Genomic DNA, 143,577 nt, shown 5'->3' on the forward strand with positions numbered 1-143,577 from the left:
CAGGGCAAGGCTTTCAGAGAGGGTGGAGAGATCAGACTGTACAAATACAATAGATGCTTCAGTAGCAGGGTATTACTACCTCACTATCCATTGTCACTGACAGATGTTTAAGGTTTCACAGGCCTTTCTGTCACCCCATCTGTCCCTCATTTGCTGAAAAGATTTCTCTTTTCATACTTGCCAAGTCCATAGTCTGTTTCACACACACAAAGCCTATGAAACGGCAGTCACATGTTCAGAGGCCTCTGGGTGACTGTAGCAGCAGCTGACGGAACCAACAGCTGCAGGCACACATGGCCTGCCATCTTCCAGCCCTCTCAGTACTAAGGCCTGCCATTGTTCACTTGGTCCTCACACAGTTCCTGCAAACAGGCAGGAAGGTAAGTATAGCCCTCCATTTCTTCATCTATTCACTGTGACTTCTTCAATGGTTGACCAAGTACTGCTCTGCACACCATCACTCTTGCTGTGGCCTTTGCTAATGCCACTAGCTAACAGCAAAGGCTGTGCTCACACTGAGGGAGAGGTGGGGTGATCTTAATGAAATCCACAAGCCCCATCCCTGACTCCCCCCCCCCAATTTTAGGAAATTATGCCACCCTTCCCTCAACCTCCTAAACAGCAGCTAAGGGAACAGCCCCCTGCAGTGTCCGTCTCTCATTTGAGCACTGAGAGAAGGGAGTTTTGCCACTTGCTCTGCCCACTCAAACTGAACAGGTGCGAGGGCAGCACTAACACTCAAACTCCTTGGAAGGGTCTTGTCTACCTCACCTCAAACACCAGAGATGAACCCAGAAAGGAAGCCTCTCCATCTAATCTCACACTTGTCTGTCCACTCATCACTGAGCCACACTGACATTAGCCATGTGAATGATCTTCAGTGATTTCCTACTCCTAGACAGTATGAAAAGAACATACGAAGCTGCTTTGCACAGACTGAAATCATTGGCCCATCTAGCCCAGAACTATTTTGCCCTTTCCAGGTACTCGGTTCCTGCTAGTTGAGTTCCTTTGAACTGAAACTGGGGCTTTGTGCCTGCATACTGTGTGCCCCACCACTAAGCTACAGTCTAACACCTCCTATTCCAGTGACAGTGACTGATTTACCTCAACTGATTCTTGCTCAAGGCTGGCCCAGCCATGAGCCTGGCTGAAGTGCTTGCTTCAGGCAGTAAGCTGGAAGAAGTGGCAAATTGGCAGTGGTGCTCTGCACCTGCCTGCCAACTCTCCCAGCCTGCTGGCGACCCAGCTGGTTCACCCTGAATTCTAAGTTGCTTTTCATGTGCTGAGTGTGAACAAGAGGAATATCAGAGTAGTGGTGACACAACTGTTCCTCAAGTACTGATGCTGTGGCAGTGGGGCTGGAAGAGAAAGCAGGGGGGCTGCTGCAAACCCATTCTGGATCATTCACTCCACTGTCGCCGTTGCCTCTCCCTGCAAGCAGCCTGGCAGCAGCAGGTACCACCATCTCCACTCTGAGTGCTCACCTTGGATCTCTTTCTCAGCTAGGCCCAGTCTGGCAGAGAGAGAGAGAGAGCGCAAGCACCCAGGCCCAGCAGCAGCCACATCCTCTTTCCTGCTTCTCCAGGAAATGTATGGAGGAGCACCATGTTGCTGACCTGGTGTGCTGGCCTTGCCAGTGCCTCCCTGCCCCTGTCCTGATCTCTGTCGTCATCCTCCTCCCTGTTGGGACTGAGCTCTGTGATTGTTGCCAAATCTTTCCATGCCATTCTATACTATCTAGCCTTCTGCCCATCCATGTGCATTTTGATATTTCTAGGCAGGAAAATCACAATCATCAAGACAAACCTGGGACATCCTTTTTGCCTGCTGCTGCTGCTGTAATGAATGTGCTGCACCCTATACTTGGAATGCTGTGAGATAAATAAGGCAGGCCTTGAATGGCAGGGGTTCTTCTATAGTGGTGGTGGTGGGGCAGGCACTTCTGATAGAAACAGAGGGAATGAACAAGCTTCATACACATTGTTCTATATACCAGTGACCACAACACTTTGCTGGACAGAGGCAGCCAGCAGCTAGGTTTACCAGATTGCAAAGACCAAGTTCCTGCACAAGAAAGGCAAATGGAGGAAACAGAATACTACCATGGAGGAGTGGCAATACCTAATATAACCACAAGCATTTTAAAATAACCACTAATTATATTCACTGATCATACATGTTTACCAGTGTTTAGCAACTATACCCAAAATCCTTTAAACATGTTTGCCTTTAATGCTTTCGGGAGAAAGTTGCACCTGCAGCTTTCAGCTATTAATTGAAAAAGGAATTGAATGGCTCTTAGTTGGTTTCCCCTTACTTTCCTGTAGACATGCATTTACAAGTGGTGAGAGGTGATGGGGAAAAAAATGGGAACAAAACACTCTGGCAGTTCTAATTAGGAGGTCCCATGAGAAAATATAGTGACCTTAATCGGTTTGCTAATGATCTTTTGCTCTGCTGTTTCTAAATCAGTCTCTTGAGCTCCGTTGCTTTCAAACTTTGTTCACAGGGCAAGAGACAAACTGTTCTTTCATAGAAGATTAGTCCCCAAAGAAACAGTAAGTACAACTACCTAAGACTCCAAACAAGCCTCCAGCATAAAAGGGAATAAATAATTTCACCAAAAATTGCATTGCAGATTGCAAGACAGGGATTGTGCTTATCTTGTATCATCATCAAAATTAGAATCGTAGTGAATTTCGTCAGCTGTATTAAACAAAAATTCAGTGACTGCTGATCTTTTAGTATTTGTGATAGACCAATTTCTTAGGCAAATCCATCTAGAGTTTATATTAGACTGGAATGGCAAAGGGTGCTCTAGGAGGGAAACTAGTGAATTTTTTGTCTGTATGAATGGTTGGAATCTGAAACATTTAATAGCCCAACCCTCTTCCCTCTCCACAGCACACAGTGCAGCTGATGGAGGGACAACCGGACTGTCCAGGAGATGGAATAATCTTTTTTATTTACCTCCCTATGGACTGCCTGGCCTCCAGTGGGTCTTCTTGGGCCTACATGAGCAATAAGTCCAAGGAGATTCCTGGGAGTGGGTCCAGGCTGGGAAAGGGGGATAGGATCTTAGTGTGCACTTCTGCCACCAAGATCCTCCTCTCTTCCCCCTAGCCCAGCCCACTCCATACCCTGAACAGTCCACAATCCTCCCCCAAACTTCCCCTCCCACCAACTTATTGGTGGCAGTGGAGAATGGCAGAGATTCAGGGGGCCGCCGTCACCCATACACAGACTGATAAGCCCAATATAGGATTGGGCCATGAGTTCTACAATGTTTCTTGTGCATTAATTTCCCATTTCTAAGGTTCCTAGGTAATCAGTACAGACCATGACTCTTCTACCATGTAATTCCACGAATGATCCCATGTGATCTTTGTCCAAGAGAAATAGAAATGAAGAGACATTGCATAGCATAATTTATGAGAGGGAGCCCAATTAGATTTTTTTAAAAACCTTGTTCATCAGACCACCACTCAGCACAAAGGCATCATGGTGAAATGCCCTATTAGAAAACAAGACTCCCTACCCATTTTATTTTCCCATTGTAAATTCGTCCTTGGTAACTATATATTTGTATATCCCTTTGAGGTTTAAGAAGAATTCAGCTGGATCAGATCAGATCAGGGTTTATCTAGTCCAGCATTCTGTTTCTCACAGTGGTTAGGCAGATGCCTTCAAAAAGTCCAGGAGTAGGGTACAGATGGCCATTTTAATCTGTAGTTTCAGAACCTGCAGATTTGACTCACCTTGGGTTCAAATCGATGGTGGAGAGCCCCACCTGACCTCCTGGACACAAGTGGAAGCACCTTCCAGCCACACCTGGTGCAGCCTCTCCAAACCTCAGAGCATCCTTGGAGGTACTGGGAAGGCACTTCTTGTTTTTCTGAAAAGTACCCAGAAGTACCCTTCTGAAAGCTCTGGGGGACTTTCCATATGTGACCAGAAGGCTCTTCTGGTCTCATCTGGAGAAGTGAGTGCCCCAACATGCAGATTTGGTTATCTGTAGGTTTTGGCATCCGCAGAGGTTCAGAGAACTGATATACAGGAAATATATACTGTATACAACTGTATACAGGAAATACCCCCCACCATCTCTCAGTTATCAGTATTCAAAGGCACCTTAGCTCTGAACCCAGAGGTTCTGTTTAGCTTTCCAGCTTAACAGCCACAGACAGAGCTATGAATGTGTCAGACCCCTTTAAAAGCCTTCTAAGGCAGCAGCTGTAAACTCGTAAGATGAAGGCCTTTCCTTTTGCATGTCCTGAATCTTCTCCCAATCATTGGGTGCCCTCAAGTTCTTTTATAACAGGAGAGGGAGAAAGTTCTCCCCACCCACTTCCTCCATACTGGGCATAATTTAATAAATCTCTAGCCATCAACCAAGACTGTCAAATACAAACATATTTGCTTGTTTACTTGCTAGTAACATGCCCATGGGAACCAAAGCCTCAAAAGATATTGAAGAGCAAAAACAAAAAAAACCCACAGAAAAGTCCCATGAGTTTACATTGTGCTTCAAATAGGCATTGCTTGGGGAGGGGAAGTATTTGCTTTGCTGAAATGACTAACTCTGCTGATGTCAGTTATTACTATTATTAAAAGTAATATTATTATTATTAACAGTAACAGAAGTCAGTTCTGTTTTTTTATTTGGTGAAGGTGAGAACAGATGGGTGTCAAGCCAGAGAGTTTGTGCTCTCTGATGTACACATATGGGCTGCCCTGTTCAAGCACAGAGATGTGCCATCAAGCAAGTGAACACACTTGTCAAAAAATGAGTGTTAGGAACCCTGAATTCTACTGAATCTGTGCTGGTGCTATAGAGTGCTATGGGGGGGGGGTCCTCTGGTCATGCCTGATTTTGCCCCCCCCAGCACTTACCCTGTGACAACTGCAAGATGCAGTGCACACCCCACTGACATGGCTGCACCAGCCCTGGAAAATTGGATAGGATTGGGCCCAAAGAAAGTTACATGGATTCATCAGAGGTAATCCCAGTAGGTCAGCATAAAAATCTATGTGTGCTCTGAGGGGCCATGATAAAGCCATTTTCTTGAAGTTTGGTCAGCACCTGAATGAGTGACTGTCTAAAAACTCCACATATAATGCATTGAGTTCCATGGTAGAAGAAATAAATGTAATGTCATAAATAGAACCGGTTGCAAGAGAAAACAGCCACAGCCTTGAGCCTCTGTACTCCTTCTCTTCTTTCTTGATTGCATCTGCAGCTGTGCTGCGGATCAAGACCTAAACACCGATAATTCCAGGGTGGTGGTGGATGTTATTCACATACCCTTCCCCACCCCCATAAAACCTAAGGTCACATGGTGGGGCAATCCACCCAGTAAACAAAATGTTACTTTTTTAGCATTTGTTTTGAATTTAAAGGGAATACCAGATTCAAATTTGTTTTCCCACCTCTCACACAAACAAGCTAATTTTAGTTGGTTGCTTGGAACCACAAGCCAGCCTGGACATGTTCATGTATAAAGAGATTGGTAACCTTTGGTGACCAGGCAAGCAGTTCAAACAAGTTTACTCCTAGTCAAATGTGCTTTGAATACAATGCTGTGCTAAGCATCCACACGCTGCTTCATGCCATCTGAACCTGAGGACAGCTTTTGCCAGTGTTGATTTGGAAATTTTTTGCTTGTTCTGAATCCTATATTTGTTGTTGATTGCTGGATGATCCATGCAAAGGAGAGTGGATTCCATTTGGATTATTTGAACTTTTACAAGAGAGAAAGACAATTTGTCTTTCTTTAATGTTTACTTATGATACAGCTTTAATTATGTTTTTAATCTTATATTTTATTTTCATTTCAGAATATCAGAGATAATTAAAGTTGACTTGATGCATAGCTGACTCACAATATCCTGGGCCAATCACTTTTCTCTCAGTCTCAGCAACCTCACAGAGTTGTTCTGGGATAAATCAGGGAGGAAATGGCACCATGTGTATCTCCAAGAGAGAGGAAATGGCACCATCTGTATCTCCAAGAGGGGATTTCAAAACCATTATGTCCAACTGTGTTCAAAGGGATTGCCAGGTAGCTAACAGCGCAATCCTATTCTACCCTGGAGCAGGCAGGCTGGCAGGCTTGCACTGCATGCAAGGCAGGATTGGGGCTGAAAGCGGCTCAACCCGGGGCAAGGAGAATCACTTCCCCTTATTCTGGGTAAAGTGGCAGCAGCCCCTATGGGGTTACTTGCAGCTGTGCCACCTCAAGAGGTAGTGCAAATCCGAGCAGACTGGGACTGGCCTGAGCCACCCAGGAACGGGGTTAGGATCTGGCATAACTGCCAGATCCTGGCCCCACCTGCCACTCCCTGCCTGCCTGCCCTCCCGCCCCTAGAAACACTCCCTGCCTACCCTCCCCCCACCCTGAAATGCCCCCTCCCACCTCCTCCCTGCCCTCCCCATGCCCCTCCAGACCTCTGCATTGGCTGAGCTCAGCCAATGCAACTCACCCTCTCTCTGGGGACCTTGTCGGCGTGGGGAGGTGGTGCAAAACAAGTGGTGCAAAAGTGCTTTATGGTATTCTTGCAACACTCCTCCCTTGCACTGACCTAAGGGCTCATTAGGATTGCACCCTAAATGTGTTTAGGATTGCAGTCTATGAAGCTGACAATCCAAATTTCAATAACCCAGATCCTTCCCTTCCTCTTTCATAGGTCTGGTTTCCATATATGACACAGGATCCTATGGAATCTAGCAGGGACTTTGGAGGAGGAGGGATGGAGGAGAGCAGCCAGGAAAAATCAAATGGAATCCTTGCTCTACCTTTCAGTGGTAGGAAAGAAGATCTGAAAGAAGATCTGTATAGTTTTGAGTGGGATACTATATGCTCCCTTATTAACGTTCCTTTCTAAAAACTATACATCTCACTGGAGCATGCTGTCTTTGCATCAATATCTGACATTCCTATGGTGCTAAAGGACTGTGTGATTAGGACTGTGCTGGGGTTGGGTTGCCAGATCAAACATAAAATATTGTTACAAGCCATCTGGTGTCCTGCTTAATACCTTGGCCAATAACAATGGAAGTTGATTAGAAGGCAACCAAGAACTTTCTTCATACAGTATCCCCTATGCCAGGGACTGCCAAACTAGAGCCACATACAACCAAACTTCAGATGTTTGAGAGCCACAAGAGAGATGTTTGAGAACCACAATATTTAAGAAGCATTTAAATTCTTAAATATATTTATTCATGGATACCAAGGCATGACTTCATTTTTAATGTATTAGACTTGATGCTACCATAGTGTTTGACTGCATTTGGGGAAATGTTACAGGCCTGTACTTTTAACAGACTGCTATGTATATGCTTTTAACAATGATAGTCAGTGGGACTTACTCCACTGTGGATAAGTATGGAAAGGACTGCCAGGTCCCAGCCCTGCCTCCTGCTCCCCACCCGCCCGCCTGCCCCCTGGTATGACCTCCACTCGCCCTCCTCCCACTCCGGAATGCCTCCTTCCTGCTTCATTCCCGCCTCCTCCCTGCCCTCCCCCGACCTCTGCGTTGGCTGAGCTCAGCCAACACAACCTTCCCTCCCCAGGTTGGCGTGGAGGCTGGATGCAGCCTCTGTGGACCGGCACACATCTCTGCGCTGGCCCAGTCAATACACAAGGAGGTGCAAATGTGCTTTATGGCATGTTTGTGACCCTCCTGGGCTGGCACGACCTAACACAAGGTTAGGATTGAGCCCATAGATAATTGATTTGATTTGATTTTTTCTTATGGGGGAATGTTAAAAATTTTCCTGCTTGATGATGTCACTTCCAACGATGACATCACTTCCAGGTTAATGACATCACTTCTGGTGTGTCCTGACAGATCTTCTAAAAAGTGGGTCTCGTGTTATAAGTTTGAGAACCACTGGTCTAGCCATTTGCCAGTAATGGGTAGAGTGGGACTGGCATGGGAATGGGAAAACCTCACAACAATGAAGCAAGGTAGATGAACAAAAATGAAGGTTTATTTCAGTTTTTGAAAAATATTGCAACTGCAAAGAAAAAAGAGTTTTAAAAAACCACTATAAATGGGCATAAAGTAACAAAATTACAAGGGATAATGTATCCAGCTAAACCTAACTGCATATGTTTCTTACTGTGGCCAAATTTCAAACTAAAGAAACATCCATCCATGATTTAGCTTTCCGAATCAGCTTCTTGCAGCAGTCTTCCCAGCTCTCTCTTTTCCAAACAGCAGCAGCTCCTTCTAGCTCTTGCTTTCCAGGCTTCATCTGTGCTCTGGCTCAGTCCAACTTTTATAAGAAACCACTGACCATGTCTCTCAGATTTCATCCAGATGGTGCAGTTCCCCTGCCCTCTGACGCATCCTCCCAGGGAGGCATACCTGCCTCATGTGCATTAGGGAATGACACTTTCCCTACCTGGGCCAAAATAAGCTTAAGAGGTTCCATAAGATGCTCTGCAAAGATTCAGTACAAGTCTGAAAGGGGGGAGGGTTGAAGAACACAGTCTCTGAATTTCAACCTGCTCCGCATGTTGTTACAACTACGTCATTGCTTCTTGCAGGTGGGATCTGTGGACCCTATAGATAGAGTTCCTGTGCCAGTCCCTAGTCACCCGCCACATGGGGGGGGTGCTTCTTCTCCAAAGAAATTTGCATAGTGTTGCTTGACTCTTACCTCCTGAGTGAGGCTCCCAGCCCTTCAGGTCAACCACTTTCCTTCCTGTCCCTCTCCTCTCTCAAGTGTTCCCCAACCCTGACAGGCTCTCTCTGCTCTCTCCTCTTCCACTTTCTTTCTCCACTGGCATCCTCATCGCCCCACCCCCCTGTCTTCAGCCCTCTCCTTGTCTCCTGGGAATGCCCTTTTCCTTCTACTTGGTCTTGCTTCATGTATTGATGCTCCTCCTCTGCTTGCCTTGGTTGCTGCCCTCCCTGTCTTGCTCTGTCTTTCTCCCCTCCCTCTCCACCCCATTCCTGTCTCTCTTTAACCCTTCTCACCACCATTAGCCCCACTCCTGCCTGAGACAGCTCCCAGCTGTGCTGTGCTCAGCACCTTGGCAGCAGCCAATGCCAAAAATACTGCTGGGCCTCAAGAGTAGAGTCTGTGCCTCCTTCTAGCCATGCACCAGAGTTCCAGCTGTTGAGATTCACAGATGGCAAGTTTAAAGTTTTGTTTCTCCAAATCTGTGTTTGTAAGCTACCATTTCCCCAAAAGCTTTCTGCCATTTTTCCAAACATTCGTTCTGGTTTCTGTTTCCTGCACTCACCTTTTCTGTTGAGAACTGAATTGAAACTGTCTAGTATTGTTGTCTTCTTCTTGCAATCATTCTGGAATACATGGAACAATATAATTTTAAAATGAAGCCAGAAACATTAGTGAGGAGCTCCAAGAGTGTGCTGTGGCTTTTGGAGGACTGATGTTGTTTCAAGAGTACAGTAGAAAGTCTCTAATACTTTCTTCTCTTAAGGAAACTAAGGGCATCCTCAAGCTTCCAATAGCTCAGGGAAGCTGGGACCACAAAGCAGTATTGGTTGGGGTGTTTTCTATCTACTGATCAATCCATCATCATCATCAAACACCTATATTCCATCTTTGTATCAGAATACTTAAAGAGGCAAACATTTATATAACAAAAACAAATGAGAACTAGAACAGCTACTACAAATTATAAATCATAATTACAAATATAAAAAAATTAAAAACAACATAGAAATCCATAATCAAATTAAGAGTAATCAGGTCCCTTCTTGAAAAGGCAATGCCCAAAAGCACCTAGTGAAAAAGATATGTTCCTGCTTTCCTTCAGGAGGCAAGAACTACTGTAACATTTTCATTCTTGACACCAAATAAAACATACATCCAAACTCAACCGCTAGGTTTTTTTTTTCACTGTTGACTGCTGTCTTTATCTTTGCACCTCTGAGCCATCTCCAAGTTGTTTTGGATTTGCAACTTGCTGCTGATCAGGCTGGTTAAAAAAAAAAAAAAAACTTCTGATAAAACACATTTTATCATCTGCAAAATATGAGATGGATTAAATGCTGCATGAAGTCTCCGAAGGAGATCATGCTTTCTCTTACATCCAGATTGGATTACTGTGAAGTCTTTGGTTGTGGGCTTGCCAGAAATTCTGTTGCACAAGTTGCAGTTGGTTGACAATGTATTAACTCATCTCATCCAACACAAAAAAAGAATAATTCCTAGAGTCGTCCAAATTGTGCAGATATCTAGGAACTTGGATTCTCAAGTTCCGTGCTTTCATTGTGCAGCTTTCATTGTGTGGCATTCTCACTGTTGTCTATCTTGGGCTATAGCAGAAAGAAGCCCATTCTGGTTTCCTCCATCTATCCTACTGCCTTCATTGCCCTTTTCCTTCTGCATCCCAGCCTTTTTCAACAGTGCTATGCAATTGGATAGCTGTGAATTCTCACAACACTTATAGTCTTCCAATGGTGCTCCCACACTAGCGCTTTTCCTGGAATTGCCAACCTTTGTTTTGACTCAGTTTTTACAGAGAATTCAGATGATGTTGTTGCAGTGTGTTGCTAGGGGGATGTGGGGTGAGTGGGCCACACTGGGAGACAGGGATGGGGGGTGAAACAATTACTGATCAAAAAATTTTAAATCTTGGTATTTTCAAATCTTACTATCTTGTTATATATCATTCAATGTGTAATTTCCTGCAGAATGCAATGAAACAAACAGCATTGAAATATCTCTATTCTGTCAAAGGTTATAGCCAAAAACCCACCACCGAGGGTGTTGCCCCACCCACTGCATAGGAGGAAGTCCATCATGGGGGTGACGGGTCTGGGTCACACAAACCCTAACAATGGCATTGTGTTGTTGTCAAATTGTTATATTCTAGTGTTTTCTGTGTTATCCTCCCACTTCTATTCAGACCAGATTTGTGGCATTTCCCTCCCCCACCAAGTAAACATTCCAGTGCCAGCCTGTCCGAAAGCCAGGATGGTGCAGTGGTTCACCATCACCTGGAAGAACTATGTTCAAATCCCCACTCAGCCATGAAGCTTCCCGAGTGACTTTGGGCCAGTCTCTATCTTTCAGCCTCACCTACCTCCCAGGGTTGCTAAGGGGGCAGAAGGAGCGAAAGAACTATGTACTCCAAGATCTCCTTGGAGGAAGGGTGGTGTTAAAAAAAAAAAGTGAAAAATAGAGTGGACTCACAAGGTGCTATTGAGGTATTTAAGAGTCTTTAATTAGAAGTAAATTGGAAATACTAGCAGTAGATCTACCAGGGCCACATTTAATGTGAGATTTGTAAACAGGATCTCACATCAAACTGTTAGCAGCAACTGTTACCCTGCACATGCCTGATCTTGTCTGATCTTGGAAGCTAAGCAGGGTCAGGCCTGGTTAGTACTTGGATGGGAGACCGCCTGGGAATACTGGGTGCTGTAGGCTTATACCATAGTATTTTGAGACTGAAGGTTGCCAACCTGTAAACAGGATATGTTTTGCTCTGTGCGGCAAATATTAGCTTGTGGGGAGAGGGTGATTTCAATCTGGAAAATGGCACAGAGGAAGAGGATGATCCACCCGGATCATTACTTCCGTTGGATATTCCTACCCCAGCAGATGCTCTGGTTTTTAAACAACATGTGCGGGATCCTGTTGTTGCCAATGTCCTCACTTTCCAGACATGCATGGTCTCCCTTGACTCCATTGTGGTTCTTTAGTTGACATATCTGAGAGTCAATCAGGACTTCACCCTGGAGGGATGAGGCAAGGCTCCCTCTAATCAAGATGATGCTAACAAAGGGCCTTCGAGCACAGTAGAAAACTGTAGCACTGTGGGTCATCTGTGTATTACCTTCCTTTAAGCCTAGGCATTGGTTCTCAAATTGTGAGCTGTGGCTCCCTGAGGAGCCACAGAAACCAGCCAGAGGAGCAACAGAATTCTCATGAAAAACCCACCGTCCTATGCAATGTATAGGATTGTAGCCCAAATGAGGAGCTGTAGCCAATGGCCCAGTAGGTCAAGGGAACCACAAGTTGAAAAGGTTTGGGAACCACGGCTCTGAAGTCTTACAAATTTGTGTTCCCCACCTTGGCATAATTTCACTTGGAAGCACAAATTTTCCTGAATTTTCCTGAATTTTCCTGAATTAACTAAGCTTAACTGATGGCCAAAACACCTGGATGGCCTTTTTCAGCTTCCTTCTCCAAGAAGTCTCTCCCACCAAAGACCTAAGCTTTGGTAAGACCTATAGTAGGACCCACACGCTACCATACCTTTCGTACCTTGCATCTCCCTGACTGGGATGCAAGCAAATAAGCCTTTGTGCCCTCCCAGAAGGACACACCTTTATCAAGCCCAGGAAACTTCTGCCTGCACACCCAGGAGATGTTCCAGATATTATTACTCACTCAGGAATTGTATTGCTGGTGCAAAGTCCTATCACTAACCGTACTTTGGGAGCAGAATTTTGACCTTTTCTTTCTCCTCTGAAGTCCTCCACAATGTCAGTTGTGGTATTCCCTCACTCCAATAAAAACTTGCACTCCTGTGACTTTTTGGTGAGTTCCCCCCCCCCCGGTTGTGTTACAGCCCCCCCCATCCCTGTCATTGTCCCAATCCACAGGAGGCTGAGCCCAGTGCAGTTAACTAAATCAAAAATCAGCCCAACAAGGCTAATAATTTAAAACATTGTAAGTAGTTTGGCCCTTATCTTCCAATTCAACTGGAGTCAATTGCCCTGTTCAGGCATTTGTCCCCCTGGAGATATGAATGCATGAGGGTTTCCTATGTGTGTGCTTGCTTAGCCCTGCCTTTGTTGATGCATTCCCCAGCCCAGCAGCCAGCATTTGTCTGCAAAAACAAATGTGGATCGCAGGTCAATGAGGCTAGTGGAGACAGACACCTGGACAGAATTTTTGTGTCAGTATTTTCCATTGTGAGCTCCAGCCAGGAGCTGCTTCAGCTAGAGTTGAAATTCTGGGATTCTGTGATCAACTGACCCCTGTGGTGAACTTCCAGAAAGGCAGCCTGAAAAATTATTCCAGAAGGAAAAGGCTCTCAGATTCTGGACTGGCCCCAGACATCAAAGCGAGCAACTGGATCCCTCTGGAACAGAAAGGACTATGAGAAGGGCTTCCTGATTGGATTGGGGCCTTGCTTGAGCAACGCCTTGCCTGTAGTATGGTCTTGTGCCTGACTCCTGGCCTCAGTCGTGAACCCTGGTCCACCTTTCCATCTTGCGTCTTCTAGAGTGGCTGCCCGTGGCTCAGCTCTGACATCACCAGGCTATCCTGAATAATGCATTTGGAAGCCTTTGAAAATGCATTTATAAAATGCTATATCATTCCAGGGCTAGATGACCTGTATTGTTGAAGTGGCTTTATCAGCATATTGGAGGGCTTTTTCAGATGGGTGGTCTTCTCTTGTGCCAGCAATATTGTGGATGGCTAGCATTGAACCATCTGCAGTTATAACTGCAGGTTAACCATCTGCAGGTTAGCCACCCAGAGAGCCAGGGTGGTGTAGTGGTTTGGGAGGTGAACTGCAAGATCCAGGTTCAAATCCCCCTTCAGCCATGAAGCTTCCTGGGTGCCCTTGGGCCAGTCACTTTCTCACAGCTTCACCTACCTCACAGGGTTGTTGTGAGGACAAAAGGAAGCTGTGTACATCGCCCTAAGGAAGGGCAGTATAAAAATGTAAAGAATAAATAAATCTCTGAGCCCATTTCATGGAAAAGACTGGGGCAATGGATGAAATAATAGGGACAACCAGAATGCAGGGACATACATGGGAGGGGTGTGGTGGCCATAGGACTTAATGAAAACCTACCTAGGGTATAGCTACACCAGCCCACCATCCTTCATCTATACCAGCAATTTTCAACCACTGTGCTGCAGCACATTGGTGTGCTGTGGACAGTCTGCAGGTGTGCTGCAGGAGTTTGGGGTGGGTCATTTATTAGTAGGGCCATTGGGGGATGTGAGCCTCCCGCCAGCAGCACATTGTGCTTTGTCAATTGTCAGAAAATGGATGGTTTGCCTTGACAATTTTAGCATCTTGTGCAATTGAAAAAGGTTGAAAATCAATGATCTATACCAGGGGTCTCCAAACCCTAGCCCGGGGGCCAGATGCGGCCCACAACAAGCCTCTATCCGGCCCGCAGCCAGCCTCTTGTCCCCTGAAAGCCTCTGGCCCATTCAACTGTACATGACCAGAGCTGTGCTCTGGTTGTGTCTGGAGGATGTTCTGAGGGCCAGAGAGGTTGAATGAATGAGCCCATTCATTCATTTATTCACTCATTTAAGTTTCATCTCTTATTTATTTAAATACAATATTTAAAAAAAATTTCCGGTCCTCAACACCATGCCAGCTATTTGATGCCCTCTGGCCAAAACATTTGGAGACCCCTGATCTATACAGTCCATTTTAGATTCTGAAGACCTGATGCTGTGATTCTGTGAAAAATCACGTTTGCAGCTTGGGAGTGCTCATGGATTAGAACTGTTCCTGGATGCCCAGGTGGTAGCTAGGAGCATGTTTAGCAAAGCTGGTACACCAGATGCACCATTTTCACAGCTGTTCATACTTTAGTAGCATTGAGATAAGACTACTCTCATGACCTCTGCATGGGAAAGTGTTCTGAAACGTGTTCAGAAATTTTGATTGTTTCGCAGTTGCCACCACCTTATTACTACAGGTCTAGTCAGAGGGACCGTATTCCTCCCATGCCGTGTCAACTACATTGCTTGCCTGTTTGTTCCCAGGCTCATTTCAAAATACTGATTCTTACCCTTAAGATCCCAAATGGTCTGGAATCAGGATAGCTTAAGACTGCCTTCTTCCAGCTCTCCACTTGCCCTGATCAACATCCAATCTTCTGCTTTGGGTCTCCCTGTCGCTTGCAGTTTGGCAGCTGAGTACTTGAGACAGAGTCATTTCTGTGGCAACATCTGTGCTATAGATTGCCCTCCCTATCTTGCATGCCCCTCTGGGGTGCATCCTCTGGTTTCTTCTTTGTTCTGCTTTCATTGCATGGGGAAACATCTTGTTTGAAGAAGATCTTTGGGATTTGCAAATTGATTTGTGGGCCCATCAACTCTTTGATTCTGCTCTTCTGATTGTTTTGGGTTTTCTCTCTGTTCTGGGTTTTAAGTAGTTTTCTTGTTTTTTTAAGTTTTAATTTGATTCATTTTTAACTGCTCTGGGGTATTTTTTGGAAAGAGAGATGGGGCGTACATGTAGTCATCATCATCATAGTCATCATTGCTATCCCTTCTTCAGTGTACCCCCCTTGTAAAATTAATTGCTGGTCCAGACTTAGATGCTTGCCACAGACAAGCGACATGAATGATTGCACAGCAGTGGCTTGAACAAAAGAATCTGTAGCAGGGACAACACACAGGCATGCTTTAAATAGGCCTCTCGACAAGGAACTGAAACCCAATCTCTTTTAAGTTGCCATGGCCACATGCAGTACTGCAAATATAATGAAAACAAAGTCTTCACTTGATCAACTGACCATATTGGGCTTCCTTGTGCCCAGGAGGCAAAAAGGCTTCATTTTCACGAACCCAAACCAGAGCTGTTCTGTTGCAGCTTTGACTTGGAGATAGTTTTTAGAGACAAGCCCCCCTGCCTCTTTTGCCCATACGAATAAGATTGGGACACGCTCACTTGTGCACCACCTGCGTTTTGTTTATCTGAATGGGGTTTAATGTGGTCTAATTATAACTTTTCTGAAGTGGGTCGAGAGAGTGGCTATGAATAGATGCTGTAAAAATAAAAAAGGTTTGATGGACTGGCCGACCTGTTGGCAGAAAGTGAACATGTTGGCCACGTGGGCTCTTGACCAGCTGTTATCACCTATGTGACAATAAATAACCAAAGGGAAAAGATTGGATCACACTGGCTTGGGGGAGGGGGGAGACAATACAGTACTATTTAGTGGACAGCTCACCTACAAAGATGTCTGTTGGTTAGAAAAAACCATTCTCTAAACTCCTTTGATATTATAGTGCATTCTGATCGGCCCAATCCTAACTAGTGTTAGTGCTGGTAGAATGTGTGTTCCGTCAGCACAGGCTGTCGCAAAGCAGCTGTAAAATGTTTTGCTGCAGTGCTAGCAGCCGGCACACTGTTGGGAAGGCCAGAGCCATTCTGTGCACACCAGCAGTTGTCAGGTGGCCAACCAGAACAGGTAAGCCCAGTGCAGGAGATGGAATGGGGTTTAGGGAGGGCAGGGAGAGGATGGAATGTGGAGGGGCAGGGGATGGAAGGACTGGGCCTGGAATGGGGGTGGTGCAAAGGGGGTGCCAAATCCAAATCCGCTTCCTGGGCCTGATCCACCTGCACAGTGCAATGTGGACTTGCACCAGCGATATTGCTGGTGTAGGTCAGAATTGCTCCATAGTGGTTGCTGGGGAACAACTGAAAATCCCCCTCAGGATGTAGCAGAAGCCACACCGGTTCCACTGCAACACTGCATGGGGATTTAGGTAGGATTGGACTGCCCGTCTGGTATCCTCATGACATACAGCTGTGGTTATTTGCCACACCAAAGTCACCCCCTTGACTCAGGGTCGGATTTTTCCAGCATGCATTGCCTTTTGTGGTCACAATTCTTTGACAAGTAATACAGAAAGTAATCATCTTCTAAAAGGATTGATTATCCAGTTGACTCTATAACTAATTCTTTTTGAACAAACTGCCAAAAACTCTGTAGGCTATAGAAGTTTCTTGAAGGAAAGGTGTATGGCTTAAAGTGTTTCTACCTGGGTGTGGTTAGATGAAATGGCTTCAGAATCATACCCACCCTACCTGCAGGATATTTTTCCCCCTACATATACCATTGAGGTTATTGTGGGTTAAGAGAACCCTTTTAGGCAAGCTAGTCCTACACTAGGAAGATTATCCAGGGTCGACAAAGACCCTAATGCCGGAGGCAGCATGCCAAATACAGCTATTCTTACCTTATAAAGTGCCAACCTCTGCTCCTTCCACTCTCCAATGTTTTAGCTCACCACACTCATCCCCTCCACATTTCCTCCTCCTTGATGTCTCCATGTTTCCTTTCCAATCCAGAGAATGGAAGAGCAATGAAGGCGAGTAGGCAGGTAGAGATGGGCATGCCCCCCCCCATCTGCTGCCTGAGGTAATCATTTCAGTTGGCCTCCCTGGGCTTACCTATGACTCCAAAGTCCCCATCGACCTGACTCTGCCCCCTTTCCTCCTTTTCAATTGATCATGCATTTCTGTTTATAACTCTTACTAGCCATCAGCAATGCCTTTTGTGATTCTCTCCTTTGTCCTTCTATGCCTAAAATCATTTGGTCCAGACCTCTGTCACTGATTAAACTGGAACAGTCCATGGGAACTTGCAAATTGGTTGATGTTCCCCTGTCTGGGCAACTCATTGCTGGGGAAGAGTACCTGGTCCATCCTCTGTATTTCCAGACTTCTAGACAGGCTGCTAGTCCACCAGACGATAGAAGACTCCAATTGCAACAGCTGCTGTACAGCCTATCCATTTTAATGCTGGAGGGAAAGAGTCAACTGCCTGAAATGGACAAAAGCGCAAAGGTTAGTCACAAGCAAGGTGAGCAGTTGCCTGCAACCCTGCCGAGGAGGTTAAACAGTCACTTGTTTATATCGTTAAAAGTTTTATTTGTGGGCTACATAGATCATAGCAACATGAAATGGGGATGACCAATAATGTTAAAGGACCACAAATAAATAAATTTATTCATTCATGATCCAGGGTTGTCACGAGTACTGAAGAGATGTTCCCATTGCCAGCTATGGAACAGTTTTGACTGAAAGATGAAATGAGATCATATGGAAAGGGAGAGAGGAATGGCTCTAAAGGAGGGTAAAGAGTAGGAAGAAGGATGTGCTCAAGCCTACAGTTTCCTTTTGATCTCTTATCTATGGTAAAGAGCGGTAGGTTTGCATTGAACCAATATTTAAGGTAAACTAATCTGTATTAAGTGGTATTGCAAAGGTTCCGTAAATTATGAAGTGCAGCTGTTAGTGATCATAAGAGCAGAATTTAAATGCAGAGTTTTGTTCTGAGAAAATTAATCTGGACCAAAGAGTATAGCTTCATGAATGCTCCCTGAAACTCCCACAAAATACTGTACAGACGACTGAAAGAAATACTTTCTGCCTCCTCCTCCTCCTCCAGAAGGGGGAAAAAATCAACAAGGCCAAGTAACGGACAAGCACGAATCATGGCTTTTAATACTCACATGCGGCTGTTCCAGGTAAGACTATGCCTCTTGGGAGGATCTCTATTTATAAACAGCATCCTGGTAGGCTGTTGGGGCCAGGTGTTAATGTGACAAAGTATTGGTTTTTACTGTGCCCCAGATGCCTCAACCCAAAATGGAAGGCAGCAGAGCTGAGATTCATTATTCATATCAATCACTAGTGAGGGGCAAAGAGTAGTCGGAATATACAGCGTGCAGCACATTGGACGCCACTCAAGGGGACTTAAAAGCTTTGCGGCTCTTTCAAATGCCTTTCTGGAATGAGGGCCCTTTTCTTCTTAGAAGTCTTTCGTGCAGAGAGCAGGAGGTGGCATTTGGGACTTTAAATCAGCATCTGGCAGCAAACCAAGTTTTCAATGACTTGGAAATGCCACTGACATCTCTAGTTCCTGCTTGTTGCCTCCTTGTTTTCTGGTTGCATAGATATCCATGCTGTGCCTTTATAGGAATCAAGCGTGGCTTAATCCAACATCTGTGTCTCCAGAAAGCATGCATGTACACCAGGCATTTTTTTTAACCCCAGTATATAGTAACTGGGATATAGTGGTGGAACTTGAAAACATACCATAGCTTGTAATACTTTGTGTATGCATAGATCCCAAATTCTTAGAGAATTAGGAATATGCTGAGGACTGTAGCTCATAAAGGACCAGGAGACCACCAAATCTAATCTCTACTGCTGTAAACTGGAACCATAAGTCTGCCTTCAGGCATAATGCCAAATCAATTATTCTTGTTGGAAGGGTGAAAGTGTGCAAGTGTTCAATAGCAATGGATGTGGATCTTTACCCCCATCAATGGGGGAGCTGTTACTTAGTTCCTGGTATGAAAGCTTATGGGTTGCTCTCTCCAACTCTGATTGGGCTTCTTACTAGTTTCTTTTCCTGCAATATTGTCTGAAATCTCCCTGCCCGAGAGGCCGTGATAAGTCGCTTCTTTTGCTTTTATTTTGCAGAACACTATGTGCATATAAAGTGCTTGGTGTAACTCAGCTTCGCTGTGAATGAGTTCTTTTTTCCACAGCTCTGCTAACAGACCTTAGGTCTGAACCCATATCAAGTTCGAAACAATGATTTGTGAGGTGCTGTCAAATCAGGATATCAAACCACGGTCTGAAGCTGGTTTGCTAATCACAGGCTGCACTAACTGTCAGTTGCTGTTACATCTGAATTCACAGATCATAGTCATGGCAGCTGCTCCACCTGGAGGCTGCTGCACAGTGGAGTATGGAATTTATAAAGCTAAATGCAAAACAACTGGAAAATGAAAGCAGACAAGGAGCTCTAAACCATGGCTAGCTGTTGTGTGTGTGGTTTGGCTTGTTAATTATGGTTAAAACAAACCATGGTTCAATGTGATTTCTGAATTGAGCCAGGGAAAATAATCTATTTTGCATTACCTTCAAGATTTCAGTCTTTAATGTCTCTGGAGGTTTGTACACAGGCACTGGCGTTCCTAGGGGGGGTAAGTGGGGCAAAAGCCCCGGGCACTGACCTTCCAGGGCCCCCTCAGAGCCTTGCCCTGCCCCCACCAGGAGGAGCGCCCAGGAGCGCTGCGGAGAGGGAGCTTGCTGCCTCTCTATCAGCGCCTGGGCGCCGACTGAGCCGCCCCTCCCCTCCCCTCCTCCTTTATAAGAGGATAGGAGACAGGCGCCCTAGAGAGGCACTTACACTCTAGGGCGTCCATCTTGTCTCCTCCTATAAAGGAGGAGGGGAGAGGGGGTGGTCCAGTTGGCGCCAAGATGCTGCCTGGGAGGCAGCGTGCGGCTGCCTCCCAGGAGGGCTCCTGGGTACCCCTGCTCTGCCTCTGAGGGCATCCCTCAGGGGCGGAGCAAAAGCATTGCACGCCCCCTCTGACTTTGGAGGTGTCGTAAACTTGGGTCTCACTCCCAGGGTTTTGGGTGCTCAGAGTTGTTGGTTCTGAACCCTAGAGCTCTCAAAGATCCCTGGTCGGTAGTACTGCCACCACCCTATAAGAGCCAGTGCCTCAGTCCAGGGAAACCAAGACCCTTTAGGCTTAACTATATCCCTTGTAGGCACTGAGCACTTTCTTTACTTAAAGTCTCAGTCCTCAAGTTTCTAGTCCACAATGAGGATTTTTGGTAGCTTGCTGAACGGCTAGGCAGGATTCTGAACCTTTGTCCCCAACAGACAATGAACCAACACGGTAAAAAGATTTCCTACTTTATTAAATACATAAGGTTACAAAAAGGTTACAAAAGGCAGCAAATGCTAGAGGCATAAAAACTTCTAGGAAATATCAGCATAAAACAACAAAGCTAACTTGCTAACTCTATTATTCTCTAACCCTCACCTGGGTCAGCTTCTTTTGCAGATCCTCAGGCCAGTTACCTATGGCCACATGGTCCTGACGCGGCAGGATGTGCACCCACCACCTCTCTCACCCAGAGACAAGGAACAAAGACCCTTTCCTCCGGAAGTGGGGCTGGAAGCTCACCCTCTCAGCTCTTCCCTCCCCCTTGGAGATCTACAGCTGCATTCCATCCTTGATGGGCATCTTTCTGGCTCCTAGGTGCTACATAATCACCATCCATTGAGATGTAAATCCTAGCAGCCAGGAAATGCAAGCCACTTCTGTGTTACTGTTTTAGCTTGGTTCAGGCCTTGCAGTGCTACTAGGCCTGAACTGTACATATCCATGACAGGAGGGAACATGCTTCCCAGCTGGGTTGCCCTACTCTGCCACTGAGGGCGTCCCTCAGAGGTGGAGCGGAAGCAGCGCATGCCCACTCCAACTTCAGAGGGGACACGCGCTGCTTCCCGGCCAGGTTGCCCTGCTCTGCCTCTTAGGGCGTCCCTCAGGGGCGGAGCGGCAGTGGCGCGTGTCCCCTCCGACGTCGGAGGGGACACGCGCCACTTCCCAACTATGTCGCCCTACTCCACCGCTGAGGGCGCCCCTCAGGGGTGGAGCAGAAGTGGCACGCACCCCCTCCGACGTCGGAGCGGACGCGCGCCACTTCCCCGCCCCCACAGAGCAAGCTGCGCAGAGGTCTACACTGCAGTGGTCTGGGGCCACTGGGAGCAGCCCCAGACTGCTGCCATGGAGACCCCTGCAGCACGGAAGGCTCCGTGAGGGCCTCGGCTGCCTCCTCCATTCCCCCTTGTTTCCAAAGCGGGAACAGAGGAGGAGCTGCACGGAAGTAATTGCGGTGACGATGACGTCACCGCAATTACTTCCGGGTCATGTGTGCAGGGGGTGGAGAAGGGGGTGAAACGGGGTGTGGGGGGCTGAATTCTGGGGGTTGCCCTGGGTGCGGGGACTTCCAGGAATGCCACTGTACACAGGGGAAGGGGTGATGGCCATTTCCTGGTACTTGTCACAAGATCAGTAATCTAAAGAACACTGGTTCTGATCACGGAGGTTCCACTGAGCTATCAGAACTAATAGGTGAAGCTATAAATCTGTTCAACATGAATTCATCTCATCCTCTACTCTGGTGAAAATTCCACCAGTTTTTTATGCAAAGAGTTTGTCCTGAACCTGCTGCCATTCAGCTTCACTAGATGACCCAAAATTTAATTCCTTCTGTTGTGCACCCCCTCCCCACCCTTCACCTGGTGATGCACATAGCAGAATGAGATGGCAGAGTTTTGAAGTGGTAGAACAGACTGCACCACGGCCCATGAGAAGGCGTGCAGGGGGTAAATTGTACCTGGGCCCAGGTCAAAAAGGGGGTCTGGGAGCCAAAGAAGGGGGTCCAGAAATTCCCTGGAATCTCAAATGGCCTTGTGGAGAGTGATAATGGAGGCAAGGCTGACCAGGAGGTCAAGTCTACCTGTTGGGTAGACAGGACCTCAGCATTAGGAAGTCCAGTAGACCTGGGCTCCAGAGACCTTTCTGGATGTTGCTACTTTCCTCTGCCCCCAATCCACCCCCATTCCACCCACCTCTGTCCCCACTCTTCCCCTGCCCTGTTTCGCCCCTTCCCTTCCCCGAAAAGTAAGTTGTACTCCCTGATAAAATTCCTCCTGCAGGTTCTGGACTGTACCATTTCAGATTGAAGGACCAATTTCTTTTTTTTAATGTCTGAGCCTTCCTGCAAGTAACAAACCATAACCTCCCAACATGTTGAAACCAAGCAAAGCATGGAACAGTGTCAACTGTACACAGGCAATATTCAAATTGGCATTGCCCAATTGCATTCAGAGATGGTACAGTCCACTCTACCACTTTATGACTCTACCATCTCATTCTGCTACATGTGTAGATCAGATCCTATATACCTCCTCCACTCACCCAAACAAAAAAGCCTGAACTTCTTTGCACTGTTGGCACGAAAAAGGAAGTGGTGGGTGGACTGCGCAATGCTAGAGGATATTGGACAAGTCAAGGCAATTGCAGTGCAATCTCAACAGTGTCCCAACATTACCATCACTTTATTTCATGGCATAGGCAGTGAGTGGCCCTATTCCTTCTTTGGCAGCTTTTCTATCTCATTCGTGTTTCTTGACAGGGATAGTCTGTTTCTGAGTTCCTTCCCGCCTTACTTTCATCCAAAGACACCAACTGCTTCTCTTTGCTCAACATCTCATGCAGTAACTCCCATTTCCTCATTAGGGTGGAACTGTGGCCACAGCACTAAGCAAGGGCTCTGTTTCCCTGAAGGGTGCCTCAACTCTTCCGACAATGCAGAAGGAGAGCATAGCAGACAAAAGAGGCTGGGACATGAAGGGTGAATCCCCACTCTGTGTGCTCACTCTCAGTGTCCTCTTGGGAGGCAGGAGGGACTCTACTTGAAAGAGTCAGTTTTAGCATTGCTTTGAAACAGTACTTTCTTGGTCCCCCAGCTGTCTACATCCTTCCCATCCTCTCAAAAAGAAACCTTGAATTTTAGGGTCAACCTGCACATGCAGATAAATCGTGGGACAGAGTTCCAGAGAATCATTGTATTCCCCTCAGCAGAATCACAGATAGCTAGCAGGGTGGAAAGCAGGAAGTATAGGTCCCTGGGGACCGCTGAGATTGACAGCAAAGCCAACAGGCAGGTTTGCAGAAGAGCTGGGGCTGGCAGGCCATCAAACCTATTCAGGGCTGACTGTTCTCCAGGGCCAAGCAAGCTCATGCCTAGCCCGGCTGTGGGAAGGCACCCTGGATGATGTAGGAATTGAGTTTTTAAGTTATTTCTATACTAGTCTGCTAATCGCTTTCCAGTTCAAAGCAATTTACACTCAAAGGAGAGAAACAGAGAAAAATAATCCAATTATATTTATATTTTTATATATAATTATATTAATATATAATAGTCCAATGGGCAGGAGGTCTGGCTCAGTTGGTAGAGCTGCCACCTTGTATGCCTGAAGATCTGAGGCTGCCAGTTCGAAACAACCAGAAGTACCCTAGAACTGACGACATGCTGATATACATGCTGATATGCCCTAATGAAGAGAATAAAAAGGAACATAAACTGTGGCAAAAGAAATGTAAGAAGGTGATAGGGGAGGCCAAGCGAGACTATGAGGAACGCATGGCCAGCAACATTAAGGGGAATAATAAAAGCTTCTTCAAATATGTTAGAAGCAGGAAACCCGCCAGAGAAGCAGTTGGCCCTCTGGATGGTGAGGGAGGGAAAGGGGAGATAAAAGGAGACTTAGAGATGGCAGAGAAATTAAATGAGTTCTTTGCATCTGTCTTCACGGCAGAAGACCTCGGGCAGATACCGCTGCCCGAACGGCCCCTCCTAACCGAGGAGTTAAGTCAGATAGAGGTTAAAAGAGAAGATGTTTCAGACCTCATTGATAAATTAAAGATCAATAAGTCACCGGGCCCTGATGGCATACACCCAAGGGTTATTAAGGAATTGAAGAATGAAGTTGCAGATCTCTTGACTAAGGTATGCAACTTGTCCCTCAAAACAGCCACGGTACCAGAAGATTGGAGGATAGCAAATGTCACGCCTATTTTTAAAAAGGGAAAGAGGGGGGACCCGGGAAACTATAGGCCAGTCAGCCTAACATCCATACCAGGTAAGATGGTGGAATGCCTCATCAAAGATAGGATCTCAAAACACATAGACGAACAGGCCTTGCTGAGGGAGAGTCAGCATGGCTTCTGTAAGGGTAAGTCTTGCCTCACAAACCTTATAGAATTCTTTGAAAAGGTCAACAGGCATGTGGATGCGGGAGAACCCGTGGACATTATATATCTGGACTTTCAGAAGGCGTTTGACACGGTCCCTCACCAAAGGCTACTGAAAAAACTCCACAGTCAGGGAATTAGAGGACAGGTCCTCTCGTGGATTGAGAACTGGTTGGAGGCCAGGAAGCAGAGAGTGGGTGTCAATGGGCAATTTTCACAATGGAGAGAGGTGAAAAGCGGTGTGCCCCAAGGATCTGTCTTGGGACCGGTGCTTTTCAACCTCTTCATAAATGACCTGGAGACAGGGTTGAGCAGTGAAGTGGCTAAGTTTGCAGACGACACCAAACTTTTCCGAGTGGTAAAGACCAGAAGTGATTGTGAGGAGCTCCAGAAGGATCTCTCCAGACTGGCAGAATGGGCAGCAAAATGGCAGATGCGCTTCAATGTCAGTAAGTGTAAAGTCATGCACATTGGGGCAAAAAATCAAAACTTTAGATATAGGCTGATGGGTTCTGAGCTGTCTGTGACAGATCAGGAGAGACATCTTGGGGTGGTGGTGGACAGGTCGATGAAAGTGTCGACCCAATGTGCGGCGGCAGTGAAGAAGGCCAATTCTATGCTTGGGATCATTAGGAAGGGTATTGAGAACAAAACGGCTAATATTATAATGCCGTTGTACAAATCGATGGTAAGGCCACACCTGGAGTATTGTGTCCAGTTCTGGTCGCCGCATCTCAAAAAAGACATAGTGGAAATGGAAAAGGTGCAAAAGAGAGCGACTAAGCTGATTACAGGGCTGGGGCACCTTCCTTATGAGGAAAGGCTACGGCGTTTGGGCCTCTTCAGCCTAGAAAAGAGACGCTTGAGGGGGGACATGATTGAGACATACAAAATTATGCAGGGGATGGACAGAGTGGATAGGGAGATGCTCTTTACACTCTCACATAATACCAGAACCAGGGGACATCCACTAAAATTGAGTGTTGGGCGGGTTAGGACAGACAAAAGAAAATATTTCTTTACTCAGCGCGTGGTCGGTCTGTGGAACTCCTTGCCACAGGATGTGGTGCTGGCGTCTAGCCTAGATGCCTTTAAAAGGGGATTGGACGAGTTTCTGGAGGAAAAATCCATTATGGGGTACAAGCCATGATGTGTATGCGCAACCTCCTGATTTTAGGAATGGGTTAAGTCAGAATGCCAGATGTAGGGGAGAGCACCAGGACGAGGTCTCTTGTTATCTGGTGTGCTCCCTGGGGCATTTGGTGGGCCGCTGTGAGATACAGGAAGCTGGACTAGATGGGCCTATGGCCTGATCCAGTGGGGCTGTTCTTATGTTCTTATGTTCTTATGTTCTTACTGATGACCCTCGGTGGCAGAGAGGAGTTGCCGTCAAGTGGATTGTGGGAGGTGAAGGGCCAGAGAGAGGCCAGACCAGGAAGGAATCCAGCTGGAACGAGGAGTTCTATGAAAGATTAGAACTAAAAATCCCTACGGGGGTTTAGAACAGCCTGCCTATGTAAACCGCCTTGGATTAAAGTCTGAGGAGAAATCTGACGACCAAAGAAAGGTGGTATATAAATACCTGTATAAAAAAATAAAATTATAAAAATACGCACACAATTTAAAAATATGAACATTGTATGAACTCACAGGCTAAATAAAAACAACAAAGAGTCTTGTGGCACTTTAAAAACTCACAAATGCATTGTAGCATATGTTTTTGTAAACCACAGTCCCCTTCATTATCTACATGAAATAAAATTTTTAGTAGACAAGTGTATAGATGGGGCCTTGTTATCCATGGGGGATTGTTCTCAGACCATCCCTCCTGCCCGTGGATACTGAAAACCATGGATAATGAATGTTTTTCACCCCTTTAAACCCTTGGGAGGCAACAAAAGCAGTGGAGGGAGCCCCCTCCAGAAGCTTCCCCCAGGCTCAGTATGACTTATATGGCATAAAATAGTCACTTCCGGTTTCCCAAGGGAAACTGAAAGTAACTTTTTATTCAGCCAAAAGGCCATTCTGAAGCCCACAGAGGCCACGGGCGGATAAATGAGCACCGCTTCGGTCACCTCCTGAGGGGTCAGGTGGGTCCAAGTCTGGCTCAACACAGGTCCAGGGGACATGCATTGAGCCAGATCCGTGGATACACAATCTATGGATATGGAGGCCCCACCCATATATATATGAGTGTGTGGACATGTGTATCAACATTAAAAATGAAACAGCAGAGTCAAATGCAAAGTGCCTAGTCCTGTGACAAAGTATACAAGCATGATAAAATTTGAGTTGCATTAATTGGTATTAACAACATCTTTCTAGTAATGCTGTCAATTAACAGATTAAAAAAATTGTTTCAGTTCAGACCTGAGTCCATGGTATCAAGCCTGGTTACAAATCCTAATTCAGCTGATTCATGTTCTGGTCTTCAAAGTTGTTCTGTTGAAAGACTATTAAGATCTACACAGAGTTTCCTGAAAGATTAAAATGCTTTCCCACAGGTTTCCAAACCTGTCATTCCTGATTTCAGGTTTGTTTCCAAACAAACTTGTCCTATGCTTGTTCTATGTGGATAGTAAAAGAGCACTGCCTGTAGATAATAGTGTATATCAGGGGAGAGGATGAGCAAGTGAATGAGCTTCTAATGTTACTGGATGCTGACATCACTGGGGGCTTTAATGGTGTTGCATGAGCAGATGGGGGACACAGTTGGCATTGGAGTTTATGGAATGCTCTGCTCCTGAGTTTGTATACTTTAATATAGTTGGTGAATCAGGTGAATCATTTTTTAGACTAAGAGGTTGTTCAAGGCCTGGGAGAAAAGCGTCACTGTCCAGAATGGGCTGTATGTCATTGATATGTTGGGATAGCTTTAGTAGAGAGCTGGATACAACATGCAGGGGCGATTGCATTTTCTCTTCCAAGCCACATGTAGGAATCCATAGAGTGAACATGTGAAACCACTTGGCAAGTATTATAGGTTGCAAAATAGCAATTTAAAAAGTAGCAACAAGAGTTTAGAGTTGTGTGAATGTTCCAACCTCTTTGATGTATGTAGATTGGTGTGTTGCTTTCTAATGGTGCAGCTTGTTATGGTAGATGCAGTTGACTGGCCTCATTTTGTTCTTTCCAAGGAATAATCCTCCAGATGAACTGAGGTTTTGGGACGCAGGCCAACAAACTTCCTGCTGCTCAAAGGCTGCCTGTGACTGCAGTGTGCATTTTCACTGTGGCTTCAAGTATTAATGTAGTTCATTAACAGGCAAGACCTTCAGGCAAGACCTGTAGCATTTTATTGTAGATCTGTATTGATCAAAGATTATGATTTCTTCCAATTGATCAAAATGCTGTTAATTCTGTCCCAGGACAAGGTTTTAACCTCTACAGCACAACTGATGCATGTTTCTCTACTGAGCTACTTTATAGTCTTTGCAACCCCCACAGTTATAATTCTCAGATAGCAAACTCACACGGGGCTATTAAGGTCCCCCACGGAAGATGTGCATGAGCATGCCCCCCTCCCAGCGCACTTTTCTCGTTCCCCTGATAGTGCAAGAGGCTGGTGGTGGTGGTAGTTGATCTGAACCTCCCCCTCGTAAGTGATCGGCATCCTTTCCTGGAGAAACTACATACACTGGGAGGTTCGTGATCGGATCTCCTACTGTCCTTTTCTTAAAACAAGCAAGGGAGCATAATTTGGATGAGAGCTCAGGGGTAGAGAAAAGATTTTATTACCCCCTCCTTGCTGACTCCTCAGTTCAGAGTTTGTTGTCCCCACCCCCAAGCTTCTAATAAAGGCTGTAGCCTTCCCACTGATGCTTCCTGAAGAGGTGAACTGGCACAACATGCTTCATGACAGGTTTGCGACACTGTGAGGATTGCACACCCTGCCGGCTCAGGGCAAGTATAGGATTGTGCCATAAGTCTGCAATCTTATGCATGCTTACTTTAAACCCCACTGAACAAAATGGAACTTGTTCTGTGAGGTTCAGTGGGGCTCACAATGGGACCTGAACAAAATGGGTACACATGCTTAAGATTGCATTACATATTGCCAAAGCAGAAATGGGAGGGGCAGGCTTCTCACGTCAGAGCTATGTGACCAGCTAGCGTGCAAGTGTTGTGCTGCTGTCATTCTTTCCAGCTGTGTCACACTGCTTTTGGGTTAACTGAGATCAGCATAGTCCCCATATAGCCTGCAGGTGCCAACAGCCATGCTGAATCAGTGTGAGTAGCATCTCTGAAAATTTCTTCATCCAGCCGAAAGAAAGAAAGAAAGAAAGAAAGAAAGAAAGAAAGAAAGAAAGAAAGAACATATTGAACCACATTTGCAGCTTGTCTTGCCAAAGGGCCTCAGGGAGACATATACCGTATTTATCGGCGTATAACACGCACTTTTTCCCCCTGAAAATAGGGGGCAAATGATGTATGCGTGTTATACGCCGATGTCCAGGGAACGGAATCCTCTTTAAGGGATCCCGTTCCCAATAGTGCCTAGCAGCGGCGCAGCGTCGTGACGTGATGTCAGCGCTGCGCCCGCCGCATATTATCACAGCCGCTGGCAGCTGATGAATATGGTAAGTGGAGACCCTTTCTTTGGGGAGGGGAGGGGGAGGGATTGAGGTGAGGTGGCATAAGTAATGCTTTGGATGGTGAAGAAGATGAGCTGATTTATGAAGATAGTAGCAGTGAAAGCAGCAGTGTTCATTGCGATTTTGAAGATAGCAGTGAAGATGAAGAGTTTCTTGGTTTCCCAGATAGTGATTTCTGAGTAAACTTTTGTAAAAACAAAATATCCAAGTTTCTTTTGTTAAAACAGTTGCTTTTACTGTCCTTTTACATTATTTACCTTATATGTGGTAATAATATTAATAAAAAAAAGTTCTGAGCTACCCTTATTTTTTTCCTGAAATTTCCCTCTTAAAATGAAGATGCGTGTTATACGCCTGTGCGTGTTATACGCCGATAAATACGGTATGTGGTTGTCTCTTTTGATTAGCTTCAAAACAACCCTGTAAGGTAGATTAGGCAGGGAAATTGCAACTTGCCCAAGGTGGCTCACTGTGCTTAATAGCTGTGTATTTATGTTAGATTTCCAGCCTCCAAGTTTAACACTGCAGCCACTTCTCCACGAGGGCTCTGAAGAAACACTTGAAATCTTGGATACCACTTGCCCATCGGCCCCAGTTCTGAATGACACAATCCTGAAAACAGGGTGAAATGTGCATTAAGAGAACATGGAATGCACCTGGCTGTGTGATGAAGCAGCCCTGCAATTCCTTCCCTCCTTTCTTCAAAATAATCCAATATCTTACCATACGACCTCATAAGCTTGCAGGAAGTTTCAGGTGGCTTTTCTGAAGCAAAATCCTAAATGTGTACAAGCACTCATTTGGATGCACTCATGCTCAGAGACGAAGCCTTGCCCAGACAATGCCAGTTCCTTACACGCGTAACAGTGCATTCTAGTGCAGAGCAGTGGGAGAGGGGAAATAGCCCTGCCTGCATTCTCAAAAGCGCCTTCCCTGCTCGCTGCCTGAACTGGAGAGGCAAGGGAGGGTACTTGGGTGCAGGCAGGGAGGGACTCATTTTCACTTCCTCATTTGCTCTGAACGGCTGCACAAGCTACAGCAACTTGCCCGCATTGTGTGGAGCTGCCTTGCTGTGAACAGAGGAGAGGCCGCAGCCCAAGAAAAGCAGGTCTGCCTGCTTCCCAGCTCTCCTCTCTTTTTGACTTTGGCCTGTGGTATCCTGAAGAGGAGCAGCAGCAGGTGTTTCGGATGGGCATAGCCGAAGTGGAAGGAGGAGGGAGGATGAGCTACCAGGAGGACCACCACTTGGGGCACAGTGATGTCGAAGAGGAGCTTCAGAACCTGGGGTAAGGAATGTGGCTGGGCCAGCCAGCAAGGGGCTCATGAGTTCTTCTGCTCCCAAGAAGGATGCTTATAGCTTGAAAATCCCTGGCATGATCCAGCTGAAGTAAGCTTAACAACAGATGGGACTTTCCTAATAGGTCCTGATGAAACCTCAGTTCTGCCTCAGAGCCACTGCTAGATAATCTAATGTGGTGTGTGTGCATTGGGTGCGTGTACGCGCATGTTCCTTTCCCTTTCTAATTCAGTAGGAGGTGTGTGTGTTTTCTCGATGCTGGAAACGGTGACTGACAGCTAAAACTTTAAAAAGATAAAAGCTCAGAGAGCCAGGATGGTTTAGTGGTTTTGGAATTGGACTTAGACCTGGAAGATCCAGATTCAAATCCCTGCTCAGCCATGAAGTTTCCTCGGTAACTTTGGGCTATTCACTCTCTCTCAGCCTCACCTACCTCGCTGGGTAGTTGTAAGAATAAAAGGAGGAGGAGAAGTATGTACACCACCCTGAGCTTCTTGGAAGAAGCGCAGTATAAAGACATGAAAAAATGAAAATGTTAAATGTTTGTTTTATGCCTTGCTGCTGTCTCCTAGGGATTTTTCTTTATTATGTTACACACTCCAGGAACTCTGTGCTGGAATGGTCCAGGGTACTGTGCTCAGCCTCTAAAGAAGTCCAAAAAATGTTATAAATCTTTAAAAAAAAAAAAGTTTACAGAATGGGGGAGACAGGCCTGGCACCTGGAGTTTATTGAGAAGTTGCTAAGGGCCCAGGGCCACGTCTGATCCCTAAAGCTACCTCGACACCCATTTCCTTTGTGCTGTGCTGGCAGAGCTGCTGTCCTAGTTAAGAGAGTTGCTTGGTCATCTCTTCTTGCCTCCCTTTCCATCAAGGTATTACCTGCTATCAAAGAGTTAATATTATCTCAACTCTTTGCCAAAGGTTCACTTCACAGCACTGCTCCATGTTCATCGACCATCTGAAATGCAGAGGGTGGTGACACGAGACAAGGTCTTCTCTTTAGGGAAGCAATTTTCAACCTTTTTCATCTCATGGCACACTGACAAGACGCTAAAATTGTCAAGGCACACCATCAGGTTTTGGCCACTGACAAGGCACACCATGCTGCTGGAAGGGAGTTCAAATCCCCCAAATTGCCCTATTAATAAATGAGCTTCCTGAAAGTTCTGCAGCACACCTGCAGACCATCTGTGGCACAGCAGTGTGCCACTGCACAGTAGTTGAAAATTGCTGCTGTAGGGGTTGTAGATTGTAGCCAGTGACAGATAGCGAGACAGTCTGCGATGCAAAATCACTGGTGCCTGTTTTATGGTGACATTGGTTTCTGATTGGACAGTTGCCTGCTGATGTCACAGCAGCCCTCACTGTGGCAACTCTCCAGCAGGCAACAATGTGCTAACTGTGGAACTCCCGGTGGATCCCCTCTTCTCTATACAACAAGCAGCCTGACAGGCCACTCTTTGCGCCTTCTTTATTCATTTCATTACAGTGTTTTTCTGCAGGGTGTTTGGAACTCAATAACATTTTATTCAACTGCGGATGCTTCTGTTGGGTCTTTTTCATGCTTTCACTTTTGAATTTGTTATGATGTTTTTATCCTTGCAAGTTGATTTGTGAACCCATTCTGAGTGGAAAAATGGGATAAACCTGCGTCCAATGAATAAAATGGAGGCATCCTGCTCTCCATTCTACACACAATGGTCTATTTCTGGAACTCCAAAGATAGTCTGGGCTTGTGCTCACCTGTTCCTCTCCTCACCACATCTCCTCCACTCTGTGTGATTACCTCTCTCCATTCCATGTTTTGTTGCAATCATACTTAAGCATTATATTTGAAATGCACATAGCTAAGGTTGGAGCCTCCCCTGCTCCCCTCCCCCAGCAGCTCCACTGCCCCTCTTACCTGGCACCTTCTTCCATGTGAATTCTCCAATTAAGCCATTTCTGCCCAACATTGCATATACACAACAGAGACCAAATGTATTCACCTGTGGACTAGGCAAAAATGGGTTAAAGCAGGAAGCAGAAAGCCAGGATTGCTTCCAGAGTGCGATACTTTTCCTCCTTTGTTTGAAGAGCCCACATGGAAGAAAGATATGTCTTGCTCTTTCCCACACTGGGCTTTTTTGAAGTGCCCAGTGGAGGAAGTTGAGGGAGGGAGCCAGACCTCCTTCCTCTATATGGGTTTTTTTACACAAAGCAGGCAATGCAGGGCACACTGGGATCATGTTGCACTGGCTGTTTGATTAAAGAGCCTGGTGGAGGAAGGTGACAGTAAGGAGGCCAGCTCCATCCATGATACCAGAGAGAGGGGATGTGGTGGGCATCTGTTCACACCCCTGGCTTGGGCCCTAATATGTCCCATGGAAATGTGTTCATTTTTGCTAGCTCTCAGCCTGTTCCTGATCTCCAAAGAGAGGTTGGAAGTCTGGAAAGCGATGTCTGAATTAAACAATTCTCATATTTCTCTATATGTCCTGCCTTTCTGTGGGGTCCTCTTGAAGTTTGCCTGGCTTCTCATGCCCCTAAAGAACTGTAACACTAAGCCAGAAATGTCAGAAAATTCTGAGATTTTGTTGTGGCTTTATACCATGAAGATTTGAGTTCTTGTGATCTTTTGAATAAGTAGCTATTGCTATATTTTTATTATTACATTACTTGTTTTGATGTAGTATATTTACCTCTCAAAATATGATGATTTAGCTGCTGAAAACCACATTGAACATATTTATGTGGGAACTTGCAGTGTATAGTTTATTATGGATGAGTTCAGAGGATGCCACCTGACCTGTAGCAGCATGTAGACTGTGGATCAGAGTCCTGTTAGGATGTCACCCCACATTATTGGGAGAAGAGAAGAGGCATGTCGGAAGGGGGCTGGGGTGTGCTTGGACATGTTTTAATTGTTCAAAGTGGCCCAGTGACTGACTGCCTCCCAAAGATATGTGTGCATGCATGTACGTTACTGCATCAGCAGCTCTACACCCTTGTGTGGTTTGCTCCAAGTATCCTAAACTGGGGCTAACCCACATCTGTCACTTAGCCAGGTGGAACATCTATGTGGGCTATGGACTGTTGCCATAGATCTGTGAGACTTAGGCCCAAATCCTAACCAACATTCCAGCACTGGCATAGCTGTGAGAGTAGGACTTGAGCTGCATCCTGCAGTTGGGTCGCACTCACGGAGGCCTCCTCAAAGTAAGGGAATGTTTGTTCCCCTACCTTGGAGCTGCATTGCCCTCATGCTGGTGCTGGAAAATGGATTAGGATTGCGCCCTTAAGGCCTAGTTCTCACTGAGGTGGTAAACATGTATCAGGTGAACCTCAGCTTGCAGGTGGGGGCTAAGATGACAGCACTAGCATTCCCAGAGGGGGGAAAGTTTTGCAGGGCACCTCACCGTGCCCTGTAGGATGCCCCTCCCTCTCACTGGGCAATGAGAGCAATGCAGTCACCTCCACTTTGCTCTTGCTGCCCAGAATGTCTCCAGGTGCAAACCTAGTTTGCATCACCTGGTGCGGGAGGCCGGTGTGTCACCCCCATGATGGACCTCCTCCCGTGCAGTGGGTGGGGCAGTGCCCTTGGTGGTGGGCATGATGATGTACTATTGCCCTGCCCCCACTGTTGTTTTGGCTATAACTTTTGAGAGAATAGAGATATTTTGGTGTGGGTTATTTCACTACATTCTTCGTAAAATCACACATCGAATGATATATAACAGGATGGTATTATTTGAAAATACAAAGGTTTAAAATTTTTTGACGAAGAGTGGTGTCACCCATGTGCATCACCCATTGTGGCCTGCACCCCCCTAGTAATGCCACTGCTCTGACGGCAAGGCAGAGGGGCAGCTTGTAGGGCACATTGAGACATCCTGAAAAACTTAGGGCTTTGCTCACCTCTGGGAACACCACTGGATGATAGAATGCCCCTCTGTACAAAAGAAGGAGATTCCCTGCATCTTCCCAGAAGTTAGTCTGTGACTTCATGTGTGAAAGGCCTTCTTTGCCAAGGGAGTGGTAAGATAGTTCTGTGGTTCAGATGCCCCTCATCTTTGACAGTTTTTTCACAACCATTTTTGTCTGTGAGCAGAAAATAATTGCAATGGAGACTTTCCATATAGAAGCCCAGTTTTGTAGATGGAAGGACTCAGAGTTTAAAGACTAAGGGCCATTTTGAATCTCACAGTGACTCTATTTCAACTTGTAGGTGGTGACTTTATTGTACATTGAACAGTGTATAAGTTTATAAAATGCTGACTTTATTGTATATTAAGTAGAAAATGTTCTCCATGTACAAGTTTGATGAAGTCAGCAAAGAGAGAGTAGGAGATTGTGATGGAGGGGAAGAGGGAACTAAAAGCTGTTATTAATAAAATAACAGTCAAAGGAGAGGGCTGTGTGATTACTTATTTGCATGAGGGAGGTTTGGTTACGTATATGTGCAGAGATACATTCGTCTGTTAATTACATTTTTGTTTCTGTTCTTCTTAAGGAGCTCAGTATGACATACATGGGGGCCTCCTGCTTGTGGGCTGCCCAGAGGCAACTGGTGGGTCACTGTGGGAAACACTGGCCAAGATGGAGACCTTTGGCCTGATCCAGCAGGATTTTTCTTATATTCCCCCTCCCCTGTTTTATCCTTGTATAAGTGTACTCTGAAAGTTAGGAATTGGCACGGGATCATCTTCTGATCTATAGGACTGGTTTAATTCTGCAACTCTTGAAATCTTGTTGCTATAATGGCTTATGCCTTTACTTGTGAACCCTCTTGAGAAATTTCTTGAATGCTGGTGTGCAAATACCCTTAAATGAAATGACTGAATGTGCAGTAAGTGTGTATGTGAAGAGATGAATACAAGTGGATTTTTAAATTTCCATGAGACTTCTGTTTATATCAGTAAGCAAGTGATGGTTGTGCAATGATGTTCTCTTATGTAAACATTCTGACTGGGCATTCCTTATCTTGGCACAAGTAGAAGTACAGGTGTGCCCCTGGGAGTTTCGTTCCAGAACCCTGAATAGTTAACTGAAACTACGGACACCAGAGAACACCCCCCCATCCTCAGTATCCATGGAATCACTTATCCACGGATCAGGTCCATAGGGTCCGCCAACATGTCCTGTGTGTGGCCCCTCCAGAGAAAAGTGTCTCCTCCCCTTGCCTCCGGAGGGTCTTTGAGCCCAGCAGTTAAAAAAAGCTGCTTCCGGTTTCTTCATGAAGTTTCTCTGGTTTCTCTGGAGGGCTTCCCTGGGCCTCCTAATGCCTTATAAGGCATTTAAAAAGTCACTTCCAGTTTCATGGAGAAATTGGAAATAGCTTTTTTTTACTGTAGGGCTCAGAGGACCCTGCAGAGAAGTCAGAGAAAGGGGCGGGCCCTGCAGACCTAATCTGCGGATACGTGAATCCGCAGATATGGCATCTGCAGACATAGGGCCCCCCCCTGTAATAATGGAAAAGTCTTCCTACCTTCTGTTGCATCAGGAAACTTAATGGCTTCTAATTGAAGCAGTGGAAAGCTGCAATGCTGTGCACACTTTCCTGGGTGCAAGGCCTATTGAACACAATGGGACTTACTTTTGAATAGACATGAATAGGCTTGTGCCTGAAATCTCCTTTGAGAGTTTAAAAAAGAAGGAAGATTCTTCTTGTACCTTTGAGACTTAACAGCACTATTGTGTAATGCAGTCCATATGTATACCAGTGGAGCACATTTCATCAGATGTTGGCTCTAGTTCTTAAGCTTGTGTCACAATAAATGTTGTTTATGAAGGTACCATTTGTTTGTGTCCATGTACTAAAAGAAATGTACTGTATTGGTTTTGAGATGTGTATGCTTCTGTAAGTCAAATTAGACAATAAAGCCAACATTTCTTTGCACACTGGGCTCTTGCTTTTAGAGGCTTGTGTGCTCTTTAGAGATAAGGAATCTCAAAGTAGAGATAAGGGGAAAATTTAAAAAGGGGCTTTCCTACTGCAGGTGTTCAGTTACCAAAGCAAAGCTGTGTTCTTATCACTGTAATTATCTTAAGAACATAAGAACATAAGAACAGCCCCACTGGATCAGGCCATAGGCCCATCTATTCCAGCTTCCTGTATCTCACAGCGGCCCACCAAATGCCCCAGGGAGCACACCAGATAACAAGAGACCTCATCCTGGTGCCCTCCCTTGCATCTGGCATCTTGTATAGCCATCACCTTTATACAAAAATGTCATTGTGTCTCTTTTGCATTTAATGGACATTTGGCTCCACCGTTTAGGCGCGTGTGTTTTTCAGGGTCCAAGCATAAAAGGAGATAGCTTACTTGTAGATCAGACTTGAGGATGTTTATACAAACTTAGTTTTCTGTATCTATACAGGATGTCCAGAGTCTGTAAGTTTTAAAATCTTAGCAGATTTGCTGAAACCAATCAAAACAGATCAAGCCACATACTGAGCAGTAAGTTGCTGGCTCAGGCTCAAACACAGAGAAAAGAGAAGTTGTACAGGAAACTCTGGGGCTAGGATCATGATGTGGCATATACAGTACTTATCTCTGTTTTCTAAACTATAAGTTTCAGAGTACCTGATGACATTTCATGTGTGCAAGCAGGAGTAGCCAATGGGCAGCCACTGCTGCTCTGGCAGAATATTCATTTCACCAGCACTGGCTGCTGAAAAGCAGCTGTAAAACATGCACTGGTAGTTCACATTGGTGGAGCACAGGCAGGAAGGCAGGATGAGGGTGGCCACAGGAGTGGGCAAATATCCCCCTTACACCAAAGAGACCTCAAGCAGTCGAAATTCCCCCGCAGGAAGTAGCAGAGGCCATGCCGGTGATGCTGTGTCAGTGCGAGGGAATTTAGTTAGGTTGGGGCTGTAACATTGGCAGTTAAGGAAAATGTATGTTTGTGGCCAAAAGTGTTGGAAGTTACCCAATTTAGGGCCCAATCCTATCCAATTTTCCAGTGCCAGTGCTGCTGTGCCTATAGGATATGCACTGCTTCCTGGGTTGGGGATGCAGTCACAGAGGCCTCCTTAAGGTATGGGAACATTTGTTCCCTTACCCCGGGGCTGCATTGCGGTTGCACTGGAGCTGGAAAGTTGGATAGGATTGGGCTGTTAATGGTAACTGTAAAACTGGCAGCTTTTAAAAGAAATGCCAAGAGATGGGAGAGTCCATCATATTGTCTAGTTCGGCTCTTATGAAAAGAGTTGTTAAAACCCTTTCTGGAGAGTTTCATAGCCAAGACAAAGAAGCTACCTCTGCAATCTTCTTAGGAATCTGAACATCATCATCTGCTTGCCCTCTATAAAACTCCAAGAACAACCAATGAGCAAATGGCATGGCTAACAGCCCAATCCTATGCATGTCTACTCAGAAGTAAGTCACATTAGAGTCAATGGGGCTTACTCCCAGGAAAGTGTGGATAGGATTGGGCTGTAAGCTGGTTGCCACAATTGATTTTTCAATGTGGTTTTCTGTTTATAGCTATTTTTTTGGCAGGGAGGTCAGCTGAACTGGAATGGCAGAAAGGCAAGATGAGGAAATCTTTAAAATCTTCTTAGAAACCTCAGTGACATCATGTTCTTGGCCTCAGTAACTTTCCTGTGTAGCATTTTGGACTCACCCATGACAAATAGCATGACTGGGTTCTTTTGGACATAATTTTCCATCTGTAAATAATAATTTTACTACTACTACTACTACTACTACTACTACTACTACTACTTTTTTGGTTGTTGTTGGTCAGCTGGTCTGAAGGTGGAACTGACAGAATCAGTGGCATACTGGAAGGTCTAGGGGGTCACTTGAGCACAGCAGCATGTTTGGGGGGGTGCCCCCCAGCCATGCTACCGCTCGTTCCTGCCCACTGCCTCCCTTTCGGAGGCCTTAGAAGGGCCGGAGAGGCCACATGCAGCTTTTCCGACCTTCCAAAGACCTTGAAAGGCCCTTGGGGGGCTGATAAACATCACTTTCTCTTTCACAGAAAAACTGGAAGTGATGTTATTATGCCCTTAGAGTCCTTTTCAGGGCATAATAGCCTCATTTATGGTTTCCCTGTTAAACCAGAAGTGATGTTTTTTGGCCTTCTGAGGGTTTTACAAGGCCTTTGCAGGGTCAGGGAGGCTGTGTGTGACCTCTCTAGCCCTCCAAAGGCCTCTGGAAAGGAGGCAGTGGGTGGGTCTGGTGGGGGGGGGGTGACAGCCTGGCTAGTGGGGGAGGTTCAACAGCTTGTGGTCATGCTCCAGGCAGCATCAGGGCCAGGATCACCACTGGACAGAATGACTATCCACAACAGACTAAGTTTTTGGTTTTTTTAATGAATTTTTAAAGTGGGTAGTTCAGTGGCCACAAGATCTGAGACACGGCACAATCCTAACCCACTTTCCAGCACTGACATAAGGACTATGCAACTCTGAGGTAAGGGAACAAACATTCCCTTACTTTGAGGAGGCCTCTGTGAGTGCCACCCAACCACAGGATGCAGCATGCATCCCATTGGCACAACTATGCCAGTGCTGGAAAGTTGGTTAGGATTTGGGCCACAGTCAACTAAAATGATAGCCTTGCTACCTCTGCACTTACTTCCTTTTTCATTAACACTTGTAGACTGTGTTTCCATCATAAAATGGGCTTGAAGCAGTTACCAAAGGCTAAAAGTGAAAAAACAAGCTAAGCAAAATCACCAGTGTCACTGAAACCACTGAAGTAGCAGAACAAGCCAAGCCAGCAGCTAGCAGTGAGCCAAACCAGAAAACAAAACACTTTGGGCAAGTAAACAGCATTTCAACCAGACCTCTAATGCAGGTTACAGAGCATGATTGCTTAGCGGATATCCCTGGGGACAGAGGTTCAAGGCTGTGCTAGCACTATGGAAAAAACCCTGGCAGTTCTAGAGTTTGCACCAAACTACATTTTTTGTTAAACAGTCATTTGGCCCTGCATTATTGTTTGTTAAAACCTAAATAACAGACCCTTGAGTGGGGAGGTAGTGAGTCAGGATTAGGACAAGGGAGCACAAGGACATATGTCAACACTCTTGCAGTCCATTTTAAAAGAACATGTGGTTGCTTTTGGTTTTATACCTCAAAATAACTGTAACAATGAAATTTAAAGTATTTATTTATTTTATTTAAGCATCAGAATTTTGCATTGGGTATATACAGCTTTATTATATGTATACATTGACACATTTTATTATAACAACTTCATCTTGAACAGAATCGGCAAGCTGCTTCTAATGAATGAACTGACTCAATAGACACCTGTGGCCTCAGCCATGGAGTTTTAAAATAGGCAAAAGAAGGTACTGTTTCCCATTAGTCTGTGGAATTTCATTGCCACAAGATGTGGTGATGGCCACTGGCTTGGATGTCTTTAAAGGGGGGTTGGATAAATTCAGGCAAGACAGGTCAGTGAATGGCTACTAGTCATGATGGGTATGTGCAACCTGCAGGGTCAGTGGCAGTCTGCCCCTAGATATCAGTTGCAGATGAAAAGTTGGCCTTTCTCTCTTGCTAGTGGGCTTCCCAGTGGGCTTCCCAGTGGCCACTGAGAAACAAGAAGCTGGACCAGATAGATCTTTTCGTTGTTCCAACAGGGCTTTTCCTTAAGTACTCATGTCTGAAGGGCTTGTTCTCATGTCCAGCACTGAAGGACTGAACAGGGTGATGTCATGGGCAAATATGCACTCCCCCAGCTGAAACATAGTAAATGTGACTAGAAAATTCATCTTCTTATTCCACCTGTTCCAAATGCCCTTCCAATGATTCTGCATGTTGCCCACAGTGGTGACTTCTGAAATGATCTGGTCCGGTTCTGTATGCTCTGCTCTTAAGAATTTGTGACAATATAACTCTTATTCTCTTGTCCTTCTGAACAAAAAATGCAATATACAGTAGTAACATATTGAAACTGAAAGAAGGCAAATGCGAGTTAGGAACTGGTATGAGGCCTTTGTTAATTGAAAAAAGGGGGGGAAGACTCTCTGTTTGATTTGGTCACAGTCTGGTTTGGCAGCAATGACAGCAGCCTCAGAGATGCCAAGTGTAATTAAAAACAACATTGTTGACTGCCTGTCATGGCTGATTTGCACTGGGAGGAATGATGACCTTTGGTAGGCTGACCTAAGATAACCTGTCAGATCTGACCCTGTTTTCTTTTTAATACACCATATTTTATTTTGAGTTACATGTACCTCCCTTGTTTAATTTGTGCATAGCTACTGGGAGAGCAATTTCTGTTGCCTGAGCAACTTGTCTATTGCATGCCCTAAAATTTCTTTAAAGGAGCTGTGGGGAGAACGGAGATTTCACTGCATATGCAAACAAAAATGGCCATCCTGTTCACTTTTAGTTGGGAGCAAGAACAAATGCAGATGTTAACACTTACCTGGTGATGTGGGATCTCATAATGTGATGGTGTTGATTGCAAATCACAAGCAGAAGACATGGTGATTTTTCTCCTGGCAATCATAGGGATCCCTTTTTTGGATTTCATTATGATAAAGACAATGAAAACCCATGATGTATCAACTAGTATGAAAAACAGCATGGCAGTAGGTTGGCCAGCTGCCCACATCTGACCTGGACTGTCCAGGTGACTACCAAAGTGACAACTCATGCTGAGAAAGAAAATCTCCAGGACTAGCTGTATTAGAGGTGGCAACCTTAAATGGCAGTGATCTACCCATTTTTCCATAGGTTCTTCATAGATATGTGGTGAACATTACATCTATGTTAGATATAGGCTTCCAGATAGGCATGCACAATCTTGAGCAGCTCTTTTTCATGTGCAACACCATGCATCCATAGTTGGATAGAATTACTTAGAAGTAAGCCCTCCTCTGTTCAGCTGAGGTTTCTCCTAGGTATACCTGCATATGATTTTAGCGATTGTGTGTGCTTGTCTTTTTCTTGTGTCATTGTTTGCATGGAGTAGGTTTTCCATTGCTGGCTATTTCACTATGCCAGATTGCCATGGTATCAGAGAATCAGAGTCTTGATCTTTGATTTGTTTCTCATTCTGGCACTTACTTAACCAATTCACTTTGAGCAACAGGTGCAGTTAAGGATTACCCTTTGATCTTTTCATATGTGCTGTGTAGGTGTTCTTAGCATAGTTTCTAATCTTAGTATTATTACATACTAGCTGCATTCATGTCTTCTATTTAGGGCTCTGGGTGTTTGCCCTGTTCCTCAATAGTTCTCCGATTTTGAACAAAGTAACTGAAATGTCGCACACACACACGACATATTTCTGGTAGGATAAATGTATGTGTATTCACTTGCTGTGTAGCGTTACAGCTACTTGCTGTAAAGCAGGGGTGCTCAATAGGTGGATCGCGATCTTCCCGTAGATCGCGAGGCAAAATGAGTAGATCGCGGAGTGCCGACCCCCCCTTCAGGTGCCTCTGGGAGGAAACGCCGGGAGTAAGGCCCATTGTATTCAATGGGGCTTACTCCCAGGTAAGTGTGGCTAGGATTGCAGCCTCAAAGCCTAATCCTAGGCATGTCTACTCAGGAGTAAGTCCTGTTATACTCAGTGGGGCTCTAGGTACACCAACATACATTGTTCACATAAATGTTATATGTTATGATGAAGCGAACATTGTAAAAAAAACTCTGGTAGATCTCCGGGCCTTGCTGGGTTTCAAAGTAGCTCTCGAACCAAAAAAGTGTGAGCACCCCTGCTGTAAAGTATTACAGCAAGTCCTTACTTAAAGTTGTCAATAGGTTTTTGGAAGTAAAACAATTTATGATGAAACCAATTTTACCATAGGCCAGTGTTTCTCAAATTGTGGATCGGGACCCACTAGGTGGGTCACAAGCCAATTTCAGGTGAGTCCCCATCCATTTCAATATTTTATTTATCATATTTTTAGACCTGATGCTACCATAGTATGTGACTGCATTTGGGGAATGTTACAGACCTGTACTTTTAACAAGTTACTATATGTATTCTTTTAACAATGCTTGTAAATGGGACTTAATCCTGGGTAAGTGTGGGTAGGGTTGTGAAAAATTTTCTTGCTTGATGATGTCACTTCTGGTCATTACATCACTTCTGGTGGCTCCTGACAGATTCTCATTCTAAAAAGTGGGTATTGGTGCTAAATGTGTGAGAACCACTACTATAGGCTAATTGATATAAGTAAACAAGGGTTAAGTTCCTACAGCATATTCCTAGTTGTACAAACATCACCAAACTTCTAAATAAATACTCCAAACACTTCTAATATTAAACACTGAAATTTTACCAGCACCAATACTACTGAAGGGCCCGGGGAGGGAGGAGGCAGGATTGGTGCTGCTTTTGGGTACCATATCCTGTTCTCCCTCCTGAGTCCAATCTGTTGACATGAGGCAGGTTGGACTTGCAGCAGTGATTTCGCTGGCACAGATCCAAGTAACCCCATAGCAGATGGCTGGGGCTTTTCCCAGGACAAGGGGATGAGTGTTCCCTTACCTCAAGGAGACCTCCAGCCTGCTGCTTGCCAGCTCTGGATGAACCCCACTGCATCAGCATTTGTTAGCATTGGACTGTGAGCTGCAAAGAAAGTCCAAATTTCATCCTACTATGAACTTGGTAGGTTCCAGTAGAACCATTTACAGCGGTGGTTATTATTATTATTATTATTATTATTATTATTATTATTATTATTATTATTATTATTATGTGTATATGATCATTATTAGCTGTCATTTTGATGTGAATAAGATGATGATGATGATGACGACGACGACGATCAGAATTTTAATAAACAACAGATGCAAGAACTAGAAATAACAACAAGAATGGTAACAGAGTGCATAGAAAAAATTAATAATTGGCCATCACCTGGAAATGACCAATTTCATGGTTTCTGGCTTAAACATCTGACCAGTTTGCACTCAATATTAGCTAAACAACTTAATGAAATTAAATTGATGAGTGGCTAACAATTGGAATGACATAATTCAAAAAGATCAGACCAAAGGGACAACACCAGGAAATTTTAGACCAAAAACATGCTTGTCAACAATGTTTAAACTGCTTACTGGCATAATAGCAGATAACATCATGGATCATTTAGAAGAAAATAATATCCTGCAAACAGAACAGAAAGGAAATAAAAGAAAAAGCAGGGGTGCAAAAGATCAACTCCTAATTGATAAAATACTTGAAAACTGTAAAAGTTGAAAAACAAATGTGCAGTTGATCGGTAGTTGGAAATCCCATAATATTTTCACATCTTCATTTTCAATGACTTTTTCAATTTTGTGGTCCCACCAGTTTGTGGCTGCAGGTAGCTTGTATTTTTTACAGATGTCCCAATGTATCATTATTGCTACCTTGTCATGCGTTTATTTGTAGTCTGTGTGGTCCTTTTTACAGCAACAAATTAGGTGGCCCACTGTTTCATCTGTTTCTTTACAGAGAAGGCACTTGTTGTTTGTTGTTATTTTTTCTACTTTTGCTTTATTGCATTTGTTCTTAATGCCTGTTCTTGTGCAGCCGGTATTAGACCCTCTGTTTCTGTCTTCAAGTTGCCTTTTTTGAGCCACTGCCAAGTCTTCGTGATGTTTGTTTTTTCCATTACAGTTTTTCCAGTTGTTATTATTATTATATTTTTGCACAGTCATGTTATTTTTGACTGGATTTTGTTTGCATCTACATATTGAGTCCTTCCCAAGGACCTAGGATAGGTAGCTATTTTTTGTCTTCATGATATTGCGTCACAAATATCTTCATAATATATGTGCTGTTGCTAGTAAGGCGGCCTTTTGTAATTGACTGATGGTGCCTGTGCTCATCCTGATGATGTCCAAGTGATTTTTCATGTGTTTCGGGATAGCACCCAAGGCCCCTATGACCATTGGGATTACTCTACTACTACTACTACTACTACTCATGTTGGCAACCTTCAGTCTCAAAAGACTATGGTATCGTGCTCTGAAAGGTGGTTCTGGAACAGCGTCTAATGTGGCTGAAAAGGCCGATTCGGGAGTGACAGTCCCTTCCACACTGGGAGCAAGTGCAGTCTGTCCCTGGGCTGTCTCCCTGGCTATGGGCCTTCCTTCTTTGCCTCTTTGCCTCAGACTGTTGGCCAAGTGTCTCTTCAAACTGGGAAAGGCCGTGCTGCACAGCCTGCCTCCAAGCGGGCCGCTCAGAGGCCAGGGTTTCCCACCTGTTGAGGTCCACTCCTAAGGCCTTCAGATCCCTCTTGCAGATGTCCTTGTATTGCAGCTGTGGTCTACCTGTAGGGCGCTTTCCTTGCATGAGTTCACCATAGAGGAAATCCTTTGGGATTCGGCCATCATCCATTCTCACAACATGACCAAGCCAACACAGGCGTCTCTGTTTCAGCAGTGCATACATGCTAGGGATTCCAGCTCATTCCAGGACTGTGTTGTTTGGAACTTTGTCCTGCCAGGTGATGCCGAGGATGCATCGGAGGCAGCGCATGTGGAAAGCGTTCAGTTTCCTCTCCTGTTGTGAGCGAAGAGTCCATGACTCGCTGCAGTACAGAAGTTTTCTTCGCTGTCCTGCTGAAGCAGGGCTTTGGAACTGCCACAGAAGGCACCTATCTCCGGACCAGATCAGACAGAAAGCTCTTCAACCTCTCCAGACTGAGAGCAAAGTCCAGCTGAAATGTCTGCGTGACTTCCTCTTTGCCGACGATGCAGCTATCACTACCCACTCTGCCAAAGATCTCCAGCAGCTCATGGATCGTTTTAGCAAGGCCTGCCAAGATTTTGGACTGACAATCTGCCTGAAGAAAACACAGGTCATGGTTCAGGATGTGGACTCACCTCCCTGCATTACAATCTCTGAGCATGAACTGGAGGTTGTCCATGACTTTGTGTACCTTGGCTCAACGATCTCCGACACTCTTTCTCTCGATACCGAGCTAAACAAGCGCATCGGTAAAGCAGCTACCACGTTTTCCAGACTCACAAAGAGAGTCCGGTCCAACAAGAAGCTGACGGAACATACCAAGATCCAGGTCTACAGAGCTTGCGTCCTGAGTACACTTCTGTACTACTACTACTACTACTACTACTACTACTACTACTGCATTGGTTACTAGTTGACTTGCTTGGCCGCACACAAGATGCTGCTTCAGCCTATGACCTGAAATTCTTCTAAAGAGCACCCTTCCCCCTATAAAACCCTATGATTGTCAAAAGCAATTCAGGCAATTGGTTCAATGGTGTGTGCTTTTTTTACGGCACGCGCAAATACCAGCAGCTTTAGTTAGAGCTTTCACATTGGTTGCCCCAAAGTTGTAGGACTTCCCCCACGAGAGGTTAGGACAGCTGCTTCCTTGCTTTCCTTTCAGAAGGACTGTAAGTGAGACTTTTTGTTTCTGATGCTCTCTTTTGAAGTTCTCTTTTGTGGTTTTCTTAGCTTTTTAACCATTTGAGAGTGTGATGATACCTCTCATTTCTGAAGTTGTTTTTTCTCCTTCTTCTTTGCTTTCTAAACTACTTAGAAAATACAAACATTTTAATTAATAAAAGATCATCACAGAAGTAACTATTGGTTGATTATGGGCACTAGTGGAATCAGTATTCACAGCAGTAGACCTCCCCAGCCCCACGCCCAGGGCAAAGATCTGTGATGGCACCCCCGTGGGCTTTCACCGCCCCGCACGTGAAAATCCACCCCGCCTACTCACCTGAGGCTCGTGGAGCCTCACGTGACCCAGAGCTGTGTTTGGGAAGCCTCTCTGAGGTTCCCCGACGCTATAAACTGCGCTTCTGGAAAACCAGAAGCACAATTTCTGACCCCGTCGGGAGCCTCAGAGAGGCTTTTGTGGGGTCCTACAGGCTCGAGCCTGGGGCATTTGCCTCATCAGACTTAATGGTAGGTTCACAACTGAGTATCCATTCTTCACCCTATTTTATTTTTTTTATTTTTTTTGCAGTTCAGTTATGTTGGCTTTCTGTCTAAGATATCTCCCATTAATTGTCTGGTTGAGTTAATTTGTCATCTATGAAATGTAAGCTGGTACTGATTTTACTTTCATGTAGTTTTGTGTGTATTTAAGTCAATGAGTACATTTGGTGCTCATCATTTGCTCCAGAGAGGAAGTGTACCAGTAAGAGCACTTCCTGAAGATAAGGAAATGCAGATTAAGACAGTTGTCAAGATGATGTGAAACTCCCTTGTGTAGCAAAACCCACAGCTTCACACATGGACACATACTGAACAGCCTTGGGCAAATTACCACCCCTAACTTACCTACCTGATAGGTTGAGAGGATGACAGCCCAATCCTATCTCCCCCCACTCAATGATATCAACGTGATGCCAGTTTGCATAGTTTTTGGTTTTGTATCGTTTTCTTTACTGTATTGTAGTTTTTGCTAGACTTGGGAGGAGAGAGGACATTGGCAGCCCCATCCTATGGGTGCCACTGCCCCTGGGTGCAGCGGTGCCCAAATGGTGACAGCTGGGTCGCTGCGAAGGTCTCTGGAGGTCTCCTTGGGGAAGGGGACATTCGTGTAAGGGAGCAGGCCCTGCAATGGGCCTTCTCAAGTCTGAACCAGCTATTTTGCCAGCACAGACCTGATAATCTCCGTGTCAAACTTTTCAGCCCTTCACAGAGGATGGGATCTGGCAGAGGAGGCTACTGCTAGTCCCACCCCCTCCTGCCACGGCTCTCTCCTGTCCCACCCTTCCCCACCCTGGGGTGCCTCCTCCACCCCAAACAGCCGCATCGTAGGCCAGTATCCTTCCAGCTCTGGGCCAAGCACTGACTGGCGCTGGCCCAGTGCCGGTGCTCCCTCCTCCCGTGGTGCTGTAAACATGCTTTATGGCACATTTACAACACCTGGCACCGGCACTGGAGCTCAGCACTGGCAACAGGATCTGGTTCTAATACTCCCAATCAGTGATAGACTGATGCAACCGCTTGTCTGGCCTCTGAGATCTCAACAGGCATTTCTCCCCCCTCCCCCCGCGCACTTTCAAGAATTACTTACAGTCATAAGGGCTATAGTACAGTAACTGCATGTTACCGTAACATGTAGTTTGGCCCTGATGGATGCTTACTGCAATTTGATCTATTTGACATATATGAGATTTCCATAACTGAAGAACCGTTTATGTTCTGTAGTTTACTATAATCAGTGTGGTACTTAATGCATCTTGACCTTTGATATCTTGTTAGGTGGTACCATGACAGCCTTACCCGTCATGCAGCAGAGGCTCTTCTTCTTTCCAATGGCAATGATGGAAGCTACCTTCTGCGGAAGAGCCCTGGCAAGGCTGATCTTTTTTCACTCTCAGTAAGGTGCAGTATCATAACATGGGATGTCTCTGGTGCCATACAGAGCTTAAAATTTTTTTAATAACAGGCTTATGTTACCAAAAAGCATAATAAGAAGATTATTTCACATAGAATACGCAGTCCTGGACACATTTTAGTCAACTGATTGTACTGATAACAAGAGTAGCCCATGAAAGAGGTGATTTTCTCCATTTTTAAATACACTGGATAGGATTGTAATTTGTGTTGATCATGTTGATAGTGATAGTGTTGATCATGTTAAGGATGATAGTTTCAGTTAATTAATGCAGCTCTCTGTGCTCCTGCACTGTCATCGTTGCCTGGAATAGCTCTGATGGTGAGTGGGAGGGGCTGCTTAATCAGTGCATTGCGGTGCCTACAGTACTTACCGCCCCCATTGTAGCTATGCCACTGATAGGCGCCCTTATCTTACAAAAGTAAGTGAAATCAACAGTTAAGAACATAAGAACAGCCCCACTGGATCAGGCCAGAGGCCCATCTAGTCCAGCTTCCTGTATCTCACAGCAGCCCACCAAATGCCCCAGGGAGCACACCAGATAACAAGAGACCTCATCCTGGTGCCCTCCCTTGTATCTGGCATTCTGACATGGCCTATTTCTAAAATCAGGAGGTTGCGCATACACATCATGGCTTGTGACCCATAATGGATTTTTCCTCCAGAAACTTGTCCAATCCCCTTTTAAAGGCATCCAGGCCAGATGCCATCACCACATCCTGTGGCAAGGAGTTCTACAGACCAACCACACGCTGAGTAAAGAAATATTTTCTTTTATCTGTCCTAACTCTCCCAACACTCAATTTTAGTGAATGTCCCCTGGTTCTGGTGTTATGTGAGAGTGTAAAGAGCATCTCCCTATCCACTCTGTCCATCCCCTGCATAATTTTTATTTTTCATTTGAGCAGTTTTTTGTTGTTTTCTTTCAGAGCAAAAGATTCTGTCAAACATTTCCATGTGGAGTACACTGGGTCTTCATACAAGTTTGGCTTTAATGAATTCTCAAGCTTGAAAGACTTCATCATGCATTTTGCAAATCAGCCTTTAATTGGCAGTGAGACAGGTAATGTGCATGTGTCTTCAGGGTTGTGCCAGGGGATCTTTTTACACAGTTTTATCCCTGCTACATGAGTCCTGGCCTCCCTAGTCCCGCTCATCACCCACCTGTTGCAGTTCCTCATGTTATCATTGTTATTAAACTATCCCTGGTTGCCACTCAGTGGTTCATTTCTGCTCTTCATGCATTATACTAGTAAGACTATAGAGACTTTATAGTCCTAAATATTCTAGAGCAGGACTGGGACGAGAACAGGATCGGGATCACCTGGAAAACAGAATCAACTGGGTTGTCGCTGGGTGATTTGCAATATATTATCAAGGTTTTAACCTCAAATTATTTAACAATAGCAGCACCTTTTTTTCTACATTAACAACCAAGAGTCTTATGGCACTTTAAAGACTAACATTTATTTTAGCATTAGCTTTTGGGATCACAGTCCACTTCATCAGATGCATTGCAGGAGTTGGGCTAGGCTGTAAGTTCTTGCGGGGGAGACGGGAGACAGTGATGTGATCGCCAGATGGTCAAAATAATGATTGCAACCCACTTCCAGTTTTGTGATCGCAAACCAAAAGTGGGTCGTGATCGTTATCTGTACTGTCTCCACATGTTGGGGAGCCTGTGGAGGCTGACACAGGGCTCTCCGCAGCCCAAGAAGACTGCTGCAGGCTGTGATGAGTCCAGGTAAGCCCCTGCGCCCCTCGACAGCGACACAATTCTGGCAATCACGTCGCTGCCTTCTTCCCTCCCCATCCCTTAAGGGGGCAGAGGCCAGGGCTCTCTGGCCGGGGCGTTGCGACACCCCAGTTTGAGAACCACTAGAGTCGGCCTTTGGAGTCACCAATGATAAAAGTAGAAACCCAGTTCCCCAACACTCCATTAAAGAAGAAGATTGGTTGAGAGGGGAGGCGCTTGTCTCTGAAGAACAGGATAAGCTGCCTTGACAGAAAAAGAGAGACCACATCTTCAGTCTGCTTGGTGATATGTTTAGATCAAGGAATATGTACTTAGAGTGTGGTTTTGATTAATTTTCATTCTGTCTCTGACCACAACTCTGCACTCAGTGTGCATGCATGCCAAGGAGCAAAGCTCAGTTGACATCTCTTTCTCTCCTCTAACAGCAAGCTTCAGTGCTGAAGGATGCCTGAACCAATGGGCTACTCGCCCCCACCCCCCCCACCCCCGCTGATGTAAAGGTGTGGAATGGAGCCTTAAATACTCACCTCTGGTGACTAGAACTCTTCCTAGGGATCAGGCTGGGCCATAGCATCAGTAGCCAGGACAGGGTGCCACGGCTTGCTTGGGTCATTTACTTGAGAAACCTGAGAATGCATGGGAAGTATGATGCACAGGGCATCTGCCTTATGCTGAAATAAATGTATTGATCTTTAAGGTGTCACAGGACTCTTTGTTGCTTTTCCTGCTGCAGTTGAATATGGCTGTCCTGGAAGTTTCTAAATTTGGATTCTGAAATGAAGAAATATTGGAAGGAATGTGAGCTTAGTTCTGGTACTAAAAACACATTCCTAGGCTGAGCATGCATGAGCCCCTATTTTGTTTGGATTAGTGGATACTGGAGTTTTAGTTCCCATAAGCCTGAAGTTTCTCTGCCCTGTTTGAGAAGACATATGGCTTTCAGGAGACAAAGGGAAAAAAGACAGTGGACCATATACTGTGCACATACACACACTCTTTTATTTTTTAATTTTAACAAAGCAAGCCTTTGAACTGCAAACAGCATGTCCAGATGGCCTCTTCAAACAGATGCACTTCCTACATCTAGTAAGAAGTCTGCTCACTCTTCATAAGTATTTGAGCCCCACTTGGAATAACTAAGGAAGGATGAAGAAGACAAGACAACTCCCCTTCAAAAATAGGGAGTCACACTCACTCTGTGAGAACTGGCTCCCTTGAGGACTCTGAACAGCATGCTGAAAATAGTGAGCAAGCTTTCAGGTTCACCACAGGAGAGCAAGAAACCATTGCTGAGCAGAGTGAAAAAAAGCCCCAGCCAGAAGTTTGTAAGATGGAAGTGAAGGAGGTGTTTTGCAGACTCATGGGGCAAATAAAAATGTGCTTTTCTAAAATGTCTTTTCTAAAAGCCACTGTAGGAAGTGTGGAAGGATTTGAACTCAATCCAGTGGAAAGGGAGCTTGACTAAAAACCTCCCTATGCAAGGAAATAATTAAATTTGAATAGATGATCTTCTATTTGTGAAGGAAGGGGATTGAGAACAAAGAGAGGCAATAACTGTGATGATTTTTTAAAATACGTCCTACAGCTTTCCTAGCCAGAAATGGCTTAATCTCTTTAAAATGTCATATCTATTTCCTGACATGAGTGTCAAACCCCCAATAATGTGGCCCCAAGTGACTCATTGCCCTGAAACCTGAGCTATCATGTTAAACAGTTCCTAAATAAGTTTGTTCTTTATCACAAGAGGTACTCCAGATCTTTTTGAAGGCTACTGTTTGGTCCAGATCCATAAGAAGAAAGGCCCTAATTATCAACTAATTGATGGGGCTAGATTTTAAGAGCACTCAAGGATTCCTGCATCTCAAGAGAGGGAGAAAAGGTCAAGAGAACTTCAGAGTTTGTTTAGGAAATGTATAAGCCATCCATTATACAAGTTCCCTGGGCATCATACTTTGAGAGTAATAAACAGATGCAGTAAAATTCAAACATAGTGAGATCACAGAAGTAGATGTCATTATCATATGCTAAAATCAACGGAAACCATAAAAATTCAACTAAAACCAGCTACACAACACTTGGGGATGCTGGGGCAAATGCAGTTCACTTAGGGCTAAAAAGTCATCAGTATTGGTGCCAGGTAAGCTTCTCTGGAGAGGCATGTCACTACCTACGTAAGGCCTTGGAGGATGACTTTAAGATTGGAGAAGTCTCATGAGGTAGATGGTCCTTCAGCTAGATATTTGAATTTTATAGTTTAAAAACAGCAGTTTCAATTGCGCCTGGAGACAGAACAGTAACCAGCATAACTGTTCAAGTATTGATGAAATATATTATCTATATCTGGTCCCAGCTAATAACCTAGCAAGCTAGGTGCATTTTGTGCTAACTTGGAAAAGTTTCCGAGAAGTCTTCAAGGGTAGTCTTGCTTATAACACATCATGGTCTACTCCAATTGAAGAGGTTACCAGGACATGGATAACTGACCAAAATATGCTGCATTCATACTTGTATGGTCTGGAACGCACAAGCCTAATGTGACACAAGAGATCTTCTAGTCATTTTTTTTTTGTCCTTTACTTGTTGGAAGTCCACATCTCCTACCAAAGTTTCTAAAGTTGATTGCTTTCAAAAATAAAATCAGGTTATCAGACATATCCAGGGCGTAGTCTAAAGACCCAAGAAGCAGAAGACTTACTGAAGCTTTTTTGGTCTGACTTTGGTCAGTGCCTGGATTAGAGATTGCCTGAGGACCCCATGAATTTTGCTGTCAACTCCATAGCTGAACATCTTCCTATAATCAAGACAATGGGCTGTTTTGAATGCCCACTAGGGAGATAGAGCGGGATATAAATCTGTAAATAAAGTAAATAATATAAATAAAAATAAAATGTTTTCCAGGCTAATTGCACCAGAAATTTAGGAAATCGCATTACGTTCTTAGTCAGACTATTGGTCCAAATGGTCAGCACTGACTAGCAGTGATTGGCACACCAGTGTTTCAGACAGGAACATTTCTCTACCCTAACTGGTGACAGTGGGCATGGAACCTGATTTTTGAACTCTGGAATCTATTTTTATTTTTTAATATTTCCTTTTTTTAATAATAATATAATGTTTTGTTTATTTATTACAGATATAGGCAAGGAAAATTGGGTAGACTTAGGGTTGGGACTACATAGGTCACACACAAGGTGGTGGCCATCGATTACAACATACATGAATCCAAACGGAATTATTCATCAATACAAAGATTATCATATTAATTAATCTACTGATTAATAATTTAATTAAACAATCAATATTTTTCCTCTAACCTTATCTAACTCATCATAAAAAGGCTTCAAATTTTTGCTTATACAAACTTCTTACCACTGACCTAATCTCTAAAATAAAATCTTTCTTATCTAATTCTTAATATCTAATATCACATCTAAAAGGAATACTTTCAATTACCATGGTATTACACACTTCAATGTCTCTTATAACATATTATATATCCTTTTCCATATCATTTTCCATATCTATCCAATCATAAAAAGGCTTCAAAATTTCGCTTATAGACTCTTCTTACCACTAAACTAACATCTAAAATAAAATCTCTTATCTAATTCTTAGTTTCTAATATCACATCTAAAAAAATCTCCAATTACAATTCTTTTTCAAAAAATATCCCTTATTTATCTTAATACCACTTAATTTTCACAATATTTATATTTCCAAGTTTCAATTACATCTATTTGACTTAATATGGTTAAAAAAAATTTCTACTTATTAGAAATCTGTCACTGATAAGACAGAGATTAAAGCAAGCATTAAGACAGAAAGTTAAAATGGCTGAACAACAAGTAAAAATTTTTTTATTTATATTAAGTCAAAATTGATGTAAATGAAAATTTGAAATATAAATTTGCTGAAAATTAAGTGGTATTAAGATAAATAAGGGGTATTTTTTTAAAAATAAAAGAATTGTAGACAGAGAACAAAGTAAGCACTAAGACAGAAAGTTAAAATGGCTGAATAATAAGTAGAAATTATTTTTTAATATTTCTGATGGACTTTGCAGACTATTCTTGTTTCTTGCTGTCCCAGTCCCTTGCCATCTGTTACATCCCTGAAAGGTTAAGGACCTGGTGCTATATGATATTGGTGAATTTGATCTCTAGTGTTGAAGGATAAATTCATCCAGGGGCTTACCAGCTCCCAAATCAGATTCTTCTGTTAGCTCTGTTACAGCCCAACCCTGAGCTGCCTGGAGCATGGTGCTACTGCGGTGCCAAAAACAGCTGCCACAGTATCCTGTGCACCCTGGGCAGCTACTTCCCGAGTAAAGGAAATAGTCCCACTCAATTCTGCAGTGGCTCTTGAGCCGGCGCAGAATCGAAGAGTGCCGTGTCAGGTTGTGCGGCCCGATACAGATCCGGTAGAGCTGAATTCCACAGGTCCCACCCCCTCCTGCCCCATTCCCTCCCCAGCCACAGCTCCTCCCCACCGTCTGCCTGCCCACCTCCCCCCGCCCCAGAATGCCTCCCCCACTCACCTCTCCACTTTCCAGCAGTTCCAGACAACTGCTAGGCAGCAGAATATGGGCCCAGTGTCGGAGCTGGCCCAGTGCGGGCTCGCACTGGGCTATCTCTGGTGCTGGGCCCATGGCAAGAGCTTGCAAGCGGCCTTATGGCACATTTGTGACAGTGCACACCGGCAATAAGTTGGCACGCAGGACTCAGGATTGGGCCCTTAATTTCATGTTCCTAGAACAGATAGTGCCACTGGCTGGAGAACAGATGTTAAGCTTCCTAGTGCCAATGAACCAGTGCCCTTCCATGATGCTTCCCGTATATGCTCAGGAATAGAGGGCTACTGTCCTAGATGAGTAATTCCTGATTCCATACACAAGTGGCCGCCAAAGTGTAATCATTCCTTTGTCTTATTAGGATTCCAGAAGCTGTCTTATTAGCTAGGATCTTGGATCCTTTCAGAGTGTGCACTGTAGCCACTTGAGGCAAAAAATGATCAAGGCTGGGGGGCATTCCCAGTCACCAAACTATTAGCATTAGCCAATGGAACTGAAGATACATGGATGCAACAACCAGATCTGAGTCTAGGCCAGGGATGTCAAACTCGTTTCATACCGAGGGCCGAATACCATTCATGATTCCTTCTGAGGGCCAAAAGTGATGTCATTAGGCAGGAAGTGATGTCATTAAACAGGTCATAACCGAAAATAAGCACTTTTTCTCATTTAGGAGCTCATTCACTGCAAATGACAAAAGAGAAAATACACAAATCTTGATCATATTTCAAGATATGAGACAGCCCAATTTTCATGTGGGCTGCCCTTACAGAAGTAACACCTCAGCACTGCTCAGCAGCTAAGAGTCTGAGGGCCTGATAAAAAAACTTCTGCGGGACACATCCGGTCCCCGGGCCTTATGTTTGACACCCCTGGTCTAGGCAGTACCTGGGCAGAAGCCTATGTGTGCTACTTTGAATTTGATGCTGGGATAGTATGTAAAACTAGGAGCTGCTTTCTGGTTTATATTCATACCGGAGAAAATTTTGGAGCTCCTCCTGCTCACCTATAAGGTGAGCACCATGAGCCTCTGAAGTTATTGAGCCTAGAGTTTTACCAGTGTCTCTGGGTGGAGCCCAGGAGGTTTGTGGTAAGTCCAAAACATAGTGGTTTTTGATGGGTTTAGGTTAAACCAGGTTAAGCCCAGGGTTTAAGCAAGGTAGAAAGCTTTAAACAATGACTAAAGAGGGAGGGAATCCAAAGGGGCTTGTCTCTTGTTTTTCTGCAACTGACCTGAAGCAAAAAAATGACCAAGGCACTTTTTCTCTGGTTGACAACTCATCTATCCTGTTTCAGGGGTAAGGACCTATGCTAGATAAGCTTAGGTCACCAATGACATAATGATCTACAAATGTTGCTAGATTTTTTGAGCTCATCTTCCATTAGCACTCTTTGCTTTTTTTAAAAAAAGTAATTCCTATTATGGTAGGGGAGCAACTACACGCTCTTTTCAATGGGTCAAGCTAGTGTTTTCCTCTGTTTAGGTACCCTAATTGTACTAAAACACCCATATCCTCGGAAGGTGGAAGAACCTTCTATTTATGAGTCTGTGAGGGTTCACACAGCAATGCAGACAGGAAAGAAGGAAACCGACCTCGTCCCCAATGCACCATCGGTGAGTAGCTACTAAATGACTGGACAAGAGGGTTAAACAAATTGAATGTTGGTCTGAGAAATGAGATTTGATTAGAACCTGTGTAAATTCTTAAGGGGGAAACCTCGCACAGATTTCAAAATCGTGATTTGAAATAATCACCTTAAGAGTCCTATTTCGAAATTTTAACTTAGAGGTTTGTAATCAAAGATAATACTGGAATTGAGGTTCAAAGTGAGATTCAGTTCTGATGGCATTCTGGGTGACAAAACATCCAAGTCAAGATCTGAACTCAACCACCATTAGATATTTTCATGCCTTTTTTAAAAAATCAGGGCATTAGTGTAGGTTATAGGAGTGTGAACTGTGAGTGTGAGTCAGCAAGCTTTCAAAATTAATGTTGAGTATTGTTGTTAATCTTTTTAAAATGTGACATTGTTTATTTTCTTGGTACAGCATGAATTGTCAATGCATGCCATGAGCCTTTTTTACATAAGCACCCCATCCCTTTTTTCCTGTGTTATTAGTGGTATGTGCTAGAGAGAATAATCACAGTTATCAGGACAAACTGAGCAGTTGTGTAGTGGAAAAGCTACTCCTATATTTTGTTTTCAGACAATGTGAAATGACTTGTTATCATGGCTGACATGTGCCCACCTCCGCGCCTTTTAATCACAACTTCTTTCATTGCAGTTAGGTACCAAAGAAGGATATCTGACAAAACAAGGCAGAATAGTGAAGGTAAGAAATTCACCAGGACTTTCCACCACTGCTTTCTTTCTAAAATATAAAACCAGATTTATGCTATGAACAGTGATAGCATTAGAAAATTATATGGAGGATGGGTGAAGAAAGTAGGTTCTGAAGAATCAAGCTGTCTCCCCAACCATTTCTCCCTTTTGTCAGGTGGATTTTAGTTAACAGTTCATAACATTTGGTTGATGTTTCCTCAGATTGGGAGAGAACTGGCAAGGTCTCTCTCTCTCTCTCTCTCTCTCTTTGTGTGTAAGAGAGAGGGTTCTGCTGACCATTACATTTAAGTTGGTGGCTTAAATCACAACTAGTTTTGTCTTTAGACAATGGCATGGCTTTGTTTTCGCTTACAATATCTGCAAGTTGCTGCTCCTCTCTATTCTTTGTCTTCTGATTCTCAGTTTGAGAAAGTTGCATGTACTTCTTTCAACTGCTACATCAGCAGTATCCTCTGAGGTACTCTGAAGCTTCTATGCCAAACAGATGAGGTGTTACCAGAAGTCAGTGGGACCAGAGGCGTAGCTAGATCATTTGACACCCAGGGCCCATAAATTTTTGTCACCCCAAATGACTTAATTAGTTAATTAGTTAATTATTAATAATTATATTGTTAAATTAATTATTAATTATATTGTTTAATTAATTAATTCACTTTTTATACCACCCTTCCTCTAAGCAGCTCAGGGTGGTATACATGGTTCCTCCCCTTATTTTGTCCTCACAACAACCCTGTGAGGTAGGTGAGACAGAGATAGTAATAGTCATGACATGGAATGAATAATAATAATGGCCAGAAAAATAAATGCAGTAAATATTTCCCCACAAGCAATGGATGAAATTCTGCATCAAATGGTATATAACATGATGACATTATTCCTAAAAGCCACGATTTCCAGAATTTTGGTCACTAGGATGGGCATCCCCCCCCCATGTCTCATTGGCCTTAAGGAGGTGGTTCTCAAACTTTTAACACTGGGACCCACTTTTTAGAATGACAATCTGTCCAGGACCCACCAGAAGTGATGTCACGGCTGGAAGTGACATCATCAAGCAAAATAAAATAATTATAAATAATTAAATTAAAGAAAAACAGATAAATAAGGGGAAGCCAGCCCTGTTTCACCAAGTGAATTTTCTCTGTAGCCTGCCTGCAATAACACCCCCCCCCCCCACACACACACAGATAAAGCAGTGAGATTTCCAGCCCTCCCCAGTGCCCACCTTACCAGCTCAAGCCTTTGGTTTATTCTTTGGTGGGGGGGGGGCTGCATTCTGGAGCATTTGTTGCGCTCCACTTTCATTAGATGGGGACCATGCTGCCAGCCTTGCTTTTCCCTTTGCCTGACCTGACCAGGAGCCAAGGCACATTTGCTTACTCATGAGCAAACGCGACCCTGTGGTTTACTTTCGTTTTCCATAGTGCTCAATACATTTGTCTGCTTGGAGGGAGGGACTTCCTTCTTGGGTGTTTTTTTTGGGCTGCTTTTATTGGATAGGAACCATTCTGGTGTCATTGGATTCCTCTCAGCCTGCCCTTTCCGATGAACTATGGCATGTTTGCCTACTCACAAGTCAACATGCGATATGGCTCAGTTTCATTTTCCATAGGGTTCAATGCATTTTTTGGTTTCCGGTTTTTTGGCCATAACTTTTGATGGAAAGGGGATGTTTCAATCCGGTGTTTTGCATTGCATTCTACTGGAAATTCTGCATCCAACAGTATATGTCATGATGGGGTTACCCCTAACCTTCACGATGTTAGCGATGTCGGGGCATTTGTGGTGTTACACCCCCCAAGGGTGGTACCCAGGGAGGACCACCACCCGCCCCCACTAGCTACGCCACTGAGTGGGACAACAAACAATTTCAATGGTCTCCCATCCATATTATTAATCAGATTCCTGATAGTTCTGCAACACCCATCAGGCTCCAACCCCTAACTTACAAGGCACCACCCTTAGCTCCCAGTCTTCTCCCCATGAGCCTTGAGGAACCTGCCCATTCTGGTTCTCCATTGCCACATGACCAGGACTGTGCCTGCCTTCCATTTCTGTCTTATCCACCTACTGTAGCTTTAAGCTATCTAAGGCAGTGTCCAAATGATTTACATGTTCTGTATAGCTTCTAGCACATTTTCAGGGCTGGCCTTAGACTAAATGGTGCTCCAGGCAATGAACATCTTCACTGCCACTTGTTTACTTTCTAAATACTTAGAAAGGGGCTAATTTTTGTAGCCCCTTTCATGACTTTGATGCACAATCTGTATGCATGGTTTATCCCTCTCACATAAGGAGATACGTAATTATGCATGGATCTGTAAATCTGTATTTAGATATGCCACAAATAAGCAATTGAAACAAATTTTTTCTTCTAAGCACATAGAAGCACAAAGGTTTTAAGAATAATTGAGATGCCCAACCCCTACCTCTAAATCCAGTTCTGATGCTGTCAATATTATTTAAGTGTTAAGGAAGAAGAGAAAGACAGGAGAGGAAGATTTTATATTCAGCACCTGCCTTTCTTATTTTTTTTTAAAAAAAGACTTAAGGTTATCAATCTCCTTCTCTTTTGATATTGTTTCAGAATTGGAAAATGAGGTGGTTTACATTGCACAGGAATGAGCTGAAATATTATAAAGACCAAACGGTGAGTGGGCAATTTGCACTTGGATGTTGGAGGTATGTTTTGGAATCACTCCAGTTTGTTGCGTGTGCACCCAAGCACTTCTTAAGAACATAAAAAAGGCTCTGTTGGATCAGGCCAAAGTCCAGCATCTTATTTCACAGCCCACAGGCAGGAAAGAAAGGCATACTTCTCTCCCACCATTGTTCCCCTGGAACTGGTATTCAGCAGTGCAGACCTCCCCAGCTTCGTGCCCTGGGGCAAAAGTTCAAGATGGCGCCCCCCAATGCATATCTGCCTCCCCGCTCACCTGAGGTTCATGGAGCCTTTCGCAACTGCAGGCTGCATCGGGGAAGCTTCCTGAGGCTTTAAACTGTGCTTCCGTTTTTCTGGAAGCACAGTTTCTGACCCTGTCAGGAGTCTCAGAGAGGCTTCCGCTGGTCCTAAAGGCTCTCGCCTGGGGCACTTGCCGGATCATACATAATGTGAGGTCCACCACTGGTATTCAGAGGCGCACTGCCACTGAATCTGGAGATAGTGCAAAACCATTGTAGCCATTCCTAGACCTGTCCTCTGTAAATTTGTCAGATTCTCCTTTTAAAGCCATCCAAGCCAGTGGACATAACCACATCTTTTGGCAGACATAATGAGTCCAAAGGAGGCAATTCTGCTCTTGAAACTCAAGGAGAATGCAAAAGTGAAGCTTAGTTTACTGTTGCCATAGGGGTGAAGAAAGCAAAGTCTCAGTTGACTTTGGTCAACTGGTTCTGGTTTTCTTCTCTTCCAAAATACTTACTCATTTCCTTCCAGAATTACACATGATTTTAAAATGTCCTGAGTCTAAAGCCTGGAAGTCTCCTCACATAAACAAAAATGAATGGATGGTACCACTTCAGACTGGAAGTAGGAGAGTGCCATTTTGAATGCTCCCTCATGTAGAAAAAAATCAATTCTCTGCAAGTTAAAAGCTAGCACATCAAGGGAAAAAGGTCTAAGCTAGCCTTCTCACTGCTTTGCTAGTTTTCTGCAGGCAGAGAAGGTGTCTGTGCTGGGGTGCATTGAAAAATATGATCCCCATCTTCAGTCTGAAGGGGTTCTGTCACCTCAGATGACACCACCTCATTTGCTTATGTAGAGCTGGCTCACTCCCACAGCTGAGGACAGCCAGTGGAAAAGAGGGTAATCTTTCCACTGGCTTTCCAGTGTTACCAAACTTTATCAAACTGTTATCAAACTTTCCACTGTTATCAAACATGTCTTTCTTAGACTCTAAACAGCTCTACTCTTCCTTAGGAAAAGTACCTCCATCAGTGGCATCAGTGCCACACAAAACAGTGTCCCTTATCCTTCTGTTCCTTGTAACTTTCTACACACACAACACATGATGTGATGTCAGCCCACTCCTACTTTAATCATTATTAAAGTAGTAATCTGTAATCATTATTGTAATGATTTTTGTTTGATAATTATCAATATTATAATCAATCAATTATATTATAATCTATCATTATTAATAATGATTATTGTAATCATTATTGTAATGACTACTGTAATCATTATTACATCATTAATCATTGGCTGTGGACGTGAGGAAGCATAAAGTGTGATGACATCATGGTTACAGATTGTGTTTCCTAGACAGTACTGTAGAAGGGAGAGAGAATAAAGAGACAGGAAGTGGCTGTGTCTCTCCTTTAACATCTAGTAAAACTTTCAGTTCCCTGCTGTGAATCTGGACCGCTTCATATCAGATGAACATAGGCTGCAATCCTATATACACTTACCTGGGAGTAAGTCCCTTTGAATTAAATGGGACTTACTTTTGAATATATAAGCCTAGGATTCCTGTTAATCTGCTGCTGAGCAGCCTGTAAATAAGTAGTTCACTGTTAAATCCACCAGTTTTAGCTGCCTTTTTCCAAAACAGCAGGGCAGAATAAAATTTCTCATATTAATAAATATCCTAAATGGAAGCCACTTCTGTCCATCTGAGTTCTGCATATGAAAATGTGCACTTCTCTTTTGTCACATGTTCTTGTATGAGAAAGCCACATGTAAGAACCCGTGGAGATTTAACTGTTTGTCACATGTTACATACAACAAGTGAAATTTGCACAATGAAAGTTATTTCCTGCCATAATGCGAGTACATGAATGCAATTTTATTGGGGGGGGGGTGTATGTGTATAATAAAATATGGAGTCAAAAGTTCTGAAAGGAGCAAAGATAAGAACCAGGAGAGTTAAGAGAGAAAACTTAAATTACCTAAAATGTGGTGACTGTGCTTGGGAAGACACATGGTATCTCTTTGCAGCCTTATTTCAATAAGGGGGGTAAGTGGAATTCTGCTCATTTCAGGAGAAACAAAGAAAAAATGTTTTAAAAATAATATATTTTCAAGTCCCCAGAGCCAATCAGAGCACTAGACTTGACGGAATGCTCAGCAGTACAGTTCGACTATTCACAGGATAAAGTCAATTGTTTTTGGTAAGCCTGACCTAAATAAAACTTGGTTTTTGTGTTTTTTTGTACTTCTTCAGAAAGTTGCTGCATACTGGTGAATACTGTACAAAGACAAAAATGTTATTAGTCTTTCTTTTAAGATGCTGTGATGTCCTCAGTCAATCATCATTCTTCCCATTTTCTTTCCATTATCAAACCCTACAATCCACCTCCTGGATACCACAGAAATCTTCTGTTTCTCTTGTTTCCTTGTCTCAGAAGCTTTTCATGGGCAGCTGTTCACTCACCATTCACCAGATTTGTTTGATCCTTTTGACTGTTTGTATTTCTATTGGTGTTACGCTTTTTGAGATACACATTTATCTTAAGAGGTACAGACTAGACAACAGGAATGGGAGATCGGAAGGACTGGGAGACGGGACCATAGCTCCTTGGATAGAGCACATGCTTTGCTTGCTGAAGGTCCTAGGTTCAATCGCTAGCATGTAGGGGTGGATAGAGGAAGACCTCCATCCAAAGCCCCAGGGAGCCACTATCAGCTGGCATACACAGTACTGAGTTGGACGCTCATTTCAGTGGCATAAATGGCCTATAGGATTGGGCTGTGTCCATAAAGTTTAAAGCAGCCTTGATCTCTTCTCAGTTCTCCTTGCCTTGTCCCTCTTTGCTCCCACCATGTGTCTTTTATACTTCCTGTGGGTATTTGCCCACTGCTCTTGCTTCCTCTTTTCTAGGAAACAACAATTGGTAACTTGGCCATGTGCACCACTGTGAATAAAATATCTTCCTTGCTAGGCAGCTTGAAGCAGTTCAATCGCTCTTTAGTTTCAGTTCCTCTTCTGTAGAATGGGATGTAGTCATTGGCTGTTTATGTTTATGATATCACATTTTTATAAATGTTGCTTTCCCCCTGACAGTTTAGTGTTCCCGTTGAGAACATATTATCTCTATGCGAAAACTGGAGTAGAAGCAGATGAGTGGATTAAGATATTGCAGTGGAAACTGGTAAGGAAATGACTGTCATGCAAGATTTGATTAGATTAGGCTTTCTTAACTCTTTTGAGTGTTCAGTTGGTATGTTCTTGAGTGTTCTTGAGTGTTCAGTTGGTATGTTTTGAGTGTTCAGTTGGTATGTTCAACAGAGTGTGTGAAAGCTGAATTACCACCACAATTTCTTGCCTTGCTAGTACTTAAGATAGATGGTTATAATTGTTAACTTTTTGTATATATAAGCTGAGATTTTTTTAAAAAATGTGAATGTCCAGGTGCTTATGTACTTGCAGGGCAGCCAGAAGGCCTTAGAGTTCTCATAGTGACTGGTTTTACAAGACTACCAAGGGGCATGATTTTGCTAAAATTGAGAGGAATCAGGAGGTGGGTCTTATGGATTTAATTAACGGTCCACCCAAGGCTGGCCTTAGGAGCTGCAGGGCCCAATTGGAAACATTTTCTGTGGGGCCCCAGGTTCACAGCCAAGGTCTGTAGAAACTTAGGGTGCAATCCTAACCCACTTTCTAGCACTGACATAAGGGCAATGCAGCTCCTAGGTAAAGAAACAAACATTCCCTTACTTTGGGGAGGCCTCCATGAGTGCCTCCCAACTGCAGAATGCAGCACATGTCTCTGTGGGTTAGGTCCCTTGTGGAAAGTGGGTTAGGATTTGAGCCTTAGTGATATAAATAAAATTTATTACAGACTTTTTATTTCTGTGGTAGAATGGAAAGCAGTCATTACCCTTGCACCTCTGAAATGAGCACGCCAGACAAAGGCTTGGAATAAAAGGTCATTTTATTGATACAATCAGAAAATCTGCAGCAGGGCATAAACAATCTAAAACACCCCCCCCCCCAATGTGGACTATTAATTTGGGGGAAACGGTGCTAGCCATCTACCTCCCCTGGACTGCACAGGCATCACATCCTGGCTCTAAGCCCCCTTGGTCATTGCCTGAGAGCTTATCAACACCAACAACACCCGAGGGGTTGAGGCAGCTGGACGAACAGATATCTCAGAGGCCACACCAACTGTTGTCCTCTGCCCAATCCAGCCTGGGGACTTGCCAGCCAGCTTCAGCGACCCAGACAAATATCATCTGAGCAGACCTGGATCACCCCCCGACCTTGCTAATCTTGGAATGTATGCGAGATTCCCTACTGCCTACCTGCCTGCAAGTTACGTGCCCAAGGGACTGAAGGCAAATAACTCTAAACATATAACCCAATACCCTACCATACCAGTCTGGGGTAGGCGAAAAAATCACCAACCTAGGCCAATCAGGCTGATGACAGAAAATTTCTACCTGCCCCTGCCAGCTTATCTCAGACTGTTCATGCAAGGGAGGGCAGGGCTCAAAAATTCCAGCAGACTGACTCCAGAAGGCATGCAGCCTTCAAGATATCAGCCCACCCAACCCCCACTTGTGCACCAGCCAATGAGATGCTTCCATTTTCCCACCCTAGTCCAGCTTGCTTGGAGCGCCAGGCAAAGGGGGGGACAAAGCTCGTATGGGGCTGCACCGTCAAAATGTGTGCTTAAAAAGTTCATGTGAGTTAATGGCCCAAATCGCTCCATTTGGATCCATAATATAAAATTGCATACAACACTACAGTAGTAGATTGCCCTAGCGCAGAGGGCCTTTAGGTACAGGGAGCAATTGGTTCAATTGGGTTAAAGTCGGCCCTGGGTCCACCAGTTTTTCTCCTAAGCACTGTGCATCAGAATGTCCCCCATTCACTATTCCAATTGCACTTCATCATTGTCAGAATGCCAGATGCAAGGGAGGGCACCAGGATGAGGTCTCTTGTTATCTGGTGTGCTCCCTGGGGCATTTGGTGGGCCGCTGTGAGATGCAGGAAGCTGGACTAGATGGGCCTATGGCCTGATCCAGTGGGGCTGTTCTTATGTTCTTATTGAGCAGTCCAAAATCCAGAGTTTGTTGTATGGTACAGGAAGCTGAAGTCAGAATGGAGGAGAGAGTTCTGAAGCCTTGCTCCCCATGACATCCTGAGGATTGTGGCTGTTGTTGTTACTGTTTGCCTCATGCATCAAGGCTAGATGACAGAGGAATGTGGTCAACACTGGGGGAAGAGGGCAAAGGAGATAGAGAGGTGACATGAATAAACTATGCAGGGAAAAGTCTACCACTCTTTGGGGACTTGAAACATGTATAGTCCATCAAAAAGATGAGCAAGTGGCAATTCTAATGCCTATAGTGCAATTGTTTCAGATGACTCAAGAAGTAGCCAAGCCACCGGAGAAGGCCAAGGAACATTTAGAGGATCTGACCTGCCAAAATTGGGAGAATTTTTTAAAAATCAATTCCAAGCATAGTACTGTAATTAGGATATGATGTGGGTTTTGTTCTCTCACACCATGACAGTCTTCCTCGCCTTACCATCTGTGGTTCTTATCAAGCCATTCTCTCCTTTCATAGGATTCTGTCCACCCTTATTAAAATGCAGGCTACTGATATGGCTTGTGTAGGACCTAGCAAGCACACTGTTAGCACCAGCTATATATTCAATTGTAGTAGAAGATAACAGCTGGTACCAACCTATCCAAGGTGATTAGGCAAAAATCAAACCAGCAGCTGCAAAATGAAGTTGTGTCTAGGTAGTACAAATTCTCTGTACAAATTCACTTCTCCAGTACAAAAATAACCAGCCTATTTTCTTTGTGTAGTCACAGATAAGAAAAAAAGCACTCCAGCATGACGCGACGCTCAGGCCATAACTGTTTCTGTAGCAAATCTAACTGCGCAAAGGACCACCACCTGGGTTCAAGCCACCACTCAAGAAGGACTATAATTAAGAATATAAGCATTGCTGTGGTGGGCCAGACCAGAGATCCTTCAGTCAACAGCCCGCTCTGTCTCCAGCAGTGACCAGCTAGCTGCCTAGGGAAACTCAAACAGGGCATAATGAAAACTGTAATCCCTAGATCTTTGTTCCTAGCATTTGATAACCAGAAGAATACAATCAGAAGTTGCATCTGAAGCCACTGAATGCCTGTCCTCCATGGATTTGTCTATGTTAAAGAAATCTAAACTGTTGACCATCATCACATCTTGCTGCAATGATGGCTAGTATACCACTTCTTACAGTGGCCAGCAGCAGGTGGTGAGTGCGAATTCCAGTTTTTGCTGCTCTGCATCACTTCTCCCTTATACAATAAATTCCAGTGCAACTGTTGCATTGAATAAATGAATTTCAGTTATATGGGCAACTTAAAGGGATATTTTCATAGTATGAGCCGCTGTGAAGACTTTCATCCTTCACTCCAGGCAGGCTGTACATGTCCCTGATCACTTATTCCATTTCTCAATCATGGAATATGTACACCAATAATTTAAAAGTTTAAATATGATCTGTTTAATGGGTACTGTTGGTTTTGAAGGACTCAAATTCTCTGATAGCCATCCCTAGTATTCTTCCTAGCAGTTGTCATTATGATTTAGTGAGATGCTCTGTATGTGTGCATTAATGGATTAAGTTACTGATAGTGTTAAAACTAGTCTTGTGGTTTGTGTATATACAGGTCAGACCTTGTCACCTGCAGATTTTGTATCCACAGATTTGACTCAATGCAGGTCCCCCAACCCGTGTTGAAGTCCAACCTGTAGCCCTCCAAATGTGACCAGTGCTGCAGTCCAGAGAAAGGCACTTCCATTTTGTTTTTTTTTGTTTTTTGGGGGGGGAAAAGCCAGAAGTTCCTTTCTAAGGCCTTTCTATATATCCATATTTATGTAGAAATGTAAGCTAATTGGAGACTACCATATCCCACTAGTTTGTCTGAACTGTCAGATTTTCTAGGGAGGCCACCCTTATGGATTCCACTGCTGTCTGATATGTAGCTAACGCTTACACATGGGAGGGTGGTCTCTTATAGTGGCTCCCACCCTTATGGGTGTCCTGTCCTGTGGGCACCCTTCTTGTCAATTTTGTGACACTGGTTAAACATCCATCTATTTCTGCAGATCTTGGTTGGCTTGTCATAAATGTCTCCTGCTACATGGCTTTTATTGTTCCTTCTTGTTTTCAGTTGCCTCTGTTTTGTTTTAATTATGGTTCTTACTTTTTTATGCTTGTATGTTGTAAGCTGAGCTTAAAGGGCAGGGTATATATTTTTAAAATGAATAATAGTGGTTACATTTTCCCCCTCAAGTCTTTTTTCAAACTCGTATTTGTATGTGTATGTATGTGCGTGTGGTGTTATTTAACAGATTCCATGGTGTCTGTATTGGGAACGTTATACTGTGAGTGCAGGGAACTGCATATGGACAGAGAATAGGAACATAAGAAGGAAAGGGTTTTCACAAATGTACTGGGCTTGGCAAAAGTAATACATTAGTGTACCTGTATTAAATATTTAATAAAAACTGATAACAAAAGGAAAACAAATCCTGTCTCTGTCTGCACCACGTTAAATTTGCCAGTTTCAAAATAAAGTACTCCAAAGAGTCCTTAAGTTCTTTTCAGCATCATCTCAGGGAAGACAAGACTGAAGTATTAAAGTGTTCATAAGGTCATAGGAAACTGATTCTGAACTTAAACAGAAAACATACTTGAACAATGTTAAGAAGCTGTGTAGAACATATGAAAGATACTTCTACACAAAGGGCAATCCCAACTTAGAACAGAAACTTTGCTAGAGACTCCATGATGCTTTTTTTCAAAAACCTGGAATGGAAAGTTGGCAGAAGAGGCTACCTGCCATTTGCGTAGGTGACTTCCACAAGCTTTCTAGATTTAAAAAAAAAAGAAGTTAAATCTTGCCTTTCCCCTCCCCACCAGGAGATGCCCAAGGTTGCTTAAAGTATTTTCCCTTCCTACATATTAGTAGAATAGAGGACAGAGGGGTTGTCTCTCTAGTTTTGTCTTCTCCAGAGATTAAGCATTTAGTGTCACTAATATGCGGATGACACCTAATGGTGCACCAGTTTGGCTTCTTCAGCTGCAATATCCAAGAATCTTCTGAATCCATTGTATTTGTATTTAATTTTTTTTTTGTAGCAACAGTCATGCAACTATCTTCAGGTTGGAACATGTCACTAACCATAATCTAAGTGTGTCAATCCTCCTTTAGGTGATTTTGAAATACTGAACTTGCAGTTCAGTTCAGTACAACTTTCATTACACCTTTCAAAGTGTTGATCTGTTCTTCATTGCTCTGGTCAAACTTGAGGAAGAGTATTTAAATTCAAAAGATGTTGTGCATTTTTCATAAACAAGGAATGGCTAGACTCCCATAATTTGTTTTGTTTCTCTGAAACAAACTGTACTACACGGAGCTACAGATCAAAACAAGTTAGTGTATGGCCTTAAACCTTGTTACTAAGGAGAGAGATCAGGCTACCCATCTTATAAACATTATCTTTTATTTAGATTTGCTTAGGAGCACATGGGATAAATGAGTTTGCAAACCCTCATAATTACATGGATATCAAAGGAAATGGGATAAGACAGGAGAGTTTCATCCTATTTTACAAACCAATATATGGAGAGAGAGAACATTGATTGGACACCCCCAATCTCTGTGTGAGAACATTTAAAGCAGTACTGAACAGAGCTAGCTTGTACCTGTTAAAGTAGCTCACTTTCAAGTCATAACTATTTCTCTGTCCAAACAAAATGCAAGACCTATCAATTATGCATTAGTGCTAGCAAGATTTCCCATTACAATACTCTCCTCCTGAGCAAATATAAGAAAGATGCCATTGAAAGATAGTGTGAAAACATGTTTTCTTTTTGCCGTTTACATAGTGGTAGCTCAGAACAAAGAAAGGCCATGTTACCTTCCAGCGAAGGAGCTGTGTGGCATCTTTTGAACAAATTATTTTTCCTGCTGTGAAATATGATCTGCACAGTGCATGCCTGAGTCTAACTCCATGGGAGTCATTAGGTGGTTTCTGCAATACCCCACAGTACAATGAATACAGCCCCAGCCGCCTTTCCCAGGCTTATTTTATAACACACTGGTATTCCACTTCAGTTTTAGCACTATGTACAGTTTTTCCTAGAAAGTAAGGGAAAGCCGCATGTCCTCCAAGAACTGTATAACACAGTGGGTTGTTGTTGGGGAAGGGGTAGAAAACATCAGGACCTTTCCCTCCCATTTTCTATTGAAGAGATAAATCAAGTTATGAAACCTCCACCACTTGCCACAGCTCTTCAAACAGGGGAGCAAGCTCTTTTTCCAAACTCACGATCAATCCTACAACAGAAAAGACATAATGAACAAACAAGATCTTTACTTCATAAAGGATCCATCTGAAAGCATGAACTGGACACCTTCCCTCTACAGTTTGGAAGGCTTTGGGAAAACCAGCATTTCACAGCTACATTTTGGTACAAGCATGAGCAGAATGAGAGCCATTGCCTGGACAGTTGGGAAAATGGCCTAAAAGTCAGATTCTGCGCAGAGGGAGCATTAGGATTTAGCACTGGCACACAGGAGCCCTAGTTCTCTGGGTCTAGGAGCAGATTCAGCTCCTTGCACCATGACAACAGCATCTGCCACCACCTCTGAGACGGTCCACATAAGTAAAGGAGAAGTGTTCAAGTGGTTCTTTCCAGATTGCAGCAGGATTGGGAGAAGATGGAAAACAGGATAGGGTGGTATCTTGCTCCTTTCATTCCATACTGCATGCAAGGTTGTTCTGAAGGCTCTGCCAGGCGGAGCTCTAGCAATACATTTTCCCCATTTATGTAAAAGTGACTGTAGGTCACTGAAAGGTTCAGCTCTGCCCAAATAGCTAAGGCTGAAAGCTTCTGCTCAAACCCCAACAGCTACAGCCTAAGAGAGGAAATGTCTACCAATTTTATACCATTTGTTTTAATTAAATTTGCTGCTTAAGAAAAAAGATGTACACAGATGCACACATCCTGCTCCCAGTGGGGGCCCCCCCCCTATATATAGCAATCTCAATTCTGAAAATAGCAACATTTATCAATTGTGGAAACATACCTGTATTGGCACTGCTGCTAGCAATGAAACTCACTACCAGAGGTAATCTATTAAACTGAACCACCTAAAAGCAAGGAGACATAAAATCAAAATCCCACTTACAATAGGTAAGTTATCAAGGTTGTTATAACTATAGCTGAGTTCAACAGACTATACCATTAGTGTATATTAACTAGAGTTCTCATCTATTCTGCCTCTCCATCTGTCTAAAAAGGAATTCTACTCACAGAGTATGATATTACTATGACTTGCTCTGTAAAAAAAGAAAATATATTTCATTCCTGAAGCATGGCCTGAAGGCATGTGACACATGTCTTTGCGGAACCTAAGTGGATCTGTGAAACTCTTTCTGTCTGTGAAAATTCTGTTTGGGAATCCCATATGTACTGCTTGGAGTTCCATGGAAGAATGGCAGAATATACATTAAATAAATAAAATCACAGGCAGAGTGATAGCAGTGAAGGAAAGTTATAATCATGAAACTAAAATCATGAAACTGTTTCATGAAAGTGATAATCATGAAACAGAAAGCGCAGTACAGTGCTGATGTATTGTTGTATCTAATAGTTTTCCATAACTAAAAGTAAAGCAGAAGTGAAAGATTTGAAAAACTATGACTGTTGGGTGTTGGTAAAAAGCACAAGATTATCCATTGCAGTGGAATCCGCCCCCCCCCCCCGCTCCAATACATCACTTCCAAAAAGGAGTGAGCAAATTCTTTTGCCAAGAAGCAAGGAAGTTCTGAACCTCTTACCTGATATGTGTTGTAATAGCAGATGATACTCTTGTTTTTGGAAAGCCCCAGTTTGCTGCCCTGGTCTGTGGCAAGCGCAAAAGTTGACAAGAAACCAGGTCGGAGAGCATGCTCTGGAGCATTATCATTGGCAACTAGAACAAGAGGACACTTTTCTATCTGGTTTCTAAAGAAGTTACTTCAGATATTTTTTGCATGAACTTGCATTAGCTTGCACAGCAACATGTCAGCACAGAATAGGATAAGCACCAGAGTCAGGAACTTACAGAGCATAAGGCTGCTCTCAGCCCTCACTGGCGTAACACAGGGCAAAGCCAGCTTACATCATTGCACAAGACCAAAACACTGGGGGGAAGTGATTTACACACAGCTTCATCCATATTCTATTTCCTCCTGATCTTAGGAAAGTGCATTACAGCTAACAAACGCATATTGCACTTCCAGCTGACCCATGAACACACTGGAAACCAGCAGCAGAATGGAGTGACAGGCTCACGTCAGTGTTCATTTGCACTCCACTATGTTGAAAATGTCCCATTTGGAATCAGGGTGCAGCACAGTGAAGTTTGCCCTATATCTGTTGTGAGAGGTGAAAGGATCTCACAATTCTGTTTCCATTTAGGTAGAAATCTTGCCCTCCAGCACAAGAGTATTTTAAAACAAACTGTGGCAAATAATTACCAACTAGAAATATGTATCATTTTCCTTACCTTTGATAACTGGTACGCCATCTCTGTCTGACACTACAATAGCATGAAGCCCTTCAACACTGAAAGATACAAGCAGAAAAGATAGCTCAGCAATTTATGAGAAAGGTTGTCAACCATTTGCTTCTATCTTGCTTTTTTACTTCTGTTCAATTATACTGAACAACCATTTATCAGATCAAATTACCATTTTCAAGACTAAAACAGCAAATATGTGATTTGAAAAGTCATCTTAAACCCCATGTTGAAAGAATTCTTCTTATTCTTGGCACAGATAATAGTTCATAGGTACCAGATGTAAGTCCATCTGAGGTTACGTCCATCTGAGGTTAAGCATGCCTGAATCCACTGAGCTTACTTGGGAACCTTTTGCATTGTACACTGACCTTTGAGAAAATAATAAAACTGTGTAACAAAGACCTACGTATTTAGTCTGTAATTCATGAATTATTCTTCACTCTCAGGATGTCTACTGCCAAAACCTTTGATACATTTTCATAGTGACATGTTATATGACTAAACACCTATGGCCAGAATCCAAAGAGCCCAATGTGAGAGCAGAAAGCATGTCCAATGCTCACATGAATGTGCAAGGGTGTCAACTATTCCATCCCTGTCTTGTGCTGCACTGAATGTCATTCCAGTGGGTCCTCTCATCCTTAGGAGTTGCCTTCAGGAGGTTCAACAGGTTGTGGTGGGGGAAAAAATGGGTCAAAAAAGCACATGCAGAGCCCTCTGGATCCTGGCCTGCATTGCTTGACTCTTTCATAGACAGAAGGCGCTTGTCCATTTCCAGTAGGAAATCTCCAAGCCTGCTCAATCAACCTGCATTGCATGCGTCATTTGAAAGCCCACGACATAAACAGTTAGCTTCTTAATTCAAATTTCTCTGTTAATCCTTAAGCAGTCAGCCATCTCAAAGTTTGAGATGCCCTCTATGACATTGGGGCCAGTGGGGCCCTCTGACAGGTCATTTGATGCCAAAGAAGCCCAAGAGGTGATTTACCTGCAAGACTAGCATAGGCTTACTGTGACATGAAAACAGACAGTCCATGGCAATAGGAGAGGCTTAACAGGGAGAAGCCATGATCAATAAGAGGAGGTACAACAACATTCACCAATTTTCATACTCCTGTGCCCCTTACTAGTTGTTCATATGTATCTATAGCACAGATACTTGAGAGTGGTAATTTTGCAAGATATTCATAATGTCCACTAAATCAAATAAAGGCTGCCTTTGTAAACATTACTTATTTACAAGCAAGTTCTATTAAAATAAATGGGACTAAAGAGCAAAAGAAAAGTCCTGCTGGATCAGGCCAAAATCCCATTTAGTTCGACATCCTGTTTCCCAGTGACCCACCAGCTGCCTTGGAGAAGCTTACTTGTAGGATAGCATTTATGAGAAAGGTTCTCTTCCGCCACTGCTCCCTTGCAAATGGTATTCAAAGGCATATCGCTGCTGAACCTGGAGGCTGTGTGTAACCAGCATGACTAATAGCCTTGATAAACCTGCCCTCCATGAATTTGTCCAATCCCCTTTTAAAGCCATCTAAGCGAGTTTACTTTAGGCTTATTAACAGAGAAGATTCAGACTGGGGTTGAAATCCCAACACAGTTGTATTGATACATGAAACAAAGAAGAGTAAAATGAAAGGCGTTGCAGGTATTTCACCTTGGAAGTTTTTTGTACAGGAACCTTTTCAGATCCTAGAAGGGAAGAAACAAAGAAGACAAGTTTCCTTAGTCACCCAGGTTGCACACACAAGGTCACCTTTCATCTTTATTCCTGATCTTGCATAAACCTACTCTTACTCTTGTATTAATAATCACAAATTTGAATGCCCCAATTACACCATAAATGTATTCTGAAAGAGGCGAGCATGGGAGGACAAACATGTGGTTACTTTAACCACAGTAACTTAGCATTTTTAAAAATGGCTTCTTATACAACCAAACCAGTCCAAACATAATGATATTTATACTTACATCTGCCATGTTATCCAAATGTTATGGTCAAATGAATCGTCCAGAACCCTGGAAAGGACAAAGTTACACGTTTATAAGTTGATGATTTGCTTCCTAGATACACAAACCAGAGACAATTTCCAGCACCTTTCCCTGGCTTCACCAGGCTTCTTAGTTTGCTCATGATGCTTCCCCCAAGAAGTGACAGCCATCTCAGAATCAAGCAGCACAGGATGGCTATGGGGGAAAAGGCAACCCAAGACAAGCCAGTCGTTTGAAGTCCAGCAACCAGGCATTCTGTGGCTTTGCACAGACCACAAAACCTCCTCAGATGTGGGTTATATGGCATGCAAATTGTCAGTCTGTGGTATCTGACATCACACAACCAACTTGCTAAGGGCTTACTTTTTCCTATGGCCACTGTGTGATGATATCCATAAAAACAGTCTCCAAATGAGTCCACTGCAAAAGGAGAGACAAATAAAGGGATCCAAAATTCTCACAAGTGTGTGTTAATTCTCTAAATGCCAACGATAGAGAATATGCTACCTGGATGGTGACTCAGATAAATTTTCAGTGCAATCCTACCCATGAAACAAGTCCTACTAGGTTCAAAAGAGTTTCCTTCCTCTTAAGCATGTATAACATTGCAGCCTCAGGACTTCCATGTTCTGTTGCTGGATACCTACAATATTTTATATCCCCAAAGTTAGTTTCCTCTTACAAAAGCTGGACTATCTTACTGAAAGGGAGATCTAGATTTGAACCTAGGCACTTCTTTCTTTGAAGACAGACCTTGTTCTGTCTTCCATCCTTTGGCCTTTTGGTTTCTTTCATCTTACTTGCTCAACAAGTCTCAGGACCCAATCCTATCCAACTTTCCAGCACCAATGCAGCTGTGTCAACAGGATGTGTGCTTCATCTTGCAATGGGGGTGCAGTCATGGAGGCCTCCTCAAGGTAAGGGAACATTTGTTCCCTTATCTTGGGGCTGCATTGTGACTGCATCAGTGCTGGAAAATTGGATATGATTGGGCCCTCAGATGTTAATTTGGATCTATAAACAAACTGCACTGCTGCAGTATCAACAGGATTCCTGTCAAGTGGCCTATAGCAATTATAAATTACTGTTCTGTGGTGCATGGGAGGGAGTTAGACCACCAACATGGAGAAACCTGAATCCTATGCACAACCAAATATCAACAGTGTCAGCGTTGGTAGACCACTGGCAGCAATATTACTACTGGGTATCAGGTGGAGATACAGCTCTCCTGATTTACTCCTCTGGAAGCATATACATAAGCAATATGGATGCCACTAGCACTATTTATTTACTTTATTTAAATGATTTTTATACCACTTTTTCAATGCTCAAAGCGGTATAGGACAGTAAAATTACAAAATCACAAAACAAAAACATTAAACAAAATGAATTAAAATGATACTGGAGCAGTGTAAAAAACAGAAATACATAGAATTAAACTAGAATAAAACAGTAACCAAGACCTATAGGTGTAAAATTTAAATAATAATAATAAAAATAAAAACCTATCCCATTGTTATGGCAGCATTTTGCCATTCACTTGGGGAAATCAAGAGCTTTCAAGCTTCAGTTTAACCGCACTTCATTATTTCCTAAGTTAAGAGGTTTCTTGTTTTTTCAATTATGCAATCAACCTTTTCACTGGATTGTTGCAACATACCAAACATGGAGCAACACCACGCAAAAATGGCCAGTTTCAACTACAAAAGCCAGTGGTGCAATATCCACAACCTGTTCCAGTTATCATTTAGTTTCCAAATAAATAAAATGGGATATAGTTTGGGCTTTGCCATGATAAATTCATCATATATTTCTCTTCCATTTTAGATCAGCATGCTTGAGACAAAGTAAAACTAGTAGTAAAATCTAGTAAAACTAGACTCTCCTGTGGCCCACAAGAAACCTTAGTACAATACAATGAACATTTCCATTACTCAATAAGCTGAAAAAAGTAGGTATAAACAGAACCCCAAATTTAGCTAGGGCACAATCCTAAAAATACTTAATTGGAAGTAAGCACTGATGAAATTTTGTAACAAATATGCTTAGGCACATGATGCTAATTTTCAGGGGCAACTATGACATCACACTTGTATAAAACTGACAGAGCATGGTGTACCCATAATTTACTTAAATACACAAGGCAAAATCTTAAGCTTAAGAAATACAAGAGCATCTTCCCAAGGGCTGAAGTAGGTGTAAAAGCTACAAAATGAACATAATTCAGCCTTTAGAACAGTGTTTCTCGAACTGTGGGTCACGACCCACTAGGTGGGTTGTGAGTCAATTTCAGGTGGGTCCCCATTCATTTAATTATATTATTTTTAATATATCAGACTTGATGCGACCATGGCACGTGACTGCATTTGGGGAAATGTTACACACCTGTACTTTTAACAAGCTACTATATATATTCTATTAACAATGATAGTAAATGGGATTTAGTGTGGGTAGGATTGCAGCCTAGGATTGTTAAAATTTTTCCTGCTTGATGATGTCACTTCCAGTAATGGCATCAGTTCTGGTGAGTCCTGACAGATTCTCATTCTAAAAAGTGGATCCTGGTGCTAAATGTGTGAGAACCACTGCTCTACAACATTTAAGCAGTTCGTATCCCTCCCAGCAAGCTTTGGACTTCCTCACACATTACAACAGTATTAGTCAATATATGAATGTTCAGAAAGGTTGGTTAATAATCACATGCTGTGATTCAAACAGCATGGCAACCTTCCCCACAAAGTGAAAGAACAAGACCTTCTATCTCTCAATCAACATCTGACCAGAGATCCATCCCAAGAAACAGAAAGCAAAAGCATTTCTGTAATGCTCAAAACCAAGAGCAAATGGAGGCAGAATACATTGTCAGCTATTCAGAATCCAGGAATCAGGGACTACAAATACTAGTTGCTGGGGGCAATGATGGGGGAGGCTTATTGCCTGCTTGCATGCATTACAGAAGCATTTGATTGGCCACTGCTGGAAAGAGGTTGCTAAACTAAATGGACACTTGATCCAAATCAGCAGAGTTCTTCTTCCATTAAGGTATTTTAATCCCAGGGCAACATACATCAAGGATGCACAAACTTTAGGTATGCAGAATCTACGGTGCTTTTTTACTAGATCCACCACCTAAACCCAGGTACAAATAGTGACTCGGGAAGGTAGAGTCAACCACCTACTCTACCTAAGAGCTAATCAGCACCAACCTACATCTAAGCTACTGCAAATCAGGGATTGAGACTCAAACTCTTTGGCTGCAATCCTTTACCTGTGAGAGACTCCCACTGAATTTAATGGGCCTTGCTTTTGAGAATAAATGCATGTGATTGGACCAAAAACTGAACTGCAGCCATATAAAGATCTAGCCATATAAGGATCTAGTCAATTAAACCACATAAAAATAACATTGAGAACACTGAGGTTGAGAAGCAAGGGATTACCACAGGACAGCCATAGCAGAATATTGTTGTTTAAACTGGCAATTGGACTTGCTATTGTTAAAATATCAGGGGTCCGACATCCTTGTGGGATCTTCTGCACATCACCCAGAGGTTTACCATTAGCTCATAATCTACCTTGTGCATGATTGTTTCTCTCCACATCCATTTCATCCTCACAGCAACCCTGTAATGTTGACAAATTGGTCACCCAATGAGCATCATAGTTGAGTGGGGTTTGGGGCTCTGATCACTCAAGTCTCCAGCTCTGCACTTTTAACCACACTGATTTTTAAAGCCAATGGTTATTATCACCCCACTGAGAAGGAAGTACTTAGATTCCCTGTGCACGTGTCAATGTTGTCACCTTCCTATCCTGAGTTGCCCAAGCAGTCTCTGAGGGGTCTTTAGTATGCGGGGAAAATAGAGTTCATGTGAAGCTGCCCCAGCTGCTAAAAGTCCATTTTAGTCCTTTTGGCTCAGCATTGTCTTCACTGAGCAGCAGTAACTGTCCAAGCATTCAGACCGGGTCCTTCCCAGCTTTACTTGGGAGGTGCTGGAGCATAAACCTGCAAACTTCTGCATGCAAAAGTCTTCAACCTTGGGGTTGGTAACCCACTGGAGTCACAAAGCTTCAGTTGTGGGATTGTGGCAATTTATGGTAATGAAAAATGTTGAAGGCCACTGGACTAGAGCACCACCAGGTAAAGGAGGAGGCATCTGGTGTGCCCCTTCAGCTACCAAGAGATTATGTCCCAGTCCTGCACAGGTTCTTAGCAATTGTGCTAAAACAGCTTTCACTTCTGCAGACAAACACATGCTCTACCACTAAGTTACAACCCCTGTGAATAACTGCTATGCTTCCTGCACCTCAATAGAGCTGCAGTCTGCAAGTGAGACAAATACTTCTGCAGGTGGCTAGAGGTTATAAGAGGAGGAGGCTCAGTCTTCACAAACTCAGCTGCAAATGGCCATTTGGTTGAAAGACCATTTGGTTGTCCCATCACTGAGTTTGATATACAGCAGCGTTCTTCAGCCTTGTGGTTGGAACTCCAATGGGGTTGCAAAGCCTCAGCTGTGAGGTTGTGGCAACTTACGGGAAGAAAAAAGCTGAAGACCACAGAACTAGAGCACCACAAGGTAAAGGGGGGTCACCTGGTGTACCAACTTCAGGTCCCAATCCTGCTCAGGTTCTTAGCAATTGTGCTAAAATAGCTTTCGCTAGTGTGTGGCTTCATGGCAACTTTTTCCAATTCTCTCTAATATTTGGTTACCGTGCCAGGAGGGCATTATGAAAGTGGGGAGTGGTGGGTGGATAGGGTCCTGGGAAGGGGTGCTGGGCTCAATAGTGGGGTCCCCAGCCTCATGCTTTATTTAGTTATAGGTTGGGGTTCTGGCATGAAGAAGGCTGAAGACCACTGCCCTAGTCCACCCAAGTCCAGCAGCAGCTACACTACCTAGCAGTGGCTTCCTAGGGCTCCAGGCAAGGGTCTTTCCATGGGGTGGGGGCTACCTGGAGGAGCCCCTCAGGAACCCTGGACCCTCCCAGTACCTGGACCCCTCCCCACCAGACCTCAGCCCCACTGCCTGCTTCCACCATTCTGTTAGGGGGTGGGGGCTACCTGGAGGAGCCCCCCAGGAACCCTGGACCCCTCCGAATCCCTGGACCCCTCCCCACCAGACCTCAGCCCATTGCCTGCTTCCACCCCCATTCTGTCAGCGTGGGGTGTTGGCGCTCCCCCCCCCAGCTGAAGCAATGAAGCAGCGCCTGCGGCCACCCTGCTCGACCCCGGTCCCCACGACCACCCTGAACACGCTTCTCCTCCAACCCACGCCCCTTGTCGGACTCAACCCTTCACAGACCTTCCTCAAGCCTCAGCCACGTCCCCTTTAAGCCTGCGTCACGTGACAGCCCACAGTAGCCAGTCGAGCGCTTCCCTTTCGGTCCCACGCCCGACTTCCGGCTTAGCGTCGGGGAAACAGCATCACTCCGCCCTAGAGCTAGAGAGGCTAGACTCACGCTCAGTGTAGTAAAGAGGGTAAACCCTTTTCAGTTGGCAACCTTCAGTCTCGAGAGACTATGGTATCGCGCTCTGAAAGGTGGTTCTGGAACAGCGTCTAGTGTGGCTGAAAAGGCCGATTCGGGAGTGACAATCCCTTCCACTCTGGGAGCAAGTGCAGTCTGTCCCTGGTCTGTCTCCCTGGCTATGGGCCTTCCTTCTTTGCCTCTTTGCCTCAGACTGTTGGCAAAGTGTCTCTTCAAACTGGGAAAGGCCATGCTGCACAGCCTGCCTCCAAGCGGAGCGCTCAGAGGCCAGGGTTTCCCACCTGTTGAGGTCCATCCCTAAGGCCTTCAGATCCCTCTTGCAGATGTCCTTGTATTGCAGCTGTGGTCTACCTGTAGGGCGCTTTCCTTGCAAGAGTTCTCCATAGAGGAGATCCTTTGGGATCCGGCCATCATCCATTCTCACGACATGATCGAGCCAACGCAGGCGTCTCTGTTTCAGCAGTGCATACATGCTAGGGCAGGGGTGCTCACACTTTTTTGGCTCGAGAGCTACTTTGAAACCCAGCAAGGCCCGGAGATCTACCAGGGGGGAAGGAAGCGTCTGACAGCCCCTGCTGGAGTCTAGTCAGTTTCGTCAGTTTTGTTGCTGCATGCCTGAAGAGCAGCTAGTGTCAGTTTCAGTGTCAGTTTAGTGTCAGCTAAATATGTCAGTTTCGTCTAGGCACTAGACGAAACTGACATATTAACAGTTTGGAGAGCAGGGCTCCAGGATCTACTCATTTTGCCTCGTGATCTACCAGTAGATCGCGATCCACCTATTGAGCACCCCTGTGCTAGGGATTCCAGCACATTCCAGGACTGTGTTGTTTGGAACTTTGTCCTGCCAGGTGATGCCGAGAATGCATTGGAGGCAGCGCATGTGGAAAGCGTTCAGTTTCCTCTCCTGTTGTGAGCGAAGAGGCCATGACTCGCTGCAGTACAGAAGTGTACTCAGGACGCAAGCTCTGTAGACCTGGATCTTGGTATGTTCCGTCAGCTTCTTGTTGGACCAGACTCTCTTTGTGAGTCTGGAAAACGTGGTAGCTGCTTTACCGATGTGTTTGTTTAGTTCGGTATCGAGAGAAAGAGTGTCGGAGATCATTGAGCCAAGGTACACAAAGTCATGGACAACCTCCAGTTCATGCGCAGAGATTGTAATGCAGGGAGGTGAGTCCACATCCTGAACCATGGCCTGTGTTTTCTTCATACACCTTAATAGATTGAGCAGGAGTGAGAGAAACATAAGAAGAGCCTGGGTCAGTGGTTCTCACACATTTAGCACCGGGACCCACTTTTTAGAATGAGAATCTGTCAGGACCCACCACAAGTGATGTCATGACCAGAAGTGACATCATCAAGAAGGAAAATTTCTAACAATCCTAGGCTGCAATGCTACCCACACTTACCCAGGAGTAAGTCCCATTGACTATCATTGTTAAAAGCATATACAGAGTAACCTGTTAAAAGTACAGGTCTGTAACATTTCCCCAAATGCAGTCACATACTATTGGAGCATCAAGTCTAATATATTAAAAATAAAATATTGAAATGAATGGGGACACACCTGAAATTGGCTCGCAACCCACAGTTTGAGAAACACTGGCCTGGCTGGATAGGGCCAAGGGCCCATCTAGTCCAGCCTCCTGTATCTCACACTGGCCCACCAGCTGCCTCAGGGAGCACACAAGAGACCTGCATAGTGCCCTCCCTTGCACCTGGCATGCAGATACCCTACTCCTAAAACCAGGAAGTTGCACATACCCCTCAGGGCTTGTAACCTGTGATGGACTTTTCCTCCAGAAATCTGTCCAATCCCCTTTTAAAGTCATCCAGGCCACATCCTATGGCAAAGAGTCAGGGCCTCTGAGAGGAGTTTTACCAGGGGGTATGAAGTTTCTTTTGGGCTCCTTTGCAGAGGAGGAGGGGCGAAACAGTGGGGGAGGGTGGTGATGGGTGAGCAGAATGGGGGCAGGGAGGGGTGAAATAGGGTGGGGGGAAGTGGAGACAGGAGGGAAAGTCTTTGGAGTCCAGGTCTACCCACTCATGTGGCATCGGCAGCTAGATACAGTAATATGGAAAAATCAAAGCACCCTAAGTCTCTCTAAAACCTTTGAAATATAGAAGATCACGCAGAAAATTAGCATCATCATATTTCAGTTCACACTCATAGAATGGAGAGTGTCCCATGCAGACCACAATTTGCTTCTGCAGCAGCTGTATTCCTGCAGCTGTGTCCCTGAGCTCCTTGACACTCACTCCTTCATGGTAAGCAGAACCACAAGCCAAGGAGTTACTGTAGCAGGCCAGTTTCCTCCCAGGTTTGATACAGTGTGAAGGAGCATCATGTCTGCATTCCTTGGCCCAGCACATATGGCTTGCCAGTAGCTGCAGCTGCAAGCTTGTGGTGGTATCCCCAGCATCCCTTGCGAGCATCAAATCTGATTAGATAGGAAAATGTAATATTCCAGGAAATTTCTGGGGCCCCTCCATTGGCTCCTGGGCTCCATTTCTGATCTTGGGCCCGGGTACAAATTACCCCCTTTACCGCCCCCCCCCGGCCCTGCAAGGAGTTCCATAGATTAACTACACACTGGATAAAGAAATATTTTCTTTTTCATGTCCCATCTCTCCTGACAAGAGGTTTAAAGCACTACATTTTGTACAGGCTATGGCTGTGGGGTCTGTTGTTTTCTAAGTAGGGACCAACCCTGGCCTGTACTGCAGTGTTGTTGTGAATGCCTCTCTCAGCCTCAACCCTGCAAGATAGAACTGAACTACCTTGTCAGGTTGTTGTATGCCCCCCTCTCTCTTCCGCTTTAATCCTACTTCCTATCTGCAGTTTGAAAAGTGGAGTATGTGAGAGGGTGGGCAACCTTAGGCGGTTTCTCTTGGCTGCATTCCCTTTGCAATGTGGGGGGGTCATAGCGGGCTACAGCATGGGCTTCGCATAAGCCATTTTTCCTCATGCCAGAGGGAGGGAGGGAGGAACAAGCAGGCAACCAAGCTGGTGGCATGGCGGGCTTGGGTGAAGCTTACTCTGGGACCTGGACACATATGCGAGTGTGGCTGCACTCCTAACCACACTTTCCTTAGAGTAAGCCCCATTGAACAAAATAGGACTTATTTCTGAGTAGACCTGGTTAGGATTGTGCCCTGAGTTATAGTTATGCATTTTATTTATGACTTTATTGTCCACTTTTATTGTCCACTTCAGCATCCCTGCTGAAGTCCTAAAGTGCTGCAAAGAGATCATCGTCACTGAGCTGCATGAAATCCTCTGTCTTTGCTGGAGAGAAGGTGGAGTACCTCAAGACATGAGGGATGCAAACATCATCACGCTGTACAAGAACAAAGGTGACAGGGGTGACTGCAACAACTACTGCGGCATCTCTCTCCTTAGCGTTGTAGGAAAGCTGTTTGCCCGAGTTGTACTAAAGAGGCTCCAGGTACTTGCAGAGAGCATCTATCCAGAATCGCAGTGTGGATTCCGAGCCAACAGGTCCACCACTGATATGGTATTCTCCCTTAGACAACTGCAGGAGAAATGCAGGGAACAACGACAGCCACTCTTTATAGCCTTCATAGATCTCATGAAGGTTTTCAACCTGGTCAGCAGAGACTTCAAGATTCTCCCCAAGATCGGGTGTCCACCCAGGCTCCTCAGCATCATCAGATCTTTCCACAAGGACATGAAGGGCACTGTTGTCTTCGATGGCTCCACATCAGACCCCTTTGACATCCGAAGCGGAGTGAAGCAGGGCTGTGTTCTTGCACCAACCTTGTTTGGGATTTTCTTCGCTGTCCTTCTGAAGGAGGCCTTTGGAACTGCAACAGAAGGCATCTATCTCCGGACCAGATCAGACAGAAAGCTCTTCAACCTCTTCAGACTGACAGCAAAGTCCAAAGTCCAGCTGAAATGTCTGTGTGACTTCCTCTTTGCCGACGATGCATCTATCACTACCCACGCTGCCAAAGATCTCCAGCAGCTCATGGATCGTTTTAGCAAGGCCTGCCAAGATTTTGGACTGACAATCAGCCTGAAGAAAACACAGGTCATGGTTCAGGATGTGGACTCACCTCCCTGCATTACAATCTCTGCACATGAACTGGAAGTTGTCCATGACTTTGTGTACCTTGGCTCAATGATCTCCGACACTCTTTCTCTCGATACCAAGCTAAACAAGCGCATCGGTAAAGCAGCTATCACGTTTTCCAGACTCACAAAGAGAGTCTGGTCCAACAAGAAGCTGACGGAACATACCAAGATCCAGGTCTACAGAGCTTGCGTCCTGAGTACACTTCTGTACTGCAGCGAGTCATGGACTCTTCACTCACAACAGGAGAGGAAACTGAACGCTTTCCACATGCGCTGCCTCCAATGCATCCTCGGCATCACCTGGCAGGACAAAGTTCCAAACAACACAGCCCTGGAACGAGCTGGAATCCCTAGCATGTATGCACAGTTGAAACAGAGACGCCTGCGTTGGCTCGGTCATGTCGTGAGAATGGATGATGGCTGGATCCCAAAAGATCTCCTCTATGGTGAACTCGTGCAAGGAAAGCGCCCTATAGGTAGACCACAGTTGCGATACAAGGACATCTGCAAGAGGGATCTGAAGGCCTTAGGAGTGGACTTCAACAGGTGGGAAACCCTGGCCTCTGAGTGGGCCGCTTGGAGGCAGGCTGTGCAGCATGGCCTTTCCCAGTTTGAAGAGACACTTGGCCAACAGTCTGAGGCAAAGAGGCAAAGAAGAAAGGCCCATAGTCATGGAGACAGACCAGGGACAGACTGCACTTGCTCCCAGTGTGGAAGGGATTGTCACTCCTGAATTGGCCTTTTCAGCCACACTAGACGCTGTTCCAGAACCACCATCCAGAGCGCGATACCAAAGTCTTTCGAGACTGAAGGTTGCCAACAGATTTCCATTTTTCAAACATTGTTCTCAATGCCAATTACAGTTCAGAAAAATAAAATGTCAGTAAAGTTATAGCAAAAACGTAACAGTAAAATGTTTAACTGATAAACAAGACAAAAAGCCAACAATCAAAGAGCCAACAGTGACAAAGACCCTGGGTGCATGGCATTTACTCCCAGGAAGGATACCAGGGAAGGGAGCTGTGGAGGCTCAGGGACTATCATAGGGTTGGGAGAACAATACTCAACATAACAGAGCAGAGCATGGTAAGGCAGAGAAGATACCTTCAGTTCAACATTCAAGTGGGAAAATTGTTTATTCAAAACATTCCTCTCTCCTCCTTCCCTCACACTCCAAAGTGGACAACAGCAAATTCGACACACAAACCCATTATTTTATGTAGAGCACTCCACATGATCTTTTGCAGTCCCAGTTGATGCTCTTCTACCCAGACAGAAAGTGGGGGGCCACATGGAGAAGGGGAGTGGGCAGAAGCAGCAGATCCCTGAGCAGGTGAAAATATGAATTTGCAGAATGGGAGGCAAGATTATGGCTTTAAGCCTGTGGCTATCCATGGCTTGAAACTGGCAGAGGTCAACAGTGGACCTGGTGGCAGTTGGTGGATAGAAGCCAGTGGATGTTGTCAGACAGAGAAAGCCAGTGGAAGTTTGATCACTGCTGGTGGATTCTTGCAGATTGAAACCAGGGAGTGTGTGTGAGTGAATTGAAAGTAAAAGGTGGAGTAGATAGAGTAGACAGTAGGTGGAGTTGGTTAAACTGAAAAAGCACCACATGAGGCAGGAGTGTTGTAAAGGGGGCATGAAGCAGCAACTGGCTTTTGACCCGACTCCTTCCTTGTTTTCTTGAAGGTGACTACAAAGTATGCTGTGTGCTGGGAGTTCTTCCCAGCATACCCCACATTTCCTGTTTTGACTAATCATGCAGAAAGGTAAGAGGTGACTGCTTTTTGTTTTGTACCTATGAGATTTGTATCAGTATTTTCCATCTGTAAAATGGGAAGATGTGTTACAGAATTTCTGCTGTGCTTTATTCCTTGACCATATGCTGAGTTGCTATTTTAATGTGTAGCTTGCTAATCTTCTCAAGTTACAAGCATTAGTAACTTTTTCTATGCAGACTGTGTATTTTTTTCCCTTTTTTTTATTACATGTATTACCTTACTCCTTCCACCAGCTTTTAACTTCTGGATATTATAAAATTGGTTCTGAGACTGAACAAAAGAGCAAGATGGGATTTTCTGATAAACAGTGCAGCAGAGAAAGCTTCCACCTGCACAGCCTGACAGATTTATAATGCCATCCAGCATTACACAAATGGAAATAGGGATATGCTTCTAACATTCCTATTCTCACATGTCAAGGATCATGGCCTGATTCCACCACCACTCCTTCCAGCTCCATTCACACTATTGAGAGTTTTACTTCAAGTGGTGCATTCATAAAGAGCATCTCTTGCTCTGCTCTAAAAAAAATCTGCTATTCTAACATATAATTTAATATAAAGAACAATCAGTTACAAGTAATTCAAATGAGCCCACCAGCATCTGAAACGTGCGCAATACATAAAGCCTTAATGTTATTTGTATCCCCGTTTTTTCACTTTTTCACATCCAGGACATTTTTAAAAAAAATTTAAGAAAGGGCATAAACTGTTTAGATAAATAAAACAGAAATAGTAATTTTTTAATGTTAGGTACAATGATGCAATTCTCAGAAGGTATCACCTGTCCCAAACATTGCTCCCACAACATTTCAGCCTGCCCCATCTGTGTAGTCCTTCACAACTTTTGAAATGAAAAAAAAAATTATCAAATTATCAACATATTTAAAGTGAGGCTGGTGGAAATGAGTAGAGCTTTTTTTTTTTTTTAAGCCCAATGCTTCCCACCAGGTGCAAGGTTCAAAAATATTAGCCAGCATTAAGGCATCGTAATGTTTATTTGAAAATCGATGACTACATTAAAACATTAAAATTTATAACATATATTTTCAAAATACCTGAAATAAACACCCTTTGAAATTTACTCAAAATTCATAGCTAGTGTCTTTGTGAAGGACCTACAAGGTAGAATGGATAGCTTAGTGTAGTACAGGCCTCAATTTATTTGGACTGTGTTTGTGATGAATGGCCAGAATTCTTCTGTTGGCTCTCTTCCTTGTCTCATTATTGTACTTCCCTCCCTCCAATGTTTGCTTCACAGCTATATTTAAAAGTACCTTAAAGACATCAGTGCCATCAACTGCACAACAAAGTTGTAATAAAAGGTTCCCAGAGGCATCACTAGGGTTTGTGTTATCCCATGCAAAAGCTCATTGTGTGACCCCCCCCCACACCCATAATGGACATCCTCCTGTTCCAGACCATTACAATATCATACTTGCTACCTAAATGCAATGGCATCACTAGGGTTGATGTAAACCCCCATTTATTTATTTAAATATATAACAGTACAGGTCACCCAACAAATCAGTAACCAACAAAAAACCAGTGGCCAACTTGATGGCACTCACACAACTGAATTAGAGTTCTAGTATTAGCTATGATACATGGAAATGTATCATGGGAAATGTATCATGGGAAACAGTCTATCCTCCAGATCTACTTTACCCAGGCTTTGTGCACTGGAGAGGACACTCTGTTCCAGAACACTATTCAGAGCGCGATACCATAGTCTTCCAAGACTGAAGGATGTCAACATGGAAATGAGAGCTGACTCATATCAACACCTTATTGGTCCCTTGCTGTATCATAACACCACCTTGTTGGTTCTCAGAACAACCAGTCTCATTGGTCAGTTTTGGGTTAAGAAAATCCCAGTTTTTGTTCCATAAGGCAGTTGTGTTTTCTGGGTATTTTGCCATAATATTTGATAGAATACAGATATTTCAATGCAGTTTGTTTCACTGCATTCAGCATTAAACTATGCATTGCAAGATGGATAACATGATGGTATTTGAAAATAAAACAATTTTGTCCAGTACTGGTATCACCCAGTGCGGCCCACATCACCCTAGCAATGCAACTGACCTTACATGTGAGAGTAAATGAGATTTTACCTTAAGTGCTTCCTTTTAAAATGCCTGTGCCTGAATGAGACAAAACTATATAATTTTAATCAGATAAACCAGCCTGTATTCACACAGAAAATAATTTTATTTGATATGTCTGATATTACATTAGGTACATTACAAATCAGATTTCATTTTTTTAAAACCTAACCATTCAATCTACAGTTAAATAAAGTAAAATCTGCATTGTTAAGATGCCACCTTAAATTTTACTGAATTTTCTTTGCAAGGCTTCCACTATAGGATTCTTAAACAATTTGCAAACATTAGAGCTCTCATCCTATCAGCCCTACAAGAACTAACACTGAAGTTCAGATTTTTAAAGCTGGCAGGGCACATCTGGCAGCTCAATCCTAAATGCATGTACTTAAAAATATTTACTTTATCAATGGAAATTACTTCCAAGTTAAGATTGCAGACTTTGACATAAATTTATGAACTTTCAGCAACGAATAAGAAGTTACTGTTAAAATATTTAAGATCAACAGCTACTTTGGAAATATCATTTGGTCTGTAGGACATTTCCAACCATATTTCACAGTTTAATTCAAGTGGAGAAATTGCCTCTTGCTTTTCCTTGGAGCACAACAATAACAATTGCACACCAAGTTTTCTTTAAAAGCCTGACCCCGTAAAAACTGGCATGAACTATTATGTTTATGTATTCAGACCATGGTTAGGGACTAGCAATAATGTAGGAAGTGAATCCAGTTGCCTGAATCATGGTTTGCTTTGTACAGAGATATTCTTTCCTCTCCAGCTTTTCTTATTGCAAGGTAACAGTTTTTGGTGGTGTCTTCCTATACATAGCCTTTTGAGATCAGGTTTGCTTGGCAAGCTCTTTTTGTTTCACAGGATCTCTGGGATCATAACCAGGGTTTATACAACAAGCCATGACTAGTGCTAACCATGTTTAAGAGTTATGGGTTTTAATAGGGAAGAGGGGGAGAAGGGAGGGGGGAATGGAGGTAAACTAGCTTTTTCTTTCATTACATCAAAAGCCCCACTTTTAATGGTACTCTGTGCAAACATACAATGCTAAAATATTACACCATCAAATCTGAGGTATGAAGATGAAAAAGACATGTGTACAACTATGCACATAGAAGCATGTGCATATACATACACCTAGTAATTCACAAATCTAGCCATTCACAAAGTAACAGACTTGGTGCAGAGAGAAACTCAGAAATAAACAGTTAAGCCTTAGAAAATTAAAAAAAAACTTTCAGAAACATTGAAGAAACCCTTAATGTAAGGTGTGTGGTTCAGTCTAGCGTGCTTAGAAGGAGGCTGATTGTTTACACAGCAAGAATGTAACCAGTCAACAATTTAGAAAACACAATTTGTTGTTCAAATTATACAAACCTTTGCAAGATTAGCAAAAGGGGCCACATATAAAATATGGGCCCAACTTGTTAGGCACTTCCATAGGGCAGCCTCTATTCATTTCAAAGGGTCTTGCATGGAAACCTAACTAAGGGCCTCATTAAAATTATGGAAGGTGGGCAGAAGCAACTATCATTGGACTGCATAATCTTGAAAGTGCTTGAAAGATCACTGTTAATGGTATTTTCTTGCCTTACCTCAAGGTATTTAGGCATTTAGCCTATTCTACCTCTGCAGAAAAATCTGATTCAAGTACAGATGAGGGGTGTTTGTATGTATCTGAACAATACCTAACACTATAAAAAAGGCCACTGAATTTATATTGTTCCCTTGTCTGCTACTTAAATAAAAGAAATCATCTGATCTTTGTTTTAAACAAAACTTATTCCAAGAAAGGCAGCCTGTTTTTGCTTATGAACCCAGCCTGTAGACTGTGGCTCAGTGGTTTATTATTCACACAATAGCCCCTGAAGCAATGGAACACTTCCTGCTTTGTCATCATATTTTCATGTCTTTAACTGGTTAAGCAAAGTTCCAAAAATATGTCTTGCAAAACAAAATAGCATTGTGGGAATATTTTTCAAGTGCTTCAGAATCTAACGGACTGCATACATTGAGTTTATTATTGGCTACCAACAAATCTTGGGCTTTGAAAATGTGGAAGGAGGAGCAAAGGCAACATTATTGCAGGAGCATCTTGCATTTGAGCTCTCTCTCTCTCTCTCACACACACACACACACACATACACACACACAGAGTATAGCAGCCAACAAGAAAAGTTCTAGGACAAGGTTCAAACAAGGAAGCCAAATGATAGACCAAATCCATAAACTAGTTGAGCCAAAGCATATATTTTTAAGCCTACTTAGTTCTGCTAAGGTCACACAGATATAAATTGGCTTGACCAAGTGCTTGAAGTATAACTAGTTTACACATTGGGCTGTGGGTACTGAGGATCAAACTACATATTATGTATGTTTATTTGAAAACTCCCATGGGGTGTATAAATTTGATCCAGGTAGCAGTACTAGGGTGAGGAAGGGCTGATTAATTCCCCCCATGCTATTTTCCTGATCTATTCCTCTACCCCAAAGCTGCTATTATATTTAGTAACAAAAGGTGGGGTGGAACAGCCCCTCCAGTGTTGCTGCTTTAGACAAATTCAGAGCTCCATGTGGTTAAATAAAAATGTTGAGAGATCCTGGCCCTGAGATGCAGAGGTGAAAGTTAGCATTTTTTAATTGGGCTAGCATTTTTTAATAGGGAACAGCCTATGATCAAAAGCATATGTTAAAGACAAAGCAACTAATAATGTTGCCTATCTTTCTGCCCATTACATAAAAGCCATAGCACTAAGTATCTCAAAGAGAAGTTGCTTGTAACTCCAGGGGAAAAGTATATGTAAACATTACAGTATTAGGAGGAATTCCAACCCAACTCTAGAAATCTCTCTCTCAGGTCAACTTTGAGATGACTTTATGCAGCAAAGTGACAAAACACAGCCATCCACACCCTAGAGTGCATTACAAGAATAAAGTAGACCAAGGTCCTGCTCATGCAGAGCGATGAACACACACTGCAGATATACTGCAAACATAAAGGTTTGATTTTTTCAGGATATATATGTATTCTACAGTCCTGTCTACATGCAAAGTCAGTTTTCATAGGGTTACCTAGCACCTGTTACTGCATAGATACTTAACACTGCCACCTGGATGCATTATTTAAAAATAAACTCTACTAATTTCAGTGGGTCTTTAACATTGTAGGTTTACAATGGCAGTGTTAACTGCTCAAGATGAACTGCTACTAAGTGGAGTAGGTTTGGAATACTGCTATCACATGCAGAAGCACTGTTGTAACTTTTATTCAGTGAATATGAGTTAAGCCATAGGAATTCATAGCTTCCTTTTCTCAGAGTATGTCTAATGGTTCTTGAAACATGCTTTTGCTAACTCAGGAAAAGCTTCCTAAAGAATGCTGTCCCTTAGAGACCACCCAACTCCTGCAGAACTCAACTAAGAACAATGAAATAGTCACAGATTCAAAGAAACGTCAAGTCCAATCAAGGAATTGTGGCAAAACAAGTCATGTGCAGATGTGGCTTATTATATCCTAAGGCTGTTAACTTAAACATACTCACTAGGAAGCAATGAACCTTTCAAGATAATCTGTTCAGATGTTAAGCTACCCAAATCAGCGTATTTCGGATTCAGCCAAGTCTCAGGTTTAACACACACACACTCATTTTTGCTTCAGCTGTGCTGGAGATTTATCATCACTGTTTTGCTCCTATGAGGAAAAGTTAAGGGGGGAAGTGGAGAGAACCTTTAAAGTTATGAAACTGCATGTAGTTACAGGGTATCAGAGAGCACCAACCATTTATCTTCACTTCAGACAGATGGGGGATTGTCAAAATAACATTAAGTCAGAGTTCCAATAATCAGATAGTACAGAAAACAGCAACTGTGTGTTGGTTATTACTTTAAACATGAAAATTGAAAAAAGAGCATATAGAAGCTTAGGTATGCTCCAAGGCTCCTCTGCATTTGACCCATAGCTGGATCTGGGAGGTCAAGAATGAAGGAATAGAGTGATTACTGTGCTCAGCTTTCACCTTTGTAATTCTCTTTGAAACTGATCTAAGAACATCCTCCCTGCAACTGATATTATTTGTACACCTCAATAGCTAGCCTGCTTTAGGATCCTTTTCTACCCACAACACATTTAAGAGAAATTTTACAAAAAAAGGTACACCAAACCATCAGAACAGATCTGAAACATGGTACAGGCTTTATTATGGTCAGCTGTGGAAGAACTTTGTGGTCCAGAGTCATCCATCAAAACTTTGTATTCTTGTAGTCCTCTGAATCAAGGCTGACAGATTTGAAAACAATTCCCATCTAACCTATTTTTAAAACCAAATCATATGTGCACCTTGTACTACAGTAAAAGAAAGTGAGTTTCTTCACTCAAAACAAATCAGCTGAGGTACTCTTATTTCAGCTGAACATGGGATTTTGATAATTAAGATTTGAAATTTTTTTTTGCTTCCAGATTTGCCTAAAAGTAGATTTTTTTTTTTTAATATTTATAAACCACAGTGCTCATACAATAAACTGTATGGAACACCCCAAAAAAATTATTTTGTCTACCGCATTATTACAGTAGCTTAAATATTAACTAAAGTGAGAACAAGCAATCAATTCTCAGACATCAAGGATCCTGGGTACAATTCCTCAAAACTGTCTATTAAATTGACATTAGTGTAAAGTGGCAATGTATATTTTTCATATAAAGTTCCCTAGGATTATGTCACTTCTCTTTCGTCAATGATACTCGACACTCCTTTTTATAAAATCTACCCTGCACACAACTGGACTGAAACAGTCCCCATATGACTTCTTAGCTCTTGTCATTGGGCAAAACCACAGTTCCAATCACAGCTCACAGCAGCAATTCACATATAAGCAAAACTTACAGGCGTCAAAAGGGTTCAAAGGCACAAGACTTTAAGAATGGTTTTCCTGATCCACTTCTAGTGTCTGCACAGGAATCAGATAAGTTAACAAAACTGTCAGTCTCCAAAAACAATTATTTTTAAATTACTCTTCCTTGACTTCCTTGGTTTTGTTAGTGAAGGAAAAGGAGAATATACACATATATTAAAGCATGCATGTGAATTCAGGGCACAATTAACTATAGTTGTATATCCTTCCTTTCATTACTAAAGGATCTGTGTGCCCCCCAAGCCACATGGGAAAAAAAATAACCAGGATGTGCAGCATCAGCACTTCTTAATCTAGTTATTCCCCCCCACCCCCGCACAGAAAACAGCAGAATGCTATTAGGTATTCCAAGCATTAAACACAGTATAGTACCTGTACCACATCTCTCCCTTTTTCTTTCTTTTTGGTACCAACATTTAATGTAGCAAAAAACAGACTGGTACTGATCTTTGTTTTCTCATTCTTTGGATATAAGGGATTAAAACTATAACATGAATTCCAGTATGGCTCCAGTACTCTGTTTTGTCCAAGCATCTAATCTGGAATCTATGTGGCCAATGTTACTTTAAAAGTATCACCAAGCTCCTTCAAGCAAAAAAGATTTCACTCAAAGAGACCAAATTATTTCACCTTTTTTCTTTCAATTCCACACACTTAACATTTGAATAAGGAATGTTGTAGTCATACTATTTATTCCATCCATGAGATTAAAAGGTTTAATGCATCGAAATGCCTTTTGAGATTTTCTTAACATTTTAAATACACACAAAAACATTCTTTTCCACACATATTTACATGGCAAGTATTTTAGAAGGAGAACCAGTATGTCTATATCTCTGCAACAGCCCATCAGATCTGCTTCTTCCTCGTAGAAAAAGTTCACAGAAGCTTTCAGACAACTTAAATGACAATTCAATGATGTAATATAAATGAACCATGTCGCATATTTCAGACTAAGTAAAGAGGCTATTAAATGATATTGGTATTTCAAGATAAGGTTTTTGGAAACAGCTACACAGTAGAGTTTTACATCCCCTTCTCTTTTCAGCTTTCATGATGGAGAGTATTTTCTGTTTACAGATTTTTTTCCTTTCATATACATATATATAGAGAGTGTGTACTTCAGGTAGTACAGGTAAAAATCAAGCTCATCCTCCACGATAGATACTGGTCAACCGTTCTAGCTCTTTGCAGTTGTCCATGGATATGGCTTCTGCTTTCCTTCGAAGACGCTCATCTCGGTACACTTTTGCTGCATATAGTAAATCTGTTTCTTTAGAATAAAAAGTAAAGAGTCAGTGTAGAATGACAACAGCTAACAATTATCATTAATTCTTCTACATGGTGCCAATACTAAATTACATATTATTTGGTTTTCCTCTGCTGTATCTCCCCAAACACAGTAATGCCACTCAAATATAATGGAGTGTGGAAACTTCACTCTCAGTTGCACACACTGCTTTCATGCACAAATATTTAGAGACAACACACATTCTCAGCCTCTCAGAGCTGTTCTTCTCTATTTGCTGCTGCCATACCTTAGATGCTTTCATGTAACTGCTCTTTTCATAAAGAAAAGAAAAAACCAAAAGGAAAAAACTTTATATATATATGAGACTGGAGACTCCACTGTCAATCCCATCCCCCATACAAGGACTCTATCCACTCACCAACTCCCATGGTTGCTCACTCACCCCCATAATGCCCTCTCAGCACTGTTCACTGTAACCAAATATTCTTATTAGAGAGAGAAGTTACTAAGAAGCCTGGTACTAATGAAAGCTATTTTAGCACAATTGCTAAGAACCTGTGCAGGATTGGGACACAATCTCCTGGTTCCTGAAGGGGCACATCAGATGCCTCCCCCTTTACCTGGCAGTTCTCTAGTCCAGTGGTTTTCAACCTTTTTCATTCCCGTAAGTTGCCACGACCCCACAACTGAGGTTTCATGACCCCCTTTGGGGTCCTGACACTAAGGCTGAACACTGCTTTAGGCCACCTAGTTTGTGTCCATGGTCAAGATGAGATCTGAACTGAAGACTTCCTAGCTTAAAAGTGTTCATAGTCTCAACAGCTCTCAAACACTCCATTAAAAATGATGGGATAAATAGACCCTCCTCCTTCCCTGAATAATACAACATTCCAATAACTGAAAAAATGAGCACCGGTTCATGAGTTCAACTTACTTTGCTGCCTCTCTTTCCAACAATTATTTCGAATGTTGGACACATAGTCCTCTTCCACACTCTTTTCCACCTTCTGCAATGATGCACCTTTGTATTCATTTTTAAAGTCCTTCTTGACATAGTAGGCGACACCCAAGTTTTCTGTCTGCATCTGAATGGTCTGGCCTGAGTCCCTGTGAAGGGAACCAAGACCATATGCCTTTGCAAATATCCCAAATGCTTTAATTAGGAAAGAAAAGCAGAGAGAGATTCAGATTTACTGCCATACTGTGATGGGAAGGAGGGCAGAATAGGTACAGCACCCAGTGGTTAGCAACAGCCCTTGTTTCCTGGTCTCTGCTTTCCTCTCCTTATGATTAAACGAGAGATTCTGGAAATTTGATAGTCTTTCTGCTGGTAACATCCAAGATTAGGAACCCCAGACAGAAAGGGGACATCGTGGGAAGGCCCATTTCCCAGGTTAGTAGAGGGACTTGAAAGGAGAAATACGTCATGGAAATCCTACACAAATGACAACCTAACAAAGCACTGGCTTCTTTTCCAGTGCAGGTGAGCAGCACAAAAGGACAGAAGGGACAGAAACTCTTATCAGTATGAGTCAGAAATATCACTGATTCACAATAACAGAAAGGTATCACAGAGGAATTGAACCTCTGTACTGACACTATACAATGGGGCAGCAAAAAAAAAATCAGTTTCTTTTATTATAGTTAAGAATATTTATAATTGCAGAGGGAGAGAAGGGATGAGGGTAATGGAGGATTGCAGAGGGGGGAGGGAGGAGAGAGGGGGGTTGTGGGTGATGGGGGAATGCAGAGGGAGAGGGGGGTTGTGGGTAATGGAGGACTGCAGAGGGAGAGAGGGGATGGGGTAATGGAGGATTGCAGAGGGAGAGAGGGGATGGGGGTAATGGAGGATTGCAGAGGGAGAGAAGGGACCACAGCTGTGATACAAGGACATCTGCAAGAGGGATCTGAAGGGCTTAGGAGTGGACCTCAACAGGTGGGAAACCCTGGCCTCTGAGCGGCCTGCTTGGAGGCAGGCTGTGCAGAATGGCCTCTTCCAGTTTGAAGAGACACTTGGCCAAGACTGAGGAAAAGAGGCAAAGAAGGAAGGCCCATAGCCAGGGAGACAGACCAGGGACAGACTGCACTTGCTCCCAGAGTGGAAGGGATTGTCACTCCCGAATCGGCCTTTTCAGCCAGACTTGATGCTGTTCCAGAACCACCATTCAGAGTGCGATACCATAGTCTCTCGAGACTGAAGGTTGCCAACAACAAGAATATTTATATACCACTTTCCAACAAAAAAGTTCACAAAGTGGTTTACGTAGCAAAACAAATGGTTACTTGTCCCAAGACTGCTCACAAACTAGAAAAGATGCAGAAGACACACTAGAAAACAGCCAGTGGACAAGATACCTTTTCGATTTTATCATATTCACAAACTTCAACGTCAGGGTCAATTTCCCCAGGCCTCTTGCCTGGGGAAAGGCGATATAGAAGTCTCCTAAATAAATAAACTATAAATTAATAATACACAGAAAAGAGGAAACCTCTGCAATATATGTAAGGGCTGAAGAAAAATATGCAGAACAGCAGAGGTATTTTAAAGCTTCCGTGTTCATTTTACAATTATCATTACAACTGGGATTTTATGATTAAATGCCTTCAAGAACTACATTTTGGTCCAAAATTTATTAAGATGAATCATCCCTGAATCATCTATTTTGAACAGAAAGCAAAGATGAGAATAAATGGAGAATTGACGAGAGAGATTAGCATTCAACAAGGAGTAAGACAAGGCTGCCCACTTTCACCATTGTTGTTTATTTTGACACTGGAAATTTTGAATAATGTAATAAGAGAAGACAACCGGATAAAAGCCCTCAAAATTAAAAGTGCAGAATACAAGTTACAAGCATTTGCAGATGATCTAGTATTTATTATTGAAGATCCACTTAACTCCATAGATTTTTTTGATGGAAGATCTAAAAGAATATGGAGAAGTGGCAGGTTTAAAAATAAATTATCAAAAGACCAAAATGTTACTTTAAAAATATATAAGAGAATGATATAGAAAGATTGAAAGAATTTGGATTACAAATAACAGCAAAAATTAAACCTTTAGGAATTATAATTACTAAAAAGACAAATACATTAATGGAAGATAACTACATCAAAGTATTGAAAGAAATGCAAAAGGATCTCGAGAAATATAATAAATTACAACTCTCCTTAATGGGAAGAAAAGTTTTATTAAAGATGAAAGTACTGCCAAAATTAATGTTTCTATTCTGATTATTTTAAAAAGAGCTTTTCTTGATGAACTGAATAAAATTACCACAAAATTCATTTGGCAAGGCAAAAAACCGAGAATAAGACTGAAACCACTTCAAGACAATAAAAAAAGAGCAGGATTCAGATTACCAGACTGGGAGCTATATTATCAAGCAGCAGCCCTAAACTGGATAAAAGACTGGGGAACCATGCCGAACTCAAAAATATTAATATTAGAAGCACACGGCCTACAAATAGGTTGGCATGCATTCCTGTTTTATGATAAAGTCAAAAAGCATGGATATTTTAGACAACATATTTTAAGAAGATCATTAATTTGGATACGGGAACAGATAAAATACAAAATATATTCTAAACTACCCAGGTGGATAAAACCACTCGAAACTGCAACAAATTCAAATTGGATCCAAAAAGATCAAAATACAACATACAGCGAGTTACTAAATACTAAAGGAGAGCTCTTAAGTAAAAATGAGCTGGAAAAGAAAGGAATATATCTGGACTGGTGGAATGAATTGCAAATAAGATCAAGAATATGAGAAGACCATAAAATAGATCTCTATGAAAAAGATATGTTTTGATAAAGTATTTTTGACTGATGATGGAAAATATATTAAGAAAATGTACAACTTTCTCCTTGAGATGAGAATGAAGCATGAGACAGTGAAGGACTCAATGGTGGTCTGGGCAAAATTTTTTGGATATTACTGATTGACGACTGGAAACAAATTTGGAATATAAATATTAAGATAACGAAAGCAGTATCTTTTAAAGAGAATTTATATAAAATGTTTTATAGATGGCATTTGATTCCAGAGAAAATAGCAAAAATGTATTCAGGTTCATCAAATAAGTGATGGAAGTGTAAAGAGATTGAGGGAACTTTTTCCATATGTGGTGGACATGTGAGAAAGCAAAGAAATACTGGAAAATGATACATAAAATGTTACAAGAGATATTGTGTAATACCATTCAAACCGGAAATATTCCTCCTAAATTTGACATCAGAAATTAAAGACCAATACAAGAAACACTTTATTCTACATATTAGTACAGCGGCAAGAATATTATATGCGCAAATTTGGAAATCCATAGACGTTCCAAACAGAGAAAAATTAATAGATAAGATTTATGAAATGGCAGAAATGCATGTCTTAAAAGAAAGAATGAAAGAGATTTAGGTAAAATAAGAACATATTGGAAGTCTTTTTATGACTGGATAGACAATTTTAGATTGTTTAGATTGATTAGTAAATATTATAATGACAAATGAAGTAACATCTGCATGGATAATTATTTTTTCTCTAGCTGTTGTTTTTTTAAGAACGCATGTTGTAACCAAAGGCCATTAACCTGATGTGTAACCTCCTATCCCAAAGTCCATCCCATTTCCCTGTCCCGTATCTGTAATAAACATTTTAAAAAACCCATTATCATTACAACTACTTACGATCTTGGATACAAGGAGTAAGGAGGGTCTGACACCATCAACTGGCCTAGCAAAGAAACGAGGATCAGCACAATAATTGGCATCAGCTGGATGAACATAGAGAAGCCACCCTGGAGAGTGAAAGAACAATCAGACAGCAAGTCACAAGGCTAGATGTTTGTTTTGCCTTTGTTTTCTGTTGAAGGCATTCTACTTCATTCCCACTGCCCTTAGGAAAAATAAGACGTGCCACCACCTAAAGTAGCCTGCTCTACTGATTGATTTGCTCTTCAGGTGGGAGGCTTTTTTTTCTAATCCAGTGTTCTCACACCTTTTAGAATGGGACCCACTTTGCAGAATGACAATCTGTCCGGGACCCACCGGAAGTGATGTCATCAACCTGGAAGTGATGTCATGGTCGGAAGTGACATCATTAAGCAGGAAGTGACATCGCTGTTCTCACCTAGTAGTTCATAAACTGCAAATGACAAGAGAATATAGTCCAGCTCAGAAGCTTATTTCAATTCTCACCGCACACACCCCACTGCTACCAAGCATCTCACCTGTTGACTGTATTAAGGGGAGAGTATCTCATGGTGTTTTATTAGCTTTTATTGGATTATTTCTCAGCCATTTTTCCAATAGCAAAGTATAAGGAGAAAAAACCTATTTAAACCTTGACACATATTTAAACCTATTTTAACCTCCCCCACTTCATGGATCTGCTGAGGTTTAAGTTCCTGCAGGGGGGAGGGAAGGGCAGAGCTGGGCTAGATGGAAGTGGGAGGGGAGAGGGGAATAAAAATGCCCCCACTTCAGGGATCTGCTGAGGTTTAAGTGCCTGGAGGGGGGTGGGAAGGGCAGGGCTTGGACTGGATGGGAGCTGGATCACAGGGCAGAGCTTGAGCTGGAAGGAGGTGGTGAAAGAGAAGGCAAAACAAACCAAAAGACTTGCCCCCCATTTGCAGGGAGAGGCTGTAGTCCACCTCAAGATAATCCAGAAATGCTCCCTGGAGGCACACTCACTCCTGTGCAAGCTGCTGTTCTGCTCCTGGGAGGAGCTTTTACACAAAGGCAAGCTGAGGCAAAGGCAGTTCTAGCTTCCGAGATGGCTGCCTGCCCTCTTTGCCAGCCTCCAAGATGGTGTCGCACATACACAGAAAGCTCAGGGCTTTAGGTAAAGGCAGTTCCAGCTTCCAAGATGGTGCTACCTGCCTAATTTGCCAGTTTCCAAGATGGCGGCGCCCATCTTTCCACGACCCACCTGACTCACAGTTTGAGAAACACTGTTCTAATCTGTAAGCATCATCCACTTTATCATAGTTTAGACTATATCTCATCTGTTCAGCCAAATTCATACAGGATACAGCATAAATTTGGCTGAACAGGTAAGCTCCTTGTTCCTTCTGATAGCCGCATTTAACTCCTTGAATTCTAACAAGATGTTCTAACCACTCTTTTCTGCAGGCCAGGCACATCTACATTATTTGAAATGATGGGAAAAGAGCCTCAAAATCAAAACATTTGCTACCAAAATATAGCTACAGTATTTATTTCCTCTTGCATTCATTCAAGGATCAGTAAGCAATATGGTCTTCAATTGTGCCCTGTCAAAATACTTAAAAGACAAATAGAGTAAAAGTATTTTTATCTATTAAGCCAATACAAGATACAACTTGAAATTTCACACTTTGGAACTGACTCAAAATTCTAGTCTTCAAAAATTTTGCAGCCCATAAGTAGCTCAGTGTTTAGTAAACAGGTACCAATTGGACCAACCCAAGACACCCTATTTGTTAATTTTACACAAAGAGACACCACTCTTTGTCAGAAGAGAAAAGTCCAAGTAAAACTCTGCTGAGTGCAACATACATCACCCCTCTCCTCTTCTCTCTCATGCCCACTATGTCGATGTTGATTATGGTGACTGCAGCCAGACCGTCCATTAGAAAAGGAATGTACACTGCCTATGAAGGAGGATATTCAAAATGTCATACTGAACAACAAAATAAAACAAAAAAGAGAAACCCTATATGCAATATGCAAAGCAATATGCCACTCAAAATCATGCAAAAATGAGTTTGCCTTTAAAAAGAAAGCATATAAAAATCACTTAGCCTTTTTTTCTGCCATAAGCAAGCATAGCTGATGAGGTAATACTTTTTACTGATCTGTTGGTTGCTGGCAAATAAGCTTCACAAAACTGTTTTTCAGGTCTGGAGACGAACCAAGCAAACTGCTAGGCAGCATTAAATGGTTCACAGGAGTTCTGCTGTGATCAGGAATGGCCAGCCATGAAACCAGTTGAGCCCCTCACCTCAGATGGCAGACAAGGAGAGATGATGAACTAACAGGGGATGGCCTGTTGCCTGACGGATGGCTCTATCTGGCTGCCCCATCCTCTTCTCACATGCTTGGACAGCACAACAGAGAAGGGTGGGAATGAGGGGGCTTGCCTCCTACTGCTCCAGCTTCCCCGTTTATATCACTTCAATAGACAGGATGCTGAGAGCAGAGAAGTTCTGCTTCTATGATCTCCTCTGCCAAGTCACTTTACAATAAGGCAGCAGTGGAGCAGAAGCAGGGTGATGATATGTGTGTGCCGGAGCACACTAGGGTGTGCCTTTGCAATGGTGGGCATCAGGGGTCTACTGGTGAAGTAGGGGTTGAATAGTAGAATCAGGGGTGCAAGCAAGCAAAAGATAATCTTGGGCCATTTCTGGTTTCCATCCCATGAAGGTCTTGAATGTACTAATCTAGCCAGAAATTCATTAACTGTTCATCACCATTAATCTGGGGCCAAGTCAGAAACATTCTGTACAGAATACATATGTGAACACAAGCTGCAACTTGGGCTCTGCAATATATATATATTAGATAAAACAGGGATGTTGGATGGGCTTGAGACAGAGTGGGCATGGATGAAATCAAGGGAGTGACAATGGAACAAAAGATTAGAAAGGGCTAGGATGGTGATTAATGTCTTGCTCAGTGGACAGATACCTGTTGGAAATGCCCCTCCAAAGAACATGTTGAATAGGTCCTCAGGAGTAATGTCTGCTTCACACCCTCTATGGAAATTAAATCTACTATTGCCAGGATGACTGCATGGCTCTTCACTGCCAGTGAGATCATACTGCTTTCGTTTTTCAGGATTGCTTAGCACAGCATATGCATTTCCAATCTCTAAAATGTAACATAGAAAAAATCTTATATACATATATATAGTAGCAGTAAATATAAAGTGAATATGCTACACTTACATTAATCCACATGTTACATGTATCCACAATGCATCTAGATTGTGTGACCAGTGCTCCACATGTTGAACAAGACAACACCAAGCATACCATGAATGATGGTGTGTGTGGATTGCTGCAAATTACATTGTTTAAAAGAAACAATTTGTTGCCAATCACCCCTCCCCTTTGAAACAACTGGAAACAAATAGTACATACATGACCTTGATAACAAGGCTATCACAATGCTATGAAAAAGGCTATCTGATAACAACAGATATCACAATGCAAGAATGCCCACTAATAGATGAATGCATATACTCTGTCTAAACACGTCAGGTGCATACAAACCTTGGGAATTCCCAGTTGACTTTTTTTTCTTCAAACAGACCATGCTTCATCACAAACTGCTTTTCAAACTCCTTTCAAAAACAGTTTGCCCTGGCAGATGACCTATGCTGGGGACTAGTTGGGGACTGCACGCCTATCCATTCTGTAGGAACTTTCAGTAGTTTTTGATGCCATGGGCCATCATATGCTTCTGGGCAGGAATGGGAGGATGACAGAGGTTCTGCTCATATCTCCAGAAGACAATTTGGCAGGCTCCAGAAGACAATTTTCAAGTCATGCTGCTCAACCCTTTGGGCTATGGCAAAGATCTTCAACAGGTTGGCTGGGCCCCAGATGTGGGTCACAACCCAAACACAAGTAGGTTATGGTGGTAAGGCTGCTGCCATCATGTACTGAGACTCGGGCCTGCACAGTATGAACAGTAGCCAAGAGAGGTCCTAGAGGAGGTAAAATCCAGGGACTTGGCTTTGGAGGGTTTGCTTTGGCCATGCCCTCTAGTTTCCCACCTCCATCTTGTTCTCCTCTGCTGTCTGTCTTGTTTTGCTCTTCTTTCTCTCTATCTACTGCCCTGGCTTCCAGTTTGTGTCCATACCCAATTCAAGGTGCTGGTTACTATTTATAAAGCTCTACATGGCTTGGGATCCTGGTTGCATGTTATCAGAGACCCTGATCTACATCTCATCACCAGCTGAGGTACAGGTGGCAGTGATGCAGGACAAGGCTCTCTTAATAGTGGAATGACAGAGGCCTTCTCAGTGAGCTCTCTCAAACTTTCCCTTATCTTGAGGCGGCCTGTGTTTTGGGGACCCCACCAAGATGCAGCACATCCTCTTTGGCATGACTGCAGCAGTGTTGGAAAGTTGGATAGGACTGGGCCCTCACTCTGCTTTATTACTGTTCTTTTTCTGTGCATACACTGTTTTAATTGTTTTGTTGTGGTCTCTTTAAATGGGACTAAAAGGTAGCATTTTTATTATTAACAACAACAACAAAGTATGCAGGGCTGCTGTTAAAGAATCATAAGATGAAGCCTCCTGGAGCATATGGAACTAGCTGAACAATTCTTTGGATTCCAGCCCGTGTTTCCAACAGGCATAAAGTAGTAAGATTATTACCACTGTACAAGGGAATGGAAAGGCATTGTTGAGAACTGCATGTACAGTTTCTTTTATTCAGATATTTAACATTGTTTTAAGATTATTTATCTCATTTGGATTTCTTTGTATGAGCAAAGATTTATCATCTTATGCGTAAGGTACTAAATATACAGCATCAGATCCAAAGAACTCTGAGCTAAAGGAAAATAGCTGCTAGCAGTTTTATAAATACTTGTGTGAGCACACCTGGAAAAGCATGCGTAGAATTATAAGATGTTATTTCTACAGTAAAAGCCAAGGTTCTTCAAGCTGAAAAACATCTGATTTTCTTGCATAATGTTCAGTGCAAGGTATAAAAGAACACTTTGATGAGTAGAAGTTACACAAAAGCACTTTGGGATCTACCCACTTTAAAACGGATATGCATTATCATTACCAGTTGGGTAAGAGAGAAAAGCCATTTCTCTGAAATGCTTTTGCCCCTACAATTTAAAGAATATTACTTTTAAAAGCTTCTGTTGCTCCTGGTGCATGGTTTTTATCAGGGTGAAACTTCAGAGCAAGCTTTCGATAAGCTTTCTTCAAGTCTTCTTCACCTGCATCTTTGGACACTCCAAGGACTTCATAGTAATTTTTACATTTCTTTATACTGCAAGAGAGTATAAAGGGTCATTGTTCAAACATAGAACTTTATAAATCTTAAGATTCCTCAGAACACAATCTGCAGAGCAAGTTCATTTTTTAAGCTTCATCTTACACTGCTTCAGCAAAACAGGTTGTGCACCTGTTCTTTACTCTTCATGCTTACATTATCAGTTATTTTATTACATTTCTGTGTGGTCAAAGAGAGAATTCTTCTCCATTTCAGCACAGCTCTTAACAAGGTCATTATTACTGAAATGCAAATGATCATTGTTAATATATTTCTTTACTTTTCAAGTTCATTTACATAGTAATAAAATAAAAATTATGATTACTTCCATGTTTCTTTTACAACAGAAATTATTAAAAATATACATAATAGTATGTGTGGGAGAGTAATTTCTAGTAAGTCATGGAACTTAAGCTAATGCCCCTCAAAGAACATACTGCATAGGATTTAATAAAATGACCTTCTCATGGTATCTTGCTCCATTTAGGCTAAGTCATATTCTTCCACAACAGCCAATCTGTGTTGGATGCATGGAAACTGGAGACCTGGCAGGTTTTGTATCTACAGGAGTTGTATGCCTCTTACTACCAGCTGCTGGGAAGCAAAATGACTGTTTTCTTCATGCCCTCCTTGTGGACTTTCCTGAGACAGCAAGCCTCTCTGGAAGACAGGACATTAAACTCACTGGACCTTTGGACTGATCCAACAGGAATCATCTTATGTGATAAAATCATTCTGTTTTGGGAATCAACTGTAGTCCATACTGAAGAAATGATAGGATAGTTTATCCTTTTATCCTGCTCTTAGGGTATCTGAAAATCACAGCAGTCCAGGATAAACCTGAATTGCTCTTGCATCATCTAACCACAGTGAGATTAGCTATAAATTATCACTGAAAGAAATTAAACTCACATGACAAATGAATGGCTTTTGCAGGTCAGGGAGCTGACGTACATAGATAAGAATGCAAGCTTATGTCTGCTTACTCAGAAGTACCACCATGTTCAATGAAGCTTACTTCTCAGTAAGTGTGCATAGGATCACAGCCTGTTAACTAATGTAATTAAAGTGTAAGAAGAGGAAAACAATGAACCAGGATATTACCTGGTTGTTTTCACTGTTGTATTGATTTCCCTCACATTGTAAGCTGCCCTGAGACTATACCATGAAGGGCAGGATATAAACACCAAACCAAAGTCATAACTTCAAAGTGGCAGAGGTAATATCAGGTCAGTGATGTAACAACCAAGAAAGAGATGCCTTCATACACCAGAGACTAAAAAGAAAAATCTCCAGGGCAGGCAGGCAAGAATGTCACAAGACTGAACAAGAAAAATCATGGGAGAGTTCTTGCGTTGTCTCTCACCAACCACCATTCACAGATTTCAGATGTTCTGTAATTTCAGATGTCATTTACCATCATGCTCCCATATAATTTGGCAAGTGTTTGGCTGATTTATGAAATGATTCTTCATGTACAACTGAAATGATTCTTCATGTATTACGAAAGTAATTCTACCTTTCCTGCGGAAACCAGATCTGATCACATGATGACCTCGTTTAGATTACTGCAATGTGTAGACCTGCCCCTAACAATCTAGAACAGGGGTCAGCAACCTTAAACATTCAAAGAGCCATTTGGGCCTGTTTTCCGGAGAAAAGAAAACCTCAGGAGCCACAAAACCCTCTCGACATCTAAAATGAAGATAACACTGCATATATAGTTTTTTTTTTTTACCTTTATGCCATGTATAAAAAAACTATAGTGTGTTAAAATCAATGGGATTTCGTTTGACTCCAAAGTGGAGTCAGGGGAGGGGAAAAAAACCGACAGATGCTGCTTTGCGCTGAATCGAAGCAATGGGAAGACTTATGCAGGCTTACTCAGAAGTAAGCGCCTCTCTGATTTCCATGGAGCTTCCTCCTTAGTCAGTGTGTGTAGTGTTATGATCGCATCCTCCACCCTCAGACTTCTTTTGGGAAGTCTGCCCTGTCAGTTTCAGAGGGACTGACTTCCATGCTCAGGTGCACTGACCAGGAGAGAAATCGCACGAAGGCCAGAGGGGCTGATTCCGGAGTCGGATCCCAATTCTAAGCATGCCTACTCAGAAGTAAGTCCTATTTCGTTCAATGGGGTTTACTCCCAGGAAAGTGTGGCTAGGATTGCAGCATCGGGCTGCTGGAAGGGAGTTTGGATTGCGCAGTGTGCCCAGCCAGGGTGCTTTGGCTGTCTCCACTCCCTGCAGGCACACTCTAGGGAGCACCAGGGTCGGACATCCCATCTCTTCTGCAGTGGGGGGGGGGCAACATTAAGGCAAAGGGCGTCAGGAAGCCTGGAGGGGTCCGAGGAGGCTTCGGAGCGCAGCTTATCTGCCTCAGAAATGCCTTTGTATTTTTACATAGTAATTAGTTTAGCAAAGGGGGTGACAGAGAGGCGCTCTGTCATCCCCTTTGCCACTTTCACCCGCCCTTCCCCGCTGAGCCCATGCGCCACCAGCTCTCCCTGCCCGGCCACAGGGGTCCCTGCAAAGCGCCCCCTGCGCCTGCCACCAGCAGCCCTGTTCAGCCCCCTGCCCGCTGCAGGGAGAAAGAAGGAAGGGCGCAGGGAAGAGGTGCCCGGCTGCCTGTCCCCCCTCGCCTGCTTGCAGTGGGGCGCGGAGAGCAGGTGCAGGAGAGCGCCGCTGCCCCTTCCTTTGATGCCCTTCCCCGCTGAGCCCATGCGCGGCCACGCCAGTGCGGCCAGCTCTCCCTGCCCAGCCACAGGGGTCCCTGCAAAGCGCCCCCCGCGCCCACCACCAGCGGCCCTGTCCCGCGGCGCCTGCTCGCAGTGGGGCGCGGAGAGCAGGTGCGGGAGAGCGCTGCTGCCCCTGCCTGCCGAAGGAGCTGCTGTGGGCGAGGGCGGTGCCCCAAACCCGCACTCACCAGCAGCCAGTGCCCACAGCACATCGTGCCCGGAGAGAGGCGCCCTCGGGGCTGGGCTGGCTGGGCGGCGGCACGGGGAAGGCGCCCCGCTTCCAGCCCCCACTTGGGAGCCGCAGCAGATGGCTGAAAGAGCCGCATGCAGCTCTAAAAACACAGGTTGCTGACCCCAGATCTAGAAACACCAAATGGTGCAAAATGCTGCAGTCTATTTGAAGATGGGAGCCATGTGGGGAGAGCCCATCACTCCTATTTTGCAGGAGTTCCCATTGTTTTCTATGTCCAATTCAACTAGTTCTTACCTTTGAAACCCTAAATAGCTTAGGCTCATGATATCCCAAGGATTGTCTGCTGCCATATGAAACTATCACCCATTAAGATCTTCAGGTCTTACTCCACATGCCACCAACTAAAGAGATACAATTGGCATAAACAGGAAAAAGCTCTCTCTCTGCCAACTCCCTGCCTTGAAATGCTTTACCAAGAGAAATATGAGAAGCCCCCATTCTCTCCACTTTCAAAAAATTGCTAAAAATTTACTAGTTTCACCAGGCTTTTAGACTATAATTATCACTGAAGACAGATGCTCCTTACAAATGGATTTGCTCTCTGTTAAGTTTTCATGTGATTGTTTTATTGTCTTTTACAATACTGTGAGCTACCCTAGTATAAAATGGTGAAGGGCAAAATGCAAATAAATAATGTATCAATACATCAAGTATTGCAATGAAAATCAAAAATAAAATTCTTCTATACTGAGTAGGAAAAGTACACTCTGAAATGTCTGTGTGCAAAAAAACAGATAATTATTCACTATTCAACAAATTTTAACCTTTTTGTTTTACAAAAATTAAGTTAGCCGTTCTTTATAGGTTTTTGGTCGCTGAACATGAAAATCACAGTTAAAATACTCTTCTAGTTCAAATTTCCGAGTAAATCGACCATTTCTGTTTCACAAATATTTCAATGGGATGTTATAATAGTGACACTCATAAGTCAGCGTGGCAAACGTTAAATTCCTGTCCGGATGAGTTGGATCACGTGTTTTTGCCTCATGAATCACGTGATCATAGTGAAGAAGCAGCCGGAACTGAATCCATCCAGTTTGGACACCCCATTGAAATATATGTGATATCTATACAAAATATAAATGGTCAAATTAATCTGGAATCGTAGCTCTCACACCTTTTAGACCGGGACCCACTTTGCAGAATGACAATCTGTCCAGGACCCACTGGAAGTGATGTCATCAACCTGGAAGTGATGTCATGGCTGAAAGTGACATAATCAAACAGGAAGTGACACCACTGTTCTCACCTAGTAATTCATTAACTGCAAATGACAAGAGAAAACAGTCCAGCTCAGAAGCTTGTTTCAATTCTCACTGCACTTCCCCCCATTGCTACCAAGCATCCCACCTGTTGACTGTATTAAAGGGAGAGTATCTCATGGTATTTTATTAGCTTTTATTGGATTATTTCTCAGTCATTTTAGGCTGAGAACGAGGTGGGTGGGCCTTGGAAAAGCAACAAGTCAGGGGGCAGCATGTGCAGCTGAGCTGAGCAGAGCTCAGTAGCAGAGCACTTGCCAGTCACCTCTCTCCCCAAGATGCAGCACCTCCGCACTCTTCTCTCTTCCAGCCTTGACCAATCCCAGGATGCCCAGGGTAACGGGCACACTGGGAAATGTCCTTGGGGTGAGGTTGCACATGGAGAGAGCTCCATGATGAGCATAAGAACATCCCCACTGGATTGAGCCATAGGTCCATCTAGTCCAGCTTCCTGTATCTCACAGCGGCCCATCAAATGCCCCAGGGAGCACACCAGATAACAAGAGACCTGCATCCTGGTGTCCTCCCTTGCAATGGCATTCTGACATAGACCATTTCTAAAATCAGGAGGTTGTACATACACATCATGGCTTGTAACCCATAATGGATTTTTCCTCCAGAATCTTGTCCAATCCCCCTTTAAAGGCATCCTAGCCTATGCCGTCACCACAACCTGCGGCAAGGAGTTCCACAGACCAACCACACGCTGAGTAAAGAAATATTTTCTTTTGTCTGTTCTAACCCACCCAAAACTCAATTTTAGTGGATGTCCCCTGGTTCTGGTTTTCTGTGAGAGTGTAAAGAGCATCTCTCCATCCACTTTATCCTTCCCATGCATCATTTTGTAAGTCTCAATCATGTCCCCCCTCAGGCGTCTCTTTTCTAGGCTGAAGAGGCCCAAACACCGTAGCCTTTCTTCATAAGGAAGGTGCCCCAGCCCAGCGGTCATCTTAGTCGCTCTCTTTTGCACCTTTTCCATTTCCACTATGTCCTTTTTGAGATGTTGTGACCAGAACTGGACACAATACTCCAGGTGTGGCCTTAACATCGATTTGTACAATGGCATTATATTATTATCTGTTTTGTTCTCAAAACCTTCACTAATGATCTAATTGGCCTTCTTTACTTCCACCACACAATGAGATGCGGCACCTCTGCCTGCCTGCCCAGCCAGCCTTATCTCCTACCTCCCCCCACCATGTTTCACATGCCCTCCCAGCCTCACACTGCCCCATCAACCTTGTTCACAGCTACAGAAAAGCAGCAAGTCAGCAGGCAGCACATGCAGCAGAGCAGAGCAGCCTCTCTCCCTAATATGCCTGGCGATGCCCCTGGAGGCTAGCCATGCCTCACTAGGGAGGCGGGACGCACAGATTGAATACCTCAGGACTAAATGAATGTCAGATCATAACTGACAGATCTAGGTCATTAAACTGAAGGGAAATATTCATGTCAGAGAATTTGTTAGGTTAATAGAAATGAGCCAATGGATCAATGCATTTGTACTACATCAAGAAAAAAGGTCTGAATATTTGATAGTAACACACAACAAGAAGCTCTACAGCACCTAAAAGGCCAACAGATTTATAGTGGCATCTCCAAGTCCAGGGGTGCCCAAACCCAGGCCCAGGGTCCATTTGCAGCCCTCAGGGACCCCCAATCCAGCCTGTGGGGAGCCCCCAGTCCCCAAAGAGCCTCTGGGCCACCAGAGACTTGCTGGAGCTTACACTGGTCTGATGCAACTGCACTCGGCGCAAGGGCCAACTGCTCAACCTCTCATGTGAGCTGCAGGCCAAGGGCTCCTTCCACTGCTTGCTGTTTCACGTCTGTGAAGCAGCAGTGGCAGTAAGGCCAGCCTTGCTTTGCACAAGGCCTTTTTACAGGCTTTCATGTATCATGAGACCTTCATTCATTCATATAAGTTCCATCTCCAATACATTCATGTAAATTTATTCAAATTTACTCCCCAACACACTGTCAGAGAGATGATGTGGCCCTCCTGTCAAAAGTTTGGACACCCTTGTCGTGGTCAAATGGAAAAATGCAATCCTTCTTGGGCCCATATTTGCTCTCTCTTTTCAAAAAAGGAATTAGAATATGCCTAAGCTGATAACTTTGGGAACAACACTTGTCTTCATTTCAACTAGTGTGTCAAAAGCATAATTTGAGCCAATACAGTTCTAACACAGTAAGATGATATAGTTGCTCCTCCTTGCATTAACTGCTATGAAAATGATCTATGCAATGGTAGACATTCCTGGAACCAATACCACAGAAAGACAGAGATCGCCATTTCACTTACATGCTGTTATTACTAGTTTTATCAGTTTTGAAGTCGGCTTTTATTAGAAAGAGTAGAGTACCCCTCTACTGTTACTCCACAATTGCTTTGCACTTATGCAATCAGTAGAGAGCTATTGCATCTTGCACTGTTCCCAGTTGAGCCAAGCTGTCACTGAGCAACACTCTGTTGAAGAGCTACGATAGACTGCTGATGAGCAATATCTCTTGTGTACAAGACAGAAAAAGAAAAACAAGACTAAAAGGCGTGCATTTGTAATAACACCTACCAACACATATTAGAATGTATATTGTACTGGCAAAATTACCCAAAATCCAATCATTTGGAGACTAGTTTGCTCCATAATTTCTTCTCTAATAAACAATACAGAAAATTCAGAGTGATGACAGTTATAAATAAGTCAAATGGAAAAAACTTTGACACATGTTCTCTGTTATGCATGCAGACACTGTGTGACAAAACTATTTCCAACACACTTTAGAATGTCTTCTTGCTAATTAGTATATCTTTATGACTTATGAGGATTGTCTTTTACATTGTTCCATGATGGAACTTCTATTCCATTCTAGGGCAATAATCTAGTTAGTACAAACCTAACTGTCTTCATTTGATAGCCAAGATAGTGAAAAAGGGAGTACAAGATTGTCATTGTCAAAAGGACCATCCTTAAAATTAGTCTTTTTTCTTATTGTTATAATTAATGTAATTGTCTTATTTACAATTAACTGAAAATAAAGATTGCGCTGAATAGATAAGAGGTAAAGAAGTCATTGAACATATACATGAAATCAAAAGGGTTACATAAATTAACAAATTCATCTACAGTTTTAGAAAAGAATGTATTTAATAGTCTATTAAAGTTAAAATTAATCAGTGTGTGAAAAATTCAACATATTAACACAGCCTCTGCTTATACGAAATTTTCCTAACCATCACATCTACAGTGTTTCAAATGATTGAAAGAATGTTGATATTTTTGAAAGAATATTGATATTTTTGATATTATAAAGACATTTTTTTCAAGTTATGAGCACAGATCACAAGATCTTTCCAAAGCAGAATCCATGAGAATAGCTGTTGCATCAGAATATTTTTAAGTCGCAGTGGTACTGCCCTAAAGGATTGGTGTAACAGCTTTACAAAGTACAGTATGATGATCTAAACTAAGCCAACTTCTAAAGAAAGAAAGAAAAAATCATACTGGTCACATTTTATGAACATTTACTTTCCTACAGACACCTATGAACATTTACTGTCCTACAGACACCTAGGGCAGGAGGTCTGGTCTAGAGGGTAGAGCCTCCGTCTGCCTGAAGATAACATCCACAAGGTTGCCAGTTGGAGGCCACCGGCACCGGGCGACCTTGAAGCAGCTGACAAGCTGAAGCCGAGCGATTCCATCTGCTCTGAGCGTGGGAGGATGGAGGCCAGAATGTGAAGCCAGATCGGAATGAAACACCTTGAATGTAGTGGTTCTTGAAAGAAAGAACCTTCTTTCAAAAATTGTAAAAATCCCTATTTAATAAGGGATTTAAATAAAAAGCCTGCCTATGTAAACCGCCTTGAATAAAGTCTTGAATAAAGACCAAGAAAGGCGCTATATAAATACCTGTTATTATTATTATTATTATTATTATTATTATTATTATTATTATTATGCTATCAGTGCTATCAAAGAAATGATCACTTTACTTAAGGCAATACCTTTGTACTCCTTCCACTTGATCTTTGGTGTAGGCCTTCCCACTTTCACCTGCAGCAGATGCTGTGCTGTCCTTCGTGTTATTGGGATTACTTTGATCACCACCACTTGTGGGTTTTCGACAGTATGCACCACTACCAGCAGCACTCCCATTTTTCATAATTGCTTCAAGCAACACTGTGGAGAAAAAAGGATGTAAGCTACATAATCACAGATATTATTGATGGACGTATGGAAGATAGGCATATAGCAATACAAAAAAAACAGGCCATCACAATGTAGTCCTAACTTTAACAGATACAGGCCCAACCTTGTTGTACATGGATTTTTTATACACAGATTTGACTCAACACGAATGGCCAGTACAAATGAGAAAGAATGTGCTGATCCCTGGAGAAGGGGAAAAATGCATCCCTTTAAAATCACAGTTTTAAAAACTGCTTTATTTACTGTTGTAGAGACAGTTATGCAAGGGATTATATATATAACCTAATTTTTCTATCTCAATGGGATGAGAAGGGCCCTTTAAATTAAAGGAAAACAGTCTTTATCAATAGCCTCAATAAGAAAGAGCAGTCAGCTGACAATCCATCAGTCATTCTCTCTCCATGTACTTGGCTTCATTCCAAGTGACCCCTCCCTTCCCCTCTGAGTATTTGAAAGAAAGATCACTTTGCTTTGGGGAAAGGGAGGGGTTGCTGGCTCGCCTGGAGAGAGATTGATTGATGGATTGTGTGCCTAATGACTCTGTCTTAACATCACAAAGGCTGTTTTTAAATGACCAAGCACTTTGTTTTCTAAATTGATTTGCTTTAGTACTTTAGATTTTTGCCATCCACTTGAGTTCTAGGAATAATGAAACTCAACCTCTAGTTGTTTGTTTACCATTTTACCCAAGATTTTCCTACATGGATACAACAGGCAAGTATACCATCCTGTGCAAAAAACGGTATAGTTTGCTACAATTTCCACATAACTGTCAGAGGCGCAATTTTTCCTTGTATAGAGATTATGTCAAATCTTAGAAAAACTAACACAGGCAAAGTGGTCCTTTTTCCAATTCCCAGTCTCCTCAGTGATTAATAAACTACAGAAACTAGAATACCAATAGGAAAAATCCAGATAATAAATTGTCATCTGACAGACTGGAAATCATCTTCAGAATGTCCGCGTTTAAAAGTAGGGTCTTGATAAAGATTATTTTCTAGGGGGAAGATAACCTGAAAAAAACACTGTCTATCACTGTAAACCCTGAACATTATATTCATCAAAATATCAAGATAATTAATCCTATCCATTTGCTATGGAAAAATAAACTCATAAGCAGTATAATCTGACCCAATTTCAGAAAATTCTAATGAAGAATGGCTTTCAAGCAGTTTAAAATTTTGCTCTGAACCAGATGCCTTCACACTGTTTGCATCCTTTTCTGCTCCCCAAAGGATATTCTAAATTTCTTCTGAGTTTAGATTGAAATTTATATATAAACTTCAAAGATATTGCAAGGATCGACCCTTCCATTTGGCTCAAGAAAATCCTGTGTATTTTTTTTAGATTATGAGGTTTTAAAAATCTCCTTTTAAAAATCACTACTTAAACAGTATACTATGAAATTCATATTTACATATGAATAAATGCATATTTATTTGTGGGACTGGAAGCTATCCTGATGAAAATAGCTTCATAGAACAAAATTGATTGTTGATGGAGTGAGTATACTGCAGCAGTATGTATTGGTAGATGGAGGAGAACCACCCCATCTGTGTGCACTTGTGTTATGTGCTTTGCATAGGTTTACACTGTATGCTACAGTGTGTGTGTGTTGCTATGCTGGCTACACTGCCTCAGTTGAGACTACTAGGATATATCTGGTCATTTACTATAGTAACACAGTATTTTAAACACTGTCCCAGACAGAGATGCATCAATCAGGGGGACATTCATTCACTTTCCGCATTGTTGCGTCCCTTTTCAGCCTACTGTTGAACTGGAAGAAAAAGGCAAATTATGGGTGTAGGGAGCCTAATTTGTAAAATCGGCATAATATGGGAGCCTTTACAATTTATATGGCACAGAGTTTAAGGTGGTTACCTTAAATGCCAATTTCCACACTTTTTGGAGCATGAGTGAAAACTGAAAACAGCATTAACTGTCTTTTTAAATTGATGCTTAGGCTTTTTGTTGTTTCAATACTGCTTCCAGCTGCTAGCATTTTATTTTCTCTTGCTGGTCATAGTGAGTGATTTCCCTGTTCCCCACACAGTCAAGCAGGATAATACCAGTTTTACCACTGCAGTACACAGGAGACACAGTACACAGGAGATAGGTTGTTCAGGACCAGAACATATATTTATTTTGTAAGAGGGCAAAAAGAGATATTTTTTATGTTTGTTTTACAGAGAGACCTAATCAAAATGGCACAGGTTAGTGTCATAAGTACCATCAAAAAGAAATCATTACAATGGCTTTATTTGATGGGGGGCAGGGGGGGGAGAAGAATGATTGCTCTGTATTTGCTTTCACTGATTTAAATGTTGAAACAAAGCACAACCATCACCACTTCTGCATTCAGGAGCTCCAGGATACTCCATAAATGGCCACCATTTGGCACCTGCCTGGTTTGCTCAACTATCCATCCCATCTCTCTTGTTCCTGACTTTCCTTCCTCATTCCTCTCCTGTGTTAGCTCTGTATTTGGCATCAAACCCATTCTCTGCTAGATGTGCGTTCAGAGGAGATCAAAGTCATATGAGCCTACAGGTTTTATGTGATCCCTAACAGCAGATATCATGGAAGCAAAAATCAGGTGAAAAACTATCATTAAAGTGAAGCATATCATATCAGTGAAGCAGTTTCATAAGTTAGTAAATTAATGCACAACTGGGATACAAGCAATCATTCTTCCTCCTGGCCTAAGCAAAGTGCTCTAAACATATAAACAGGGATGCAAGCCTGCAATACACTCCAAGATCCTTCACCCAGTAAAATGGATAGCTTATATTTTTAAAAATTCAGGCAGCTAGTTCATCAAAATATTCTTGCAAAGCTAGGATAATCTGCTATCCTATTAATCTAGCACCTATTAACCCAGGACTATTATCCCTACTATGTCATCTTACATCTAAATACTAAAGTCTAAAATCTAAGCCTTTACTGATACTGGGATTTTAAATTTGAAGCAGCACTATGGTCACGTTAAACACATGGGGTAGACCCGGGTTCAGGGTCTACTGTACAGGTGCTATGGTTGCTAGATGCAATTAAGTGAACAAAAGCAATTTCCCATGAACTAAAGTCACAGACTGCCCAATCCTATCTGACTTTCCAGTGCCAATGTAGCCATAATGCAGCCTCAAAATAAGGGAAAAAGTGTTGTTTTTTAGTTGGTCTAGATCAGCAGTCTCCAAAGCGGAGACTGTTGCACACCAGGAATGCCTTTTCTGACATGATGGCACTTACCATTCCAGGGCGCCGCAGCTCTCCACATTCCGATTGGGACAACATGATGCTCTGGCCGGTTACATCAACGGTGCAATGCCCTACTCGGCATTACACCTAGATTTCCAGGCAGAGGTGACTGCCCAGAATGTCGCATCAATCAGGTGACATGGAGAGCTGTGGCATGCCAAAATGAGCTCAGCTCAGGGAGCAGACAGTTTCTCATGAACTTCAGATCTGGCCTCTGGGCCAGGGTTTGGAGGGAGCTGGTCTAGAGAGATGTTTTCAGGAGGGAACATAAAGCTTATCACTGCACACCATTGTGTTATATTCCTTAAGTACATCTGCTCATTTGAGAAACCTTTCTTAGACATTTAACTATAGGGTCTGATTTAAATATGACACTAGACGAGTAAAATAACTTATGTAAGATTCAATGATGTGCCCTGCATCTTATTTAAACAGGTTCTTTGAAGCTCTTCACAAAGTGTGCAAGCATGCTGTCCACTTGGGCCATGAAGCCTTAGAATGCCACCACAGTACAAACAAAAAAGGGGACTAAGCTGAAATGAGATGCTGGTTGCATGGAATGTCACATGCATATTTTTTCCTTGCAAAGTACATTTAAAATGGGTCATAATTGTTGGAGTACCTCTAACACTCAACCATGGCTTTCGCCCAAAGACTCCCCTCCACCAGGTCTTAGAGGTGCCTTTTAAATACATTATCAATTAATTACTTGAGCTGAGCTGTTAAACTTTTCACTACCTCTCTTCCATCTGCAAGCATAAAACAGTTAAGTCTAGAAGTACTAGACTAGTTAAGCCTAGATGTTCATATAACTTAGGGTGCAATCCTAACCCCTTATGTCAGTGCTTTCCAGCACTGGTATAGCGGTGCCAATGGGACATGTGCTGCATCCTGCAGTTGGGTGTCACTCAGGGAGGCCTCCTCAAAGTAAGGAAATGTTTGTTCCCTTACCTCAGAGTTGCATTGCCCTTATGTGCTAGAAAGCACTGACATAAGGGGTTAGGATTTGCGCCTTTAAGGGCTTAACTTAACAGGACATCTATAAGTACATCTGAGGACCTCAAAATCACATTTGCAGGGACATATTTAAGTAGCATTCATACTTAAATATTCAAACAATATTCATATTCAACAAACATACAAGTTGCTTTAAGAACTCAGAACCCATGCTAACTTTTGAAACAAGCTGTGCAGTTACTGATTGCCAGAAAAGGAATGATGGTCAGAAAAAAAACCAGCTACTTCAAATGAGGAATACCTGGGCCAAATGATAACAATGCTGTTTATACTTTCACAAGTCTTGAGAGCATGTGGATCAAACAGACTACTATATTATCCTGGGTTTCTCTACACATGGGCCCAGACAAGGCTGAAGGGGTAGAGTTTTAATTCTAAGTCAAAGGAAGAATGTCTATTTGTGCATGTCACAGACGTTGAGAAACAGACAAAGTCTTATTGGTTTATATGAGCTACTGGATGGGAGGCACCTGCCTAACCACTCTGGAAAATATGATGCTAAACATGACAGACCTTTGGTCTGATTCAGCAGACAAATGGTCCTATGTGTGTAAGGGCAGAAGAGCTGAATTTGATAGCCTTTGATCAAAACTAGCTATATGATGGGCTGCATCAAGTACTGATGCAGGCAGTAGTTAGGGTTAGATTAAGACTGTTCGGGCCTGGATGCAGTATTTTGGGGAAAAAACTGAGGGTCACAAACTACTGCATTTCAAACATTCGGCCCACATATCACTGTCCTGTCAGTTTCCAATATTTCCCCTCTTAAAGAATATCTTATCAAAATACTGTCAGAAGTAGCATGAAATTGGTTTGAAGAAAAGAGGACAATTGCATAGACCCTACAGCAGTGATTTTCAACTTTTTTCATCTCATGACACACTAACAAGGCACTAACATGGTCAAGGCACACCACCAAGTTTCTGACAAATGACAAGACACACCATGCTGCCAGTGGGGGCTCACATCTCCCATTGGCATTAATAAATGACCTTCCCCCAAATTCCAGTGGCACAACTGTGGACAACTAGCACTGTGGACCACTTTGGACTGCTAGTGGCACACTAGCGTGCCATGGCACAGTGGTTGAAAATGGCTGCTCTATAGAGAGGAAACAATTGGGGTATTAGAGGGAGACAGGAAAACAGCTGTGTTGAGTACTGGAGACTTAGGTCCCAATCCTATCCAACTTTCCAGCACCGGTGCAGCCACAATGCAGCCCCAAGGTAAGGGAACAAATGTTCCTATACCTTGAGAAAACCTCTGTGACTGCCTCCCCAACACAGGAAGCAATGCATACCCCACTGGCACAGCAGCACTGGCACTGGAAAACTGGATAGGATTGGGCCCTAAGATCAATACTTGAGTGCTAAGAGCCATACTTGAATCAGTCTGCATAATTTATACAGGTCACGAAACTGAACTTTTCTTGGGGGAGAAGTTGGGTTACTTGGGTTATAAGATGGTGCCATTGTTATTCATTTTAAGAGTATAGTTATGGACATCTTAAATTCATGAATCTCTTAGAAACTTAAACTTGCTTAATCAGTCATCATAGTTACTGGTCCCTCTTCCCAGCATATTCATAGAAGCTGGAAATCTGAAACAACCTTCATAGATATAGATATCCCATGGAACAGAACTTAAGACTAAAAACTGGTGGTTTGCTGTGTGGGTGTGCACCAAGATTCACTTACCACCAAAACCACATCCTACTTGTGTATGTAAGATCTGAGGAGGGGGTTTTGAGCAATTGCATTGTCAGTGGGAATTAAAAAAAGGTTTCCAGAACAGTAAGATACTGTGATTATCAATATTATCGATACAACACAATACCACAATCCTAAGCATATCTGTCCAGAAACAAGTTTAATGAGATTTACTCCTAGGAAACCCAGTTTAGGATTGCAGCATTACTTATTAGTAATAAGTAATCAGCATTACTAATCAGTTCCACAAAGTTAAGATACCTAAATGACAGCACTTCTTCAACAGAGTGCAAATGTAAAAACTACAATTGGTGTTCCATTGCCACTAGACAAAAGATAGGGCAAAAATATAGTTTATAAATGTACTGCAATGCAAGGGACTGAAGTCTGAAATAGAAAACTACAGTTCACATGAGTGCTTCTACCATGAACCCACTGCAGGCATGTGGTACTCTCTCTCTATCTCAACCCTCCTCTCCATCTGCAGGAGAGGAATAGCAATACTGACCTAGCTTGTCAGTACATGTGGCACTGAATGTAAATGAAGCACTTTGACCACTCAGTATATAAATTCTAAATACAGTACTACTGTTATCATGGACCTCCAATGCCTGAGATTCTGGCATTATATCCTATGGGGCTGTGAAGCTCGTGATTAGAGGGCATCCCTTAAAGAACAGGGCAACCTTACAGAGTTGTAATACCAACTACCCAGCAAGAAGAAGCCATGTGTACACGCCTCCTTTAATTTTTGCATTCTACCAATATGTTTAAAAAAAAACTTCATAAGCCATCTTGGGCATCTCCTAACAGAGAGTGGAAAGGCAGGATATAACTGTTTTAAAGACAGAAATTACAATACTGAGATGCCCTTTGATCATTATAGATATACATCGATACTGAAGACACTCAGGAGAGGTTTTAGCTCTGTGATCTAGCACATGCTTTGCAAACCTAGGTACACATGTCCCAGGTTCAATCCTAGTAATCATCTGACAGAGCTGTAAAAGACCCCTGTTTTAAGGATGGATTAATGGGCTGTTTCAGTACAAGGCAAGTTCAGAGCTCTGGTTACTTTGCACTTCTGCTGCCTGAAACTAGGGCAGGCCTGAGTGTCCTATGGAGCTGTGATTCTTTCGGTGATCAAAGGGAATAAAGAAGAGGCCTACCTTACAGGGTTGCTGTAAGCACTGCAGAAATACCATACCAGCGTTTCTCAACAGCTGTCCCCCACTATTACCACTTCACATGGTCTGCCTACTAGAAGCAGCACTGGAAGTAACTGGCAATGATGTCATCTGGACTGGGAGGCCAGACACAACATGGTCAGAGGCTCAGGGTGGCCAGGAGAGCTTTATCGAGTGACTGAAAAGTGCTTGCCAAGCCTCCTCCTGCTGCTTGTCACACTGCATTGCTGCTCTCGCTTCCAGATGGAAGGGGTGTGGGGGTCCCACCAGTGGTTTAGCTAGAGGGGCTGCAATGCACTAAGTTTTGCAGAGAGCCTCACTGTGGTGTGCAAGCAGGCCCTCCCCTTCGGGGCCATTCCGGGTGGGAAGAGCAAAACGGGGGCATTTGCCTGTTTTGCTCCCCTGTCTGGAATGGCTCCGAAGGGAAGGACCTGAGCAGTGGCATAGCTAGAGGGGTTGAAAAACACTAAGTTTTCTTCACTGCAGTGTGTTCGCGACCCCCTTCCCTTTGGAGCCATTCTGGGCGGGGGGGGAGCAAAACAGAGGCAAATGTTTTGCTCCCCCCACCCAGGGTGCCATCCAAAGGGAAGGGTGAGGACAGCAGTGCCACAGCTAAAGGGTTTGCCAAGCACAAAGTTTTACAGGGTTCCTCACCTCACCGAAGTCCACTCGTGTGGCCCGGAAGGGGACAGGGAGGCTCCCTGCAGAACTCAGTGCCTTACACCTCCTCCAGCCATGTGGCACCGCTGTGGAAAGAGCCATGGCACCGAGGCTTCCCCAGCTGCAAAGCAAACAGCAACAGCGTGAAGGAAATGTGCTGCAAAGTGGGAGGCCACACAACCCAGGCAGGCACCTGGTGCTTAGCACCCCCCACCGGGCCCGCGAGTGCCGCCTCAGGTGCCCCCGGCGACAGTCACCCCACAGGCTGAGGCACACTGGACCATGCCTAGGCAGAGGGCTCGTGGGTGGCCTCAGGCGGGCCTCTGGGGCAGGCACTCCCAGGGTGGCACAGTGCCCTGGGGGGCTGAGAGGCTCTCGCCTGGGGAGCGCCCCCTGAAGGGGCACGAGTGGGCGCGCGCGCGCTCACCTCAGGAGAGGGGGGAGCGAGGGTGGGGGAGGGGGGAGGGGCGCGGGCCGACCTTGGGCGGTCTCGGTCGGGTAGAGCTTCTGGGCCTTGCGGAGGAAGCGCAGCGCCCGCTCCCTGCTGCCGGCCTCCAGGGCCTCGCGGGCAATGCCGATGCACTTCTCGGCCTCGTCGCGGTTGCCCTCCATGGGCCTCTCCTTCCGCCGCCTCCGCCCGCCGCAGCGCAGAGAGAAGGGGCCTGACGGGGCCAGAGCGGGCAGCGCTGCCGGGCGGCCACCTCTCCCTCACTCCGTCGCCCTCCGGCCGCAGCGGCCCGCGGCGTCCCTCCGCTGCATCGTTCCGGAGACGGAGCCGGCCAGGCCCGTCGTCGTCACCACAGCCGTTCTCCCTTCCGGGGACAGCCCCGCAACCGGCCTGTGCCCGCCTCTGCGCATGCGCGGCGCCCGGCAGGTGCCGAGATTGGAGGACGCTTGGCGGGGAGCATGCTGGGAAGGAGAGCCGGCCAGCGGCGGTCTACTCAGAAGTAAGTCTCTTGCACGCAATGGGGCCTACTCCCAGGAAGGCGCGGATGGGACTGCAGCCTCAGAGCCCCATCCTAGGCTGGTCTACTCAGAAGTAAGCCCCATGATAGACACACAGACGAACAGGCCTTGCTGAGGGAGAGTCAGCATGGCTTCTGTAAGGGTAAGCCTTGCCTCACGAACCTTTTAGAATTATTTGTAAAGGTCAACAGGCAGGTGGATGCGGGAGAACCCGTGGACATTATATATCTGGACTTTCAGAAGGCGTTCAACACAGTCCCTCACCAAAGGCTGCTGAGAAAACTCCACAGTCAGGGAATTAGAGGACAGGTCCTCTCGTGGATTGAGAACTGGTTGAAGACCAGGAAACAGTGAGTGGGTGTCAATGAGCAATTTTCACAATGGAGAGAGGTGAAAAGCAATGTGCCCCAAGGATCTGTCCTGGGACTGGTGCTTTTCAACCTCTTCATAAATGACCTGGAGAGAGAGTTGAGCAGTGAGGTGGCTAAGTTTGCAGACAACACCACACCAAACTTTTCCAAGTGGTGAAGACCAGCCGTGATTTTGAGGAGCTCCAGAAGGATCTCTCCAAACTGGCAGAATGGGCAGCAAAATGGCAGATGCACTTCAATGTCAGTAAGTGTAAAGTCATGCACATTGGGGCAAAAAATCAAAACTTCACATATAGGCTGATGGGTTCTGAGCTGGCTGTGACAGATCAGGAGAGAGGTCTTGGGGTGCTGGTGGACAGGTCGATGAAAGTGTCGACCCAATGTGCGGTGGCAGTGAAGAAGGCCAATTCTATGCTTGGGATCATTAGAAAAGGTATTGAGAACAAAACGGCTAATATTATAATGTCGTTGTACAAATCGATGGTAAGACCACTCCTGGAGTATTGTGTCCAGTTCTGGTCGCCGCATCTCAAAAAAGACATAGTGGAAATGGAAAAAGTGCAAAAGAGAGCAACTAAGATGATTACTGGGCTGGGGCACCTTCAGCGTTTGGGCCTCTTCAGCCTAGAAAAGAGGCGCCTGAGGGGGGGACATGATTGAGACATACAAAATTATGCAGGGGATGGACAGAGTGGATAGAGAGATGCTCTTTACACTCTCATATAACACCAGAACCAGGGGACATCCACTCAGATTGAGTGTTGGGAGGGTTAGAACAAAAGAAAATATTTCTTTACTTAGCATGTGGTCAGTCTGTGGAACTCCTTGCCACAGGATGTGGTGATAGCATCTAGCCTGGACACCTTTAAAAGGGGATTGGACAAGTTTCTGGAGGAAAAATCCACTACAGGTTACAAACCATGTGTATGTGCAACCTCCTGATTTTAGAAATGGGCTGTCAGAATGCCAGAAGGGCACCAGGATGCAGGTCTCGTTATCTGGTGTGCTCCCTGGGGCATTTGGTGGGCCACTGTGAGATACAGGAAGCTGGACTAGATATGGTAGGGGCAAGAAGGGTGCTTGTGACTTACTTTATGAAGTCAGGGCTGCAGCAGGTGGGGGAGCCCTGTGCAGCACTCCCTGAGGCTTGGAACCGTTTGGTGAAAGCTGGTACAAAGTACTTCCATTTTGCAGGGCATGCTTTGTGCCAACTTTCTCCAAACATTCCAAGTCTTGGGGAGCACTGTGCAGGGCTCCCTGCACCTGCTGCAGCCCTGCCCTCATAAAGTCATAAGCACGATCCTGGGGATTGCATCACTGCCCTAGTCCCTCCCCCACAAGAACCTACTGAGGGAGTAATGCTCCTTCAAAGTTTGAGAACCACTGCTGTAGAGGGCTGCTCAGGGCTCCCCACAACTACTACAGCTGCCACAAGACCTCAGTAAGTAAAATAGCCTCCTTCCACCCCTATTAGCAATACAATCCTGGGGATCACATTGCTACCTCCCCCTTCCCATGCCCCTTAAAGGGACAGGGAAACTTTACACAAGCTGGTGGGTCACGACCCACCAGTTTGAGAATCACTACTCTTAACATGTATTTCCCCACCCCTATCTTGCTGCCTAAGGAGTAATAATTCAAAAGCTTGCCTTTCATCACCTTTTGGTTGGTCCATAACAGATAGTAACAGTCCATAGCCTTGGTTTGGACTGATTTAAAGTCCTAACAATGATCATTTTCTAATCAGATTTATATATTAGTTGTAAGAACACTATAGCTATAGAAACATGAATTAAATCAATTTGTACTAGAATGTTTCAGGCTAGTCAGATGAAATGCACAAAATAAAGCTAGCTTTAATTATCTGATGTATTTGACATTTGCTCATGGTTTGTTACAGCTATTCATAGACTGGCTGCTGAAATACAGGCACTAGTTTCACACCTTATGAATTCAAATCATCCAGGGCTCCTGCCTTCAATTTTAGAGCATAAAGCAGCTCTCCAACTACATACTAATAAATGTGACATATTAGAATGCACTAGTAATGCTTATCCCAGTGTTCTTCAACCTGTGGATTATGACCCCAATGGGGTCACAAAGCCTCATTTGCAGGGGTTGTGACAAGTCAAAGTCTGTGCAGGAGAGGGCTTAGATCTAGTCCAATAATGGTACTGCCTTCTCAGAACTGAGCTCTTGACAGCTAGAAGAGGCTCTGAGCACAGCCTCTTCTAGCTGTCTTCCTCTGTGTCTCCTAAGGTTGGTCCTACTCGGGCTGCTACCTCACAGGTTGTTGTGAAGACACAGGAGGTAGGAGAGAAATGGGGCAGACGGGATTTAATACTTTGTGTGGCACAAAAAAAGGTTGAAAACCTTACCCTTTTCAGACAATTGCATGCCCATCTTGCAATCAAGAGAATAGCCTGTAATATTGTAGCAGTTGATGACATCAATAAGCACTACTGCCACCAACCCTATTCCCATATTTCTAAATGTGCCATTTTATGCCCCTTACCTCAGGGTACCAAACTCATTTCATACAGCAGGCCAGAAAGCATTTGTGGTGCCTGCTGAGGGCCAAGGAATCATTAAGCAGATGATGGCCAGAAAAGCATCACTCATTAGCTCCAAATGACGAAGAATATGCAAGCATTGATCATATTTTTGAGTTATGAGACAGCCCAATTATTACACAGGCCACTCTTTCAGTACTGTTTCTACGAATACATAATTTCACAGCCCAGCAAAGAGGCGCTTGCAAAGTAACACATCAGCAGAAGCAACATTGCTGAAAGGGTGGCCCTCATGACTGGGCTCTTCCCAGCATTTCACCTGCATGTCACTCTCTCCCCTCTAAGTCTGCTCCTTCCCCATTAGCAGACCTTGCCTTTGGAGGCTTTCTTATGTCTCTCCTTCTCAGAGCCTGGGCAGAAGTGGGACAGCTAAGAGTGGGTCTGGAAGAGCCAAAGTATATGAGGACTGAATAAGGAGCTTCTGGATGCCATATCCACCTGACAGGTCTTATGTTTTGGTACCCCTGGTTTAGCTGACTGGACGCAGGAGGCGTTTGATCATGTGCTTGTCCTCAAATGCCTATTTACTATGCAATAAAATCACACATTACAATCAAGTTAGAATAGCCAATGCTAACATTAAATATAGAATTGCAGTTTGCGCATCTCTTCTTAAATATCCATAGGAGCATTTTATTCCATACTTGACATGAGAAAAATATATTCGTTACAGAATTGGGACAGACTAGCCTAGAGAAGCACACTTTAGTCTTCAAATGATGCAGATTACGTTTATTGAGTTTATTCACTAGGATGGAAACAAGGTCTGTACAAGACAAATACAATACTTTCATATTTTCTTCTCATAGTTTATTCTGATTTAGCTACAAAAAGGTTCTTGATATCTGCCAACAGTTTTAGGCTTCAACTGTTTAAGAATCCTATTACTTGTATCAAGAAGATTTTGTAGTTAAATTTTAGTGAATAGCTCAAGTTTGAATAAAGGAATTTAAAGCACAAAAAATTATAATTCAACAGTGTCAAGAATTTCATTAAAATTCAACAGATCTAAAAACAGTCAGTCAAAACTATTACAGACAATAGCTTCTTTGAAGCCATGTAACACTTAAACAAGGTTAAGACTTCAATACAGAATTTTGGTTTGTTAGAAAGCTCAATGGGCTCCAGCTTCAAGGTTACAGAAAGGCAAAATTGTGTTCACAGATGCAGTCCACCAGAAATCCATCAACACTGGACAAGTATGTAAGTCCTAAATTACAGGATTCCAAGGTCCTTTAGACAGTTTTCTGTTGCCCTTTCTTTCCAATGAGAGATTTATGAATGTGTGGAATTACACCTAAGGATAAAAGAAAAAAGGTCAGTTGCTAAAGTGATGAAAGCCAGCAGGTTTGTTCATATTAATAGAACAACTCCATCACTAACTTCCATTGTAGCAGACTCACTCAATTTGATGCTTACCTCCACCAGCAATTGTTGCTTTGATTAGAGAATCCAGTTCTTCATCGCCTCTTATTGCAAGCTGCAAGTGACGAGGAGTAATTCGTTTCACCTTTAAGTCTTTAGATGCATTGCCTGCCAGTTCAAGAACCTGAAACAGTTTTTGGAAGTTAAAGTAGGATAAGTGAGCCTTTGCCTTCAAAACAAGGAGTCTAGTACATCAAGCCTATTTTCCTGAAACCAGTGCCTTGTTTTGAGCTTAGTTTTAATTACCAGAATTAATCTTTTATAATCAATGTGCTTAGATCAGCCATTTTCAACCACTGTGCAGATGGTCTGCAGGTATGCCATGGGACTTCGAGGAAGGTCATTTATTAATAGGGCAACTAGGGGACTTGAGCCCCCTACTAGCAGCATGGTGTGCCTTATCAATGGTAAAAAAAACTGATAATGTGCCTTGATAATTTTAGTGCCTTGTCAGTGTGCCATGAAATAAAAAAGGTTAAAAATTGCTGATCTAGATTAATCTATTAGTGTATCCAGAGGTACAATTATGCACTATATGCTATTTGCCTCTAAAGCACCCCACCAGCATTATATAGTACCCCTGAACAAGTCTTACCTCAGCTGTCAGGTATTCCAAGATAGCAGCACTATATACAGCAGCTGTGGCCCCCACACGCCCATGACTGGTAGTTCTCGATTTAAGATGCCGGTGAATGCGCCCAACAGGAAACTGCATACACCAAGGAAGGAAGTTAAACAAAACTTAGTTTTTAATGTAACCACCTAGCACTCAATGCACTAAACCAGGGGTACCCGAACCCTGGCCCTGGGGCCACTTGCAGCCCTCAAGGCTTCTCAATGCGGCCCTCAGGGAGCCCCCAGTCTTCAATGAGCCTCTGGCCCTCCAGATATTTGTTGGAGCCCACACTGGCCCAAAGCAACTGCTGTCTGCGTGAGGGCGACTCTTTGACCACTCCTGTGAACTGTGGGATGAGGGCTCCCTCCACTGTTTGTTGTTTTATGTCCTTGCTTTGTGCAAGGCCTTTTGTAGGCCTTGAGCTATTGCAAGACCTTCATTCATTCATATAAGTTCATCGTTAATATATTCATTTCTGTAAACTTATGTAAATTTATTCAAATTTAAAATGTAAATCCTCCCCCCCCCGGCCCCTGACACAGTGTCAGAGAGCTGATGTGGCCCTCCTATCAAAAACTTTGGACACCCCTGCACTAAATAGGACAAACAGGATAGTTAAGAATTTTCAGAGAGCTCTAGGTGATTTAGGGCTTGATCATATCAACTTCCAGTACCAATGCAGTCACTAAGCAGCCCCAAACTAAGGGGAAAAAAACATTCCCTTACCATGAGCAGACCTCCATGAGTGCCCCCCCCCTTGCAGGATGCAGCACATGCCCTACTGGCACATGCCCTGGAAAGCTGGATAGGTTTGGGCCCTTAGAAAAGGTAAGCAGGGGTCTCTAACTTGCTCTTTAACAAACCACCATTAACTCGTTCTATATTTGAATCAATCATTTACAAAAGACCATTTCATTTGGATAATATCACAAAGATCTGGAAACCTTTTTTTAAAACATTCATCTATAAAAGTTTTATTGATTTGTTATAAATTGAATTAAAAAACCATCTTATGTATCTTTAATGAAATACTTCCCTCTCTTAATTATTATAACATACTTACAGTGCATTATTATTGGATTTTTTATTTAATAAAAGTTAAAAAAAACACATAATACTGATGAAATGAAGCACTTAAAGAAGCCAGGGCTTGCCTTTTAGAAAGACTGAGTTACTTCTAGTATCAGAACACACCTAGGCCAAAACCCATGCTATAATTCCATGTGTTTGTCTGCCTTATTTTGCATATGGTTTCTAGCTAGTGAACCAGGGTTTGAATACTGTACAGCCCTCAAGGCACAGGTCTGCCCATCTCTATCCTAGAGTCTTACCTGTCCTTTGCTGGCTTGGAGCCCAATCCTATGCCTGCCTATTCAGAAACAAGCCTCATAGGCAGTGGGGCTTACTCCTGGGTAAGTGCAGATAGGATTGCAGAGCCCAATCCCATGCCTGTCTACTCAGAAATAAGTCCCATTATAGTCATTGGGGCTTACACACAGGAACATGCGGGTTGGATTGGCACCTTACCCAGCAGCAGAACCTCCCACATGTATGGCGAGCGAGGCGGGACACACGCAGTCCTTCTCCATTCCAGCTCTCCCGCCAGAGTCAAAGGAGGGAGCAGACTGGCGACACGCCCCGCCCAGAGTCTGCACATGCGCTCACCTGCAGGCCGGCTCTCTGCGAGCGAGACACCGTCTTCGTCTTGGTCTTCCCGGAGTCCTTCCCGGCTTTACCGCCAGCCTAAGGCAGAGAGGAGCAGGTGAACCCACGCCGCACTCGCGCATGCGCATTCAACCCCGCGCGGCTCCTCGCGGTTTGGGACCAGAACCGCGCATACGCATTCGACCTTCGCTCCCGGCACCTCAGCACCTTCCCCACTCCACGCGCCGGCGCAGTGCGCCGCCACGAGCCGGTCCGGAAGCGCATGCGCGCCTCCGCAGCCACGCACACCCCTTCCCCCCGCGCAGTTTCGAGGCCCGCGCCAAGCGTGCGTTCACCTCAGGGACTCAACGGCCCTCCAACAGTCGCCTCACGCTCAAGAGGCGCGCGCCCTCGCAGGGAGGCGGAGCCCTCAGCGTGGCAGAGAGATGTGCGAGTAGCCCCTCCCTTCGGAGCTATTCCGGGGGGGAAAACGGAGCCGTACGGCTTTCTTCCTCTCCCTCCCCCTTCCCCCCGCCGGGAATGGCTCCGAAGGGAGGGGCCGCTCGCCCACCTCCCTGCCAGGCTGATGGCTCCGCCCCCTCCAGCTATGCCATCGGTGCGCGCTCCCCCCCCCTCCGAATGCCACTCACCATTTCGAATGAGGGCCGTTGAGCCTCAGGCCTCAATCAGACGCGGCCTACAGCCTCCTCCCGCCACCGCGATTCAAAACTGCGTCCACTCCCGCCTTTCACCAGCTCTTTATACCCCCTTTCGAACGTTCGCACATCCGGGAACCCGGCTCGCCGAGGCGGCCAATCAGAGCAGAGCGGTGGGACCTGGGTCCTTGGAAGCCCCGCCCACTTTTAAAGCGACCGCGCCCCACTCTGCTTCCAGAAAGAGCGAAGGGGCGCCAAGGGGGTCTGCAGCCGGAGGAGCTTGTCAACCCCTCCCTGCCATTCATTCTGCTCTGCGGCTCTGCCCTTGAACAGCAGACAGTCAAGCCCCAAAATGTCGAGGCTCCAGACGCCTTTGAGGCTGCAATCCTTTTCCTGGGAGGAAGCCCCATTGACTATAGTGGGACTTGCTTCTGAGTAGCTTCTGAGAAGCAAGTGGGACTTGCTTCTTGCCTGGGTTGGGTTTTAAAAGCTGGGCAGTGAACTCTTCTTCCCCAACACTCTCAGCACCGGCCTTAGGAGAAGATCCCTCTGCCTTTTTCCTTCCAGCAATAACTTCAAGAAAACAAGACTGTTATTTCATAAATGCAACACATTTTGAACTGGCAAGACAAGGAGTTCCATGTTATGCACCCTCCTCATTGCTCAGCAGTTTGGAGTTGCAGGCAGTGCAGCCAGCATTTCCTTTCCCTTGGCCAGACTGCCTTCCATGCCTTCCACAGGCTGGGCATCCCTTGTCTGAAGTGCCTGGGACCAGAAGCATTTTGGATATTGGATGTTTTCTGTATTTCAGACTCCTTGCATATGCATAATGAGAGATCTTGGGAATGGGGCCCAAATCTAAACACAAAATTCATTTGAGTTTCATTTACCCCTTGTACTGAAGGTAATTTTAGACAATATTTGCAATAATTTCTCTGCGTGAAAGATAGTGTGTGTATTAAACAGTTTGTGATTTCATTTCTTTAGGCAAAAAAACGTTGCTGCTCAAAGAAGTTCCGTATTTCAGAATACTCCTTATTTTGGAGTTCCAGATAAGAGATGACCAACCTGTATAATTCCTACAAGGACAACCTCATGAAAGGAATACATTCCTTGAAGCAGGCAGTACCCCCTACATTCAATTTTCAAAGAGCAGTCCCAGCAGGTGACTCCAGGACAGTCCTGGCAGGACTGCACCTCAACTCAAAACTTAAGCAACACTCACTCCTAGTCTCTTCAAGACCAGCAGACAAACTGGCCTTCAAGGGCTGATCAAAACATTAACTGCCTCTTCCACTTCTCCTTCCTCCTCCCCCCTTGCATAATTTCACAGGGATCAAACCAATCAACTCAACACCATAACTTGGACTTCTATAGTAATACTCATCTCACTTCATTTTCAGTACAGTAGTAGGATTGTGGACCAAGATCCCTGCCTCTGAGCATGTGTTGACTACCTTCTACTTTTAATCAAGTTCACCATGTTCCCAAATATTTAGGATTAAGGATTGGGAAAGGAGCAACCCCAGTATGTTTGAAAGTTAAATCCTGAATGCAATGGGCTGCACTGTTGCTTCCTCACGAGGAAGCATTAGAGACCGCCATCTCTCAGGCAGTTTAAGATTCCCTTGAGCAGTCCAAAATCTTTCCTCCACCACCACCCATTCCCTTTCTCCAATCTCAGTTTGCATCTTCAGCTTCAACATAAGCCACATAATGTTTGCTTTGCTGCTTCCTGAACATACTGCAACCTTCCTTCCTTGTTCTTATCTTTGGCTCACTCCCCCACCAGGCAAATACATGCTACCGAAATATATTTTCCACTCTCCTTGCACATACTTTGTCACAATCTAGACCAGCGATTTTCAACCACTGTGCCGTGCACCAGTGTGCCACAAATGGTTTGCAGCTGTGCAAACTCCATGGGAGTTTGGGGAGGGTCATTTATTAGTAAGGCAATTGGGGGATTTGAGCCCCCTACCAGCAGCAGGGTATGCCTTGTCAATGGTCAAAAAACTGATGGTGTACCTTGACAATTTAACACCTTGCCAGTGAGATAAAAAAGGTTGAAATCTCTGATCTAGACCAGGCATGCCCAAACCACTTGCAGCCCTCAAGGACTCCCAATCCGGCCCGCAAGGAGCCTCAGTCTCCAATGAGCCTGGCTCCTAGAGACTTGCCGGAGCCCACACTGGCCCAACGCAACTGCTTTCAGTGTGAGGGTGACTGTTTGACCTCTCACATGAGCTGTGGGATGAGGGCTTCCTCCACTGCTTGCTATTTCACATCTGTGATGCGACAGTGGCAGCAAAGGAAAGGCCAGCCTTGCTTTCTGCAAGGCCTTTTATAGGCCTTGAGCTTTTATAGGTCTTGAGCATTCATTCATATAAGTTCACCTTTAATATATTCATTTATGTAAACTTATGTAAATTTATTCAAATTTGAAATGTAAATTAATTCCTTTTTTTCCTGGCCCTACAGGGTCAGAGAGATGATGTGCCCTCCTGCCAAAAACTTTGGGCACCCCTGATCTAGACTGTAAGTCCCTAAGGGCAGAGAAGTAGTCTCATTAATGGAGAAGCACAATGTACCTTGATGGCACTATACTGTACAGCAGGGATGGCCAACCCACAGCACACCATGTGCCACTTTTTATGTAGATAATCTTGAACATGCCACTCCACTTTAATAACATTGCTTTTAGGTATTACCACGATAGCAAAATAGAACCTCCAAGTTCAAGGGCAGAGAGTACCAGAAGTCACAGAGCAAGAAGCATGGGAGTGCTGTTGTGCTGTCTTCGGAAAGCCACAGATAGACAACTGTTGATGGGGTCAGAAACGTGACCTGTATGGACCTGTAGTCTGGCTCTTCAGGACCCACTCTGAAGTCCTTATGAAGTGGACTTCATTGCGCTTCTCAGCAGCCCTGCTCCCCCTCTGCCTTTCCACCTTCTTGTCCTCAAAGACGATCTTAGCAGGGATCTCTTTGTAGACAATTTTCCTGAAGATGGTATCTCTACCTGGCTGGGCCACCTGGACCTTGCTGATCACATCAGCTATCTCTGTGCTCTGCTGTGCCCCTGCCACGTTCCACAACCCGTCCCAAACCTTCTTGAGTAAGCAGGTAACCTATCAGTTAGTGGAATGCAACTCTCTAGCTCTGCCCTCTTCACCAAGGGTGCCCAAAACCCAGCCCAGGGGCCATCTGTGGCCCTTGGAGACCATCAATCTGGCCCGCAGGGATTTTTCAGTTTCCAGTGAATCTCTGGCCCTCCGGAGACTTGGTGGAGCCTGCACTGGCCTTGTGCAACTACGCTCAGTTCAAGGGCAAATTGTTTGACCTCTCGCTTGAGCTGTGGACTGGGGGCTTCCTCCACTGCTTGCTGTTTCTTATCTGTGAAGCAACAGCAAAGGCCAGCCTTGCTTTGCACAAGGACTTTTATAGGCCATGAGCTATCATGAGATCTTTATTCATTCATATAAGTTCAATCTCTAATAAATTCATTTATGTAAATTCATTTATGTAAATTTTAAATGTAAATGAATTCTTATTTTCCCAGTCCCTGACACAGTGTCAGAGAGATTATGTGGCCCTCCTGCCAAAAAGTTTGGACACTCCTGCTCTTGACTATCTCCCTGCCCATCATTCCTTCCCCACCTTTCTCTACATTCTGTAACCAGAGCATATCAAGCAGAGTAGGCGTGGCCACCCTAAGTGCACCCACTGCAGTGTTAGAAACCTGAGGACATGCTGTGTAAGTAACAGCAAAGAAATCAAGCAAACCATGAACTGCTGTTGTGCTTTCTTTGTTATTATTTGTTTTTTCAAAAATATATGGCAACTTTGTGCCTGCCACTAGTGGCACACATGCTACAAGTTGGCTACCCCAGCGGTACAGGGCACAGCCACTATGTTTGGATTAACACAGCAGTATCTTGATGTGATTTTGTTATTAAGCAATCCAACTCCTTCAACCTTCAGTTTAGAAATTTTATATTGAGTCAATATAAATTTTTCTCTGTGTACAAAGGGAACTTAACAGCTGGTAGACCTCAGTAGGCTGTAAATAAAGAACAGCTGTTTCCAATAGCGGTGCTAAACTTTATTTTAATACTATAATAGTAAAAATTATTAATAATATATTTTTTTTAATTTTAGCACACCCAATCCCTGGAGTTCGGAAAGGTTACAATGACAACTCAACAGCACACAACCATTTGAAGGCTGTCTGGGCAGATGCATCTGACATTGTGAAAGTTCAGCTGCACTTAATACTCTGTAGGAAGATAATAATTTGACATTTAGCTAGTCTAGAGGTGGTAATCCAAAGTGATTTCAAGGAAAGAACAGAAGTACTGTTAACCATTTCTGCATATATGCAAAAGGGACCAAATATGAACACCTTTGTCAGGCAGAAATGGGTTTGGGGTAGTAAACCAAATAAAAGTGTTAAAAATGTATTCACAGCTAACAAAAGTCAGGCTTCTTAGCCAAATCACCTTAAAGATACAGACCAAGAGACTCAAGGATATATAGACATTAAGATCTGTTGTATTTTTTACTACAATTCAAAGGCCAGGTACCACCAATCCAGAATTAAGAAAAAGATGCTTCTGAGTGTATGGTCACACCAGGAATTTGTTTTCACTTGCTTATCTAAGAGCTCAGTGTAGGGGGGGAAAGCCCTTTTTTGTTTGTCTTATCATCTACTACAACATTTCTCAACATTTGCCCTCTGTCATACCATTTCTCATGGTTCACCTATTGGAATTACCATCAGAAGTAACTGGAGATGATGCCATTGCCAGTTACTTATGAATTGGAAGACTAGATGCATTGCAACAGACACCAGTAAGAGGCTTAGGGGGAATAGAAGGGCTTTTTCAAGTGCATGAAAAGCATATACTGGAGTTCTGCCTACTGAACCAAGTCTCCTATCATTGCTGGTCACATTGTTGGTCTCACTGCCAGGCCTGGGGGTCCCACAAATACCACCAGACACTACTTCAAGCACCACTGTATCACCATAAGTATCACGGATTGAGAAATGCTGATCTACTACAAATCAACTACAGAGTCACTAGTAGAGTGTAATCTACCTTCTCATCTCCCATGTTAAACAGCTGTACAACAATATTACTATTTACCTTTTTTTTTTACTCACCTTGTCCATTTTCTTGTGGACTAACACCTCCTTTGTAAGAAAGCACAAAAGTAGAAAAAAAATACTTTGGCTGTCTTTTTATACATTTGTCACTGAGTGTGTTAAAAAGTTCTTCAACTGTTCTGAAAAAGAATAATTAGAGCTGATTGGTGCAAATGAGGTCACAGCCCAATCCTATCCATGTTACTTGGAAGTAGGTCACACTATACTCATTGGGCTTGCGCATAGGACTGAAATATGATAAATTAGGCTACACATGTTCAGCATCAAACACTAACCTTGTGCAAGGAAAACAAATGGAGCCCACTGTTATGCATGTTTACTTGGAACTTATTGAGATCATTGGGGTTTACTTCCTAGTAAATGTGCTTTGTACATTTCAGCCTAAAAATAGGGTACTTTAAACAGAAATTTCCTTTCCAGGTGATAAGCCCTGGTTGAGTTTTTTTTTTTTGGGGGGGGGGGGAGGGGAATTTACATCAGGCTTGCCTCTGAAGCCGGTAATCACCACAACACCTAGGCAAGGTGAGGACTTTTGCCATTTCGTCCCTCCCCTTGCTGCCATTAGCAATGCTATGTAATGAAGAAGGTGGCAACCACTGGGTGCTCTTATGTTTGCAGCCTCTAAGTGGAGAAAAATGGTTTATTTTTAATTGTTTGTAAATCTCTTTGGAGGCTTCAGCCTGACAGATGACCTACAAATAAATGAAATCAAAAGGCCACCTCCATTCTTTTGGAATGCTCCTCTTGAAGCTGCAGAGGGAGTGGGATTTAGGTTGGAATTGGGCATGCAATTTAGCCTAGGTTCCACCTGTAATATTTTCTCAGTATGAATTGGAATGATGATGAAGTAACCAAGCAGAACTATCAAAGAGGCACTTGGTGATACAGAATTGGAGGGAGGGACAAAGTTCTGGGTTACAGAAGTAGGACTTGGTGTATTCAGTGTAACATTGATATTGCAAATGATGAGGTGTAATCTTGGTCACTGCAGGGCATTGTACAGAAAAAGAGCATAGCAAGGGGTTAAGAATGGAGTCCTGAGGGGCTAGCAGGCCAAAAGAAAGCAGAGAAAGAGCTTCTCCCCATGGAAGTGCTGAAAGAGTGATTAGAGAACCAAGGAAAGAATCTTGGAGACTGAGAGCAAACAGGGAAATCAAGCAAGAAAGAGTGGGCAAGTGTATCCAAGGCAGAAGAGAAACTGTAATTTTGTGGTAGAGTACATGCTTTGTATATTGTAAGTCCCAAGACCAGTCTCTGATATCTCCAGGTAGTTATAGGAAAAGAAACCCTGAAGAACTGCTTACCAGTCGGTGTAGGGGTGCTCAAACTTTCAACTTTAGGGATGCTGGACCTTTAACAAGTGTATAGAAGAAAGAATTTCAGCAGGTGTAGCTTGTCATCTGTGGGATGACAAGTTGCACCTGCTGCAATTCTCTCTTCTATGCACTTGTTAAAGGTCCAGCATCCCTAAGTTTGAGCACCCTGGTGTAGGCTGTACCCAGATGGCTCCACAAGAAAACCCAACTCAGGGCCCATGAGAGAGAGGTATAGGGAGTAATGTGTATCCGGGCCTAGGATCAAAAGGGGGGCCCAGGAGCCAAAGGAGGGGGCCCAGAAATTTATTGGGATCTTACATTTTCCTATCTCAGCTGGACTTGCTGCCCATGTGAGATGCTGGGGGCAACAGAGTGGGTAGCAGCTGCTGCAAGCCATTTGCACCAAACCCAGGAATTCATATATGACACTTCTAAGCACCATGTCAAATCTTTGAGGAAACTGGTCTGCTACAGTAGCTCTTTGGCTTGTGGATCCACTTACCGTGGAGGAGTGTATAGGAGCTCAGGGACACAGCTGTGGGACTACAGCTGATGCAGATGTAGGTACACACAGGACACTTTCCATTCTAATGTCGTCTGCCTAAATACGATGATGCTAATTTTCTGCCATGGTACACACAGGACACTTTCCTTTATAATGTGAGCTGCCTATATATGATGATGCTAATTTTCTGCAATGATTTTCTATATTAAAAGACTTCAGAGAGACTTAGGAGTGTTTGGTTTTTTGTATTATTGTATCTAACTGCCAATGCCATGTGGGCACATAGATCTGGCTCTGCATCAGGAAACCCAGTAGGCCTGGGTCCCAAAGACTACTCCAGTTGTTGCCACCCTCCCCTGCCCTGTATCACCCCATCCCCACTCTACTCTCCCTCCTAGCCACCTTCTCCAGATCTTAATTCCCTCCCCTTTTGGGGGAATTTACAGTACAATCCTATGCATTTCTCAGTAGGAAGTCTCATTAGCTTTCTGGTAAGTGTGTACTGTGATTTCAGCCTTAGTATTTTTAGACCAGTGTTTCTCAAACTGTGGGTCAGGACCCACTAGGTGGGTCCCGAGCCAATTCAGGTGGGTCCCTATTCATTTCAATATTTTATTTTTAATATATTAGACAATGCTACCATGGTTTATGACTGCATTTGGGGAAATGTTACAGACCTGTACTTTGAACAAGCTACTATGTATATTCTTTTAACAATGACAGTCAATGGGACTTACTCCTGGGTAAGTGTGGGTAGGATTGCAGCCTAGGAGCGTTAAAATTTCTACTGCTTGATGATGTCACTGCCGGTCATGACATCACTTCCGGTGGGTCCTGACAGATTCTCATTCTAAAAAGTGGGTCCCAGTGTGAGAACCACTGTTCTAGACACTATCTGAAAATTAGCTTTAAAAGCTGGATTGGCCACATGATGGCAGCATTGTGTAAAGACAGAAAATGAATGTTTATGACTTCTGATCCACTGCCACAGCATGGGAAGAGTGTGCTCCTTCTGGTGCCATGATCCCATTCTGATTCAGATTCTTCTCTGCTCTGCTTTCCAGGGACTGCTTTTAATAAACATCTTAAAGATTGGAGATCCAAGCATGGATTTTCATTGACTTGTCTAGTTTGGTCCTTTGTACCTGTTAAGTGCTAGGATTTCTGAACTAAGTAGATTTGATCAAATTCTGCAGGCACATCCTATTTTCTTAATCTGGGCATCTTTTAGAGAAGAAAATAGAAAGCAGAAAAAGATAGTGAAACTAAAGAGAGGCAGAAGAATAATTTATTACATTTGTACATTACCTTTCCTCTGTCATGGAAATCAAGGTAGCTTATGCAAAGTTTTGTCACCCATTGAGGCACTGACAGCTTTGTTTTAGCAAATTAGATAAATCACAAATTCTCAGATCATGCCCTTACTCACTATAATAAATATGAAGCTGCCTGCTATGAATTCAGCCCATCTTAGTGCAGTTTTGTCTGCACGCTGATGGACAGCAGCACTTCAGGGTTTCAAAGACTAAACCTAGGACCTTCTACATACCTTACCATTGATATACAGTCCCATCTTGAAGTAGTGGAGCTGAAAAAAAGGCTAAAAAAATTAAAGGTGGGTCCAGAGTCTGTTACATTTAATGGCCTGTAGCTCACATTAGATAAGGGACTAGTTCAGATGCTACTCTACTTGATGGCAAAGGGTGTGCATACACATCCTTTCCCTTCTCCTCCCTTTTGGGAGTGTTTGTTTTCTATAAGCTGACTTGTTTTGGCTATGCACACATAGAACATAAAAGGGTACTTCAGATGAACAGCATCCACTTACCTTGTGCCTCCAAATGGAGGGGAGGGGCTGAGAAGGATGTATGTAATGAGTGTATCCTTTATTGCATGAAACTGGTTGGACGATTGGAGCATTGTCCCAACTGGCTAATGGTGGTTTGCATTCCCGGCTGTAAAACATTTAGCACCTTAGAGCCTTTATTACAGGACTAGAAACAATGGTCATTCATTCATTCATTTCAAGGTGACAGCATTTTGTTCTTCCAAAAAAGTCCCCAAAATTTAAGTCTATAATGATAATAACTGTAATCTTAATTTATACACAGCCATGTAACTGGAAGCATTCTGAACAAAAAAGATTTACCTAGAAGTTAATGGCATATCTATGCTGCCATTTGAAGAATTACTTAATCTAACAGCACAATCCTATGCATGTTAACTTGGAAGTAAGTCCGGTTGTGTTGTGGGGCTTACTCCCAGGAAAGTGTGTTAAGGATTGATGCCTAAAGTTTTCCTTTTGTATTGGTGGATAGAAAACTGTAACCATGGACGTTTATTTTAACCAGTGTATTGTTGTTATGATATTATTATTATTAATATTTCTATACCATTATTCAATATCAGAAAGTTCACAAAGTGGTTTTAGCTAGCAAAATAAATCAGAATAAGATCTTTCTCCTCTTTTTCCCTACTCTAATTATGTTTGGTTTTTAATTAAATGTTGGCGTTTAATTGGATGGTTGATTTGATAGTGATTGCTGTGCTGATGCTGCTCTTTGTGTTTTGTTGTTAAAGTGTTTAATTGTGTGTTTTGTAGTGATTTCAATGTTGTATTTGATTGCCTGTTTTAAGAGTGCTATTCTGCATAAGATTGTGGCCATGTCAAATAAATAGAAGATAGTGTTCAATAAAAATATAGTTTTGCTCCAGTATTGTTTAGCATCAGATTTCAGAGCGAGCAAGATACCCAAAATCAGGCCAGCAGCTGGGGATCTATCTGAAAACACAAGGATTAAAAATTGCATTTTAAAAACATGTAATTCCTGACTGACAGGCTCATAACAACTGAACAAATTCAGAGTGAAGCAGAGAAACAATCAGCAGAGAAGTTGTTTAAAAAGTGAACTATTCTGACATTCTTTAGAATGAAGTTTGCTACTTTTTCCTGGCATGGTTTGTCCTATCACTTTAGAGATATGCTGGGGAAAATGCTTCCTTTTGAATTTCTTTCTGTCCTGCAGCCCCATCACAGTAGCCTTGGGGATTGGGGATAGAGAATCTATTCAGAAGAAAAGCTGTTTTTGTTTGTTTTTTTTGCCTATGCTGCTAGTACATCACTGCCTATAAATTAGATGCGAAGCAATGTCAAATACTGCAAACAAAAGAAAAGATTGAGGATTGGGTACAGACTGTGAATGGGAGCTGGAGAGCAAAAATGAAGCAGACTCTGCTTCGCTGGAGTAAGAAGCTAGCTAACAAGAAGGGCACGAGAGCCAGGAGAAACATGAAGTCAGTTCAGAGGAAATGGGCAGGAAGGAGTCAAGGAAGTCCTGATGAGATCTGGGAGACAAATCTTCCCCAAATGACAAAGAAATCCTCAACTTCCATATGGAGTAAATGGGAGGTGAGTGCCAGGAATTGACTTTTGTTGGGAATTGGGGCTGGTGTGTGTGCTTGATGGACCCTCTCTCTGCCTCTCTCTCTCCCTCTCAACACACAACAGAAAGCAACTGCAGTTCCACCAAGAATCAAACAATATATATTTTTTATTTATATCATGCTCTGTCATCTGGCAATTCAAGACAGTGTATGGAGAATTCATAGGCAGTTCCCTAACCAAACACTGACTGCACCAAATCTCGATTTGCTTCAGCAATCAAATCCTCTTCCTTCAGCAGAGTGAACTGGAGTTGGAATCCTGGCAGGCAGAAGCAAACTCCTACAAAGAATGGTGTCAGAGAGCCCGATTCTATGCAGGACTGCTCAGAAGTAAGTCCTGTTATAGTAAATGGGGCTTACTCTCAGGTAAGTGTTGATAGGATTGTAGCCTGAGGCACTCGCCCCAACTAGTTCTATTCTAAGGGTGGCTCTGTGGTTATGAGCTCAATTAGTTCAGTCAGAATCTATTTTTCCAATTCATTATTTTTGTATAAATTTGCTTTATCTGTAGATATTTAGGAAATGTGTTTGTGGATCTTAGGGCCACACAAGACATGCCATGGGAGTTTCATGTTTTGAACCTGATGGCTATATCATGCACTGTTTGCCTTGGACCTATAAACTGTACAGCAGTATAAGAAATGTAATGCCTGTGCAATTAGGCCTTTGCCACAATGTGTAAAGCATTTTGTTTTATAATGTATTGATTCTAAAGTTCCAGTTTCTCAACTGGCCCCCAAAGCTGCACTGTTATAAGCAGTTTGGCATTAGCTGGAGGCAATGTGCTTATACTGTGTGAAATAGTATGTGAAATACTCACATGTGGTGAAATATTTGATCTGCAGATTTTTTGTACATCTGAGTAATGTTAAGTATAAAAGCAGGCCATTTGGCAACCCTAATTGATTAATTCATGGTCCTTGTGGGATGTACTTCTGAGTCCTTTGAGAGCTTTCCATATTGCATTATACTCCACCCCCCCCCCCAAACCTGCTTTGAAAGCAGGTTTCAAACTTTATTGTGAACAAGGAGGTGAACACCTATCAACTTCTTTGACCCAACTAGGATTTCATACTTCTGGTTGGATGCCATAACTGGAGGATGCAGAAGCAGCAAACATTCTAGGCAAGCCATTCATAATGTTAATACATGCCTGTGAGCTGAGGTGCAACATGGAGATGTTGGTGACTGAATGAGCAGTGTAGTTCACATGTGCACAAAGGCATGCATACCATGCTGCCACACCAAGCTCTGGAATTCATTAAGGTGGTAATGGACATTCCTGAGAGGATGCTGTCAGGAGTTAACCAGGTTGGGGACTGGCTAAGGGCACACACCTGTCAGATGGCCTACCTGGCCACTGATCCCAGAATCAGTGGCAGCAATAGCACCCAGTGTGTTATGGGTGAGGCATTAAGAGGTCTCTGTGCATGGGATGCTTTCAGGATCATTTCCTGTTTGAGATCCAGAAATATTTCCCTCCTACCCAACATCACAAGTTACATACTAAATACACTTTTAACCCATCCACACACATGTAAAGTAAATCTCTTATTTTCAGCTCTGTGTGATATCTGCAGATAATTGTTTGACCTTGAAGAAAGGTAGAAATAAAATATTTTTTAAATTGACAAATCCCACAATTGCAACATAAAAACAAGGAAAGAAAATGCAAAGGCAGTAGCTAAGGCAAGGAAGCTTGGAGTCCATTACTCACCCAGAATTAATTTATTTGAAGATATCAAACAACCTGGGTGTGGGAGGTATCATCAACAACTGAACAGGAAACAGTCATGTTACAGAGCACTCAAAGATTCGTTCTCTAAAGCCTCATTCAAGGTGGCACCTCTTGCTTAGGCCATAGTGATCAATTTCCCTTTCTAATGGTTTGTCTTTGAAAACAACCATGTGTGATCCGATAAGAGCCCCATTTGTTCTGCTTAAAAGGGTTAGGTGGGCTTTATCTAGTGATAAGCTGTCTGATGAATATTTGGATCCATTGTGGGAGGCAGTGATTTCTTTAGTCCAACACTGTTTAAGCTTGGCATAAATTGTCACCTACTGCCTGTGAATATGCTGATAAGCTGGCCTATCAGTGACCTATACACAAGACGTCTGGGGGTCCCATTAATTTGTCACATAGAGAAATACATTGCAGTTGCTCCTTCCAGGCAGCTCAGAGATATCCATCAATCCAGGGATATGAGAAAACCATTTTATGAAAACTAAAAAAACCCCGCAAACACACACACATTCTGTACCATTCTCTGCAGCGTTTCATTTGGAGAAGTCTCTTACTTTGCTGTCTTATTATGAATGGGAAGGGGAGGTGACAGAATTCCAGCTCTTTTATATAAAAGCTAATGGTCCTGAGGGGAGATTACTTTCCTATTTACATCATAAAATCACATGCATCCAGTTTAGTTTCCTTTGGATTACTGAGAGATATAAAGCAGTAGTAGTATATACAGGCCTATGCTGCTTTCAAAGTATTTCATTTCAAGGTGGTGGTCTTTGCCTTTAAGACCATAAGTAGCCTGGGATCAGGGTACTTACGTCTTTTCCTATATGAATTTGCCTACATTTTAAGAGGCCCTTGCTGGGTATCCCACCATTACAGAGTTTATTCCCATGCGTGGTGGGAGTATTGCCTCTGGAATCATACTCAAGTGATAGGTGCATCTTCACTCCCAAGTCCTGGAATGTCATAGGAATGGGGGTAGACTTCATATTGCCCAGTCCATTTTCCTTAATCATTATAATGGCATACTTATACTACAAATTTCAGTTTGTTTAATGGTCACTTCCTCTGTCTAGGGTAGTGGTCTTCACCTTTTTTATGCCATAACCCCAATAAACAAACAAAATATGGTGAGTCCCTAGTCTCATCAATCATATCCCTCTCCCAGAATCTTATCTGCACACTGCCCCTGTCGCTGCCCACTCTCTGCAACCATTATACCCTTCCAGCACTGTTCACTGTAGCCAAATATTCTTATTAGAGAGAGCAGAAAAGTTACCATGAAGCCTGGCACTATGGTTGGCAACCTTCAGTCTCGAAAGACTATGGTATAAGCCTACAGCACCCGGTATTCCCAAGTGGTCTCCCATCCAAGTACTAACCAGGCCTGACCCTGCTTAGCTTCCGAGTAGCTACAGCAACTGTTACCACAATTGCTAAGAACCTGAGCAGGACACGCTCTCTGGTGAAGGGGTACACCAGATGCTTTCCCCTTTACCTGGTGGCGCTCTAGTCCAATGATCTTCAACCTATTTCATTTCCATTAAGTTGCCACTTCCCCACAACTGCAGCTTTCCTAGGGAGACTATCTGGCAAGTACAGTTTTGGAGCAGAGGACAAGGTGCTACAGATCTCAAGCAAAGGAAAAGGAATTTTTGGCATTCTCGACAAATTATAATTCCTAACCTAGGCTTGTTTGGGAGAAACTGTGACAGGTAAAGAGGAATAAACCTATACAGCAGGGGTCTCCAACCCCAGCCCAGGGGCCAGATGCGGCCTGTGGCAAGCCTCTATCCAGCCCGCAGGCAGCCTCTTGTCCCCTGAAAGCCTCTGACCCCCCTGACCGAACACGACTGGAGATGTGCTGTGGTTGCATCTGGAGGGTGTTCAGAGGGCCGGAGAGATTGAATGAATGAGCCTGTTCATTCATTTATTCACTTATCTAAGTTCCATCTCGAATTTATTTAAATTTTATATTTACATTTTTTTTCTGGCCCTCAACACCATGCCAGATATTTGATGCGGTCCTCTGACCAAAAAGTTTGGAGACCCCCTAAGTTTATTACATAGAAAGTAATATATCTCTCTTATCTCTACGAAACCTGCAGTGTTTGTTTAAGGGCTTTTCTAAGGAAGGAAGGGAGGAGTCGGGAGAAAGAGAGCGGTTGTGTATAGTTAAAATAAAAATAAAAAGTGACAAGAGTAACAGCAGTCTCCATTCTTTTGTTCTTTCTTACAGTTGCTGGCTATCATGGGCTCCATCTTTCTCCTGCTTTACATCTTTCTATGTTATGAGAACTTCCATTTCCATGTGGCACATATGTATGCTCACCTAGGGTACCCCAATGCCCAACACATTGTGGGGCAGAGATACCTAAAAGGTACTATTTATCTAAGGCTGTAACTGTACGCATGCTTTCCTGGGAGAAAGTTGAACTCAGTGGGACTTACTTCTATGTAGAGATGTATAAGCTTGCATTGCTATTTATTTAATAAGTTGGTCTGCCAACGACTTCAGTGCCATTTAGTCAGCTTCATCATGAACAGTATTACAACCTTAGGTTTGGTGAAAAAAGGGTACTTGTGCAGGTATGTGTTGGTGGCATCAGATTCTACTCTGTTAAAACAGCTCTTTTCATGTAACATTTAATAGATCTCTTCCTTAAAGTCTGAAAGTCATTTGCTAATCTGATCAAGGTATGAACCTTTTCTAAATAACTTCACTGCTAAAGTTAGACTGAATTTCAGGGAATGATTAAAAAAATACTGTTTGTCAAGTTTTTCAGATGTGAAGATACATAAAGGCAATACAACAGGAAATGGCAGCAGTCTTTCTTGGGCATAAGTCCACTTGAGCTCAATGGGTCTTCTGTGTGCTTGTATTGAATTGTGCTGTTATTCAAGAAAAATAACAAATATATTTACTGTAATCAGAAAACTGAAATAAATTTGTATTAGTTAAGCTTTAAATTCCAATTAAAGCTTAACCAACAATGGTAATGGATAGAGACTTTGGCTCAAACTAAATATTACTATGAGCCCATGATTTGGGAAATAGCAGCTAGATGGAGGCCCCAATGAATCAGGAGTGTGGTTTTGGGGGGGGGGGGAAATTAACCCACTGCCCCTTCCATGGTCCCAATCTGGACTGTTTGGGACCAGTTTGGGACTGTTTCCCCCCCCCCCCCACCTGCTGTGTGCCCTGGGGAAAAAATGTCCATGAGAAACAAAATCCTGGGAAGAAGAAGAAGATTAGTCTTCATAGTTGTATAGATATTCCAAAAACATTTTTGATCTGTTTCTAAATTAACTCCTGATAGGTTTGCTAGTAATAGTCCCAACACTATAACTTCCATCCTAAGATTTATTCCGTTAGTAGAGAGAGTATAAAATATATGAAGATTGGAAACTTTTACACTGAGTCAGGCCATCGTTCCATCTAGTCTGCTACTCTTTTACTCCAACTAGCAGCAGTGGAGTCTAAGGTCTTTCCCAGCATTGCTTCCAGAAATTATTCTTTAACTGGAGATGCAGAAATTGAACAAGGAGCTTTCTGCATGCAAAGCACTTTCTCTGCCAATGAGTTATGCCCTTCCTGAAAACTATGCCTGTACATCAATAATATTTTAACATAATTGTAGGCAAGGCTGGCCCAACCATGAGGCCAACTGAAGCAGTTGCTTCAGGCAGCAGATTGGTGTAGGGTCCCCATCACTGTCTGCCTATCCCCCTCCACCCCTCCTCATCCTCCTTCCGCTCTCTGAATTGAAAAAAGAAAAGAGGAGTCACAGAGAATGAGGAAATATGATGGGTGGAGAGTGCTGAGCTAGAACACTGGAGAGTGGGCAGAGCAGAGGCTGGTAATGGGGACAGCATTTGGCAACAGGAGGTCTAGGGCTGTCCCTGATTGTAGGGATGTTGCTTAAGCTTTGCAGGCTGATTCCCCTTGGGTAGATATTTAGGTTCACACAGGACAGATTGTTACTACAGATTGTAGTGACATGTTGGTTGCACAGGTTTACTAACTGACTGCAGAAATGGTTTGTCCTGCTCCTGATGTTCAGAAATCAGGTGGTATATCATCTGCTGAAGTCTGTATATCAAACTGTTACACAGAAGCAGGGATGACAAAAAACTGAAAAAAAAACCTGCAATCCTTTTGATCTAGCTTTGCCTTATTGCTAGGAGCTGGTGTGGGAAAAAATGAAGACAAAGCCATGGAGTGGTTCAGGTGAGAGGAGTTGGGCTACAATCCTATCCACACTTACCTGGGAGTAAGCCCCACTGTCTATAATGGAACTTAAATAAGACAAGAATAGGACTGGGCTGTTTTTTTTAAATTTGGTATTTGATAGATTCCCAATAATCTATTAAACACCAGGCATGCCAAACTCATCTAGGATAGCTTGAGGTCAAACTAGACATAAGTTCTGCAATTGCAACTTCCAACACCATCTTTTTAAAAAATTCAGCCATGGGGAGTGGGTGGGAGGGAAGGATTTATATT

General features: G+C 43.4%; 5 protein-coding genes, 1 long non-coding RNA gene and 1 pseudogene across 11 annotated transcripts in view; 3 read left to right on the top strand and 4 right to left on the bottom strand.

The window, feature by feature from the left end:
* Positions 1-9,661: 9,661 nt before the first annotated feature.
* Positions 9,662-18,384, bottom strand: LOC136655530 (uncharacterized). Its single transcript, XR_010794662.1, has 3 exons — positions 18,227-18,384; positions 17,409-17,535; positions 9,662-9,965 (listed from the first exon to the last, which is right to left on the bottom strand). It is a non-coding gene; the product is annotated as an uncharacterized lncRNA (long non-coding RNA).
* Positions 11,303-11,422, top strand: LOC136656149 (5S ribosomal RNA; annotated as a pseudogene).
* Positions 18,385-30,007: 11,623 nt separating the features above from the next.
* On the top strand, positions 30,008-66,656 carry DAPP1 (dual adaptor of phosphotyrosine and 3-phosphoinositides 1). Of its 2 annotated transcripts, XM_066632060.1 has the most exons (9): positions 30,008-30,224; positions 47,379-47,501; positions 48,444-48,577; positions 55,325-55,455; positions 56,128-56,175; positions 58,771-58,833; positions 61,210-61,295; positions 62,189-62,276; positions 64,953-66,656. In XM_066632060.1, exons 1-9 carry the CDS (start codon positions 30,127-30,129, stop codon positions 65,001-65,003), a joined length of 822 nt encoding a protein of 273 aa, XP_066488157.1. In that variant the 5' UTR covers positions 30,008-30,126; the 3' UTR covers positions 65,004-66,656. The 2 variants fall into 2 exon arrangements, with proteins under 2 accessions (XP_066488157.1, XP_066488159.1); XM_066632062.1 differs by lacking the exon at positions 47,379-47,501.
* A 972-nt stretch (positions 66,657-67,628) lies between these two features.
* LAMTOR3 (late endosomal/lysosomal adaptor, MAPK and MTOR activator 3) lies at positions 67,629-78,066 on the bottom strand. 4 transcript variants are annotated; one of them, XM_066632263.1, is made up of 8 exons: positions 78,008-78,023; positions 73,071-73,127; positions 72,687-72,734; positions 72,373-72,407; positions 70,701-70,759; positions 69,991-70,124; positions 69,237-69,300; positions 67,629-68,483 (listed from the first exon to the last, which is right to left on the bottom strand). In XM_066632263.1, the coding sequence occupies exons 3-8, from the start codon at positions 72,693-72,695 to the stop codon at positions 68,410-68,412; spliced, it is 375 nt and encodes a 124-aa protein (XP_066488360.1). In that variant the 5' UTR covers positions 72,696-72,734; positions 73,071-73,127; positions 78,008-78,023; the 3' UTR covers positions 67,629-68,409. The 4 variants fall into 4 exon arrangements, with proteins under 4 accessions (XP_066488360.1, XP_066488359.1, XP_066488356.1 ...); XM_066632262.1 differs by lacking the exon at positions 78,008-78,023 and adding an exon at positions 76,283-77,657; XM_066632259.1 differs by lacking the exon at positions 73,071-73,127 and having other exon boundaries at positions 78,008-78,066.
* Positions 78,067-90,362: 12,296 nt separating this feature from the next.
* Positions 90,363-119,483, bottom strand: DNAJB14 (DnaJ heat shock protein family (Hsp40) member B14). 2 transcript variants are annotated; one of them, XM_066631574.1, is made up of 9 exons: positions 119,123-119,212; positions 118,638-118,764; positions 110,605-110,779; positions 102,201-102,346; positions 100,014-100,196; positions 98,883-98,977; positions 97,032-97,141; positions 93,282-93,454; positions 90,363-92,368 (listed from the first exon to the last, which is right to left on the bottom strand). In XM_066631574.1, exons 3-9 carry the CDS (start codon positions 110,760-110,762, stop codon positions 92,244-92,246), a joined length of 990 nt encoding a protein of 329 aa, XP_066487671.1. In that variant the 5' UTR covers positions 110,763-110,779; positions 118,638-118,764; positions 119,123-119,212; the 3' UTR covers positions 90,363-92,243. The 2 variants fall into 2 exon arrangements, with proteins under 2 accessions (XP_066487671.1, XP_066487670.1); XM_066631573.1 differs by lacking the exon at positions 118,638-118,764 and having other exon boundaries at positions 119,123-119,483.
* LOC136655287 (sel1-repeat-containing protein YbeT-like) overlaps positions 119,454-143,577 on the top strand; it is a 27,092-nt gene continuing 2,968 nt past the window's right edge. The window contains exons 1-3 of the mRNA XM_066631577.1: positions 119,454-119,590; positions 141,310-141,451; positions 143,256-143,301. Coding sequence (XP_066487674.1) covers positions 141,322-141,451; positions 143,256-143,301 — 176 coding nt within the window. The 5' untranslated portion in view covers positions 119,454-119,590; positions 141,310-141,321. The remainder of the gene's footprint in view (positions 119,591-141,309; positions 141,452-143,255; positions 143,302-143,577) is intronic.
* Positions 123,163-127,031, bottom strand: H2AZ1 (H2A.Z variant histone 1). Its single transcript, XM_066631576.1, has 5 exons — positions 126,889-127,031; positions 126,260-126,337; positions 124,574-124,687; positions 123,973-124,102; positions 123,163-123,850 (listed from the first exon to the last, which is right to left on the bottom strand). The coding sequence occupies exons 1-5, from the start codon at positions 126,889-126,891 to the stop codon at positions 123,789-123,791; spliced, it is 387 nt and encodes a 128-aa protein (XP_066487673.1). The 5' UTR covers positions 126,892-127,031; the 3' UTR covers positions 123,163-123,788.

The sequence above is a fragment of the Tiliqua scincoides genome, chromosome 6, assembly GCF_035046505.1.
Source record: "Tiliqua scincoides isolate rTilSci1 chromosome 6, rTilSci1.hap2, whole genome shotgun sequence".
Taxonomy (NCBI): Eukaryota; Metazoa; Chordata; class Lepidosauria; order Squamata; family Scincidae; genus Tiliqua; species Tiliqua scincoides.

Coding starts and splice junctions, on each gene's coding strand:
- DAPP1 (XM_066632060.1), top strand. CDS start 30,127: ATGGGCATAGCCGAAGTGGAAGGAGGAGGGAGGATGAGCTACCAGGAG. Junction 55,456..56,127: donor TCGTCCCCAATGCACCATCG/GTGAGTAGCTAC, acceptor CTTTCATTGCAG/TTAGGTACCAAAGAAGGATA. Junction 58,834..61,209: donor AATATTATAAAGACCAAACG/GTGAGTGGGCAA, acceptor TATATTTTCAAG/TCCCCAGAGCCAATCAGAGC.
- LAMTOR3 (XM_066632259.1), bottom strand. Junction 70,760..72,372: donor CTGTACAAAAAACTTCCAAG/GTGAAATACCTG, acceptor TGTATCTTTCAG/TGTTGAAGGGCTTCATGCTA. Junction 69,301..69,990: donor GCTATTACAACACATATCAG/GTAAGAGGTTCA, acceptor CCTTGCTTTTAG/GTGGTTCAGTTTAATAGATT.
- DNAJB14 (XM_066631573.1), bottom strand. CDS start 119,255: ATGGAGGGCAACCGCGACGAGGCCGAGAAGTGCATCGGCATTGCCCGC. Junction 102,347..110,604: donor CAAGTGGAAGGAGTACAAAG/GTATTGCCTTAA, acceptor ACTCTCTTGCAG/TATAAAGAAATGTAAAAATT. Junction 92,369..93,281: donor TTGGAAAGAGAGGCAGCAAA/GTAAGTTGAACT, acceptor TTTATTCTAAAG/AAACAGATTTACTATATGCA.
- H2AZ1 (XM_066631576.1), bottom strand. Junction 124,103..124,573: donor TGGAATACCTGACAGCTGAG/GTAAGACTTGTT, acceptor AAACTGTTTCAG/GTTCTTGAACTGGCAGGCAA. Junction 123,851..123,972: donor AGCAACAATTGCTGGTGGAG/GTAAGCATCAAA, acceptor TTTTATCCTTAG/GTGTAATTCCACACATTCAT.